General features: G+C 43.3%; 2 protein-coding genes across 7 annotated transcripts; both read right to left on the bottom strand.

Annotated features, from left to right (window-relative positions):
- Positions 1-11,710: 11,710 nt before the first annotated feature.
- Positions 11,711-103,913, bottom strand: LOC110509741 (RIMS-binding protein 2). 5 transcript variants are annotated; one of them, XM_036967637.1, is made up of 26 exons: positions 103,744-103,913; positions 103,491-103,633; positions 92,196-92,339; positions 51,688-51,777; positions 48,708-48,830; positions 42,348-42,452; positions 38,547-38,597; positions 36,900-36,920; positions 33,816-34,020; positions 32,851-33,002; positions 32,395-32,474; positions 30,155-30,264; positions 28,094-28,909; positions 27,861-27,884; positions 26,577-26,728; positions 21,226-22,026; positions 20,962-21,117; positions 20,654-20,800; positions 20,263-20,368; positions 19,702-19,833; positions 18,297-18,466; positions 17,912-18,089; positions 17,497-17,597; positions 17,315-17,386; positions 16,927-17,064; positions 11,711-14,028 (listed from the first exon to the last, which is right to left on the bottom strand). In XM_036967637.1, the coding sequence occupies exons 2-26, from the start codon at positions 103,617-103,619 to the stop codon at positions 13,831-13,833; spliced, it is 4,401 nt and encodes a 1,466-aa protein (XP_036823532.1). In that variant the 5' UTR covers positions 103,620-103,633; positions 103,744-103,913; the 3' UTR covers positions 11,711-13,830. The 5 variants fall into 5 exon arrangements, with proteins under 5 accessions (XP_036823532.1, XP_036823531.1, XP_036823533.1 ...); XM_036967636.1 differs by lacking the exon at positions 36,900-36,920 and having other exon boundaries at positions 27,828-27,884; XM_036967638.1 differs by lacking the exons at positions 27,861-27,884; positions 36,900-36,920 and having other exon boundaries at positions 103,744-103,911.
- A 5,901-nt stretch (positions 103,914-109,814) lies between these two features.
- LOC110509739 (syntaxin-2) lies at positions 109,815-116,708 on the bottom strand. Of its 2 annotated transcripts, XM_021590815.2 has the most exons (11): positions 116,362-116,603; positions 115,590-115,679; positions 115,268-115,367; positions 114,618-114,692; positions 113,366-113,439; positions 113,161-113,269; positions 112,734-112,807; positions 112,423-112,560; positions 112,135-112,245; positions 111,470-111,574; positions 109,815-111,129 (listed from the first exon to the last, which is right to left on the bottom strand). In XM_021590815.2, exons 1-10 carry the CDS (start codon positions 116,389-116,391, stop codon positions 111,470-111,472), a joined length of 906 nt encoding a protein of 301 aa, XP_021446490.1. In that variant the 5' UTR covers positions 116,392-116,603; the 3' UTR covers positions 109,815-111,129. The 2 variants fall into 2 exon arrangements, with proteins under 2 accessions (XP_021446490.1, XP_036824008.1); XM_036968113.1 differs by lacking the exons at positions 109,815-111,129; positions 111,470-111,574 and adding an exon at positions 116,610-116,708 and having other exon boundaries at positions 111,673-112,245; positions 116,362-116,406.
- Between the last annotated feature and the right edge of the window lie 157 nt (positions 116,709-116,865).

Raw genomic sequence — 116,865 nt, 5'->3', positions numbered from 1 at the left:
ACTTACATAGGACTAAACGTATCCAAAAATATATATGAAATTCCTAAACTTTGCGTACTAATGTAACTAACGTAACTACATAAAATCAACGAATAAATCACCAACAATTTAGTGCGCAATGCGAAGATGCCCATTCGAAGACACCGTTGTGGGCCTGCATTGCAGACACTTTTCAGCCAGTGGCATGCATACAGTACCAGCGGTATCTACTGACCGCTGTTCACGTTCTTCAGCAGATCAACAAGCAGAAATGGGACACGTTTCCAACCGAATCATTAGACCCCATGACAAGACATTTCGGAGATTCTCTATAGTAGATCTGAAAGAACTGGGTGCAAATTGAAACTCCGACCTGACCTACCAAAGGGCTTGGTGGAGATATGCATGATCTCACTGAACTCTATCCCATCCTCTCAGATCATTTACTGTATGATTGCCACATTCCTTTGCCTAGCAAGCACGTCTCAAATACTATAGAAATTCCATAAAATTCACAGTGTCTGTGCTACATTTAATTTTAACCTAGTCTTGTTCTAAAATATCAGGCCCTCACTCAATGTAGTAGTACACTAAACATCATGGTGTGTAAGATATGAATTAAAATGCCATGCAGCTTCCGATGATGATGATGTCACCCTGCTGGGGCAGTGGACAGATGATGAGATGGACACTTTTAGGGATGGGAGGAGGTGAGAATATGTCTCATAAACGCTGTGTCATCCCCTCTGGATCCATACCAAGGCTGTGTCATCCCCTCTGGATCCATACCAAGGCTGTGGCTGCCTGGCTGGCTGGCAGAGAGAACATTAACTTACAGTAAATCTACAGGGTTTAATCAGCCAATAATACTGTCAGACATGTCCTGTACTCCTCTCATCTCTTTTGACTCCCTTTCTGTTTGGGCTGAGTGGCAGAGGGTGACTCCCAGTGTCCTGTGGTTTGATAGCCGCGTGTTGTTTGTCTGTGTAAGGACACGTGTCAACACTCCTTTATGCTTGAAATAAATCAGTTAGCCAGGGGAACATGGCTGCCAACCCGACGCGACCCTCCACCCCCTCCACCCTGCTCCAGCAGAGCGTCCTGCTTTTTAATGGGGGTGCCACTGCCAAGGTAGCAGCTTTATGCAGGGACAGACAAATACAAATAAATAAACATCCCATCCCTGACAGCGCCAGCAGCTTAGCATAAATATGTGTCTTAGAGAAATTAAAGTGCCTCTAAGCAGCTATAAAGAAGGGGAACCAATGGAGCACAACTGTTTCAGGCGAAAAGAACCAGAGGAAGTCTGCTGCAATCCATCCTGGACCCCCTAGTGTGTGATATGTTTAACATTGTCAAAAGACCCTTTACCACAAGCCAAACAGGGCCTGGTAGTTTTAAATTAGCATTAATGTGGCAGTTTGGCATTTACTTGGATGACTCATGTGCTGGGGTAGCTGCGCAGTGGTCACTAGCTGGCACAGCCACAAAGAGATACATTCTGATTTTAAACCTAACACTAACCTTAACCCTAACCACACTGCTAAAAACTCTAATGCCTAAATCTTAAATTATGACCAAAAAGCTCATTATGTTTTTCATGAATTTTTATTATATTGCCAATTTTGAGTTTGCAGCTGGCCCATCTAGCGGAAATCGCTCAGTTCTGTCTCCAAGCCAAGATCCATGAGAAACGTCGACCTGCATTCATTTGTGAATGAGATTTGTATCTCTCTCCGCTTATGAAAGCTTCTGAAATGCAAGTGTTTGCGATGGCAACCGTTGGGTCTGGGAACTGTTCCAGATCTTAGCTCTAGACATGCAAAAAAAATTGTGGATGGAACTGAGGTGGTCTGATCACTGCTGTTGGCCTTATAAACTAGCCAGGTGGCCAAAAGGTTGAATGGTAATCTAGAGTGGGTCAACCCTGTTCAACCCTAATTACTGACAGGAAGCTGGATGGATGTCCAGCTGTTCAGACAGATGAGCAGAGAAGAATGATTCCCTCATGGCGATTGGTAGGAGGAGCTTAGTGGGGATGAAAGAGAAGCTGAAAGAATTTGTGTAAGAAAAAAAAGCAAATGATGTGTTTGGGGCTGTGGCTAATGATGTATGGTATATAATCTCTGGATTACTGATGTTATGTATTGGCCAATAAAAGGCTTTAATTTTGTATTTGTATGTTTAGGTCACATATAGTTCTTAAGTATGCACTGAGGTGACTGTAATAGAATAAACATGGCAAAAACAAATGTAAAAATGTAATTAAATGCTTTTTTATAGCTTCCAAAATGTTTTGTGAGAGTGCTAAAATGGAGGCGTGGTGGCTTCAAAACAAGTGCCCCTGTTAGTTGTCTAGTGTATATATAAATCATTGGCTGTGACTCACCCTGTGAGTTTTCCTTATTCATTCCCCTCTGTTCTGGCTCTGAAATTAGAATACATTTTCTATTCGGACCCCCAAAAAATTATACTTTAACATCAATGGTTCAGGAAACCTGTCCAAAGACAAATCCTAAGGTATAGTGCAATATGTGTAATATTATATTGTATATAGCAGTATATTTACCATTAACCCTACGATTGCCCCTCACTCATAAAACTTTAGGATCCTTTTCCTGATTTGCAGCCCTGCCCCTGCCAATCCCAGTCGAGATGAAACATGAGAAGAATGTCCATGAATTATCTGTAAGGACACAGGTCACTGGATGATTGGTGGCTCTGTTAACCTTTGCTGACATTAATCCTGTACAGAGATTGACATTGAGCTACTGTGCCTTAATCTGTCATCAACCTCTCCATTACTCTCCATTAGCTGAATGATGATGAGAGGGACTTCATTGTGTCCTTCAAACCTGAGCGGAGAGATTGCTGTAAATCAAATATGCCCGCTCAGTATTGGTACAGTGCTATAGGCTTTTGGGAATCTCATGATCGATCATTAGCTCATCAAGTTGAGGTATTTTTTTAATATCACTTAAGACAATATGGTTTGTGAAATAATTTATGAAGACCTATGCGTTGTTGTTATCACGGCCTCCACACAACCTCTAGACAAATCTGCAGCATGTTGTCTTGTCTTAAAGGGGGTTCAGTCCAGCAGTTAAGTCAGTCCATATAGGAAGCTCTGGGAGCTCTCAAGACTCGGTTGAGGGGAGGCGATGCCTCGTGGCTAGCCCACTGTGAACGGCCCAGACGAAGATGAATGGCTGGGACTAGGCTGAGCTGCCTGCTTTCCTGGTGTCAATGGCATTACAGTGTGGGATGAAGAATGAATGTGGCTCTCAGAGCGTGGCCACCATACACATCACTCCTCTGCCCCGCGGGAGACCAGGATGAGTTACAGGCCAAGCGGATGGTCCTCCCACCGGCACCTGCTCTCACACATCAATGACAGGCAGGTCAGAGTCTTGCCTTTAGCTACATCCTGGGAAGGAAACCTAATGGGTTGAAGTGGCAGAAGGGTATTCAATGTGATCACACTTTTTTATTTGACTATTTATCACTTGTGCTGACTTAGGGATACGTCTTTTTTTATATGGCATCATTAATTATGGCATCAACTCAGGACTCAAACAAACGCACAAACACACACATGCACGCACACACAAAGGAATGCATGCACACACAGGCACACAATTATTGTTGGAAAAGCTATTTTAAACCTTAACACATTCTCATGCCAAGTTAAAAGCAGTTAAAGGAACTATGAGGGATTTAAACACACACCTGGCACCAGAAGGTCAGCTGGCACAATACACTACCTAATCTTTACCATCTTTCTCCTTGTAGAGATCCAAGCTGTCTGTTGAGGTTTCCGGGAGGGTAATGGAGATGTGATGGTGAGGTTTTACACAGCACTATTAGGCCCTGTAAAATATTCATCAGAAAAGGCCACCAGAAGATGGATGACTGGTCCCGCCCCTCTGGTGGAGTACTAGGTAGAATGGGTGGCAGAGATGGAGAGGTCACAGCCAGTGAGCATTTTAAACATCCGATGGCCTAAGAGGCCCTGGGAGCTAACAGCTCACTCAGGATCCGGAGGGAGGCACAGGAGCCAGGATGCAGTGATATATGAGTGTAATCTCCACTGTCTTTTTCTCTTTCTTGCTTTTTTTTAGAACGTACGCAGAGCCCCTGTACCAAATGTACTGAGGCATCGCTGCTTTCCACTCTATCAATAACTCTTTACTAGCTTCTGTACTGTATTGAAAAATACTTGTATGAATGAAGGCTTTGATATTTTTGGGGCATTTGCAGCCAGTACTTAGAAATAATAACGTGATGCTTATAGAAGGTTTATCTGTGCTGTTAGACAGTTGGCGTCAGTGCATGGTGTATGCACAGTTAGTGTGATGAGTCTTCACTCAGCTTCGAAGAAAGCGTTCATGGCCAGCACTGTGAGGGAGCACTTGCTGCAAAGGCCTTTGCACTTTACTCATTCTGGATATATTGCTATTATGGGTGAAGATGACTGCTGCCATCCTGAGGATGTAAAGTCGAACACAGCAGTATGCAGGCAGTTCCCTCTAATGAGCTACTACAGCGCTCTGCTGTAAAATTCCCTATGATTTAGGTCAACTGGTGATTTTAATTAATGCACTATGGCTCACTAAAAAAACAACACCGAAATATATACATCAAAATGTTTTCATACAATCAGATAATCCATCTGTAACATAAACATTCTTAACTCTCTTAACACATTTCACATTTATTTTACTCTATATAATATCTAGGATCACATTTTACCGATGTGTACAAATGATTCACAAAGCAATGCATACAAATATATAAATACATGGAAGAAAACTAAAACTTGCAGGGGCAAACCTCTGGCATAAGGCCTACATAGCTAATATTGTCCTAACAGTGACTTACAAGATGTCATAAACAGTTGTCATGACTGTTTAGGACACCTCGTCATCATTATTTAATCATTATGACAGAGGTATGTAGTACAGTGCCTCCTCTACATGCAGCGTCAGTAGGCTCTCCCAAAGTGCTTGTTGACTTTGGCCGTGGCAATGAAGACTACCAGTTTGATGAGGAAGTACTGTCTCTGCTTTTCCAGCCACACCTACAATACTAAAGAATAAATACATTACTGTTATTATGGAGAAAAAAGTTACATCCACTTCCTGGTTGAGGTTGGTTTACCTTGCCCTCTGGGTCATATGGGGTTGGTTTACCTTGCCCTCTGGGTCATATGAGGTTGGTTTACCTTGCCCTCTGGGTCATATGAGGTTGGTTTACCTTGCCCTCTGGGTCATATGGGGTTGGTTTACCTTGCCCTCTGGGTCATATGAGGTTGGTTTACCTTGCCCTCTGGGTCATGTGAGGTTGGTTTACCTTGCAGCCAGTACTTCATATCCTGGTACTTGATCAGGAAGTGCTGGCCCTCGTATTTGTCGGGGAAGGGCTCCTTGTTGTTTAGCATCATTGAAACGGGCGTGCTGACACACCAGAAGGGATTCTGGTACTCATCCATCAGGGTCAGGCTCATCATGCAGCAGTTCTACAGAGAGGAGGGAGAGATAAAGATACATACAGTGGGGAGAACAAGTATTTGATACACTGCCGATTTTGCAGGTTTTCCTACTTACAAAGCATGTAGAGGTCTGTAATTTTTATCATAGGTACACTTCAACTGTGAGAGACCGAATCTAAATCAAACATCCAGAAAATCACATTGTATGATTTTTAAGTAATTAATTTGCATTTTATTGCATGACATAAGTATTTGATACATCAGAAAAGCAGAACTTAATATTTGGTACCGAAACCTTTGTTTGCAATTACAGAGATCATACGTTTCCTGTAGTTCTTGACCAGGTTTGCACACACTGCAGCAGGGATTTTGGCCCACTCCTCCATACAGACCTTCTCCAGATCCTTCAGGTTTCGGGGCTGTCGCTGGGCAATACGGACTTTCAGCTCCCTCCAAAGATTTTCTATTGGGTTCAGGTCTGGAGACTGGCTAGGCCACTCCAGGACCTTGAGATGCTTCTTACGGAGCCACTCCTGTTGCCCTGGCTGTGTGTTTCGGGTCATTGTCATGCGGGAAGACCCAGCCACGACCCATCTTCAATGCTCTTACTGAGGAAAGGAGGTTGTTGGCCAAGATCTCGCGATACATGGCCCCATCCATCCTCCCCTCAATACGGTGCAGTCCTCCTGTCCCCTTTGCAGAAAAGCACCCCCAAAGAATGAGGTTTCCACCTCCATGCTTTACGGTTGGGATTGTGTTCTTGGGGTTGTACTCATCCTTCTTCTTCCTCCAAACAAGGCTAGTGGAGTTTAGACCAAAAAGCTATATTTTTGTCTCATCAGACCACATGACCTTCTCCCATTCCTCCTCTGGATCATCCAGATGGTCATTGGCAAACTTCAGACGGGACATGCACTGGCTTGAACAGGGGGGCCTTGCGTGCGCTGTAGGATTTTAATCCATGACGGCATAGTGTGTTACTAATGGTTTTCTTTGAGACTGTGGTCCCAGCTCTCTTCTGGTCATTGACCAGGTCCTGCCGTGCAGTTCTGGGCTGATCCCTCACCTTCCTCATAATCATTGATGCCCCACGAGGTGAGATCTTGCATGGAGCCCCAGACCGAGGGTGATTGACCGTGATCTTGAACTTCTTCCATTTTCTAATAATTGCGCCAACAGTTGTTGCCATCTCACCAAGCTGCTTGCCTATTGTCCTGTAGCTCATCCCAGCCTTGTGCAGGCCTACCATTTTATCCCTGATGTCCTTACACAGCTCTCTGGTCTTGGCCATTGTGGAGAGGTTGAAGTCTGTTTGATTGAGTGTGTGGACAGGTGTCTTTTATACAGGTGACGAGTTCAAACAGGTGCAGTTAATACTGGTAATGAGTGGAGAACAGGAGGGATTCTTAAAGAAAAAATAACAGGTCTGTGAGAGACGGAATTCTTACTGGTTGGTAGGTGATCAAATACTTATGGCATGCAATAAAATGCAAATTAATTCGTTAAAAATCATACAATGTGATTTTCTGGATTTTTGTTTTAGATTCCGTCTCTCACAGTTGAAGTGTACCTATGATAAAAATGACAGACCTCTACATGCTTTGTAAGTAGGAAAACCTGAAAAATTGGTAGTGTATCAAATACTTGTTCTCCCCACTGTATATAGAGAGAGACATATAGAGCGAAAGACACAGAGAGCGAGAGAGACATATATAGAGAAAGAGAGAGAGAGAGACACATATAGAGAGAAAGACATATAAAGACATAGAGAGAAAGAGAGAGAAAGACATATAGAGAGAAAGAGAGAGAGAGAGACACATATAGAGAGAAAGACATATAAAGACAGAGAGAAAGACATATAGAGAGAGAGAGAGAGAGACACATATAGAGAGAAAGACATATAAAGACATATAGAGAGAGACAGAGAAAGACATATAGAGAGAAAGACATATAGAGAGAAAGACATATAGAGAGAAAGACCTATAGAGAGAAAGACATATAGAGAGAAAGACATTTAGAGAGAAAGACATATAGAGAGAGACAGAGAAAGACAGATATAGAGAAAGACCTATAGAGAGAAAGACCGAGAAATATCTATAGAGAGAAAGACATATAGAGAGAGACAGAGAAAGACATATAGAGAGAAAGACATATAGAGAGAAAGACCTATAGAGAGAAAGACAGAGAAATACCTATAGAGAGAAAGACATATAGAGAGAAAGACATATAGAGAGAAAGACATTTAGAGAGAAAGACATATAGAGAGAAAGACATATAGAGAGGCAGAGAAAGACATATATAGAGAAAGACATATAGAGAGAAAGACCTATAGAGAGAGACAGAGAAAGACATATATAGAGAAAGACATAGAGAGAAAGACATTTAGAGAGAAAGACATTTAGAGAGAAAGACATATAGAGAGAAAGACATATAGAGAGAAAGACCGAGAAAGACCTATAGAGAGAAAGACATATAGAGAGAAAGACATATATAGAGAGACAGAGAAAGACATATAGAGAGAAAGAAATAGAGTGAAAGACATATAGAGAGAGCACAAGAGACTGTCTATATCTGCTGTTCTGTTATTACAATATCCCCATCATCTAGGCCTATTGGTACGCACGCATGACTAAGCCGCTTTCGATAAATCATCTGCTAAATGGCATATATTATTATATAGTGTAACCTCAACCAGTGTACCTCCACGGTGCCCTCCAGAGCCTCACACTTCCAGGGCATACTGATTCTGCCAGAGAGAGGCGTGTGCTGGGACAGGCTTCTCCTATCGATGACGTTCAGCTGGATGACACTATCATGGACCTGAGCTGGACAACCCCAACCAAAGTCAACTACAGTGTGTTATGGTACAGCTGCATTCTGGTACCCAAAGTATATACAGTAGGTCTAGAATAGAAACTCTCTTGGTAGTAGTTTGTTTACTTTTGCGGCAGTAGAGTTGAGAGAAGTGGCCGGGCCATTATCTGGATTAGAGTGTTGTGCAGTATAATGCAGAGCGTGTAATCATGGAGGCCGAAGTTAGGGTCCACGTCATCAAAAGGAGGCTTGTCCTCTTGCATGGAGTAGGGGGAGGGAATTAATGACTGAATGATTTAATTATTTAATCTATCATGCATTCCATCATCCTTTTCTGCTGAAATGAAACCTGAAATAGAAAGGACATAATCCAGCTCTGCTCAAAAGTCCCCTCTAACCCCCTCTTGTCAGACACTGATCTCCCAGGTCACACGCTGGCTCCTGAGGCAGAGGAGAGGAGAGCAAAATACTTTAAATTGAATTGAATCTGGTCCAATGAGTTTCAATGAGTAGGTTGTGACAATACTACAGTAGCATATGTTTTATATACTGTATGTTTTATACTTAACAACAGAGGCAGTACAACTTGAGCACTGCCTGCAGTTAGTCTAACCTGAGGACACTCTCAGTCTGACTGGGCAGGCCTGTGAAGGGGTGAATGTCTCTCAACTGCTTCCTCCACTTGGTGTCGTTAAAGTCAGCCATGGTCCTGAAATATAGCCTTCTCCAGTAGCCCTCTCCTCCACCACCACCACACTCAGCTTGTCCAGCACCTGGTGGGGGGAAACACCAATGATATTACAAAAAGTACTGTGCTTACAAGCATATAGTGCTCATAGCAAGCATCCCTGGTGGGATAAGCAAAAAGGAGTGTTATAAAATTGAATTTCAATGACCCTTGTCTATACGCTTGAGCCTCCACTTCTTACTCTGTACATACTCCGCCGAGTACATATCGTGCCACGTTCCACTGCAACAAAATACTGTGGGTCAAAAATGATCATGCAAGACTGTAGGGAGGAAGAATAGCCTACAATGTGACCAGTACTTCACTCCTTACTTATTGTGAACCATCTCATAGAAGCGCTTGTTGACGTAGCCTACAGAGAAGAGAGGCATCCATGTACGACAGGATCTTCAGAAGGATCTCCGGTGGCATCCTAATAAAACACCAACTAGACATGATTACAAAATGAATTAGAAAGCTCAATCTTTCCCATCTAGAGCAAACCCAATTGAGCAATCAGATTGCAGGGCATGGAACCAGTAACATTATGCCACCTTTTTATCTGTGTCAAGAGGGTACCATAACAACCCACTTTTACCACTCTGTGATTGTGAGTAACTACACAGCTGGCATGTCCCGTAGACCTCGGCGGCACGCTGCAGGTCAAGGTACAGTGGCCTTCACTGCCTTGTTTTTCCTCGTATTATTTTGTGACAGTGCTTGACTTGGGCAGAATCTCACAGGAGCTGAGTACTGGCATCTCACATGTTTCGCTGCTTGAGCTCTGTTCATCTTAAAATATTAACTTGTGGAGCTCCTGCACCTAAATATAAACTGTTGTGCCAAAAATCTCCCGCCCTGACAGAATCCCCCTCAGAACACGCACACACTCAATTCTTCATTGCTGCGACTTGCTTGCTAGTTAAGAGTTCTGCTCTTCACTCCATTGTCAGTTTAACCGACATTTCACTGATCTTAGTAGCAGAAATTCTTTTTTATTTGTGTCCTTCAAGGCAGATGTTAATGATCACGTTAGATGTCCAATGTCTTATTCGACTAGTAGTTGTTCTGAAACAGTTTACTCCCTCCTCTATGTTTACTATAACACACATACATTAATTATTCATTTTGGTTGCCTTTCCTGACGTGAAGTTTGTTCTATAGAAAGTATTTGACTCTGATGTGTGCCACAGAAAGTATTTGACTCCAGTGACAAAATTAAGGAAATTAGAAGGAGATGGGGGGGTTTCGGCAAGGTCATTTTCTTGCCTGCCAAAATTCTCCTCCTCCTTCTATCTTGGGACTGCAAGGCCTGGTACACTTCATAATAATTTTGGTAGCTCATGTTGACCAGTAGTGTGTGCCACAGAAAGTATTTGACCCTAGCCACAAATTTAAGGAAATTAGAAGTGGGGGGGGGCGACAACTTCTGCTCTACTCTAACCCTGGAAACCTCAACGTGCCTCTCTCGCACGGAACATGACTGATCCCCAGCTCCATGGGCACCCCTACAATTAACACATTCCACTACTTTCCCTAATACTACACATTCCTTTTTATCATGCATTTCTGCACACTTCTCACACCTTGGGCCCTCCCTCCTACACACCGCTACCACATGCCCATAAGCTTGACACCTATAAAATGTATTCGGCACATATGCTTGTACAGGATAACTTATACATACTAACTGCACTTTGTCGGGCAAAGCCTCAACTTCAAAACTCAAATGAACAGACAATGACTCTTCTGTTTCCTCACTCTCGCCAGCCTGTCTGCGTCACATCAAACGACAAGCATCACATACACCGGGAATCTTTCCCCTCAGCTGTTTTATATTTACTGCTACCACAGTTATCACTCCTTTCATTTGTGCCCTTTTCTTGAGAGTGAAACAAGTCACTTTTCTTGCCCCCATACGTTTTACTCTGAGCACATTCTCCCTCTGACTAACAGAAACACAAACAATTATCACTAGACCACTTCTGGTTACCCTCACCGATTCCACATTACCCAACTCTTTTTCACCCACCGTGAAACCACAAATGGATCATCCATAAGGCAAGAGTCCACTTTTCGATATATACAGTACCTCGGTCTCCGATAACTTCACCACACCTACCACCTCCGATACTTCACCCTCACTCACTTCCATTTCTCCTCCTGTCTTCAGCTCCCTCTGCTTACACTTTCTACCATTCTTCTTTAACAAACCATCTCCCTTTTTCCCACAATTTTTATCAGACTCAAGCTCACCCTCCATCTCTTATGCCTCCTCCTTCCATTCCTCCTCCGTTTTCCAAGTACATGTCTCCTTATGATAATACTGCACTACTCCTGACAACCATCTTGTTCTTGACTCCATTTCCGCCGAGGCCCGTTCCCTCCACCTCCTCTAAGTGCCACCGAAGCTCCCTCCCACTCCGCCATGTGAGTTTGTTATTGTTCTTATCACATTTAAATGGCCATCGGGTCCAGATCACTGCTGCCATCCATAGGATGAAAAGTGTAATAGTAGGCAGTAAAGCTGATCCCTTCAGTAGGTTTCCCCTTTAATGTCTGGTAGACTGTGCTTCAAAATCCACTTTTAATGATGTTATTAGTTTTAATTCATGCGACATGCGTGAGTAATTACATGAATAGGACACTGAGAAAAAGAAAAGAATCACACATACATGAAAGTAATCCAAACACAGATGTTCTACAAAATATCAAATTTATTTTTGATTAAAAAAAAAAATTTTTTTTTGCACATGCACATAATATTTGATCACCATAAATGATCTTTTTCTTTTTCTCTTTGATTCACAGAGCAAGCACATAACCACAGACTTAAACATCTTATCTCGAGGACACCATGGAGAATGCTTGCACTGTTTACAGTAAGAATACATCTCAAAGCACTCAAAAGGCAGTCTGAAAATCAAGTATAAACATTTAGAAATGATCGACAAATGGAAAAAGTACAGAAATGCAACAACATAGACATACACGCATTCACAAATGAATGATTGGGTATTATGACTTGAACACCTTTTAACAAATGGATGCATAACATAATGCATAACTTTGGACACATAATAAAATATAAACTATTTTGCCTGCTCAACACCTCATACATTCCTTTTTGTCAATCCATCGTTAGATTTTCTATTTTTTAATAAACATAGAAGATCCCTGTAATCCTTATACAGCGGGATATTACACTTGCCTTAAATATCTTAGCTGATGGGCATGTCTGATAGGTCTCTCTCCGACTAGTTTTCACTATCAATCGCATTTCAACATATTTCATTGTGACTCATGGATTGACATATTGTCCCTGATGATCATGCACATCAAATGCTGGCTGTACAGCAACTGTAGTGATGCTAAACTCTTACAGAATGGGATCATGGGTTATGAAAATGGGTTAATATAGGGCTTTAAAAGCTGTCAAAAATACAGGACAATGTTTGTCTAACAGCCTCCCTAGTAAATGACAATCAGCTGGATGCATCCTTTATTTAGCCCTCATTTAGCCCATAAGCCACAACTACTGGTTTAGAGGTTGTAGGTACAGTATGTAGGTCATCCCTCCCTTTCTCTTGCCAATAGGTCTATAATAGTGTAAACAAGTAAACGGTGCAGAATCTTGAGGGCACACACCTAGACATCTTTACTGAAATGGCTGAGTGGGTAACACAACCCTCAGAACTGAACATTACTGAACATTACACCGGCAATGTAGTTAGCGGCACACCACTAAGATCACATGACTCCTAACCACGTGTCCTCTTTTTTGGGAAAAAAAGAAAGAACGCACAGACATGAATGCACACTGAGCAAACACACAGCCTACACCTACACCCACACACACAACAGTACTTTTCCATTCATCAGACAAAACATACCCCTTTGTGCAATTGGAAGGCATCATCAAACAAAGCTGCAGAGATGCAGCAGGGGTTCTTGGCAGACTAGTGTTAGTTTAAAAACAACCTTGTTCAACCATAGAAAACGAGGAATGTCATGCTCTATATTGTTTTCATAAAGGCCACTGAGATGGTTCAAACGTCTTACCCAATGTAGCTTCCTCTCCTTGCTGTAATGCTCTGTGGCCAACCACCCTGCAGACTCCTAGGTTCTGTGAGTGATTCAACCATTTGTCACCCTCCTGTCCGTGATATATTGCACTGAATAAAGCCTCTGTGTTAGCAGCCAGCATTACTGACAGAATGCCATCAATAACAGTGTCGTTGAGTTGTTGCTCTAGTGTTCCAGGAGTATGGTCTGTCTCCTAGTATTGACATCTGACTATCACAACAACTTGTTTTTGCCACGCCATGTATTTTAGAGACCTTATATTGACACAATTGCCATGGAAACCAGCTCGGGTTGTAACAAAAAAGAATAGGCTACTCTGTTGTTACCCTACAACAAATGCACACAAATGCATTATCAGCATTGTCCTGATTTCCAAAGTCCCTTAATAACCATTTGATTAAAGAAAACAGCGGTAAAATGTAATGAAAGTCCTAGTTTATACTCCTATTTTTTTCCTCCACCTCAAATATATCACAGTTATACAGTATGTGAGCAAAGTTCTCATTGAATTTGGCACTGAGTATATGTACGTAAATATGTGTATTCAACACTAGAACATGAATGTTGTATCACTGACTATATTAGATTAGGCTCACATATATTGTCCTGTAATACATACGAACACGTAGCCATTGTAGTTGTGTGCTGTAGATTCGGCTGATTTGATTGTGTGTACTGTATGCAATTTACAATACTGGGCCCAGCATCTTTTCTGGGGTCAGCTGGGGACAGTTTATTTAACCGGAGAGAGTCTCTTGAGCAGTTTCTTCCCCTTGGAAAGCAGTCCCTTTTTCTTTTTGTTGTCCCGGGGGTCCCTGGGGCCCCTGGCGGGGCTGATGGGCCGCATGGTGCCTGGAGGACACAGGGGACGCACTGTGGGGGACGCTGCTCGGACAGGCGGGGCCGTACTCTCTGTGGTATCCATGGCTACCTGAAGAGAGATGCCATGGTGGGTGTAGGGGCAGGGAATTACAAAGCAAGTAGTTGTCCTTTGTGGCTTACCCTTTCTCTGTCTGAGGTAGGACTAGGACACACAGTCAGCACTGTGTCCTTCAATAACACTATCACCCCACTGTCACACTATAAGTCCAATGGGACATTAAAAGACTTTGGGTTCAGTGCTCAAGTAGATAATTACTGAAAGTTTCCCAGCCATAGAAATAGAATGAAGGGTTGACATGCCAAAATATCAATTTCTAGAGTCTAATTACAATTCCAACGATACTTGAATTTGATATGCTATGTGTGTTGACCTTGAGACTTCTCAACAATAGCTATCAACATACACAAGTCTGCATACATAACTCTGTATAAAGTCATAGGAAAAAAATACAACAATGCCATTACAGATCATTATACTTACTGTCGGTTTTCCACTAAAATGTGTGTCAAATACATACGTAACATTAATGTTTGGGCAATTCCACGATAAGACTCCAATTTTTTCACTTGAAAATGTATGCCAAAAGCAAACCATTGACTTCAAAGTTTAACAAACCATGCTATGCACAATGATTACTTTGAACAATTTAGAATAAAAAAAAAAACAGAATCCCTCAGTTTTATTCTGTTACCAAACTGTATCTGCACAGTTCTGTCTTTAAATGTGTTTTTGTAACATTTTATGTGGAAGTTGTTAGAAGTGGTCCTTGTGCATATAATTATATTGTTTATTAAACTTTGAAATCAATGGTTTTTGTTTGGTATACATTTTAAAGTGAAAAAATCTGAATCTCAGCGTAATTCCATTATCGTGGAATTGCTCGTTTCAAATATATATGGGCTGATTTCCCAGACACAGATTTAGCCTAGTCCTGGTCTGAAAGGCATGCTCAATTACAATTCTCCATTGAAATACGTTTTAAGTTCAGGACTAGGATGAATATGTCCAGGAAACCGTTTTTCACCTCTGGAGTGAAATTATTCAGCGTGTCAAAACTGTGTGATTGTACTGTACTGTACCTACAGCTCTGGTTTAAAAACAAGAGAGAAGAAACAAAGAGGTTTATAAAAGAGGTTATGAATCAGGTATTGCTTTTGGACTGTTATTTAAACTATTTCTTTTAGACTCCTGTCCCTCTGTTGATGGGGGACTGAAGACGTTGGTGGGGCTGGTGAGGTTTTATACAAACAAACACTGAGTAGGAAGCCATCAAACAGGTCGTTACTAGTTACCACATCCACAAAGCCTTAACCCCACTTATTTCTACAATGTATCTTCTTGAAATCTGAATTTAAACCTAACCTTAACCACACTGCTAACCTGATGCCTAACCCTAATACCAAAAAGCACATTGTTTTCCAGAATTTGTACGTTTTGACTTTGTGGCTGTGGTAACTAGTGAAAACAGAGCACAACATCACAATACCACAGCTTCTGATAGGTCACCGATCATGAGGGACACACAGAGTCATTTACAACACTCAGGGACACAACTGTCGATACCATCCCTCTTGTCTAATGCACTGGGCTGGCAACCAAACATGCTACCACACAGTTCACCTAGGACCTTTAAAATGGTATCTCAAAGTTAAAGAGGAATCATAACTTTGAAACAAATGGGGATTTGCAGTTCCCATTAGTAAATGGTTTATCAATGACTACAGATATAGGGAACTTTTGAGCTTGCAAAATAGAGCACTATCTCAGAGTGTGGTAGTAGTCCACTGCAAATAAACATTGTGGTTATACTGAAAAGAGGAAAGGCTTTCCTCATTACACCAACTGGTATGTAATACTTTAACGTGCAAGCATGATGAATGACCATGTTGCTATACACCTGTGAATGTGTAAGCAGAATGTTTACTGGCTGCAAATAAACCATTTAACACAGGTGTAATAATCACAATGCCCAGCATTAGATCTGTCAGGCTCGTATCTCTAGTTGCTCACTTACTGTACGAGGCAGATTTTATGATGTGAAATGAACAATCTTCTTCTGTTTGTATTTGCCAAGCAGGTGAGGAAAAAAGGAAATCAGATGTGGTGACATCATCATTTCAGTACAACCCACACGACAACTATGAGGGAAAAAAATAAAAAAAATACTACAATACACACGAACACAGGTCGCGAATGAAAATTATTCATATCCAATTTCTGATTTTATTGTTCCATTGTACCATTACAGTATGGATGTCTCACTGTGGCTGTTATTTCATCTGGTTTAGATCAAACATGGCATATCTATCCAATTTCATCAAGACCTGAAAAATATATATATTTTTAAGTGTGTGCAGTATACAAAAAGAAACAAAGCCTCTCCCAGGAAATACAGCAGTCGGGCCAATAAAGTCTACTATTATATAAAAGGTATCAAGTTTATTTTTGAAAAGGCATGCTTTGCTATATTATCAACCCCTACAGTTTACTCAAATCCTTTTCTTCCATTGGAGAACAACTGATAGAAATCAGGAACTCTTCAGATGTGTTCATAAAGCACTATTAATAGACACAATATCCAGCGTTTGGTTTTGTGTTTCAGTGCAAAGAGGGTACCCAATTAATGACTTAAACCTTTTTCAAATATCCACTGTCCTTTGTCACTGCTATGTGAATATCACCTGCCCCGTACTGACATAGGTCAAGTGTTCTATTTCTCTGTCCACTTTGGCCTTCGCTTCTTCCTTTCTAACAATCAGAAGGTATGACTGTGTTTGTCCCTTTCACCAGGCGGGGGATAAGGTTTGTATATTCACCACTGTCACTGTCAAACACGGACAACACACACACACAGAACACAGACGGCAAGTGGAGGAAGCGAGACGTAAATCAAGAGAGGCGGAGGATGGATGGACAGAGGGCCTAGCGCTGAGAGCGGCGATGTACCCTTTTGGCCTCGGCCCGGTTGGCGGGCTCGTCCTGGGCATAGCGAGACGGAGTGTCCGTCAGGTACACCTCCACGTCGTCAGGCACTTCTTCTAGAAAATTAGAGGGAACGAGGCCGCGGTGGCCATTGATTTCACCCTGCAGAGAGAGGAGAGGAGGGGGCAGTGGGGATGAGAACCATGGCTAGACCCACTGAACTCTGGTGGTCAGGGAAAGAGCCCTCTCCTGTGCAAAAGGACATAATATGTGTATGAACCAGGTTCATTCAATGGCATTTCTTTAAAAAAATGAGTAACTGAAACATCCCTGACTTTAACAACTTGTGAATGGCCCTGTGTAATAAAACAAGTTAGTCACATCATGGAACCAAGAAAAGAGGCAAACTCACATAGTAGAACCCGTCTTCATCAATCTCTCCAAATACAGAGATGATGTCACCAGCACAGAAGGTCAGCTCAGCCTATCAAGAAACAGAAAGGTCATTAACACCCTTACAATGTCTGTCTATCTGGTTACATGTGCAGTGTCAGTATGTTTGTCTGTGTGTTTTGTGTGTTTGTGTGGCAATACCTCCACGTCCACATTGGGGGAGCTCTCTCTGGGGTCATAGTCGTAGAGGGCCACCATCCTCCTGGTGGCCTGGTGCTGGCGGAAGCCACGTCTGTCCTGCCCTGTGAGAGGAAACAAGAGGACACTCCAGGAGGTGATATAGTGACAGATGTTTGTAGAGTCACAGAGAGATACTTGTGCCCTGCCCAGTGTGTTACTTTAGGGAAAGTTCGGAAATTCCTATCTACTCCGAGAGTGAAATGCTCTGAATTTACAAACAACCCAGAGCGCACTCTGACACACTGGAGGCAATTTACGAACACACCCCTTGAAAAAGAATACATGGGTACAGTCAAAATGGCTGCCAGTCCACCTATTATGGAATCATTGACTTGAATGAGGATGTCTGTTCTACTCAATCTAGTTCTGTGGTTACCTATTCCTACTTTATCCACTGGTGTGTTGAGTGGGAGGAAGCCCTGCTTGATGAGCTGGTCCATGGTCTCCTCGTCCTCAGCCCTGATCTCTGACACCATGTTGCAGGGCAGGAGCCCCATCCTGCCTCCCCTGATCTCCCCTCGGTAGAAACCATCTGTGTCCTTATCACCATATACCTGGAACAGACCGAGAGAGAGAGAGAGAGAGAGAGAGAGAGAGAGAGAGAGAGAGAGAAGAAAAGAGTGAGAGAAAGCGCAACAAAAGAGACAAAGAGAGGGAAAGAAAATAATCTTTTCAATGCTGTTTTATGTTGTTCCTCAATTTTTTCAAACACAAGCACAATATCTCAAAACGTATGGCCTAGCCCTGTGTGTGACACCCACCCTAATGATCTGGCCCTCTTTGAAGGGCAGTTCCTCATCTGCTGCGTCCGGGTTGGGAGACATGGACAGGGGGTCGTAGTCAAACAGAGCCACAAAGATCCGGAACGATTCCTCTGGTTCCGACTCATCGTAGTTAGGAGGGGAGCGGCGTTCCCGGTCCCTGTATCCCTCTTAAACACGGGAGAGAGAGAAGAACACATCCACCTGGATCTCATGGGGTCACAGTCTATGGCTTTACGTTACTCTGAAATTAAATTACATTAATCATAGATTCATATAGCATGAGTTTGGCAACTCAGTAACACTAGTGAGTGGTAGTGAGGCAAGTTACGCATGCTATTGTGCATGGCATATACAGACAGGTGTGTTGTTTACAAGTGTTTGACAAGTGAGAGAGCCAAACCATTTAGGTGACCATGCAGTACTACATAATGGATTGAGCTTGCTTCGTTAAACCAACACTTAATTTTGTAGCATGCTAGCAGAATTCTGTGGTCAATCCATCAATTGGTCCCATTATCAGCACAAAGTATATCATGTTATGTACATCCATCTGACACCACATGTGAGCTTATGACGTTATCAGGCATTACATACTTTACAGTTACACATGGATGGAGGTTGGATAGCATGCCGGATGTGATGGGTTACAAGAACATGGTAGACACCATAGACAAAAACACTATGACACACAGCAACACGCACACAGACACGAGCACATCGACCACAAGACTGAGTTAAGCATGCATACTATTGAACCCTCAGGTAGTGATCTGACTATTGTGTTAGGCTCCTCTAAAGTACGCTGGGCCTACAGTTTGTCCTAAAACACGTCGCTGTCGGTCCTTCAGTTGACCCCTTGCTTAGAAACGATAAAATAAGACCAGGCCATTAGCAAAGTAAACATATGAAATCCCAAACAAACAAATGAGTTTGTCTCTATGTAAGATGTAAAAATGTATTTTCACTATAACGTTCTGTAACAGTCATTGAGTTTGCTCAGAAAGGATAGCATTGCTGTATAACTGTGTTGCTATATAACTGTGTCTTCAGCAACTATGACTCCTCCCACCCAGTCATGCATAGTAACCCCAGTAAAGGTGTGGTGGGGGTGGTTAGATTGAGAGGGAGAGGGGTTTAGCAGGCATCTGATGGAGTTCAGTGCAAGGGAGGGAGGGGAGAAGCATTCTCTGAGCAGCAGTCATTCCAATCCGCAACATTGGGTGGCCAACATGGGCCCAGTGTGGCTCAGTAAGCCGCCATTTTGGTGCAGTGCAGTGGATCATGCTAGGCGTTCTGAGGCCTGTTAAGCCACTCGTTGATGTCACTACTGTTCTCTCCACTAGCACTGGTGGCTTTTGGCACTGCTTTGGCGGAGGAGCGAGGGAGAAACCACTGCACGTACCATTATAGGAAGGCTTGGAGCCCGTGGGGTGTCGGCGGGACGACCATGTCCTGTGCCGTGCTACACTGCCATAGTAAACATCCTCCGTGACGGATGAGAGGTTCCCATCACTGTTACTCTCTGTGGTTATCTCTACAGGAAACACCAATCAGATGGTGGTGGTTAAAGCGCGGAGGTCACTCATTGGTTGGTTCGTTCTAAGGTCTCTTCCCGTTGATAATCCTAACATATCGCTGGCCATAAACAGAGAAATCAAAAGCAGTTTTTTATAATTGGAATATTCATTGAATTTGATAAATGTGTCTGTGTCCACTGTCACCCTAGAATCCAGGGAACTTTCTAGTAGCTGATAATACTGTGTTGATTGATCTCTATAAGTAAGCTGTCAGTACTGGGAAGGCATGAACATGGTTCAAAGACACAGAGGTGATCTGTAGAAACCGAGGAGCTCATGGAGGATTAAAACAGGAAGCAGAATATCTATTAGGGCACGGAGAACATCAAAGCACAAAAAGACTACAATACCCAGAGTCCTCTCTGTGTTCATGTAACCCTACTGACCAATGGAGGGCACCATGAGAGGGCGTCTCTGGGGCTGTGGACCGTCTCGGGGCATTCTTCTCCCCGTCTCCCGATCCAGCTGACCCCCAGAGAGGGTGTTCCCAATCTTAAAAATATCCCACAAAAACAGTGTTTAATGTTCCCACAACTAGCCAAAATGACTTCCGTGCATGTCATTGCTCCAAATAAAGGAGAATGTGAAGGTCAATCAATCAAACAAGATAGAGTAAAGTGTCCTACTGTAGACACATGGCTCGACACGTGCCATATTATCCAACAGTAATAAAGGCGTTTGCATGTTTGCTTGTTTCCATTGTCCGAGTGGTAATCAGAACCAAACTTAAAATGTAACATTTCAATGTTGAGCGTTGAGGAGCTTTGTTATTCATACCTTGAGTGCATTGTGGGAGTTGCGTCGTCGTCCCTCCTCCAGCTGCATCTCAGAGTAGAGCTCCTCCTCATCCTCCTCCATGATGTCAGAAAGGTCAGAGCCTCGGCTGCTGTCACTGTGGTACTCCTCACTGTGGCTGTAGTGGGTCTGACACACACACACACACACACATACGCAAACACACACACACATGCAAACACATATACACACGAACACACAAAAGGTGTGAAATCATACCAAGATATACAGCATCTGCACAAACCTACGGAGATGCGAGTATGTTCGATCCTTTTTATTCTGTGTCTTACCGGCCTGCCCAGCTCGGACCCTCTGAGAAACTCATCCACTGAGGCCCCCTGTCTCCTGCGGCTTCGACCATACCCTTCCTCATCCTCCTCCTCCTCGTCTGAGTTCTGTTGGTGGAAGGCCTGACACTGCTCATTGTAGATGACTCTCCTCTCCATCTAACCCAACCAATAGGAAGATATGTGTAATTTAATTCAAGAGAAAAATGATCAGACTAGAGCTCTAACCAGGGTATCATTGATTGAATTTATGTATGAATGACTCACTCTGCCACTCTCTGCAGCCACCCTCTGTGCTGCCTTGCGGGCGATGGCTTTGGCCATTTGGTCTGGGATGGGGGTGCCCCTGGGCTGGGGCAGGATCCTCTGGGGGGAGGGCGAGCGCAGGTTAGCAGAGGGGGGCGCCTCCAGGGTGTGTCCATGCATGGGGGTAGGAGGAGGCTGGCCGGAGGGGGAGCAGGTAGGGTCCCAGGGCTGGCTGGGGATTCCCCCATGGTGAGCCACCTGCTCTTTCGGTTTCAGGTCTCTGGCACTAACTGGTCTCTGGTGGAGCTGAGGGGGGGGATGAGGCAGCAGGGGTAGGCGGTGCTGGGGCATTGGGTGAGGTGGGTGAGGCTGGAGGTGCAGTGGCTGTGGAGGACCACCAGGGTGAGGGGGGTGAGGCTGTTGGTGAGTCTGGGGCTGGGAGACAGGATGAGGTTGCAGGGGTTGGAGGTGTGTCTGGGGTTGAGGGTGAGGAGGGTGGTTAGGGAGGGGTTGTCTGTGAGGCAGGGGTGAGAGAGGCTGGGGGTGAGGCATGGGGGGGTGGGGGAGGTGAGGTGACTGGAGGTGGGGTGAGGGGGCATGGGGGTGAGGTGGAGGGGGCCCTGCGTGTAGGTGCGGAGGGGACAGGGGGGCATTGTGAGGAAGAGGCACCAGTAGGTTGTTTGGAATGGGGGCGACTTGGGAGTCCTGGGACTCTCCCTGTGCTGACAATGTCCTGACGATGACCTCCCTGGCCTCCAGACACTGGATCCTGTTCAGCTCCACTGTTACATAGTCAGCCAGGGGGTACAACACCTCCGCTATCTAACAGGAAGCACAACATACATAACTCGGGTTGGAGACAGTTGACATTTAATTAATTGTTGCATTCCTTTCAACTGCTTTCACCTCTATTGCTCTTAAATTCAGAGCAAAGCCCACTACTATAGACACAGTTTAACTAACACAGACCCTTTGCAAGTCTACAAAGGGAGGATGTCAATATGTATGTTCACCAGCAGAGGGAGAGAGAGTGCTTTCTAGGGTTTTCACAGACCCATGTATCCTGAACAAAAATATAAACACAACATGCAACTACTTCAAAGATTTTACTGAGTTAAAGTTCATATAAGGAAATCAGTCAATTGAAATAAATTCATTAGGCCCTAATTTATGGTTTTCACATGACTGGGAAGGGGTGCAGCATGGGTGGGCCTTGGGGGGTTTAAGCCCTCCCAATTGGAAGCCGAATTAGGTTTTCCCCAAAAAAGTGTTTTTTTTACAGACAGAAATACTCCTCAGAACCACCACCCCACCCACCCCCGATCCTGCAGGTGAAGAAGCCGGATATGGAGGTCCTGGGCTGGCATGGTTACACGTTTGGTTGTCCTGACAAATTCTCAAAAAGGAGGCAGCATATGGTAGAGAAATTAACAACAGCAACAGACATTCTTGCAGTCAGCATGCCAATTGCACACTCCTTCAAAACTTGAGACATCTGTGGCATTGCGTTGTGTGACAAAACTGCTCATGTCCTTTTTATTGTCCCCAGCACAAGGGGCACCTGTGTAATACTCATACTATTTAATCAGCTTCTTGATATGCCACACCTGTCAGGTGGATGGATTATCTTGGCAAAGGAGAAATGCTTACTAACAGGGATGTAAACAAATTTGTGCAGAACATTTTTGAAAAATATGCATTTTGTGCATACGGGAAATGGCAGCTCATGAAACATGGAACCAAAACGTTACATGCTACGTTTATATGTTCCTTCAGAAATTATTCACACACCTTGACTTTTTCTACATTCCACAATTTTACCATCTACTCCAATTTCAAAATCGAAGAAAATTCCAACTTTTTCTTAAAGACTAAAGGAAAATAATATAATACAGTATATCTTCATTAGATAAGTTTTCAACCCCCTGAGTCACTACATGTTAGAATCATATTTTGCAGCGATTACAGCTGTGAGTCCTTTGGTGGTAAATCTATAAGAGCTTTGCACACCTGGATGGTACAATTTTTGCCCATTATTCTTTTTAAAATTCTTCAAGCTCTGTCAAGTTGGTTGTTGATTACTAGACAGCCATTTTCAAGTAACCAACAATGCAGTTTTAATAAAAATAACTGTTAAGTAAAAAAGTTAGTGAATTAGTGAAAAATAGAAAATAAAAGTAACAATAGCGAGGCTATATACTGTACAGGGGGTACCGGTACAGAGTCAATGTGCGGGGCACCAGTTAGTCGAGCTAATTGAAGTAATATGCACATGTAGATAGAGTTAAAGTGACTATGCATAGATAATAAACAATGACTAGCAGCAGCGTAAAAGAGGGGTCTGGGTAGCCCTTTGATTAGCTGTTCAGGAGTCTTATGGCTTGGGGGTAGAAGCTGATAAGAAGCCCGTTGGACCTAGACTTGGCGCTCCGGTACCGCTTGCCGTGCGGTAGCAGAGAGAACAGTCTATGACTAGGGTGGCTGGAGTCTTTGACAATTTTTAGGGCCTTCCTCTGAAACCGCCTGGTATAGAGGTCCTGGATGGCAGGAAGCTTGGCCCCAGTGATGTACTGGGCCGTACGCACTACCCTCTGTAGAGCCTTGCGGTTGGAGGCTGAGCAGTTGCCATACCAGGCAGTGATTGTGCAGCTGTAGAACCTTTCGAGGATCTGAGGACCCATGCCAAATCTTTTCAGTCTCCTGAGGGGGAATATGTTTTGTCGTGCCCTCTTCACGACTGTCTTGGTGTGTTTGGACCATTATAGTTTGTTGGTGATGTGGACACCAAGGAACTTGAAGCTCTCAACCTGCTCCAATACAGCCCCGTAGTCTAGATCAATTACTGAATAATGTGGCAATTAATTGAGGAGACTAAACTGCTGGGTGTAACCCTTGATAGCAAGCTGTCATTGTCAAAACATAAAGACTCAATGGGAAGAAGTCAGTCCATGATAAAATTGCTCTGCTTTCTTGACATCTAAATCAACCAGGCAGGTTGTCTCCCCTGGACTACTGCCCAGTTGTGTGGTCATGTGTGGCAAATAAGAACATTGGAGAATTGCCGTTGGTCCAGAACAGAGCAGAATGTAATGCACATAGATGTGTACATGGAGGGTGAATGTCAGTGGCACGCATGTCAATCTCTCCCAGCTCAAAATTGAGGAGAGATTATAGTGACTGCATCACTATTGGTCTTTGTGCGAAGTGTTGGTTCGAGGTACTGAATGGTACTGAACTGTCTGTTCAAGCAGTTGGCCCACCGTTCGGATGCTCATGAGTACCACACAAGACATGCAACCAGAGGTCCCTTCACAGTCCCCCGGTCCAGAACAGAGCCTGGGAAACGGACAGTATTAAATAGAGCCTTGACTACATGGAACTCTGTCACCCCAGGTAACTCAAGCTGGCAATAAAAAGAGGTAAAATAACACCCACATTTTTGTATATACCGAACAAAAATATACATACAACATGCAACAATTTCAAAGATGTTACTGAGTTACAGTTACAATAAGGAAATCAGTCAATTTAAATCAATTTGTTAGGCCCTAATCTGTGAACTTCACGACTGCTGGGAAGGGGCGCTGCCATGGGTGGACATAGGCCCATCCACTTGGGAGCCGGGCCCAGCCAATCAGAATAGTTTTTTTTTATTACAGAAATAAATAGTCCTCTGTTTCATCAGCTGTCCGGGTGGCTGGTCTTAGACGATCCCGCAGGTGAAGAATCTGGATGTAGAGGTCCCGGGGTGGCGTGGTTACAGTTCGTCTGCGGTTGTGCGGCCGGTTGGACGTACTGCCAAATTATGTGCTTAGCTCTATTACGTTTATTTTTACCCTAATAAAACTCACTTGTCCTTTCCAATGACGAGCATATCCATAACATGATACAGCCACCACCATGCTTGAAAATATGAAGAGTGATACTCAGTGATGTGTTGTGTTGGATATTCCCCAAACGTAATACTTTGTATTTAGGGCAAAAAGTGTATTTCTTTGCCACATATTTTGCAGTATTAATTTAGTGCCTAATTACAAACAGGATGCATGTTTTGGAATATCTTTATTATGTACAGTTTCTTCCTTATCATTCTGCCATTTACATTAGTATTGTGGAGTAACTACAATGTTGTTAATCCATACTCAGGTTTTTCCTGTCACAGCCATTAAACTTTGTAACTGCTTTAAAGACACCATTCGCCTCATGGTAAAATCCCTGATCGGTTTCCTTCCTCTCCGGCACCTGAGTTAGGAAGGATGCCTGTATATTTGTAGTGACTGGGTGTATTGCTATACCATTCAAAGCGTAATTATTAACTTCAAAATGCTCAAAGGGCTATTCAGTGTCTGCTTTTTTTGTAATTTACCCATCTACCAATAGGTGCCCTTCTTTGTGTGGCAATGTAAATCTTCCCTGGTCTTTGTGGTTGATTCTGTGCTTGAAATTCACTACTCACCTGAGGGACTTTACATATAATTGTATGTGTGGGGTACAGAGATGAGGTAGTCATTCAGAAATCATGTTAAACACTATTATTGCACATAAAGTCCATGCAACTTATTATGTGACTTGTTAAGCACATTTTTACTCCTTACCTTACTTAGTTGTGCCATTACAAAAGGGTTTGAATGCTTATTGACTCAAGACATTTCAGCTTTTCATTTTTAATTACATTTGTTAACATTTCTTAAATCATAATTCCACTTTGACATTGTGGGGTTTTGTGTGTAGATCAATTGGCACAACAACAATGACACAATTACACACATACGTACTCTGCCACTGTTGTTCACTCACTCTCACATAGTGCATACTTTCTCCCTCACTTCTTTGTCTCTGACCTTCAGTGCACACTCTCTCAACCACCCACTCCCTCACTCACCCTCTGACCTTCAGTGCACACTCTCTCAACCACCCACTCCCTCACTCACCCTCTGACCTTCAGTGCACACTCTCTCAACCACCCACTCCCCCACTCACCCTCTGACCTTCAGCGCACACTCTCTCAACCACCCACTCCCCCACTCACCCTCTGACCTTCAGTGCACACTCTCTCAACCACCCACTCCCCCACTCACCCTCTGACCTTCAGTGCACACTCTCTCAACCACCCACTCCCCCACTCACCCTCTGTCCTTTAGTGCACACTCTCTCAACCACACACTCTCCCACTTACCCTCTGACCTTTAGTGCACACTCTCTCAACCACTCACTCCCCCACTCACCCTCTGCCCTTTAGTGCACACTCTCTCAACCACTCACTCCCCCACTCACCCTCTGCCCTTTAGTGCACACTCTCTCAACCACCCACTCCCTCACTCACCCTCTGACCTTCAGTGCACACTCTCTCAACCACCCACTCTCTCACTCACCCTCTGTCCTTTAGTGCAGACTGCATATCCGATGACGCTGGCTCCATTGGAGGTTCCGGTGGGTGAGAGGACAGGGGGCTTCCAGCGCACCTGCAGGACCCCTGGGGCCTGGCCACACTGCACCTGCACCTCCTGAGGGGGTAATGGGGGGCCTGGAGGGGGGATGAAATAATATATACTGTCTACACAGGTTTTACACACACAAACAGGGAGGGAGTGTAGCATTCATAAGACACCAAGTGCTGTTAACTTGTTGAATCCCATCTCTTTCTGTTGTGAACTACATGATTGTGACATGTCTATGATACACAAAGCAGTTCCCTTTCCCAATGTTGGTTGTATACACCAATTAAATCACAATTTAATGGTCACGCAATATCTGGTCAAATTTGAGTGGATTGTTTTTAGAGTGAATTCCAAATGCATTAAACGTCTTATCTGATTAACATCAAACTCTTTGTAATGACACTCAAACAGATAAAAGTGCATTTATCGATATAGAATTCATAAGCTAAGCTATTTTGGAATATAGGTGTATTTAACGATATAGCATTCATAAGCTAAGCTATTTTGAATGTTTTATGTGAAGCATTGCCATGTTGCTTGCCATGTATTGTATGATGCAAATATTGAAAGTAGAAGGCACAAAGGGAGGCCCAAGGCCACCTGAAAGCATGAGTGTGTGTGTTAGTGTGTATGCATGTGTGCATGTTTGTGTGTGTGGGCGTGTGTGTGTGCATGGGTCTGTGTGGCCGCCCGTCTATGTAGTTTGTCTATGTGTATCTGTCAATGTTTGTGTCTGTGTGTGTCTTATGCGTGAGAGGCGTCAGTGTGAGTTGAATGAGTCCAGCCTGTTCTCTCCTGGTTCACTGGGTACACCATGCAGGACGTCACAGTGATGTCACAGCTCAGGCAGAGGGAAATGCACACGGATACTGATGTGGTCATCTCAGTTAAGTATCGAGTGGGAGGGAGTTACTTCGGCAGCTTTAGGCTTGTGTCCCAAATGGCACCATATTCCCTGTATAGTCTACTACTTTTGACCAGGGCTCTGGTTAAAACTAGTGCACTATATAGGCAATAGTTGGCTATTTGGGACGTACCTTAATTTATTATGTATATTAGCATCAAGCCAATGGCAGGGAAAAGCTGAGGAAGTTACTCATGATAATTTCTTAGGTTTTAAAGTGCTGTTAGCTTGTTTTCATTCAATGTGTCAGTTACCCATGCCAATCAAAAACTACTTCCTACTTTTCCCATAAACAAACTGGTCTTCCTTCTGACCTGATCTGGAATATGGTCCAGGACCTGGACAAAACATAACAGACATACATGGCACGGGTAAAGACATGAGTTATCTATCTATCTTAATGGTCTATATCTTAAGTCCAATGTACTTTTATCCAACCTTTCCCTAACACATTATAGATGTCAGAAAAACAATGTATTGGACAAAATAATATATAACATATGTTGGACAAAATAAATAGTTGGACTTAAGAAGAACCAAGCCTCACCAGCAGCTTGTGTGCAGAACTCCACAGCAGTCTCCTTCTTCTCCCTCTGCTCCATGAGCAGTTGCCATGGCACCTGGTGTGGCCGGGCCACCACCCTCACCTTGTACACCGTCATGGCCTTGAGGTTGACGAAGCGCAGCCTGTACCTCCCCGGCCGCACCACCGCATGCTCCGCCCCATCCAGGAACACCGTGTGCCCATAGTTACTGTTGCTGGGCAACCAGGAGAGCTCGGCCGAGTCGCGCAGGATGTCGTCCACACGCAGGCCATATGGAGCGACCACCACGTTGGCTCCCACCATCAGGGTGCAGCGTAACTCGTCCGACAGTCCCCTGTCTGTCACACTCTGCACGGACACGCGGTGCGTATACGTGTCCAGATCCAGCTTCTCCAACAAAGACTTGGTCCTGCCCCCGTAGGGCACGCTGGCACGCACCTCACCATCCACCATCACGTTGTAGCAGCTGACGTTACCCCAGCCCAGAGTCACCATGGGGGGCTCCCAGGCCACAATGACGCTACGGGCCAACTGCTTGATTAGAGTGATCCTCCGGGGGTAAGGCACAATGTCATCAGACAGATCCTCAGGGTCCAGGGTCCCTGTGCCGTTGCTGCAGGGGCCCAGTGGGTTGGTGGAGCCCAGTAGCCCATCCTGAGGGGGCCCTCCATCGGCCCCCATTAGGCCCAGGGAGGTATTGTCCAGAGAGCCCAGGTCCTCCCCTGTGTCCCCTGGCTGGATGGATGGTTTCTCCTTGTCTTGGACAAACTCCACAAAGTTGGAGGGGACCAGTCCTCGCTGGCCATCCAGCAGCTCCCCTGGAGCACACAAAGACAGAGACAGAAAGAGATGCTTACTTTATTATCAACAAAATTCAAACTCACAACCCTATGTCTTCAAATTCCTCTATTAATCTCATCCCAAAACATACAGTATATTCCAAATAATTAAATGAAAAAGTACCTTTAGAATGTATAGAGGAATGTCTAATATATTTATACGGCAACGAGGTATGTAAAGACGAGATCAAAAGAGTAAAGCAGAATATGGATATTTCAATTGTCAGCAACATGTAATATCACTCAGGATTAGCTGGCTGTGAAGATTTTATTGAGTGATTATTCAGGCAGACACAGTAACACCTTCCAGGAACCCTGTTCTGTTCTGATACACCTCAGACTGAAGGTAAAGACACCAGTCTCGCACGGCTGTCTCAGGGGGAATCTATGGAACGCTCAAGCCTTTAATGATGCCTGCTGCAAATGTTACCATCAGCTAAAAATAGACCATCCCATTAGTGAAAAAAGAGAAATTAAAATAATGACTAGAGCCCTTGTGATTCAATGCAAGTGTTATCTGTGAGTGTGAGTACTACTGGTGTGGAAAGAGAAACTCTGTGGTGCCCGTCCCCAAGGTTGGGACAGTTCTCTTGAATCAAACAGAGAAGGTAGGGATTCTATAAGGTAGGGATATGATGTCATCAATTTCTCCAGGAAGTATAGGGGTTAAAAAAACTATTCCTGCACAATGGAGAGGGTGGGTATTAAATCGCACCCAGTTCATTATAGTGACCACCAACCTCTTTCTCTCATCAGTACTGTACTTGCTTTTCGAAGACAGCCTAACTGTCCTCTCCCTCTCTATCTCGTAATTCCAGTTAGTACATTAGTTAGGCTGGGAGGCCCTAGATGGCTCTCCATCTGCAGGGGAATATGTCTGTGATTAATCAGAGCCCTGTTGCCGGATTAGCCTTCTAGCTACGGGGATCAGGCTGCATCTTGACAACAGCTTGGTCTGAGCCCCAGTATCCCTGTGGTAAATACAAACATCATCCATCTCCAAACAGCCAGGCAGGCAGGAGCTAGGCTAACACTAGGCAATCTCACCCACCACCAACAATGGCAGCTAGAGATGACTCACCAGAGCTGCTGAAGTCTGGGCCAGGGATGCTAGGAGGATTAGCGTAGCCATGGATTGAAAAGCCTTCATAATGCTAATGAGATTGCATATGTTGCTACTGATGCTAGTGGTGAGGTGTGTAGTAACCCTGGATTCCCTCTCACCTTCGTAGAAGCCGTCGTCATCCATCGTGCCGTACACATACAGGTACTTCCCAGCCACCAGGGGGAGCTCTGCCTCTGGGTGCTCATTAGGCCCATCATAAGGGTTGTAACTACATCAACAAGAGAGAGGAGGGTTCAACATACAGTACCAGTCAAAGTTTGAACAAACCAACTCATTCTAGAGTTTTTCTTAATTTTACTATTTTCTACATTGTACAATAATAGTGAAGACATCAACACTATGAAATAACACATATGGAATCATGTATTAACCAAAAAAGTGTTAAACAAATGAAAACATATGTTATATTTGAGATTCTTCACAGTAGCCACCCTTTGCCTTGATGACAGCTTTGCACACTTGGCATTCTCTCAACCAGCATCATGAGGTAGTCACCTAGAATTCATTTAAATTAACAGGTGTGTCTCGTTAAAAGTTAATTTGTGGAATTGATTTCCTTCTTAATTCGTTTGAGCCAATCAGTTGTGTTGTGACAAGGTAGGTGTGGTATATAGAATATAGCCCTATTTGGTAAAAGACCAAGTCCATATTATGGCAAGAACAGCTCAAATAAGCAAAGAGAAACAACAGTCCATCATTACTTGAAGACATGAAGGTCAGTCAATGTGGAACATTTCAGAACTTTGAAAGTTTCTTCAAGTGCAGTCACAAAAACCATCAAGCGCTATAATGAAACTGGCTCTCATGAAGACCGCCACAGGAAAGGAAGACCCAGAGTTATCTCTGCTGTAGAGGATACGCTAACTGCACCTCAGATTGACCTGTTCACTGGACGTGCTACCTGTCTGAGACCTATTATTTGACCATGCTGGTCATTTATGAACATTTGAACATTTTGGCCATGTTCTGTTATAATCTCCACCAGGCACAGCCAGAAGAAGACTGGCCACCCCTCATAGCCTGGTTACTCTCTATGTTTCTTCCTAGGTTTTGGCCTTTCTAGGGAGTTTTTCCTAGCCAATGTGCTTCAACACCTGCATTGCTTGCTGTTTGGGGTTTTAGGCTGGGTTTCTGTACAGCACTTTGAGATATCAGCTGATGTACAAAGGGCTATATAAATACATTTGATTTGATGTTATTTAGATTGCAGCCTAAATAAATGCTTTACAGATTTCAAGTAACAAACACATTTCAACATCAACTGATTCAAGACTGCTTGAATCAGGCCTTTATGGTGAAATTGCTGCAAAAAACACTACTAAATTACACCAATTATAAGAAGAAACTTGCTTGGGCCAAGAAACATGAGCAATGGACATTAGACCGGTGAAAATCTGTCCTTTGGTCTGATGAGTCCAAATTTGAGATATTTAGTTCCAAGCGCCTTGTCTTTGTGAGACGCAAAGTAGGTGAACGGATGAACTCTGCATGTGTGGTTCCCACCGTGAAGCATGGAAGAGGAGGTGTGATGGTGTGGGGGTGCTTTGCTGGTAAAATTGGCAGTGATTTATTTAGAATTCAAGGAACACTTAACCATCATGGCTACCACAGTATTCTGCAGTGATACTACATTTCATTTGTTTCTCGCTTAGTGGGACTATCATTTGTTTTTCAATAGGACAATGACCCAACACACCTTCAGGCTGTGTAAGGACTATTTGACCAAGAAGGAGAGTGATGGAGTGCTGCATCAGATGACCTGGCCTTCACAATCACCCGACCTCAACCCAATTGAGATGGATCAGGTTGAGTTGGACTGCAGATTGAAGGAAAAGCAGCCAACAGCTGCTCAACATATGTAGGAACTCCTTCAAGACTGTTGGAAAAGCATTCCAGGTGAAGCTGGTTGAGAGAATGCCAAGAGTGTGCAAAGCTGTCATCAAGGCAAAAGGTGGCTACTTTGAAGTATCTAAAATCTAAAACTTATTTTGATTTGTTTAACACTTTTTTGGTTACTACGTGATTTCATGTGTTATTTCATGGTTTTGGTGTCTTCACTATTTTTCTACAATGTAGAAAATAGTACATATAAAGACAAACACTTCAATGAGTAGGTGTGTCCAAACTTTTGACTGTTACTGTAGATGTGCTCCTGACTACAATATATACTACAAGATGTTTATGGAGAAAATAGTGCTTCTGATGTACATGTGGAGGTACTTAGTGATCTAGCACTGGTCTAGAGTGTTATGTGTGGATTTCTGGCGCTGCTCGGTGTCAGCAAGCTATACGTGATTCAGCTTTCCCAGGTGTTGTGTGACAGACCTACTGGTCTCACCTGTAGCGGGCAGTGCATAGACGGACTGTGCCAGTGTAGCGAGGCTTGGACCTGGGTGCACGACGGATCTCATCCTCCATCTTGGGAAACACGGGCAGGGAAGCAATCACAGAGTTGCATCTAAATACCATAACTCTGATCCAATTCAAACACAATGGCTTTGCTTATGATCATAGCCACTCATAATTATGTCTCCAGTGGAATGACTGATCTGACACAGAAAAACTTCCCAGCACTCGTATACTGTCTAGTTCTACTGTCTGACAATTGCCACAGGAGACTCAAGTTGCTGTCTGGTGCTAAACCAATTGGTTTTACAGCTATTGCTCAGCTGATGGCTATCAAGTGCAAGTATACAGCTCGTCCATGAATAGCCCATCTCTTGAGCAATAGCACCCTTATGCTTTAGCAATGGGACTGTGTCTCTGTATGAGAAGAGACGAGAGCAGGACCCACCTCTGAGGGAGTCGCCTGTCGCGGGCTGCTGGGGCAGCTCGTTGTCACGGCGGAGGGTTTGACAGACAGCAGCTCCGGCCTGTCTCTGTCTCCGATCTGCAGTGGGCGGAGGAACTTGGATATCAGCCGAGTGTTTGCCGAGCTCTCATCGCCTGGGAAACATCGATTTCCACACCAAATAAAGAGCATCTGTCATTCCTTCTGCTCTCATTCATGGCACAGCTATTGATTTCCTGTTCAGGGGAGTACACAGCAAACACTCTTTATGGCCAGCACCTGGCTCTGCTCTCTGCCTGACACATCTGCAAGGCATTTCTCTGATGCTTAACACTCTCTACTCTCTGAAGACATAACTGACACGGAACGGGACTCTACCATCACAGAGTTCTAGCAGCCACACCCCTACACAAAGCCATGCCTAGGTAATTTCCCATCTTAGACAAAAATATAACATTTGAATTCTTGGTGTTTGGATTTGGTTAATTATGCTACAGATGAGTTCTGTCATTGATCATGAATAAAGCAGCATTTCTTCCATTTCCTGTGATCCAAACTGGCCTTGAAGCCTGTTCTGCTGAGATGGACTGAAGAGAAAAGAGGTGCCTTACTGTGACTCACACCAGGCCGTTTAGTTGCCAACTTTCCCTCTCTTTCTCCCACTCTCCCAACCTCACCCCACAGGGTTCTGGCAAAGGTCATTGTTGTGACAACTAGATTAAACGACTGTCTCATTCAATTTTGAATTAATTAATTACCCAGGCATAATGACTGACATAGACTGTGCACATAGACTTTCAGAACTGTATTTTGGTCTTGATTGATGAGATACACTGTTTGAATCAAATGCCAGACATGATGTATATACTTTTATTCTCTAGTGATAAGCACTTTTCTGCTTCATATCTATGTCGTCTGACACCATCATTTTCTCACAGTGGGCAGGGTTGGGAGTTGGGAGTGCTCACCTTTTCCTGCCTGGGCTGCCAGTCCGTTGAGGATTTGGGAGAGTTTATTTTCTGGGAGAAAGGGAACGTTGTGTTTGGAGAAAGGCTCAGTGCTGAGGATGTCTACAGTATCCGCCTCCAGACGGAAATCCTCCAGGTCCTTGGACAGCTGGCCAAACTGTTCAGTCTGTGACCTGCATTTCAGCTCCAGGTCGCGAACCTTGACCTTCCGTAAACAGGGATGTGTGGAGGAGAAAGAGATAAACACAAACGGTCAATGGAAGGAGGTTTTCTGTGCTCCTATGTAGCAAATCTTTAGAACAGGATACACTAAATTGCAATGCATGTTTTATGTTAATAACACGTTAGTAATATACCACTACATGGACATGAGTTAAACTTATCATTGGCTTAAATCCTTTACTGGTGCTGCAGATCGCAAGCTGAACCAATTATGGCACGGGAACCCAAAAGAGCCATTTCTAGCTTAGAACAGCTCATTCATATCAAAAACACTGCCTGCCGAGTAATCAAAGGATCTGGAAGTAGAGGCTGTGCAACGCTGATACACTTTGATAACAAAGCCAAGCAGTGTGACGAGTTAAGAGGCTTATAAAAGTATGTACTTTAAAGACATTATCTAAGTAGCTCCGAGATTACATTTAGAGCCTTGAGTTAACAACCGTTGGGTTTTCTCTGAAAGCTACAAGACTGAAACACCATGGCCTGCACAGTAAGAGATAAGGCAAGCCAGGGTCCTAGTCACGAGGAAAGTTGGTTTCACCCAGCGATAAAACTAAAGAGTCAGAACACTTCAGAGTCAGAATACTTCAGATTCAGAACACTCAGCTACAAGATGGGCTGAGATACAGAAACTGAGGATGAATGAACAGCCATCGGGGAGCCACTACTTTGGTCTGATTGGTTTAAAAAAGAAACAAGGAAATCAAATGTGCTTGGATCTTACAGGACATCTGGTATTCGTCCCAAATGGCACCATATTCCCTATACAGTGCCTTGCAAAAGTATTCACCCCCCTTGGCATTTTTCCTATTTTGTTGCATTACAACCTGTCATTTAAATGGATTTTTATTTGGAGTTTGTGTAATAGACAGACACAAAATAGTGAAATGAAAAAAATTACTTGTTTCAAAAAATTATAAAAAATAAAAAACGGAAAAGTGGTGCTTGCATATCTATTCACCCCCTTTTCTATGAAGTCCCTAAATAAGATCTGGTGCAACCAAGTACCTTCATAAGTCACATAATTAGTTAAATAAAGTCCACCTGTGTGGAATCTAAGTGTCACATGATCTGTCACATGATCTCAGTATATATACACCTGCTTTAAAAGGCCCCAGAGTCTACAACACCACAAGCAAGGGGCACCACCAAGCAAGTGGCACCATGAAGACCAAGGAGCTCTCCAAACTGGTCAGGGACAAAGTTGTGGAGAAGTACAGATCAGGGTTGGGTTATAAAAAAATATCAGAAACTTTGAACATCCCATGGACCACCATTAAATCCATTATTAAAAGATGGAAAGAATATGGCACCACAACAAACCTGCCAAGAGAGGGCCGCCCACCAAAAATTCATGGACCAGGCAAGGAGGGCATTAATCAGAGAGGCAACAAAGAGAACAAAGATAACACTGAAGGAGCTGCAAAGCTCCACAGCGGAGATTGGAGTATCTGTTCATAGGAACACTTTAAGCCTTACACTCCACAGAGTCGGGTTTACGGAAGAGTGGCAAGAAAAAAATCCATTGCTTAAAGAAATAAATAAGCAAACACGTTTGGTGTTCATCAAAAGGCATGTGGGAGACTCCCCAAAAATATGCAAGAATATACTCTGGTTGGATGAGACTAAAATGTAGCTTTTTGGCCATAAAGGAAAATGCTATGTCTGGCGCAAACCCAACACCTCTCATCACCCCGAGAACACCGTCCCCATAGTGAAGCATGGTGGTGGCAGCATCATGCTGTTGGGATGTATTTCATCGGCAGGGACTAGGAAACTGGTCAGAATTGAAGGAATGATGGACGGCGCTAAATACAGGGAAATTCTTGAGGGAAACCTGTTTCAGTCTTCCAGAGATTTGAGACTGGGACAGAGGTTCACCTTCCAGCAATGACCCTAAGCATACTGCTAAAGCAACACTTGAGTGGTTTAAGGGGAAACATTTAAATGTCTTGGCCTAGTCAAAGCCCAGACCTCAATCCAATTGAGAATCTGTGGCATGACTTAAATATTGCTGTACACCAGCGGAACCCATCCAACTTGAAGGAGCTGGAGCAGTTTTGCCTTAAAGAATGGACAAAAATCCCAGTGGCTAGATGTGCCAAGCTTATAGAGAGATACCCCAATATACTTGCAGCTGTAATTGCTACAAAAGGTGTCTCTACAAAGTATTGACTTTGGCGGGGTGAATAGTTATGCACGCTCAAGTTTTCAATTTTTTTTGTCTTATTTCTTGTTTGTTTCACCCCCAAAATATATCTTGCATCTTCAAAGTGGTAGGCATGTTGTGTAAATCAAATGATACAAACCCCCCCCAAAAAAATACATTTTAATTCCAGGTTGTAAAGCAACAAAATACTGTAGGAATAATGCCAAGGGGGGTGAATACTTTTGCAAGCCACTGTATAGCCACTGCCCTATGGGCCCTGGTCATAAGTAGTGCACCATATAGGGCAGGGGTAATCAACTCTTACCCTATGAGGTCCGGAGCCTGCTGGTTTTCTGTTCTACCTGATAATTAAAATGCAGTGGAACTGGCTTGGAGATCCAGAGTTGAGTTTGAGGGATATAGTGAACATGTGTGATTTGGGACACAACCTTGGACTGGAGTACAGAGGCAAAAGAGGATCTATAGTGTGATGCAGTACCAGCACTGGGTTTTGTTAATCTGATATACTTCAATTAAATACGATATTAGTACGTTTCATTGCCTAATTACCATACCTTTTATAACATATGCACTAATGTGAATTAGAGCCTGCGTGATTCACTGAGACTATTTAAAGGTTATAGGACAAATGTGACAATGGAGATGATGAACATTGGGGATTCTAGATGTTTCAGGGTAGGAAACATAAATACCTGCATTCTGTCCAAATGGTTCTGTTCAGACACAAAAGAAACACATAGAAACACACAATGACATTGAACAAAGATGAAAGAAAACAAACACCCAAATCAAACTGTTACACCGTATGAGATCAATGCATACGTAATACAGTAATCCATGCAAAATCATGTAAATAAATGAGAAAAGAGAACCCTTACAAAACAAGTAAGAACGAGTCCCCCATGGGGAACATCAAGTTACTTACAATAAATATAAAAAATTAAATAAAAAACACCCAAAATCATAGCCAAGACAGTGTTGAGAACCAGAAATTATGGAAAGGAACAATACTCAGGTCCCTAGATAATGTTAGTGTCATCTCCTCTCTAGGTTAACTCGTTTTAACGCAGGAACTGAGCATGATATTGGAGTTCTATGTGAACAGTGCCAGTGCTCCTAATGCATCTCCTCTACACTGTAGATATTTCATCATCTGGATGGTTGGGCTCTGATTTTTTTCTGTAAAAGAGGTTTCTCCAGGAGCCATTAGTGCCATGGCTGGTATGAGAGCTTCTGAGCCTGAGCAACGGCGATGTTGAGCGGTCCTAAAGGAGGGAGTTATTAGCAGGTTTTGCTGACCCAACTCTCTGTAAAAGTGTTCTATTCTCATTACAGCTAAAATCACCACTCAACGAAAGCCTCAAAAAGCTATATATACTGAACAAAAATATAAATGCAACATGCAACAATTTCAAAGATTTTACTGATTTACAGTTCATAAAGGAAATCAGTCAAATAAAATAAATTCATTAGGCCCTAATCTATGGATTTCACATGACTGGGCAGGGGTGGAGCCATGGGTGGGCCTGGGACAGCATAGGCCCACCAACTTGAAAGCCAGGCCCACCCACTGGGGTGCCAGGTCCAGCCAATCAGAATGAGTCCCCCCTCCAGACGATCTCACAGGGGAAGATGCTGGATGTGGAAGTCTTGGGCTGGCGTGGTTACACGTGGTCTGTGGCTGTGAGGCCGGTTGGACGCACTACCAAATTCTCTATCACAACGTTGGAAGCAGCTTATGGTAGAGAAATGAACAGCTCTGGTGGACATTCATACAGTCAGAATGCCAATTGCAAGCTCCCTCAAAACGTAAGACATCTGTGGCATTGTGTTGTGCGACAAAATTTAAAATGTTAAAGGGGCCTCTTATTGTCCCCAGCACAAGGTGCACCTGTGTAATGATCATGCCGTTTAATCAGCTTCTTGATATGCCTCACCTGTCAGGTGGATGGATTAACTTTGGCAATGGATACATGCTCACTAAGAGCGATATTAACAAATTTATGCACAACATTTTTGAGAAATTAGCTTTTTGTGCATGTGGAAAATGTCTGGTACAATTCACATGTTGCGTTTACATTTTTGTTGTTCAGTGTAAATACAGTATGGAGTATGACCTGGGATGAACCAGGCTTACCTCAAAACTAGCTTTTCATGAAAGGCAATATGTATTTAGTGGAATTCAAACAATACAATGGAGGTATTTTTCATACAGTATCCATCAATCAATGTGTCTTGCATACACAAACAAAACCACATATCAGTCAATTGACAGCCATTTTGAAAACAGCCACCGAAGCCATCCTCATTTTGCCCATCGGACCTCCATGTCCACTTACCTCTAACAGGTGGACCGCTCCCTCATGCTCTTTCTCAGCTTTAACCTGAGCCTGGAGAAAACACAGAAACACAGTCATATACTGTAGGACCTGCAGGTGACACAGTGAGCACTGCACAGTATCTCTCTGTCAGTGTTACATCAAACATACAAGTGGCATAGTTCTTGGTACACTGCAGACATACAGGTAACTGCCAAAGTAATGGGATCAGTATATTGAAAGTAGGTGTTACCACACAGGTGTGGTTCCTGAGTTAATTAAGCAATTAAACATCTTATCAAATCAAATTTTATTGGTCACATACACATGGTTAGCAGATGTTAATGCGAGTGTAGCGAAATGCTTGTGCTTCTAGTTCCGACAATGCAGCAATAACCAACGAGTAATCTAACCTAACAATTTCACAACAACTACGTTATACACACAACTGTAAAGGGATGAAGAATCTGTACATAAAGATATATGGATGAGTGATCGTACAGAACGGCATAGGCAAGATGCAGTAGATGGTATCGAGTACAGTATATACATATGAGATGAGTAATGTAGGGTATGTAAACATATAAAAGTGACATTGTTTAAAGTGGCTAGTGATACATGTATTACATAAAGATGGCAAGATGCCATAGATGGTATAGAGTACAGTATATACATATGAGACGAGTAATGTAGGGTATGTAAACATTGTATTAAGGTGCATTGTTTAAAGTGGCTTGTGATACATTTTTTTACATAAATGTTTCCATTATTAAAGTGGCTGGAGTTGAGTCAGTATGTTGGCAGCAGCCACTCAATGTTAGTGGTGGCTGTTTAACAGTCTGATGGCCTTCAGATAGAAGCTGTTTTTCAGTCTCTCGGTCCCTGCTTTGATGCACCTGTACGGACCTCGCCTTCTGGATGATAGCGGGGTGAACAGGCAGTGGCTCGGGTGGTTGTTGTCCTTGATGATCTTTATGGCCTTCCTGTGACATCAGGTGGTGTAGGTGTCCTGGAGGGCAGGTAGTTTGCCCCCGGTGATGCGTTGTGCAGAGCTCACTACCCTCTGGAGAGCCTTACGGTTGTGGGCGGAGCAGTTGCCATACCAGGCGGTGATATAGCCCGACAAGATGCTCTCGATTGTGCATCTGTAAAAGTTTGAGAGTGCTTTTGGTGACAAGCTGAATTTATTCAGCCTCCTGAGGTTGAAGAGGCGCTGCTGCGCCTTTTTCACCACACTGTCTGTGTGGGTGGACCAATTCAGTTTGTCTGTGATGTGTATGCCAAGGAACTTAAAACTTACTATCCTCTCCACTACTGTCCCATCGATGTTGATAGGGGGGTGCTCCCTATCATCTCCTTTGTTATGTGGATAGGGGGGTGCTCCCGATCATCTCCTTTGTTATGTTGACGTTGAGTGTGAGGTTATTTTCCTGACACCACACTCCGAGGGCCCTCACCTCCTCCCTGTAGGCCGAGGTGTGCATGGCCACCCAGTCGTGGGTGAACAGGGAGTATAGGAGAGGGCTCAGAACGCACCCTTGTGGGGCCCCAGTGTTGAGGATCAGTGGGGTGGAGATGCTGTTACCTACCCTGCGGCCCGTCAGGAAGTCCAGTACCCAGTTGCACAGGGCGGGGGGTCGAGACCCAGCTGAGCTGTAGTCGATGACTGCATTCAGTGTCCCTATCATGCTTAGGGTCATGTATAAAAATGCTGGGCAGGCCATTGCATTATTTTGGCCATTATTTTGGCTACTATGGCTGTGTCCCCATAGGATGACAACTCCCCCATCCACAGGACACGAGCAGTCACTGAATGGTTTAATGAGCATGAATACAATGTAAACCATATGCCATGGCCGTCTCAGTCACCCGATTGCAACCCAATTGAGTGGGTTGATTCTATAGTGAATCGGAGACAGCGTTTTCCACCACCATCAACAAAACACCAAATTATAGAATTTCTCGTGGAAGAATGGTGTCACATCCCTCCAACAGAGTTCCAGACACTTGTAGAATCTGTAGAAAGCTGTTTTTTTTTTACTTGTGGTGGTGAAAGGCCCTATTAAGACACTTTATGTTGGTGTTTCAATTATTTTGGTAGTTACCTGTAGAATAGACAGTCTGAGTTGAACAACAACTGATGTCAGCTCTGCACAGCATGAGGAGGAGAAGGCAGTTAATGCCTCACAGCTGAGGGCTATCTGAGGACCGGGGGAGACTGGGGGAGAACAGAGGGGGCGCGATGACTTCCAACACAAAAACCTGAAACTGAGGTGCATCAGAATAGCCTCATGAAATCAATCTGTTTCATCCAGATTGGCTTTGATATTGATAAGGACAAACTGCTGTTCTACTCCAATGAGATAATATCTGTGAATTGCTAATTGAATGGAATCACAGCACAATAAATTAGGTTAAGGAGTAAACAGAAAAAGGAAGGACAAGGACTCAAACGAGCACGCTGAGGCAGATGCATACAAACACATGGATTGAAGCACAGATAGTCACGGATAGACGTGCAGACACAGAAGCTGACACACATTCTCTCTGCGTCTCTCTAAAGTGAAGTGCTCGGTTTAGGCTCAGGGGAGTCTGATCTGTGCTGTGTTTGCCTTTTGCGCTAATTGCCTGTCATGGCTCCTCTCTGAACAGAACACATACACACAGGAATTCACCCAGCTCTCTAGAGGCTCAGATTATTGCTGCCCATAGAGACAGACAATCACAGGAGACCACTGATTATATGACCCCTTTTACTTTCTCATCAGTCTCACCAGGACTAATGGTAGAATGTTTTTTAGTTTTTTTCATGGAGTTAGGATTTGGGGGGGATCATTTCATGATAGTTGCACAATACTTGTCTCTCCTAATCAAATCAAAGTTTATTTGTCACGTGCGCCCGAATACAACCTTACAGTGAAATGCTTACTTACAGGCTCTAACTAATAGTGGAAAAAAGGTATTAGGTGAACAATAGGTAAGTAAAGAAATAAAAAACAGTAAAAAGACAGTTGAAAATAACAGTAGTGAGGCTATATACAGACACCGGTTAGTCATGCTGATTGAGGTAGTATGTGCATGTAGATATGGTTAAAGTGACATATATGATGGGCCTTCCTCTGACACCGCCTAGTATAGAGGTCCTGGATGGCAGGCATCTTAGCCCCAGTGATGTACTGGGCCGTACGCACTACACTCTGTAGTGCCTTGCGGTCGGAGGCCGAGCAATTGCCGTACCAGGCAGTGATGCAACCGGTCAGGATGCTCTCGATGTTGCAGCTGTAGAACCTTTTGAGGATCTCAGCAACCATGCCAAATCTTTTTAGTTTCCTGAGGGGGAATAGGTTTTGTTGTGCCCTTTTCACGACTGTCTTGGTGTGTTTGGACCATTCTAGTTTGTTGTTGATGTGGACACCAAGGAACTTGAAGCTCTCAACCTGCTCCACTACAGCCCCGTCGATGAAAATGGGGTCGTGCTCGGTCCTCCTTTTCCTGTAGTCCACAATCATCTCCTTAGTCTTGTTTACGTTGAGGGATATGTTGTTATTCTGGCACCACCTGGCCAGATTTCTGACCTCCTCCCTACAGGCTGTCACACTGTTACCATGATAACAGTGTGAGGTAACTATGCTATTTTTTATTTAAATATTGCACTGCTGGTTAGGGTCTGTAAGAAAGCATTTCACTGTAAGGTCTACACTTGTATTCGGCGCACGTGACAAATAAATGTTGATTTGATTTGTCTTGTGACCACTGTGGTCATACTGTGGTCATGGAGGTTAGAGTCTAGGACGGAGGCGAGGTGGGTTATTATGGGCTTACCCTCTGCAGAAGGTGAATCTCCTGCTGCTTGGTGGTGAGAATAGCCAGGGCCTGCTCATGCTCCTCTTCCAACTGCTGCCTCCTCTCTGCAGCCTCTCGCATATGCTGTGGAGAACAAGTCACAACACAGTCAATACATGGTCAAACGCTCGGGAGACCACAATCATATCACAACATGTTCAATATGTGGTTATATACTACAACACAGTAAGTTAATGGTCATAGTGAGGTAACTATGCCTTTAAAATCTCCAAATGGTTCATAGAATGATCACACAACAGTCCAAACACTTTTACAGCACCCGTAGCAGCTACACAATACATAAAAAGTACACAATACATAAAAAGTACACATTACATAAGAACATCTCGTTTTTCATTCAGTGGGTATAAAATTTGTCTACCTGTATTGACTACGTCTAGTCCGACTCACTGATTTCTGTGATCCATCACACAGAGACACCAACACAAAACCCAAATCTAGCCACTCCCAAATTAGCTGAGTCATTATGACTGTATCTGCAGAGTTAAGAGCCGCTGCCACCGGTAGGAATTGGAGTTAGGGAATACAATGTTTCTTGGAGTTTGTGTGTGTGTGTGTGTGTGTGTGTGTGGGGGTATTTGGGTACTGTGGTATTCTTTAATCAGCTTGGCTCATTAGACAGGTCAGTGTCCATGTTTGTAATTGTTGAGTGGTTTTTGGCAATACACTGTAAATGCATGTGTTCCAGAGTAGAGACTAAAGAGTGTTTCAGAGTAGAGACTAAAGAGTGTTCCAGAGTAGAGACTAAAGAGTGTTTCAGAGTAGAGACTAAAGAGTGTTCCAGAGTAGAGACTAAAGAGAGTTCCAGAGCAGAGACTAAAGAGTGTTCCAGAGTAGAGACTAAAGAGTGTTCCAGAGTAGAGACTAAAGAGTGTTCCAGAGTAGAGACTAAAGAGTGTTCCAGAGCAGAGACTAATGTGTGTTCCAGAGCAGAGACTAAAGAGTGTTCCAGAGTAAAGACTAAAGAGTGTTCCAGAGCAGAGACTAAAGAGTGTTTCAGAGTAAAGACTAAAGAGTGTTCCAGAGTAGAGACTAAAGAGTGTTCCAGAGTAGAGACTAAAGAGTGTTCCAGAGTAGAGACTAAAGAGTGTCCCAGAGTAAAGACTAAAGAGTGTTCCAGAGCAGAGACTAAAGAGTGTTCCAGAGTAGAGACTAAAGAGTGTTGCAGAGCAGAGACTAAAGAGTGTTCCAGAGTAGAGACTAAAGAGTGTTCCAGAGCAGAGACTAAAGAGTGTTCCAGAGTAGAGACTAAAGAGTGTTGCAGAGTAGAGACTAAAGAGTGTTCCAGAGTAGAGAGACCCACAGTAGCAACTGTAATTGAGTACTGGCAGTGTCTGCTGTGAAAAAGTTACCTGAAAAAAGATTGAATCTCTCAAAGTTCATCTCAGTGTACCAAATCCATGCTGCTGAAATTACTTTTTTTGTAGTGGAAGAATAACCCCGGACACCCCTACTGGCTTTGAGCTAAGCAGGCACTTCTTTGCATAATCACAGTCTTAAGCTCTGCTGGGGACTCCAGTGACTGAGGGACTGTCACCAGGCTCCTTTGTGAGGGGCAAGTGCTCAATGTGAAACCTTCCTCCCCAAATTCATAATTTACTACTGCTCCTATAGTCGAATTAACCTTTTTTTTTTCACCATATACGTAAATACTGTGCAAAAGCACACTCCGTCATCACACACTGTAACCAAGCTAGCACCACTAGGCCACTGTTCACAGAGACATTAGCTGATTGTTAATGTACACTGAATGACCAAAAGTATGTGGACACCTGCTCGTCGACCTTCTCATTCAAAAATCATGGGCATTAATATGGAGTTGGACCCCCCTTTGCTGCTATAACAGCATCCACTCTTTTGGAATTACCAAAAGTATGTGGACACCTGCTCGTCGAACTTCTCATTCCAAAATCATTGGCATTAATATGGAGTTGGTCCCCCTTTGATGCTATAACACCTGGGAAGGCTTTCCGCTATATGTTTGAACATTGCTGCGAGGAGTTGCTTCCATTCAGCCACAAGAGCATTAGTGAGGTCAGGCACTGATGTTGGGCGATTAGGCCTGGCTCGCAGTCTGCGTTCCAATTCATCCCAAAGTTGTTTGATGGGGTTGAAGACAGGGCTCTTTGCAGGCCAGTCAAGTTCTTCCACACCTAACTCAACAAGCCATTTCTGTATGGACCTCGCCATGTGCACTGGGGCATTGTCATGCTGAAACAAGAAAGGTCCTTCCCAAAACTTTTGCCACAAAGTAAGTTGGAAGCACAGAATCCTCTTGAATGTCATTTTATGCTGTAGAGTTAAGATCTCCCTTCACTGGAATTAAAAAGCCTTGCACGAAACATGAAGAACAGCCCCAGACCATTATTCCCACTCCACCAAACTTTACAACTTTACAGTTGACACCATGCATTTCTACCTGCATTTGGGCAGGTAGCGTTCTTATGGCAACCACCAAACCCAGATTTGTCCGTCGGACTGCCAGATGGTGAAGCATGATTCATCACTCCAGCCGACGCTTGGCTTTGCACATGGTGATTTTAGGCTTGTGTGCGGCTGCTCGGCCATGGAGACCCATTTCATGAAGCTCCCGACGAGCAGTTCTTGTGCAGACGTTGCTTCCAGTAGCAGTTTGGAAATTGGTATTGAGTGTTGCAACCCAGGACAGATTTTTATGCGCTTTAGCACTCGGCGGTCCCGTTCTATGAGCTTGTGTAGCCTACCACTTAGCTGAGCCGTTGTTGCTCCTAGCCGTTTCCACTTCACAATAACAGCACTTACAGTTGACCAGGGCAGCTCTAGCAGGGCAGAAATTTGACGTACTTACTTGTTGGAAAGGTGCCATCCTATGACGGTGCCACGTTGAAATTCACTGAGCTCTTCAGAAAGGCAATTCTACTGCCAAAATGTTCTACAGAGATTACATGGCTGTGTGCTCGGTTTTATAGACCTGTCAGCAACGGGTATAGCTGAAATAGTTGAATCCACTAATTTGAAGGTGTGTCCACATTCTTTTGTATATATAATGTAGATAAATAACTGATTTATCTATACTGATTTAACTAGTCTTTACTAGATTTTCTGCTGCTGACATCTGCCTCAACAAACAGTCGAATTGCCCCTTCCAAGTCCCTGACAGTGAGAGATGCAACTTCAAAGTAGCCTACTACTCAACTTGCCACCAGGCACCCATATGCTCTGCATACAGGACATCTCACTGCCGCACTCATGGTAGCAGGAGGGCGAGGAAGGGTATTTTCCAGCATTCAAGGGTTTGAGAAATTAGCTTGCTTGATGATCAAATCATTACACTAAAATAGTCAACAATCAAAAGGGCATTTTTCTCATAGGAGGGCATGTACCTCTGTCGGCGCCATGACAAGTTGGGGCAGCCGTGCTTCTAGTTCCTAAGCAACTATGCAATATTTTCTTTTATATGTGTTATTTCTTACATTTTTAGCCCAGAATTATTTTTGTGTTATTACATACAGCCGGAAATAACTTTTGGATATCAGAGCGGTGGTAACTCAGCATTACCAGCATTACCAGCATTACGACCAGGAATATGACTTTCCCGAATTGGATCCCTTGTTTGTACACCCCTGGGCAATTGAACTGATTCCAGAGGCTGATCCAAAACACCTTCGGCTGAGAAGAGGTATTCGGAGTGGACTTCTAGTCTGACTAAGGAGGCGCGCACAACACCCACTGCTTCCGAGTATCTTACTCGCTAATGTTCAGTCTCTGGATAATAAAGTTGACGAGCTCAGGGCGAGGATCTCCTTCCAGAGAGACATCAGGGCTTGTCACATACTCTGTTTCAAGGAAACATGGTTCTCGTGATATATAGTCTGAGTCCGTTCATCGCACATACAGGAATAATGATCTCTCCGGGAAGGAGAAGGGCGGGGGTGTATGTTTAATGATTAATTACTCATGGTGTGATTGTGATAACATACAGAAACTCAAGTCCTTTTGTTCACCCGACATAGAATACCTCACAATCAAATGCTGACCGTATTACATCCCACGAGAATTCTCTTCGGTTATAGTCACAGGCGTGTATATTCCCCCTCAAGCTGATATCACAATGGCCCTGAAATAACTACACTGGACTCTATGCAAGTTGTCCTGAGGCAGCATTTAAAGTACCCAATGATTTTAACAAAGCTAATCTGAGGAAAACGCTACCGAAGTAATACCAACACATTGACTGTAGCACTCGCTCTGAGAAAACATTGGACCACTGCTACTCAGCTTTTCGAAATGCCTACAAGGCCCTCCCTTCAGCAAATCTGATCATGACTCCATATAGGCAGAAACTCAAACAGGAAGTACCCGTGCTATGGACTATTCAACGCTGGTCTGAACAATCAGAACCCATGCTTCAAGATTGTTTTGATCACGTGGATGGTGATATGTTCTGGGTAGCCTCTGAGAATAACATTCTCGAATACACAGAAACGGTGACTGAGTTTATCAGGAAATGTATAGGAGATGTTGTACCACCAACAATGACAAGACAGCCTACAGAGAGGAGGTTAGGGCCCTGGGAGCGTGGTGCCAGGGAAATAACCTCTCACTCAACGTAAACAAAACAAAGGAGCTGGTCGTGGACTTAAGGAAACAGGGAGCACCCCCCCCTATCCATATCAATGAGAGTGGAGAAGGTGGAAAGCTTCAAGTTCCTCGGCATACACATCACTGACAAACTGAAATGGTTCACCCACACAGACAGTGTGGTGAAGAAGGCACAACAGTGCCTTTTATACCTCAGGAGGCTGAAGAAATGTGTCTTGGCACCTAAAACCCTCACAAACCTTTAGAGATGCACAATTCGAGCATCCTGTCGGGATGTATCACCGCCTGGTATGGCAACTGCACTGCCCGCAATCGCAGGGCTCTCCAGAGGGTGGTGCAGTCTGCCCAACGCATCACTGGGGGCAAACTACCTTCCCTGCAGGACAGCTACAGCACCGGATGTCACAGGAAGGTCAAAAAGATCATCAAGGACAACAACCACCCGAGCCACTGCCTGTTCACCCCGCTACCACCCAAAAGGCGAGGTGAGCACAGATGCATCAAAACAGAGATCGAGAGACTGAAAAACAGCTTCTCTCTCAAGGCCATCAGACTGTTAAATAGCCATCACTAGCACCGTAGTGGCTGCTGCCCTATATACATAGACTTGAAATCACTGGCCGCTTTAATAATGGAACATTAGTCACTTTAACAATGTTTGCATATTTTGCATTACTCATCTCATATGTATATACTGTATTCTATTCTATTCTACTGTATTTTAGTCAATGCCGTTCCGACATTGCTCGTCCAAATATTTATATATTCTTAATTCCATTCCTTTACTTTAGAAATTGTGTGTATTGTGTGTATTGTTGTGAAATTGTTAGACTTATTAGATATTCACTGCACTTTCGGAGCTAAAAACACATGCATTGCGCTACACCCCCAATATCATCTGCTAAACATGTGTATGTGAACAATAACATTTGATTTGATCTGCTAGGCTCACTCTATCAGATGTGGTAGGGGTCATTCAAAAGGTCCAGAATGAACTGTCCTCTTGCTCTCCCACACAGCGATCAGACAATAGCCTACAGATTTTCATAATCGCAGTCATTGGTATCGTCATTATCCCTGCAACATTGAGCACACTGGAAACGAAGGAGAATGCTCCACTTCGGGAAATCTTCTTTCTCTGCTTTCTCCATAATGTTCTCCAACATGCAGTCTACCCATCTGTACAAATCAATAGGCAATGAGAAAGCAACACACACTTCTTTTATTTTTCAGGAGCAGGAGTCAATTTCCTCTTGATGGGTACATTTTTCCCTCAAACATATCCACTCCTTACAAACAGACAATCAATATGGAATGGAGGGAAGCAGTGATTTGTAATGAGAGCATTTTCACACTGCTATGAGACTACTGCTGATTGCTATTGGCAAATAAGAGTCTAATGAAACAGTGTGTCCTGCAAAACAGATAACAAAGCTCATGACTTACACCAATTTCTTCCAAGCTTCTTTTGTAAAAACAATATGTATTCTATAACTCGAAGGACAGATTTTGTAGATAGATGCATTTGTCCAATCAGGTTTTCACAAAAGGTACAAGTGATCTGGCCTTACGTTAACCTAAACCAATCAGATTGCAAAGGCCTTATAGAACCGTGCCGCTGATGTTTAGTTCATATCTGATGATTGGCTGAGTTGGAGGAACAGTAGCAGTGAATTTAGGAGAGCTAGGATGGATTGATAGATGTTTGGATGGATGGACAGGCAGATGTATTCTCACCTTGAGGACCTGCTCGAGGTTCTCCAGTTTGCCTTGGAGCTGTTTCCTCTCCTCTTGAGCCAAGTCTCTCTCCTGACTCACAGTGCTATAGGTGTGTCTAAGTTGCTCATATTCTGACCTTACCTAGAGAAAAAGAAAATAAGGAAAGAGAGAAATCAAATCAGGGGAAGAGTGAATCAGAGAGATTAAATATACAGTATACGCATTTGGAGTGAGGGAAGAAAAAATTGGAGAAAACCAATTTTTCTTCTATTCCAACAATTTATTCTTCTTTTTCATTCATATCCATGTATTTCCGAAGTAGCAGAGGCATGCAAAATTGATGAAGATTGGTCTTACACCATTACATGAATCAGAGTTTCATGGGGGTGGGGTGGGGTGGGGGGGGGGGGGGGGGGTGGAGAGTTCACAAACTGAAGTAAAGTTAATCAGCCTATTTCCATTGTGACTATGAAAGGTAGCTGCTGACTCAAAATCGGTGGCTTCATTTCATCATCAATCTGAATGCCTTGAAGGTGAGTTCAGTTGGGTTCTCTGGAGTTAGGCTGCATCTGAACAGAATCATTCCTCACCGCTTTCCAACCCCTTAAGTCACTAATTAATTACCTCGACAGATTAGCTCATTCAAGGTAATTTGCAGACTCCACGAAATTGCACCACACAAGTTATTCATAATGTTATACTTGTACGCTGAAACAAATTATTTCAGCCAGACCCTCAAACAAATGAATCTATAATCATTCTTGGTTGTGGGTAAAGTTTGTGACAAGATATTATTTTCTGATATAAAATCAAATCTACTGTATATCTCCCTATAATTCCATAATTCTGACAACTCCACTTAGATGTGATACAATTATTTCTCTACACAGGGGTCAGTTAAAGTTCATCTGGGGATCATGAGGGGGAAAATGAGAAAATGATAATGACAAAGACCAAACTGACTGGCTTAAATCACCCACAGCAACTAGTCCCTCGCCTTCCCTCCCATCAATCAGACAGTCCTGACAAGTTCCTCTCAGCACTCGTTTACTCTCTCCCTTTCCTGTCGTCCATCTGGGGCTCTCTGTCCCCCGCTGCATCCCCTCCCTCTGATACAGGAAGACTGCTCCACTCACACCTCCCATCGATCTCACATCGTCCGCTTGAGAAATCGCCCCTTTGACGCGAGGGTTAGACAGAGGCGGTTATTTACTGAGTCTCAACAATCTCATTACATTAATACCCAGAGAGAGAGAGAGCACCTTGGCTAGCGCCCAGCACTAACGCTTACTGCTCCTGTGATTACTGCCTCTGATGCTAACGCTAAGGTAGTAACATCAGACCCAGGCTCGGGCACTGGTACCTCCCGTCTTTAATCTCAAAGACCCATCTTGGCCGGCGGAGAAAGACAGCTCCTTTTTGTTTACAGACAGATTATTTCACTCTATCACAATTCCAGTGGGTCAGAAGTTTACATACACTAAGTTGAATGTGCCTTTAAACAGCTTGGGAAATTCCAGAAAATTATGTCATGGCTTTAGAAGCTTCTGATAGGCTAATTGACATCATTTGAGTCAATTGGAGTTGTACCTGTGGATATATTTCAAGGCCTACCTTCAAACTCAGTGCCTCTTTGCTTGACATCATGGCAAAATCAAAAGAAATTAGCCAAGACATTAGACAAAAAATTGTAGATCTCCACTAGTCTGGTTCATCCGTGGGAACAATTTCCAAACGCCTGAAGGTACCACGTTCATCTGTACAAACAATAGTACGCAAGTATAAACAACACACAGCCGTCATACCGCTCAGGAAGAAGACGCGTTCTGTCTCCTAGAGATGAACGTACTTTGGTTTGAAAAGTGCAAATCACTCCCAGAACAACAGCAAAGGACCTTGTAAAGATGCTGGAGGAAACGGGTATAAAAGTATCTATGTCCACAGTAAAACGAGTCCTATATTGATATACTGAAAGGCCGCTCAGCACGGAAAAAGCAACTGCTCCAAAACCGCCATAAAAAAGCCAGACTACGGTTTGCAACTGCACATGGGGACAAATATAGTATTTTTTGGAGAAATGTACTCTAGTCTGATGAAACAAAAATATAACTTTTTGGCCATAATGACCATCATTATGTTTGGAGGAAAAAGGGGGAGGCTTGCAAGCCGAAGACACCATCCCAACCGTGAAGCACGGGGGTGGCTGCATCATGTTGTGGGGGTAATTTTCTGCAGGAGGGACTGGTGCACTTCACAAAATAGATGGCATCATGAGGTAGGAAAATTATGTGGATGTATTGAAGCAACATCTCAAGACATCAGTTAAAGCTGATGCTTGGTCACAAATGGGTCTTCCAAATGGACAATGACCCCAAGCATAGTTCCAAAGTTGTGGCAAAATGGCTTAAGGAAAAGTCAAGGAATTGGAGTGGCCATCACAAAGCCCTGACCTCAATCCCATAGAAAATATGTGGGCAGAACTTAAAAAGTGTGTGCGAGCAAGGAGGCCTACAAACCTGACTCAGTTACACCAGCTCTGTCAGGAGGAATGGGCCAAAATTATTGCGGGATGCTTGTGGAAGGCTACCCAAAATGTTTGACCCAAGTTAAACAATTGAAAGGCAATGCTACCAAATACTAATTGAGTGTATGTAAACTTCTGACCCACTGGGAATCTGATGAAAGCTGAAATGAATCATTCTCTACTATTATTCTGACATTTCACATTCCTAAAATTAAGTGGTGATCCTAGCTGACCTAAGACAGGGGATTTTTACTTCGATTAAATGTCAGGAATTGTGAAAAACTGAGTATAAATGTATTTGGCTAAGGTGTTTGTAAACTTCCGACTTCAACTGTATGCCCATTGATCAAGAGAGTTTAGCACTGTGCTGGGCTGTGCTGTTGTGCAGTTGAGCCCTATGGGCCCTGGTCAAAATTAGTGCACTATGTAGGGAACAGAGTGCCATTTGGGATGCATACTGAGAGTCTTTCCTACCTGGTCATACTTGGATACCTTCAGGTTGTGGCTGGACAACTCAATGTTCAGGCGATTTTTCTCCTGCAACGCATCCTGGAGCTTAGTTTTCTGCGGAGGGATAGAGAGAGGGAAAATATAGGCAGGAGAGAGAGAAAGAGGGTGGTGAGAAAGAGAATGAGTCTAAATGCGACAGTACAGTCAATGGTGATATCGGTGTATTAAATCATAAAGTAATAGTGTGTACAGTACAGCAATAGGCTACAATGCATTTTGTACGTTTACTCCATCTGCAAACGTGTATTGTTATACACCACATAGACATTCATCCCAGGTTGTCGTATCCAGGTCACAAACCCCCTTTGTTATCTAGACAACAGAATACACTGCTGCACACGTCACCTTCCATTTGGTGTGTGACCGACACCATTAACAGTGCCACCCTGAGATCTCCAAGGACCCAGCAGATAAATCAGCACCCTATGAGCCCTGGTCAAAGTAGTGCACTACATAGGGAATAGGGTACCATTTGGGACAACGATGTTGAGAGGCAGAGGTCTTCCCTCTGACAGACGTTTATGCTAAATCTCACACAGTGAAAGAGGTGTGAAGTGACTCTTGCTTTAATACAATTATGTAACAGGCTTAAGTCCTGAACACACACACAGAGAGAGAGAGAGAGAGAGAGAGAGAGAGAGAGAGAGAGAGAGAGAGAGAGAGAGAGAGAGAGAGAGAGAGAGAGAGAGCTGTGAGGGTAGATGCCAACTCTAGACCCAGGGTGGATGGAGGATTTGTGGGGAGGATAAAGCCTCAGCAGGCTCCCTATCGTCAAATTGTCTGCACATATGGAGGGACTCAATAAACAGCAGACTGCCACTGTGAGTGAGTAAGTGTGTGTGTGTGTGTGCGCACGCATTTGTGTGTGTGTGTAGGTGGTAAGGTGTCGATGACAACATGGAGACACAGAGGTGCAACACATTCTCCCCATCCCCTCTTCCTGCGGTGTACTGTACACTGTACGGTGGCTTTGGAGACTCCTCTCCCTACAGGGATAATCCTGATGTCAGTGTACTTCAGGTGACAGCTCCACTTTGTACCTTAGCCCTAAGAGGACTAGACAAGGCCTTACAGTCAACATCGCTGTCTGTCACACACAGCGAGAATAGAGGGGGGCGAGAAGAGAAGACAGGGAAAGAGGGAGATAGACACAGAGAGAATGTTCCTGGTCTGACCCCCCTCTTTTGGGCATGACTGGGTACAGTTGCAGGCAGTGAAGTATCCTCCAACAACTCCTCCTATGAGTCAGAGATTCACAGCTTCACTCTCGTCACACGACCTGTCGACACAACCCTCTATTCCTAGCCTCTGGAAGGGATGGAAATGCTCCTTCATCCCTTTGAGGTGTACAGACTGCATGCTGTTGTTGAACATTCTATGGACACTTCGAACCTGCTGTGAAAAGAAAAATCTAAATCAAACACGGACAATAAAATACTTTCAAACCCACTCCACAAAGAATTAACAAATGAAGACAAATGGAGCAACATGGTTAAAAAAAGACCAGGGTGCAAACGGAGCTGAAGAGCATTCATTTCCAGCAAGCAGCCGTGGTGTAGAAACAGACAGACAGACAGACAGTGTCTGTGTGTCTAAAAATCCATATTTGCGTGCCAGCCTGCTGGGTGGAGGGTGGACAGAGCAGAAGAGAGAGAGAGCCCTCAACACTCCCAGTGACTAATTCACACTGACATCTCTGGCTGTTTTCCTCCATCCTCATCATCATCCCAATCCTTTAATTTAGCCTGTGGCACTGCATCTGCTCCGGATGCTCTGTCCAGTCCCCAGAACACAGGCCCAGAGAAAAATAGATCATAGTGTGTGGGGACTCTGTCTATAACCCAACGCACACTGTTCATATTATATCGAATGCACTGCATTGTTGTTTTGTATCCACACACTTACAATTATGAACTACTGTCACTGTGCATCTGATTCAAATTCATCTCTGTCAGTAGGAGCTGATTAGAGAGCAAACACGTTATGGCTCAAGGCTACAAGACTACTCTTCTCTCCTCTGTATCCAGCAGTACCTTCATGTCAAGGTAGTGTCTCATTTTAAAGTACTAAGTCAATGTTTGAAACACACAGAGAGAAACACCTGTATACACACGTTCTCTCTCTCTCTCTCTCTCTCTCTCTCTCTCTCTCTCTCTCTCTCTCTCTCACCACAAGTGATCGCTCTCGCTCAGAACACCAAGGTAATCTGTCTAAATGACTATCACCCCATAGCACTCACATCTGCAGCCATGAAATGCTTTGAAAGGCTGGTCATGGTTCACATCAACACAATCATCCCAAACACCCTGGACCCACTTCAATTCGCATACCGCCTCAACAGATCCACAGATGACACAATCTATATTGCACTCTACACTGCACTTTTCTACCCGTATAAGAGGAACATCTATGTTATAATGCTGTTCATTGACTACAGCTCAGCGTTTAACACCATATTGCCCTCAAAGCTCATCCCTAAGCTCGGGACCCGGGGACTGAACGACTCCCTCTGCAACTGGATCCTGGACTTCCTGACGGGCTGCCCGTAGGTGGTGAGGGTAGGCAACTACACATCCGCCACCTGATTGCATGATCACTGACGACTATGAGACAGCCTATAGGGAGGAGGTCTGTGACCTGGCAGTGTGGTGCCAAGACAACAATCTTTCCCTCAACATTAGCAAGATAAAGGAGCTGATTGTGGATTACAGGAAACGGAGCACTGTAGTGGAGCAGGTGTCCACATCACTAAAGAATTAACATGGTCCACACATACCAACACAGCCGTGAAGAAGGCATGACAATGCCTCTTCCCCCTCAGGAGGCTGAAAAGACTTGGCATAGGCCCTCAGATGTTTCCCCTTCAGCAGGTCAGGGTAACATCACTGCTTTGGCAGCTGCAGTGATGATGTCATCATCATCGTCTTCTGACATGGTATCATTCCCTGCTATTTTACCAGATATTAAAGACAATGACTAGGCATCCAATCACTCCAAACAATGACAGAAACAAGGCATACTGAACGTCTCCTAGGCCTATACACTCCAGTCTACCAATCCCATCTTATTTAATCACTAGCATTGTCTTGGTGAGAGTGTAGTGTTAATGTACATAACGTGGTTGGTTTATCTACAGCTATTTACCTAAATGTCTTAGACAGACAGTACGTAGTGTACATTATGTGTGTGTCTGTGTTTCTTCAGACTAAATTCAACCCTGTGGACCCCGTGGTTTCCCGCTGGTCCCTTTAAACTCCCGGGAGGATTTCCTAGGTTAATGAGACGACATGCAGCTTTGTTCCCGGGAACTGTAGGGAGACCCTCAGTGCCTCTACTAGGTGGCCTCCATACGGTCTCTTTGATGGGATTAGTGGCAGGCAGGTCATACTGGGATACACGGCAGTGTTGGAGCTATACCATAGCACTATCATCAGGGGCATCAGAGTTCATGTAGAACAAAAGCAGAAGATATCCTTATAGAGGGCACTGCAGTATTCATTGAACCATGTTTTGACGTGTCAAGTCTAACACACGGCTTAGGATAAAGCTATATATTTGGCATGCATTCTAAGTGGTACGCTAGTTTGCATGTTGGAACGCAGCCCATCTTTCGTAACTCTGGCCCCCATTTCCTCCAGTCACACCCCCACTCTGTGTTAGTCCAGTGTGATGTAGATGATGTAGGACAGCGAAAGGGCAAAGGGAACGTGACATGGCCCATAACCTTAATAGAAGGATCAGTTGTTTGTTCAGCACCATCAGGTCTGGAAGATTCAGAACCTCCCAGCCAGCTCTCAGCAGCAGTGAGGGAGGCCATGTGCCTACAGTCATACTATGATAGGACTTTCAGCTGATTCTACTTAACAATGTTCCTCTCACCTCTCCCTGTTGGCTCTCTACAGGTCGCTCATTCATAAAACACAAGTGAGTGGGGCTAATCCAGTGTTTTGGTGTGTGTGTGTGTGTGTGTGTGTGTGTGTGTGTGTGTGTGTGTGTGTGTATGTGCTCTGTGTGTGCGTGCGCCATGAGTGTGTATGTGCTCTGTGTGTGTGTCAGTAGTAGCAGGCCTACGGGGCATCTCTAAAACAGTGCCAGGTTGAAACGAGGACTGTGCTGCCAAGACACAGCTGGCTCAGTGTACAGCAGAAAGAAGATCTGCACTGTGAGCAGTGCACACTGGATATGTTTGGGTTGCATAACCAGCAGCTTTTGGGAGGAGCTGCCTCTAAGCTCTGGTCCAGGGTCAGTTTCTACAACCTCAGTCTTAACTTATAAGGATTTAAACAACAAGACCCGGTCTTGTGGTAAAGGGAAACTTCTATTTCAGCCAACATCTTCCCTCAAATCTCTATGGTTGCATCCCAAATGGCATCCTATTCCTTATAGTTCACTACTTTTGGCCATGGTCCCTGGTCAAAAGTAACGCATTATAAAGGGAATATGTCACAAGGCGCAGCGTGCGTAGAGTTCCACATGTTTATTAAATGAAACTCACAAAAACAAATTGGCGTCATCGCTGTCCTCCCTTCTCTTCTTGCGTCTGTTTCCACGGCAGGCTTTCGTATCTTGCCAAGACTTCCTCCCAAATCCAGGATATTCTCTCCTCGACCTCCTCCAAAGACCAGGAGTCCATCTCCTCCCGGGCACGCTGCTTGGTCCAGTTGTGGTGGGATCTTCTGTCACGATCATTGGAATAAATGGACCAAGGCGCGGCGTGTGTAGAGTTCCACATGTTTATTAAATGAAACAATAAAGAGTAACGAAATGTGAAGCAAATGCAGTGCTCACAGGCACTACACAAAAACAAGATACCACAAAAACCCAGTGGGAAAAGGCTGTCTAAATATGATCCCCAGAGACAACGATAGACAGCTGCCTCTGATTGGGAACCATACCAGGTACAAGATAGAAATACAAAAACTAGAGTACCCACCCTAGTCACACCCCGACCTAACCAAATAGAGAAATAAAAAGGTTCTCTATGGTCAGGGCGTGACAGAATAGGCCAGTGTCAGTTAGGACGCAGATTTTTGCTATTGCAGTCTCGCTCTTCTGACATGCCTAGGGTGTGTGCTATCTCTCTCCTGTGCTGTCTGAAGTGTGTATATTTTTGGATCCTTTGATATACATTCCATAATACATGCCACCTATCATTGCCATCAGGACTACCTGGCCTGATGACTCCTTGCTGTCCTCTGTCCACCTGGTCGTGCTGCTGCTCCAGTTTCAACTGTTCTGCCTGCGGCTATGGAACCTTGACCTGTTTACCGGACGTGCTACCTGTCCCAGACCTGTTGTTTTCAACTCTCTAGAGACAGTAAGAGTGGTAAAGATACTCTGAATGATCGGCTATGAAAAGCCAACTGACATTTATCCTGAGGTGCTGACCTGTTGCACCCTCTATAACCACTGTGATTATTATTACTTGACCCTGCTGGTCATCTATGAACATATGAACATCTTGGCCATGTTCTGTTATAATCCCCACCTGGCACAGCCAAAAGAGGACTGGCCACCCTTCATAGCCTGGTTCCTCTAGGTTTCTTCCTAGGTTCTGGCCTTTCTAGGGAGTTTTTCCTAGCCACCGTGCTTCTACACCTGCATTGCTTGCTGTTTGGGGTTTTAGGCTGGGTGTCTGTACAGCACTTGGTGACATCAGCTGATGTAAGAAGGGCTTTATAAATACATTTGATTGATTGATTGTCATCTTGCTATTTGACCAAATGACAGTCAGCCTTATCCTTGGACTCACCAACATAACAACAAGCCAGGCCATACTTTAGAGTTTGTCCTTGTCCTTTTTCACAGGCTAAAATGAAGAGGCTGGATTGATGGTGTAAAGTGATATGCCCAGCTCCTGAATTGTTAATGTATTTTAGTTGAGCTGTGTGAGCAAAGATACAAGATATAAGAAGGGGTTGGCCAGAGAGAACACTTTTAGGGGACAAATTCTAAGAGAGGTTTGTGAAGGGTGAGTTTTACGCCCGATTACAAGTCAGCAACACCTAGCCTACGTGTACTTGCGGAGATGAGAGAATCGTACAGGTGTAAGCAACATAATTTAGGATTGGTATCAGCAGTGGGTGCGGTATGCCTATATATTCCTGCAGATCGCTAGCGTCTCAACAACCACACAGTCAAAGGAATAAACTATGCGTGTAAAGGTTATTCTTCCCGAGCTGGCTGCTTGTGAAAGGCACAGAGAAAGACCCCCATAGCTTGCCCCCACTAAACAGGAGGAGTCTCAGCAAGGCTTTCACGAAGGAGACAGAGGAGAGTACTGTCAAGAGAAAGGCCAGCACTACAGTCATGAAGGATTAACTTCTTCACTGTATAATACACCTCCTCCACATCCTCATCTCCCTCTACCGTGCATAACCTCCCTGCCTAGGTTGTGTCTGTGTGTGTGTATGTGTGTTGAGTTCATGCTGTGCATGCGATTGAGTGAGTCCGTATGCATGTATGTGAGCATGTTTGTATGCAGTGTATGTGTGTATGTGTGTATGCAGTGTATGTGAGTATGTTTGTATGCAGTGTATGTGCGTATGTTTGTATGCAGTGTATGTGTGTATGCCAGGATGTGTGTGTATAAGTGAAGGGATCCAGCAGTGTGCGTGTCTCTGTGTGTATGTAGGGCCTGGGGCCAGGGTGACATGCATTGGCCCCTTTTGAGAACAAACGGGCCCCGGGGCTGTGAGGGACATGGGCTGTTCCACTCTGGCAAGGAAGCCTCAGGGGAGAGCAGAGCACGCTTCAGATGACGTGACTAAAAAGAGCTTTCAGTCAAACAGCTACCCAGGAAAGAGCAGAAAATAGCCCATATTAATATATGTAGCCTTAGAAATAAGTTTCATGTAATCAATAACTTGCTAACATCAGATAACATTAACATATTACCCATGTCTGAGACTCACTTAGATAATTCATTTGATGATACAGCAGTAGCAGTACAATGAAAGAACATCTATACAAGAGACAGAAATGCTTATAGGGGAGGTATTTCTGTATATTTTCAGAGCCATATCTCTGCAATTCTTAGAGAAGATCTTATGTCAAGAGTTATTAAAGTGTCGTGGTTGCAGGTTCACTTGGCAGGCCATCAAGTGCTAACAGTCAGTGTCTAAATAATATGTGTGAAATGCTTGATAGTGTATGTGATGTAAACAGAGAGGTTTACTTTCTTGGGGACCTGAATATTGAATATACTTTTATTAAATCAAGATGTGTACTCAGGAGGAAGCTTCTCACTGTAACTAGTGCCTGTAATCTCGTTTTAGGTTATTAATCAACCTACCAGGGTGTTTACAAACACTACAGGAACAAGACCATCCACATGTATTGATCACATGTTTAATAATACTGTAGAACTTTTTTCTAAAGCTGTATCCGTACCCATTGGATGCAGTGATCACAATATAGTGGCTATATACAGGAAAGCCAAAGTTCCAAAAGCTGGGCGTAAATTAAATTGGTGTATAAGAGATCATACAAAATATTTTGCTGTGACTCTTAGGTGGATGATGTTAAAAAATATTTGCTGGCCTGATGTGATTAATAAGGAGCATCCAGACGCTGCACTTGATGAATTTATGAAATTGCTTCTTCCAATTATTTATAAACATGCACCTTTTAACAAACGTACTGTTAGATCTGTTAAGGCTCAACGGATTGATGAGGAATTTAAAAACTGTATGACTGAAAGAGATGTGGGAAAATGAGTGGCTAATAAGTCTGGCTGCACATCTGACTGGATGACATACCACAAATTGAGAAATTATTTGAGTAATCTCAACAAAAAGAAGAAGAAACTGTATTATGAAGCCAAGATAGATCAATGATATAAAGATTGATGGAAAAAAAACTTGAATACTTTAAATTAAATTACTTCAACTCTTTTATTGAATCAGATGGCTTATTCATCACGAAACCATTTGATGTTGCTATTTAGTTTAATGATTACTTCACTGGCAAAGCAGGCAAATTTAGGCAGGAAATGCCAACAATGAACAGTGAGCCATCGTATTCATGCATAAAAGAAAAGCATTGAAAAAGCAACAGTTTGAAGAAAAGCAACAGTTTGAATTTTGGAAAGTTAGCGTGGGAGAGGTGGAAAGATTATTGTTATCAATCTATAATGACAAACCTCCTGGCATTGATAACTTATAGCCAATCGTATCTGTCATATCTTTATTCTGAGCCTAGATTAAAGTTGTTTTTTCTTAGGCCTGGAGGGAAGCCAAAGTAATTCCTTTACCCAAGAGTGGTAAAGCGGCGTTCACTGGTTCTAACAGCAAACCAATCAGCCTGCTGCCAGATCTTAGCAGACTGTTGGAAAAAATTGTTTGACCAAATAGAATGCTATTTCTCTGTAAACAAATGAACAACAGCATGACTTTCAGCATGCTTATAGAGAAGGGCAGTCAACATGTACTGCACCGACACAAATGACTGATGAATGGTTGAAAGAAATTGATAATAAGAAGATTGTGGGAGCTGTACTGTTAGAGCAGCCTTTGATATTATTGACCATAACCTGTTGATGAGAAAACCTATGTATTATGCCTTTTCAACCTTTGCCAGGTTGTGGATTCAGAGCAACATTTTCTTTAATGGAAGCTTCTCTATTGTCAAACATGTAAAGTGTGGAGTACCACAGGGTATCTTTTTAAGCCCTCTACTCTTTTCTATTTTTACCAATGACCTGCCACTGGCATTAAACAAAGCATGTGTATGCTGATGTTTCAACCATATACGCATCAGTAACAACTAGAGGTTGGCCGATTAATCGGATTGGCCGATTAATTAGGGCCGATTTCAAGTTTTCATAACAATCGGAAATCTGTATTTTTGGGTGCAGATTTCTGTTTTTTATATATATATTTTTTCATACCTTCATACCTTTATTTAACTAGGCAAGTCAGTTCAGAACACATTCTTATTTTCAATGACGGCCTAGGAACGGTGGGTTAACTGCCTTGTTCAGGGGCAGAACGACAGATTTTCACCTTGTCAGCTCAGGGGATCCAATCTTGCCAACCATACAGTTAACTAGTCCAACGCTCTAACCATTGCACTCCACGAGTAGCCTGCCTGTTACGCGAATGCAGTAGAAGCCAAGGTAAATTGCTAGCTAGCATTAAACTTATCTTATAAAAAACAATCAATCATAATCACTAGTTATAACTACTAATCCAGTTTAGCAGGCAATATTAACAAGGTGAAATTGTGTCATTTCTCTTGCGTTCATTGCACGCAGGCAGAGACAGGGTATATGCAACAGTTTGGGCTGCCTGGCCCATTGCAAACTAATTTGCCAGAATTTTACGTAATTATGACATAACATTGACGGTTGTGCAAAGTAACAAGAATATTTAGACTTAGGGATGCCACCCGTTAGATAAAATACCGAACGGTTCCGTATTTCACTGAAATAATACATGTTTTGTTCTCGAAATTATAGTTTCCGGATTCGACCATATTAATGACCAAAGTATTTCTTTGTGTTATTAGGTTATAATTAAGTCTGATTTGATAGAGCAGTCTGACTGAGCAGCAGCAGGCCTGTAATCATTCATTCAAACAGCACTTTTGTGCGTTTTGCCAGCAGTTATTCGCAAGCACAGCGCTGTTTATGACTTCAAGCCTATCAGCCTAATGGCTGGTGTTACCAATGTGAAATGGCTAGCTAGTTAGCTGGGTGTGCGCTAATACCGTTTCAAACGTCACTCGCCTTTAGATTTGGAGTAGTTATTCCCCATGGGCTGCAAGGGCCACGGCTTTTGTGGAGCGATGGGTAACGATGCTTCGAGTGTGGCTGTTGTCGATGTGTTCCTGGTTCGAGCCCAGGTAGGGGCGAGGAGGGGGACGGAAGCTATACTGTTACTCTGGCAATACTATAGTGCCTATAAGAACATCCAATAGTCAAAGGTATATGAAATACAAATGGTATAGAGAGAAATAGTCCTAGAAATTCTATATTAACTACAACCTAAAACCTCTTACCTTGGAATATTGAAGTCTCATGTTAAAAGGAACCACTAACTTTCATATGTTCTCATGTTCTGAGCAAGGAACTTAAACGTTAGCTTTTTTACATGGCACATATTTTACATGGCACACATTTTACATGGCACACATTTTATTGATGTATTATATTAAGTTAAAATAAGTGTTCATTCAGTATTGTTGTAATTGCCATTATTACAAATAAATTGGAATCGACTCTTTTTGTCCTCCAATAATCGGTATCGGCGTTGAAATATCATAATCGGTCGACCTCTAGTAACAACAGCTAAAGAAGTCACTGAAACCTTTAACAAAGAGTCGCAGTCTGTTTTGGAATGGGTGGCCAGTAATAAACTGGTCCTGAACATATCTCAAATGAATAGCATTGTATTTGGTACAAATGATTCCCTAAGTTCTAGACCTCAGCTGAATCTGGTAATGAATGGTGTGGCTGTTGAACAAGTTGAGGAGACTAAATTACTTGGTGTTACCAGAGGGTTTGGGTTAAATGCGGAAGATACAGTGCCTTGCGAAAGTATTCGGCCCCCTTGAACTTTGCGACCTTTTGCCACATTTCAGGATTCAAACATAAAGATATAAAACTGTATTTTTTTGTGAAGAATCAACAACAAGTGAGACACAATCATGAAGTGGAACAACATTTATTGGATATTTCAAACTTTTTTAACAAATCAAAAACTGAAAAATTGGGTGTGCAAAATTATTGGCAAAAGGTGGCAAAAGGTGGCAAAGTTCAAGGGGGCCGAATACTTTCGCAAGGCACTGTATATTTCAGTTGAATATATTAAGTTGGACAACTGACTAGGTATCCCCCTTTCCCTTTTTTTTTACCTTAGATTGTAAACTGTCATAGTGAAAACATATAGATTCAATGGTTATAAATATCGGGAGAGGTCTGTCTGTAATAAAGAGATGCTCTGCTTTTTGATACCACACTAAAAAAAGAAAGTCCTGCAGGCTCTAGTTTTATCTTATCTTGATTATTGTCCAGTCATATGGTTAAGTGCTGCAAAGAAAGACATCGTTAAGCTGTAGCTGGCCCGGAACAAAGCGGCACGTCTTGCTCTTCATTGTAATCAAAGGTCTAACATTAATACTATGCATGCCAGTCTCTCTTGGCTGAGATTTGAGAAAAGACTAACTGCGTCACTTCTTGTTTCTATAAGAAACAATATGTTGGAAATTCCTAATTGATTGTACAGTCAACTTACACACAGCACTGACACACACACTTACCCCACCAGATATGCCACCAGGGGTTTCTCCCAGTCCTCAGGTCCAGATTATATTCAAGTAAATATACAGTATTAGACAGAGCAATGAGTGCATGGAACGCCCTTTCATTTTATATAGCGGACGTGAACAGCAAACCTGGTTTAAAAAAAATATTTAAGCAACATCTCAAGGCATAACGCCTCTCCCCCATGTGACCTACTTGTTGTGTGCATGTACTGTTATGTATGTATAACTGATAGAATCACACACACACACTGCATATTCATGAGTACCTGTAAAAAGTTTGGACACACCTACTCATTCCAGGGTTTTAATTTTGAATTTTTTCTATTTTCTACATTGTAGAATAATAGTGAAGACATCAGAGCTATGAAATAACACATAGGGAATCATTTAGTAACCACAAAAGTGTTAAATAAATCAAAGTCTATTTTATATTTGAGATTCTTCAAAGTGGATGACAGCTTTGCACACTCTTGGCATTCTCTCAACCAGATTCATGAGATAGTCACCTGTAATGCAAACCAATTATGAAGTGTGCCTTGATTAAAAGTTAATTTGTGCATTTTCTTTCCTTCTTAATACGTTTGAGCCAATCAGTTGTGTTGTGACAAGGTAGGGGTGGTATACAGAAGATAGCCCTATTTGGTAAAAGACCAAGTCCATATTATGGCAAGAACAGCTCAAATAAGCAAAGAGAAATTAGAGTCCATCATTACTTTAAGACATGAAGGTCAGTCAATCCGGAACATTTCAAGAACTTTGAAAGTTTCTTTAAGTGCAGTCGCAAAAACCATCAAGCACTATGATGAAAATGGCTCTCACGGGGACCGCCACAGGAAAGGAAAACCCAGAGGTACCTCTTCTGCAGACAATAAGTCCATTAGAGATTACTGCAACTCAGATTGCAGCCCAAATAAATGCTTTACAGAGTTCAAGCAACAGACACATCTTGTTACGTTCGTTAGAATAAATATCGAACCAAGGCGCAGCGGATGTTGAGTTCCACATAATTCAATGAATAAAGTGAAACTTAGCAAAGACAAAAACAAATAACAGTAAACTAACAACGAACTGTGACTACAGAGATGCTACGTGCACTAACTCAAAACAATATCCCATAAAACACATGTGGAAAAATTCTACTTAAATATGATCTCCAATAAGAGACAACGATAACCAGCTGCCTCTAATTGGGAACCATATCAAGCACACCAACCTAGAAATATGAAAACTAGAATGCCCACATAGAAATAATAAACTAGAATACAACATAGACATACATATACTAAATCACCCCCCTAGTCACACCCTGACCTACTATACCATAGAGAAACAATGGTTCTCTATGGTCAGGGCGTGACACATCTCACCATCAACTGTTCAGGTGAGACTGCATGAATCAGGCCTTCATGGTCGAATTGCTGCAAAGAAACCACTGCTAAAGGACACCAATAAGAAGAAGAGAATTGCTTGGGCCAAGAAATACGAGCAATGGACATTAGACCGGTGGAAATCTGTTCTTTGGTCTGATGAGTCCAAATTTGAGATTTTTGGTTCCAACCGCTGTGTCTTTGTGAGATGCAGAGTAGGTGAACGGATGATCTCCACATGTATGGTTCCCACCGTGAAGCATGGAGGAGGAGCTGTGATGGTGTGGGGGTGCTTTGTTGGTGACACTGTCTGTGATTTATTTAGAATCCAAGGAACACTTAACCAGCATGGCTACCACAGCATTCTGCAGCTATACGCCATCCCATCTGGTTTGCGCTTAGTGGGACTATCCTTTGTTTTTCAACAGGACAATGACCCAACACACCTCCAGGATGTGGAAGGGCTATCCAAGAAGGAGAGGGACAGAGTGCTACATTAGATGACCTGGCATCCATAATCACCCAACCTCAACCCAATTGAGATGGTTTGGGATGAGTTGGACCACAAAGTGAAGGAACATCAGCCAACAAATGCTCAGCATATGTGGGAGTTCCTTCAAGGCTGTTGGAAAAGCATTCCAGGAGAAGCTGGTTGAGAGAATGCCAAGAGTGTGCAAAGCTGACATTAAGGCAAAGGGGGGCTACTTTGAAGAATCTCAAATATAAAATATATTTGGATTTGTTTAACACTTTTTTGGTAACTACATGATTCCATATGTGTCATTTCATAGTGTTGATGTCTTCACTATTAATTGACAATGTAGAAAAAAAAACATTGAATGAGTAGTTGTGTACAAACTTTGAACTGGTGATGTATGTAAATTGTGGTCTTTTTTGACAGTAATGGCTTTTTCGTTATGTGTCCGACCCCAGCAAGACTAGTTGTCGCCATTGTCATCAGCTGATGGGGATCCTAATACATCAAAAATCGAATCAAATCAAAATGACATAATACATTTGATATCACCGGGCCCTATTGCTCCCATTCGTCACACTGGAGCATATAAAAGTGTAAATAAAAATGTTTCTCCCCCGAAAGTCACTTAGGTGGATCAGTGAACTTTGAGGTGATTAAAAATCCCTATGGCAAGGACTTACCCAAGTCTGACTAGGACTCCATCCCGCAACACACAAGACCCAAATCTCTAGCAAAACATGAAGAACGGCTAAATAATTCAAGGTTGACCCCATTGCACAGTTAAAACGTATGCTATTAATACACTGAACCCTGTCATGTTGCTTAGCCCACTGTTTCCATGACGATGGTACTGTATAGCACATAAAAGGGGATCCCAATAGGTCCTGTAAGCCTATATTGTTGACTCTACACTCTACAGTACATGCAGTTTGGCTTGTGGACCCTCATCCTTCTCTAGTGAGCCCAGCTCGGTGACACCATGTGACTGAGGGGCAGTCCCAGGTAGAGGTGGCTATCATGTTGGCTGTGTTTGAACAGAACCATATACAGTCTCCCTAATGTCCCCATGGCCTGGTCCCCTCAGCCTGTATTTAGTCCTGCTGTGGCTCAGTCCTCCATTCAACTGCCAAGCACAACACCACTGTACTGAGGACAAGGAGATAGGGGGAGCGAGAGAGAGGAACATGGAGAGAGGATAGATGAGTGGAAGATGGATAGATACTGGAAAAAGAATAGGTATAACGATTAAGGCAGAGAGAAATAAAAAAAGAGAGAGAGAGAGAGACAGAGAGAGAGAGAGCGTGCGGCGAGGGGCTTGTAGATAGCTGGGAGTGCCAGCTAGCCCACTGTTGTGGAAGAAACTAGTGTTTTCCATTAATGCCAGCTGTCGGCTAATCAGCCGGTTACAGACTCATTTTCAGCCAGCTACATTTTCCACTTCATATTAACTAGGCTACTTTTCAATTCAATTTCAATAATTCTAGCCCTCTCTCGCTAGAATGAATGATATGCACCTTGTCTATTGATAAGATAAGCACCTGTAAGTCACAAAACCAACAATCACTGGAAAACGCAGCAGAGAGGAAGAGACAAAGCGAGAGGTTTCACTCACTCACTCAAAGTATTAACTTAAGGGGGCTGAATAATTTTGCACGCTCAATTTTTCAGTTTTTGATTTGTTAAAAAAGTTTGAAATATCCAATAAATGTCGTTCCACTTCATGATTGTGTCCCACTTGTTGTTGATTCTTCACAAAAAAATACAGTTTTATATCTTTATGTTTGAAGCCTGAAATGTGGCAAAAGGTCGCAAAGTTCAAGGGGGCCGAATACTTTCGCAAGGCACTGTATCTACAACGGAAAAGCCATGTGTACGTGTGTGTATAGTGCATATGTTATCATGTGTGTGTATGTATGTGTCTGTGCCTGTGTGTGTCCCTCTTCACAGTACCCGCTGTTCCATAAGGTGTATTTTTATGTTTTTTAAATCTGATTCTACTGCATCAGTTACCTGATGTGGAATAGAGTTCCATGTAGTCATGGCTCTATGTGCGCTTCCTATAGTCTGTTCTGGACTTGGGGACTGTGAAGAGACCTCTGGTGGCATGTCTTGTGGGGTACACATGGGTGTCTGAGCAGCATGTTTAAACAGACAGGTCAGTGAATTCAACATGTCAATACTCACAAATACAAGTACTCACAAAGTCAATCTCTCCTCTACTTTGAGCCAGCAGAGATTGATATTCATGTAATGAATGTTAGCTTGTTACATTTAACAGCCAGCCGTGATGCACTGTTCTGGGTCATTTGTAATTTTCCTCACCACACAACTGGACAGTAGTCCAGGTGCGACAAAACTAACGACAAGTTGAAATCCACAACTTAGCCTAATTATTGTTTTCTATTGTGTGTTTAACATAGCCAGCCACACAGAGTCGTGTCGCATAGAACGCTATTTACTGTGTGTTGATTGGCAACTGAACAGCAAGCATTGACTACAGCGGCGGACGCTGATTGGCTGAATACCAGGGGCGCGAAGTGGTTGGAGTTGTCAACAAAGCAGCATGACACAAATACAATAGCAAGTTTTCTTTGAGAATATGACCACTGCAGAATATGCTGCCACTGTTTTGAACAATTTATTTTATATGATTTAGAACGAGCAACCAGCTCACGTCACGAACGAACGAAGGAGTGCACCAGGGAGAATGCAAAAAACATGCAGGTGCACATTATCTAACTGGGGATAGCTAGCTAACACAATGTCACAAAACATGGAGCACTAGCCAGTTAACTTTCCTTCTGAAATAACTAAATATTTCAGAGTTAGATATTATTTTATAAAGACTTGAAATTGACATGGAAGCTAACTAGCTAGAAAGCTACCAGCTAGCTATAGCTAGTTAGCTGCATATCAAATGTAGATATACTGGTTAATTTGACAACAAAAATCTACAAAACCATGTATCTCAAAATGACTGTAGCTGGCTAATTAATTTGAACATGACTAGAACAGACCCAGAAGTTCTGACTGAACGGACGCACATTTGAGCGCCCCAGGACAGTTCATTTACTTTGTTTTATCATTTCTGCTACATTGGGGCGGTTCCCCCTCATAGAAAATAGCTGGGAAAACAATCGAAGCAATGTTCGCACGGCCTTTGCGCCCACTGAGGCGGAGATGCTGCTGCTGGCAGTCACTGAGGGACTGAGTAGTAACTGAACGGCTTGTTTTGAACAATATATTTTTGAAATAGGAAAATGTACACATTTACCGTACTTTTAAGAGCGTTTAAAACATAAATACGTAAATGTACATAAATATTATTATTTTTTAATTGGGGGGGCATCGCCCCTAATACCAAACTAATGTCAAACTGACTGAATAAAGTCTATCTCCTATATTTCTTTGCCATTCATCATGCAGTATGGTTATATTATATGCCCATGGAATCGCATCAGGACAAATAAAGTAAAGGATTTCCTAGGTTTCCTTTCCTAGGATGTCAGGGCTTGCCAGACAGTGACGCTAAAGTGAGTGATTCTCTTCAGTCAGTGTAGCCTACTGAATCGCACCGGTGAGAGAGTTCATACATTTTCAGTCATTTAAATTGTAAAGTCATGTTTTTCTACACAGTAATACATATTTTTCCAATCTGGTAGGTAAACTCTATATAGTATGCAATAATTTAGCTGTGTATTTCAGATGGAATCAAGGCATAAGACCATTTTGTCAACCGATATTTCTTTAGTCGAGCAGTAACAAAAAATATATATAATTTCATGGTGAACAAGACACCTACCTACCTGTCTGATCTACACCTGTCCTCCATTGTGGAAGCCGTGGGGATGGCACAGTCCATCACTAAGACATGCTACTGCAATTGTATTTGGTTATATTATGTAAGAACAATGGCGTAACACTAATAAAACTAATATTATTTTGTAACAAATGCGCATTCTTCTGCATTGGAAATTGGCACCTTTTCATAGACCATGTTGCTATGTGTATAACAGCAAAGTTAACCAGCATATTGGTGTAGAGAACAATGCGACGGAGGAAGCAGGGGAGTTAGGTGACGAGGAAACAGCACTTGCCTTAATTGTTTAAGAAAAGTGAGGAGAGAGGAAACGCCATCTTAATTAGGTCTATAATTAATAGCCTAACTTAAATGTGCCTGGCTTTATAAATCATCCATATATATCTATAGAAATAAGACAGATCCTGCTTCTGTTAGAGTGTTTGTTTAATAGCCTACTGATTCCGTGAGGTTTGGCAACCACCACGTCAGATCAGAAAATTCATAGAAATTGTCTACGCGATGCTGTAATAAAGGCTTTGCACTTTTTTCCCTTTAGAACAGCCTCTCTGGTATTACTTAATTTATTTAGTCTTGTTTACACTCTTCCAAATTGTCAGAAACAATTTATTTAGAATAATAATAACCCTCTTTCTTGATCTCCTTCTTATTGTTATTATTATTATGATCATCATTATAATAATAAGTAATGTCATTAGGCTTATATTTCAATACTTATATAGGCTACTGTATCAATCAATCATTCATTTGTTAATGTCATCACAAAGCATATGAGTCATTCATGATTTTAAATGCAGTCAAGCATTTATTTTAAAATAAAATAAAGCAACTTTGAATAATTAGCTTAAACAATAAATAAACTGTTCCATTTCGTAAATTGCATTCACTAATGAATGTGACTGTTTTTTTTTTTTTTTTTTGCTGTAATAAAGGCTTTACAAAAAAAACAGACTCTCTGGTACACTTCGAATTTATTTTGTGTTGTTTACATTGTTCCAAACCATCATTAAAATGTTATTGTAATCTAACAGCACATGTTTCGCACACATAATATGCATGCAGCCCTTGCTCCTTACCTTGTTTCTTGATCTCCAGTATTTTCCCAAACAAGTCAAATTTATTCCACACATCCAACTTACCCCCTGAGCAACCAGTAAACATTCCCCCGTTTCAAGTTCGTTTGTCAAGTCCTCAGCATCCATTTTGCTTTCACATGAGTTCAGAGTTTGTAATAACCAATTTATTGATGTGATTATGATATGCTATAGGTCAGGCCCTATTGGTCACGTGCATGCGATGCATACATGTGTCACGTAAAGAGAGCAAGGGTTGAGGCAGCTACAGCAACATGGACAGCACGATAAACATTGTTGAAGTTCTGTAGTGGTTGTTAAAGCATGGAGGAAAGAGAGACAACGAGTCCCAGTCACACAGTCACTTGCTGTCATTATTTTTAACAGCGTAGCAAATCTGAGCAAGTTAAATCATTTGCGGTCGGACTCCCTCTCGTCATTTATGTGTCTTCATTATTTAATCAAACAGAGCCCTTAAAGCATCAGACAATCTCAGTGCAAATAGTTAATTTGATTAAAACACAAATTCAGCAAAAAAAGAAACATAATCTCACTGTCAACTGCATTGATTTTCAACAAACTTAACATGTGGAAATATTTACATGAACATAACACGATTCAACAACTGAGACATAAACTGAACAAGTTCCACAGACATGTGACTAACAGAAACAACAGGACAAAGGGGGAGCCCTTAAGGAGGGGGGGGGGTCAAAATCAAAAGTATCTGGTGGCCACCAGCTGCATTAAGTGCTGCAGTGAATCTCCTCATGGACTGCACCAGATTTGCCAGTTCTTGTTGTGAGGTGTTAACCCACTCTTCCACCAAGGCACCTTTATTTATCCAGGTAGGTCAGTTGAGAACAAGTTCTCATTTACAACTGCGACCTGGCCAAGATAAAGCAAAGCAGTGCGACAAAAACAACAACACAGACTTACACATGGGATAAACAAACACAATAGAAAAATATGTATACAGTGTGTGCAAAGGAAGTAAGGTGGTGTAAGGCAATAAATAGGCCATAGTGGCAAAGTAATTACAATTTAGCAATTAACACTGGAGGGATAAATGTGCAGATGAGGATGTGCAAGTAGAAATACTGGTGTGCAAAAAGAGCGACATCATTGATATATACAGAGAATAGAGCCTGAGAATTAAACACTGTGGCACCCCTATAGAGACTGCCAGAGGTCCAGGCAACAAGCCATCCCATTTGACACACTGCACTCTATCTGAGAAGTAGTTAGTGAACCAGGCGAGGCAGTCATTAGAGAAACTAAGGCTGTTGAGACTGCCGATAAGAATACGGTGATTGACAGAGTCGAAAGCCTTGGCCAGGTCGATGACGACGGCTTCACAGTACTGTCTTTTATTGATGGTGGTTATGATGACCTTGAGAGTGGCTGAGGTGCACCCGTGACCAGCTCGGAAAACCGGATTGCATAGCGGAGAATGTACGGGGGGATTCGAAATGGTCGGTGATCTGTTTGTTCACTTGACTTTCGAAGATTTTAGAAAGGCAGGACAGGATGGATTTTGGTCTGGAACAGTTTGGGTCTAGAGTGTCTCTCCCTTTGATGAGGGGGATGACCACGGCTGAGTTCCAATCTTTAGGAATCTTAGACGATACGAGGTTGAAGAGACTAGTAATAGGGGTTACAACAATGGCGGAAAATATTTTTAGGAAGAGATGGTCTAGATTGTCTAGCCCAGCTGATTTGTAGGGATCCAGATTTTGCAGCTCTTTCAGAACATCAGATGTCTGGATTTGGGTGAAGGAGAAGTGGGGGGGCTTGGGCCAGTTGCTGCGGGGGGTGCACAGCTGTTGGCCGGGGTTGGGGTAGCCAGGTGGAAAGCATGGCCAGCCATAGAGAAATGCTTCTTGAAATTCTCGATTATCGTGGATTTATCGGTGGTGACCGTGTTTCCTAGCCTCAGTGCAGTGGGCAGCTCGGAGGAGGTGCCCTTATTCTCCATGGACTTTACAGTGTTCCAGAACTCTTTGGAATTAGTGCTGCAGGATGCACATTTCTGTTAAAAAGCTAGCCTATGCTTTCCTAACTGACTGTGTGTATTGGTTCCTGACTTCCCTGAAAAGATGCATATCGCGGGGACTATTCGATGCTAGTGCAGTACGCCACAGGGTGCTTTTGTCAAGGGCAGTCAAGTCTGGAATGAACCAAGGGCTATATCTGTTCTTAGTTCTAAATTTTTTGAAAGTGGCATGCTTATTTAAGTTGGTGAGGAAAGCACTTTTAAAGAACAACCAGGCATCCTCTATTGACGGGATGAGGCCAATATCCTTCCAGGATACCCGGGCCAGGTCGATTAGAAAGGCCTGCTTGCAGAAGTGTTTTTGGGAGCGTTTGACAGTGATGAGGGGTGGTTGTTTGACTTCGGACCCATAACGAAAGCAGGCAACGAGGCAGTGATCACTGAGATCTTGGTTGAAAACAGCAAAGGTGTATTTAGGGGGCAAGTTGGTCAGGATGATATCTATGAGGTGCCCATGTTTATGGATTTGGAGTTGTACCTGGCAGGTTCCTTGATAGTTTGTGTGAGATTGAGGGCATCTAGCTTAGATTGTAGGACGGCCAGGGTGTTAAGCATATCCCAATTTAGGTCACCTAACAGTACGAACTCTGATGATAGATGGGGGAAATCAATTCACATATGGTGTCCATGGCACAGCTGGGAGTTGAGGGGGGTCAATAACAAGCAGCAACAGTGAGGGACTTATTTCTGGCGAGATGGATTTTTAAAAGTAGAAGCTCGAACTGTTTGGGCATAGACCTGTCATGACATGTATGTACAGACAAGGATAAGGTAGGGTGCGAGTACAATGGAGGTAAACCTAGGCATGGAGTGATGATGAGAGAGGTTGCATCTCTGGAGGCGCCAGTTAAGCTAGGTGCGGTCTATGCATGTGTGGGGGGGTGGGACAATGGGGCTGAGGCATGTTGAGCGGGACTAGGGGCTCCGCAGTAAAATAAAACAATGAGAGCTACCCTAAACAACAGTATACAAGGCATATTGACCTTAGAGAGAGGCATAACGTAATAACAGGTGTTGATTGGGAGATCTAAGACAACAACGGGTGAGACAATGGGTAAACAGCTAAGACAACAACAAAGGGTAGATGGTGATGAATGGGCAGAGAGGGTCAGTTAGTTACATACTGAGTTCAAAGCTGGGGCCGACAGATGGACAAAATGAAGTAACGTGTTAATGAACAGTCCAGCAGGCATCAGCTGTGTAGCCGAGTGATCATAGGGTCCAATGAGCAGCAATAGATGAAACAGGGAGCCGTTCGGTAGTCGTTACTATGCTAGGCGAGCAGGAGACACAGTGTTCAGAAAAGCTAGCGGGCCGGGGCTAGCAGATGGGACTTCACCGACATCCACGACCCAGAGGCCGGTTGAGAGCACATCGGCCGAATTACGTCAGCCGACCAGCAGACCAGTCGTGATGGATCGGCGGGGCTCCGTGTCGACAAAGGGTCCAGGCCAATTGGCAAGAGAGGTATTGTAATTGGTGTACTTCGTTTACTAGCCGGGAGATGGGCCTAGCTCGAGGCTAATTGGTGCTTGCTTCTGGACAAGGCGTTAGCCACAATAGCCACTCGGTAGCTGCTAGCTAGCTGTGATGATCCGGTGTAATGCTCCAGAGCTTGTGGCAGGAATCCAGTGATGTAGTGGGGAAAAAAGCAGTTTGATATGCTTAGGGCTGATATCGCACTGTGCAGACTGGCAGGTATTATCCGGGCTATCCGGGCTAAAGCGGCTGGTGTCTGAGCTAAAAGTAAATACCACTAGCGGTGGCTAACAATGACAAAATAGCTAGTGGCTAATTAGCTGGCTAGCTCCTGATGGAGGTTACAGTTATAAGGTCTAAAAAATTGCAAATCCGTTCCACATTGGATGAGGAGGGTTGCCGTAAGGTATATTTAATCCGAATATGGACAAAATAGATATAAAATAAATATATTGAAATGTATACAATAAACTGAATATTTACACGGGACAAAAACAAGTTTTACTGCTACGCCATCTTGGAATACATGAGAGAGGAGGATTTCTTCCCTGTAAACTCACAACGTTGAGATTGCCTGCAATGACAACAAGCTCAGTCCGATGATGCTGTGACACACTGCCCCAGACCATGACGGGCCCTGCACCTCCAAATAGATCCCGCTCCAGAGTACAGGCCTCTGTGTAATGCTCATTCCTTTGACGATAAACGCAAATCCGACCATCACCCCTGGTGAGACAAAACCGCGTCTCGTCAGTGAAGAGCACTTTTTGCCAGTCCTGTCTGGTCCAGCGACGGTGGGTTTGTAACCTTAGTTGACATTGTTGCCAGTGATGTCTGGTGAGGACCTGCCTTACAACAGGCCTACAAGCCCTCAGTCCAGCCTTTTGCGGACAGTCTGAGCACTGATGGAGGGATTGTGGGTTCCTGGTGTAACTCGGCCAGTTGTTGTTGCCATCCTGCACCTGTCCCGCAGGTGTTGTTACACGTGGTCTGCCACTGCGAGGACGATCAGCTGTCCGTCCTGTCTCCCTGTAGCGCTGTCTTAGGCATCTCACAGTACAGTCATTGCAAATGATTGCCCTGGCCACATCTGCAGTCCTCATGCCTCCTTGCAGCATGCCTAAGACACATTTACGCAGATGAGCAGGGACCCTGGGCATCTTTCTTTTGTCAGTAGAAGGGTCTCGTTAGTGTCCTAAGTTTTCATAACTGTGACCTTAATTGCCTACCGTCTGTAAGCTGTTAGTGTCTAAGGAGCCGCTCCTTTTTTTCAATTTTCGCATAAAATGACATACCCAAATCTAACTGCCTGTAGCTCAGGCCATGAAGCAAGGATATGCATATTCTTGGTACCATTTAACTTCTTCGATATAGGGGGCGCTCTTTTAATTTTTGGATGAAAAACGTTCCCGTTTTAAATAAGATATTTTGTCATGAAAAGATGCTCGACTATGCATATAATTGACAGCTTTGGAAAGAAAACACTCTGACGTTTCAAAAACTGCAAAGATATTGTCTGTGAGTGCCACAGAACTGATGTTACAGAAAAAAACCAGATAAAATTACAATCAGGAAGTGCCGCATTTTTTTAAACCGCCTCATGGCGATGACTCCTTATATGGCTGTGGAAGAGCTAGAAGTCAGCTTACCTTTTCCACGTTTTCCCCAATGTGTCTGCACCATTGTGCGGAATTTGTAGGCATATCATTGGAAGATTGACCATAAGAGACTACATTTACCAGGTGGTCGCTTGGTGTCCTCCGTCGCAATTATTGCGTAATCTCCAGCTGCAGTATTTTTCAGTTTTCTTCTGATGAGAAGCCAGCTGCCACCACTGATAGATTATCGAATAGATATGTGAAAAACACCTTGAGGATTGATTCTAAACAACGTTTGCCATGTTTCTGTCGATATTATGGAGCTAATTTGGAAAAAAGTTTGGCGTTGTAAGTGACTGCATTTTCGTTTTTTTTTCTTAGCCAAACGTCATGAACAAAACGGAGCTATTTTTCTTACACAAATAATCTTTTTGGAAAAAATTAACATTTGCTATCTAACTCAGAGTCTCGTCATTGAAAACATCCGAAGTTCTTCAAAGGTAAATTATTTTATTTGAATGCTTTTCTTGTTTTTGTGAAAATGTTGCCTGCTGAATGCTAGGCTTAATGCTATGCTAGGCTATCAATACTCTTACACAAATGCTTGTGTAGCTTTGGTTAAAGCATATTTTGAAAATCTGAGATGACAGTGTTGTTAACAAAAGACTAAGCAATGTATTTATTTAATTTAATTTGCGATTTTCATGAATAGGAAACGTTGCGTTATGGTAATGAGCTTGAGGCTATGATTACGCTCCTGGATACGGGATTGCTCGACGCTAGAGGTTAAAGGAAACACTTTGAAGTTTGTGGAAATGTGAAAGGAATGTAGGAGAATATAACACAATAGATCTGGTAAGAGATACTACAAAGAAAATAACAACCGATCTTTTGTATTTTTTTTGTACTATCATCTCTGAAATTCAAGAGAAAGGCCACAGTTTATTATTCCAGCTCAGGTGCTATTTAGATTTTGGCCACTAGATGGCAGCAGTGTATGTGCAAAGTATTAGACTGATCCAATGAAGCATTGCATTTCTGTTAAAATTTTTGTATCAAGACTGCCCAAATGTGCCTAATTTGTTAAGTTAATTAATAACTTTTCATGTTCAAAATTGTGCACTCTCCTCAAATAATATGATGGTATTCTTTCACTGTAAAAGCTACTGTAAATTGGACAGTGCAGTTAGATTAACAAGACTTTAAGCTTTCTGTCAATATCAGATATGTCTATGTCCTGGGAAATGTTCTGTTACTTACAACCTAATCGCATTAGCCTACGTTAGTTCAACCGTCCCGTGGAATGGACACCGATCCCGAAGAAGTTTTAACGACCGTTCCACAAATGCATGTTCATTAATTGTTTAGGGTTCATTGAACAAGCATGGGAAACAGTGTTTAAACTCTTTACAATGAAGATCTGTGAAGTTATTTGGAATTTTATGAATTATCTTTGAAAGACAGGGTCCTGAAAAAGGGACGTTTCGGTTTTTTGCTGAGTTTAGGATGTGTCTATATGTGGAAAAATACACGTTTTAACATACCGACCAACCGATTGGTCAAAAGAACAGACGACTCTCGGTCGATTTAAGATATTTTTTTTTTCTCGGATACAGCCCTAATTAGAATGTACCAGAGTCCACCAAAGTAGAGCTCCTTCGGCAAAACATTGAGGGGGTTGGGGGGGGGGGGGGCTATTCTATGTACCTGTGGAAAACACGATGACCAACATGACCAAAAGACTACAAATGACCAAATAAACTACAACAAAGCCTAGACTAAGAAGCTACTGTAGCATTCTACTATAAAATGCAACTGCCCAATGCCTGTGGTACTACTACTACTACTACGCACATAGGTCTGAAATGCTACACACTCCCTTAAGCCAACTGGCTTAATGACACTAATGTTCATGGTGCGCTTGCGAGCAGTCATCCTCACATTTGTGAGGAGGTGGGGAAAGGAGACCATGGGGTTGCTATAGATACCCTTTTTTACAGGTAGAATATCGGAGGTAAAAGTACTAAGCTTCCACAAACCTAATTTGCACCATTACACTGCCAGTGTTTTCAGATCCCAGAGTATCAGATGTTCTTTTGAGTATTATAAGTGTGAGCAAGCAGAAAAGCAGTGTAAGCAAATGCTCCTTATTTAATCTGTTATTCAAACAGGCAGGAATAATTAAATGAGTAAATTAATCTATCAAAGATACGCAGTCTGCATGGGAACATTGAGTCATCTGGTCTGACTCACCTGCAAACACTGATACAGATACTACAGGATTAGTGGGAAGAGACAGGATGTTTTCTTGTGCTTACGCCTCTCTTACACACTGTACTGTACTCCACACGTGTCTGTGTGCACACAAAAATTAATCTACATGCTGTGCTGACCAGCAAATGCATCATGGATGGGATTCAGTGTGTGTCTGTGTGTTGGCAAATGTAAGTGCATGCATGCTTGTGCATATGTGCTTGTGGGTGTCAGCACATGGATGTAAGTGTGTGTGTATGCCCAAGCATGCGTGTGACTATTCCGAGCCCTCTCCCTGGCTGTGTGTCCTCAGGAACATTGAGATTAGTCAAGGCTGTCTTTTTGCTGGCAGACTATTCCTCAATTAATCTCAAAAGAAGAGGGGGGTAAATCATCCAGCTGGGGATTCAAAATAGAAGTTTAGTCCCCCCCTCTCCCTTCATCCCTCCTCTTTCCCCCCTCACCCCCTGGCATCCGGATGAGCTCAGCTGGCAGTGGCTACCAGTCTGCGCAGAAAATAGAGGGATGAAGAACAGAATGAGGAAGAAGAGGTGGTGGGTGCCCACGAGCCAATAATGTCATTGCTGCTGCTGTTGTTTGAGGATTCACACCAACAGAACGAGAGAGAGAGAGAGAGAGAGAAAGAGAATCATGCCTGTCGAAATACTGCAGACTGAGAATTTAGGTTATATACCCTCCCTCACATCTACACTCATCTTCCGTTGGTCCCTTTCACACACCCACGCAAAAAGACACACACACTTTCATATACATCCTTTGTCAATATAATTGTGACTAGAGCAAATTATTTACTTTCAGCTTTGTTTCTAGAACCTGCCTCCACCTATGAGAAGAGAGCTGTAGTCGAGACCAGAATCAATGCAGTTATGATGTAGTAAGTGGAGAAAGGCAATATTCCCAAAAGCCTCCATCCTGTCCCCCAAAAAATGTAAAGCAGTCAGTCTTTATGTTGTAGAAGCGAAATATACATTGTGTAAATCTATGGTACAACACAGTATTGGGATCAAATAGCATTTCTGCTGAGGAGACTCCCATTGTCTCCATGGCAACCCCATGGCCAGGCAAAGGGAGAGGTTCAGGTTACACAACCAACATCCAAAATAAGGAAAATACACAACACACACGCACACACAATTACATTGTACATTGTTTCGATAGTATAGAGACAGGTATTATAGAAGATTTACATTTTGAGTCTGGGAGCTGACATGACAGGCCTAATGACCACACAGACCACACACAGCTATGAAAAACAGGTGGCAGTGTACAATGAAGAAGAGCGTGACAATGCAGGAGCGCCCAGCATCCCTACTGTGTCCCAGTAGTCACAATGTGCTATTGCACCCCTCCATCTCTCAGCGCTCCTCCGGCACAGTAAATGGGAGAGACTTCGCTCAGCCAGCCACAGACATACAACCACACACATGCTCAGAACACAGGCACGACACCCAAGGGATAGAGGGAGGGATAAAGGGAGGAAGAGAGCGAGTGAGAGAGAGCGAGAGACTATGCAGTAGTTAGTGGAAGCAGAGTGGTGATGATGGAGCAGTATTTACCGTATCTGCTGGCTAGCTAGCACTGTAGCATTGTGACTGAGATGCTGCTAGTGTTCCTTCCTCTTATCTTGGGAGGCTAAATGTCAGGCGGCTGCATCAGCAGCAGCAGCTCCTGGGCCTGCGTCTCTCCCTCCCTTCCTCCCTCTCTCTCATTCCGCCCGACTCTCTCTTCCCCCCTGTCTCTCTCTCTCTGCCTCCTGTCTCTCTCTCTCTCTGCCTCCTGACTCTCACTCTGTCTCTCTCTCTTCCTTCTCTTTCTCTCACGCTCTCTGGTTGTGCAGCTAGCTACAGAATCCCCGGTGCTGTATTCATCTCCTACCAGCAGCAGTAGCAGCAGTGTTCCGGGAGCTGTCCATATAGGGGGAAGCTGCCCTGCCTGCCGGGGGCTGGGCTTCCAGTGGGCTGGCTGCCTGACTGACTGAATGCTGGAGATGTTTGCTGAGGGGTTGGTCTGAGGCTGGATAGACCCCTCCTCCGATCCCTTCCTCCGCTCGGCAGCTCCCCTTCATGCAGCTGTGGAGCAGGCATAGTCGATGGGGTGGGGCTAATTGGGCAGGGCTTTATTGATACTGCTCTCTGTCACACACACAAGCAAGCAAACACTCAATGCTAATTGCTAGCATGCTAAAAGTGTATGCTGCCTGTGACTGCAGCAGGAGGGGCAGAATGGGTGGAACCTGTTTGACTGTAGACACATAGCCTACTGTAGTTCTCAGTCAGAATGGGCGGAACCTGTTCAGTCCCTCCAGGATTCTGTGATTCGCTGCCACCAATTCTTTTTTTCAAAATCAAATTTGACCAATCACTGCACTTTTTCCGCATAAAACAGTCAAATCATCACAATTTCATCACATAAAACACACAGTACAAAATGAGGGCTCGCAATTTTTTTCAAAATCAAATTTGACCAATCACTGCACTTTTTCCGCATAAAACAGTCAAATCATCACAATTTCATCACATAAAACACACAGTACAAAATGAGGGCTCGCAATTTCAACTGATAACTGCACATTTACCGCATAATATGGTTCAATCAAACCACAAGTCAACAAATGTTTCCCTCTTCAGCACATTTTCACAACAAATTGGACAACATGAGAGAAAAGAGAAACCTGCACACTGCTCTTGCTAGTATCACTGTTCTTTACTAAGATTTACGTATCAGCCTCAAGGACTTTGTCAGAGCTCAAATACGCGAGTGCCTTTTGAATTTTGAACAACATTTTCCATTGTATATTGCCAGGAAAAATGGCCAAATCAAGCATTTTTGGCCACAAATATGTGTGTGTGTGCAGGGTTTTTTCTGCATATTGTTTTTATGGGCCGCAGTATTATTATTTTTTAAAATAATTTGTGAGGAATTTTTTTTTCAGTCTGTACTTAAATGACTAAAAACAGAAATAAAGTACACTACATGACCTAGACACCTGCTCCTCGAACATCTCATTCCAAAATCATGGGCATTAATATGGAGTTGGTTCCCCCTTTGCTGCTATAACAGCCTCCACTCTTCTGAGAAGGCTTTCAACAAGATGTTGGAACACTGCTGTGGGGGCTTGCTTCCATTCAGCCACAAAAGCATTAGGGAAGTCTGCACTGATGTTGGACGATTAGGCCTGGCTCGCAGTCGCCAATCCAATTCATCCCGAAGTTGTTGGATGGGGTTGAGGTCAGGGCTCTGTTCCGGCCAGTCTGTTCCAGGAAGTTCTTCCACACCGATCTCGACAAATCATCTCTGTATGGACCTCACTTGTGCACGGGGCAATTGTCATGCTGAAACAGGAAAGGGCCATCTTCCCCAAACTGTTGCCACAAAGTTGGAAGCACATAATTTTCCAGAATATCATTGTATGCTGTAAAGTTAAGATTTCCCTTCACTGGAAATAAGGGGCCTAGGCTGAACCATGAAAAACAGCCCCAGACCTTTATTCCTCCTTCACCAAACTTTACAGTTGGCACTATGCATTGGGGCAGGTAGTGTTCTCCTGGCATCCATCAAATTCAGATTTGTCTGTCGGACTGCCAGATGGTGAAGCGTGATTCATTACTCCAGAGAACGCATTTCCACTGCTCCAGAGTCCAATGGCTGCAAGCTTTACACCACTCCAGCCGATGCATGGCATTGCGCATGTTGAAGTTAGGCTTGTGTGCGGCTGCTCCGCCATGAAAACTCATTTAATGAAGCTCCCGACGAACAGTTATTGTGCTGGTGTTGATTCCAGAGGCAGTTAGGAACTGGGCAGTGACTGTCACAACCGAGAACAGGCAAATTGTATAAGCTACGTGCGTCAGCATTTGGCGGTCCCATTCTGTGAGCTTGTGTGGTGTGGCATACCACTTCACGGCTGAGACGTTGGTGCTTCTAGACGTTTTCACATCACAATAACAGTACTTACAGTTGACTGGGAAGAAATTTGACAAACTGACTTTTTGAAAAGGTGGCATCCTATACCATGTTGAAAGTCACTGAGCTCTTCAGTTAGGCCATTCTACTGCCAATGCTTGTCTATGAAGATTGCATGGCTGTGTGCTCGACTTTATACTCCTGTCAGGAACTGGTGTGGCTGAAATAGCCAAATCCACTATTTGAAGGGGTGTCCACATACTTCTGTATAGAAAGTGTCTATTATGTTATGTACATCCATTTAACATCACATATCAGCTTATGGCAAAAAGACGTTACATACTTTACAGTTACACATGGATGGAGAGTGGATAGCAAGCCAGATGTGATGGGTTACAAGAACATGGTAGACACCATAGACACACAGCAACACACACATGGCTGAATCCACTAATTTGAAGGGGTGTCCACATACCTATGTATATAGTAATGCATTCGGAAAGTATTCAGACCCCTTCCCCTTTTCCACATTTTGTTACATTACAGCCTTACTCTAAAATTGACAAAATATTGTTTTTACTCATCAATCCACACACAATGCCTCATAATGACAAAGCGAAAACATGTTTTTGGAATGTTTGAAAATGTATATATATATATTTTTTTAAAAACAGAAATACCTTAGTTTTCAGAAGTATTGCATCCTATGGTGGTGCATCCTGTTTCCATTGATCATACTTGAGATGTTTCTACAACTTGATTGGAGTCCACCTGTGGTAAATTCAATTGATTGGACATGATTTGAAAAGGCACACACTTGTCTATATAAGGTCCCAGAGTTGACATGCATGTCAGAGCAAAAACCGAACCATTAGGTCAAAGAAATTGTCCGTAGAGCGCCGAGACAGGATTGTGTCGAGGGACAGATCTGGAGAAGAATACCAAAACATTTCTGCAGAACTGAAGGTCCCCAAGAACACAGTGACCTCCATCATTCTTAAATGGAATAAGTTTGGAACCACCAAGACTCTTCCTAGAGCTGGCCACCTGGCCAAACTGAGCAATCGGGGAAGAAGAGCCTTGGTCAGGGAGTTGACCAAGAACAAGATGGTCACTCTGAAGGGCTCCAGAGTTCCTCTATGGAGATGGGAGAACCATCCAGAAGGACAACCATCTCTGCAGCACTCCACCAATAAGGCCTTTACGGTAGAATGGCCAGACGGAAGCCATTCCTCAGTAAAAAGCACATCAGCTCGCTTGGAGTTTGCCAAAAGGCACCTAAAGGACTCTCAGACCATGAGAAACAAGATTCTCTGGTCTGTTGAAACCAAGATTGAACTCTTTAGCCTGAATGCCAAGTGTCACGTCTGGAGGAAACCTGGCACCATACCTACGATGAAGCATAGTGGTGGCAGCATCATGCTGTGGGAAGTTTTTCAGCGGCAGGGACTAGGAGACTAGTCAGGATCGAGGGATGTAATTTGAATGGAGTTCATGGAGATGGAGCGAGAGAAAGACTACGAAAGAGTGATCACTCGAGTACTGATTTAATGCAATGATATTCGAGTGATAGGCTGTTTTAAAACTGCAGCTGCCATTTAAATATAATAATCTTTACAAAATAAGGTGACCCCCGAAAGCCAGTTGGAGATGGGTAAATTAGACCTTCTTTCGGTCTTTAAATTACTGTAGCATAGACTATCCTGCAACAAATGCAGGCCTACCTGTCACACAAAAAAAGTTACCATGATGAGATGATAGGTCTCCATGCATTGGGAACTGTGGATTATATGTGTGAAATGCTTGATAATGTACGTGATATCAACAGAGAAGTATACTTTCTGGATGATTTGTGTGATCAATTCAGGCCTGGAGGTAAGCTAAAGTCATTCCGCTACCCAGGAATAGCAAAGCCCCCTTCACTATCTCAAATAGCCGACAAATCAGCCTGTTACCAACCCTTAGTAAACTTCTGGAAAAAATTGTGTTTGACCAGATACAATGCTATTTGACAGTAAAATTGACAACAGAATTTCAGCACTTTTATAGGGAAGGACACTCAACAAGCAGAGCACTTACACAAATGACTGATGATTGGCTGAGAGAAATTGATGCTGTCTTGTTAGACTTCAGTGCAGCTTTTGACATTATCAATCATAGTCTGCTGCTGGAAAAACTTATGTGTTAGGCTTTACAACCCCTGCTATAATGTGGATAAAGAGTTACTTGTGTAACAGAACACAGAGGGTGTTCTTTAATGGAAGCCTCTCAAACATAATCCAGTTAGAATCAGGAATTCCCCATGGTAGCTGTTTAGGCCCCTTGCTTTTTTCAATTTTTACAAACGACATGCCACTGACTTTGAGTAAAGCCAGAGTCTCTATGTATGCGGATGACTCAACACTATACACGTCAGCTACCACAGAGACTGAAATGACTGCAACACTCAAAAAAGAGCTGAAGTTAGTTTCAGAATGGGTGGCAAGGAATAAGTTATCCCTAAATATTTCTAAAACTAAAAGCATTGTATTTAGAACAAAACACCATAAACTAACTAAACCATAAACCTCAACAAAATCTTGTAATAAATAATGTGGAAATTGAGCAAGTTGAGATGTATAAACTGCTTAGAGTAACCCTAGATTGTAAACTGTCATGGTCAAGACATATCGATGCAGTAGTAGCTAAGATGGGAAGAAGTCTGTCTATAATAAAGCAATGCTCTGCCTTCTTAACAACACATTGACATGCATATTATTAATATTAGCTTTCTGTGTACATCCAAGGGCCAGCCGTGCTGCCCTGTTCTGAGCCAATTGCAATTTTTGTGGCACCTGACCACATGACTGAACATTAGTCAAGGTGAGACCAAACTAGGGCCTGTAGGACCTGCGTTGTTGCAAAGATGCTTGTCCTTCTGGAAGGTTCTGGCTCAAAGTGGAGGAGAGATTGACTTCATCCCTACTTGTATTTATGAGATGTTTTGACATGTTGAATGCACAGACATGCTACAAGTGGTCTCTTCACAATCCTCAAGTCCAGAACAGACTGTGGGAGGCACACATGACTACATAGAGCCATGACTACATTGATAAAATAAAACAAATAACAAAAACACCTTATGGAACAGCGGGGGACTGTGAAGCAACAGAAACATTGGCACAGACATGCATGCACACACACACAATAACACACGCACTATACATCCACATGGATTTAGTACTGTAGATATGTGGTAGTGGTGGAGTAGGGGCCTGAGGGCACACAGTGTGTTGTGAAATCTGTTAATGTATTGTAATGTTTTAAAATTGTACAAAACTGCTGAAAATACAAAAATTTCGCTGGACCCCAGGAAGAGTAGCTGCTGCTTTGGCAGCATCTAATGGGGATCTATAATAAATACAAATACAAACTGTGATCCATACTGAGATGGGCTGTCTGTCCCCACCCTGAGCGTTGATGATTCATGCAGAGGCCGTAGAGAAGCCAGATTTCGACATCGCATATAATGTAATAGTTCCATTTCACGCCATGCTGTTCATATAAATAATGTATTATAATTTCTGGTTTCTTGCTGTTATTTATCCCGGGAAAAGGGAAGTGGTTTTGGTTGGTAAATCCTGGTAAATCTCGGTAACCGGGTTCTCACCATTCAACCCTAGCGCACACACCTCATAACTGTATATCATATTGCCCTAATCAGTGCTGTTACAGCCTAAAATTACATAAACTGTCTAGTGTTTCCAGATTTCTATCATTTACTTACAATATGAGTGAAATAGCTTTCCTTGCAAATACAGTATAATTAAGTATGTTAAAAAGCAACTTTTCTGTGTTGGAATGGTGTGGGCATACCCCAACAACAGAATGGTGTGGGCATATATCGTTCATAAAAATATGAATGTGAGGAGACCGCTCATTGGCCAGCTCATCCTCGTCTAGACCATTGATTGGTCAGCTCATCCTCCCCATGAGTATTCTCATCGACGGGGCTGTAGTGGAGCAGGTTGAGAGCTTCAAATTCCTTGGTGTCCACATCAACAACAAACTAGATTGGTCCAAACACACCAAAACAGTCGTGAAGAGGGCACGACAAAGCCCATTCCCCCTCAGGAAAACCTGGTTCAGTCTGTTTTCCACCAGACACTGGGAGATGAATTCACCTTTCAGCAGGACAATAGCCTAAAACACAACGCCAAATCTACACTGGAGATGCTTACAAAGAAAACAGTGAATGTTCCTGAGTGGCCGAGTTACAGTTTTGCTTAAATCTACTTGAAAATCTAAGGCAAGACCTGAAAATGTTTGCATAGGAAAGCTTGAAGAATTATGAAAAGAAAAATGCGCAAATGTTGCACAAGCCAGGCATGGAAAGCTCTATGTAATACATTTTGAATTCAGGGTGTAACACAAAATGTGGAATAATACAAGGGGTATGAATATTTGCTGAAGGCACTGTATGGTGAGCAATATGTTTGGAACATCGAATCGCAATACATATCGTATTGCCACCAAAGTATCGTGACAATATCATATCTTGAGGTCCCTGGCAATTCCCAGCCCTAGTTGGTAGGTAGTTATATATTTAAACTGACCTTTCAATTACTTAGCCTATGTGCCAGCAATGAGCTCTCTGCTCTGCCTCCAATTTGATTATGGGTTGGCTCAGTCTGTTCAGATCTGGATCAAGTCTGCTTTGATTAATGCCGACACAAACCTTGCTGCCCAGCTGAACTCAGTGCCCTGGCTGGCTACATCAATGATGAATATAAATGCTGGATTGCTGATGCAATGTATTGGCCATTGAGATACTTTGAAGTCACTGGTCAGTCATATTGGCACTCCCCAGTAGGAGCAGTCTTCCATAGGAATAAATGGAATTCTACACTATTTATTTATTATTTATTTATTTGTGAATTTTACCCCTTTTTCTCCCCAATTTCATGGTATCCAATTGTTTTAGTAGCTACTATCTCGTCTCATCGCTACAACTCCTGTACGGGCTCGGGAGAGACGAAGGTTGAAAGTCATGCGTCCTACGATACACAACCCAACCAAGCCGCACTGCTTCTTAACACAGCGCGCATCCAACCCGGAAGCCAGCAGCACCAATGTGTCGGAGGAAACACCGTGCACCTGGCAACCTTGGTTAGCGTGCACTGTGTCCGGCCCGCCACAGGTGCGCGATGAGACAAGGATATCCCTACCGGCCAAGCCCTCCCTAACCCGGACAAAGCCAGGCCAATTGTGCGTTACCCCACGGACCTCCCGGTCGCGGCCGGTTGCGACAGAGCCTGGGCGCGAACCCAGAGTCTAGGGTGGCACAGCTGGCGCCCTTGGAATTCTACAGTATTTCAATTAAATTATTCAAGGACATACAGTTCCAGTCAAGTTTGGACACACCTCCTACTCATTCAAGGGTTTTTCTTTATTTTTACTATGTTCCAAATTGTAGAATAATAGTGAAGACATCAAAACAAGGAAATAACACATTTGGAATCATGTAGTAACCAAAAAAGTGTCAAACAAATCAAAATATAGTTTATATTTGAGATTCTTCAAAGTAACCACCCTTTGCCTTGATGAGAGCTTTGCACACTCTTGGCATTCTCTCAACGAGCTTCACCTAGATTGCTTTTCCAACATATGCTGAGCACTTGTTGGCTGCTTTTCCTTGATTCTGTGGTCATACTCATCCCAAACCATCTCAACTGGGTTGAGGTCAGGTGATTGTGGAGGCCAGGTCATCTGATGCAGCACTCCATCACTCTCCTTCTTGGTCAAATAGACCTTACATAGCCTGTTGGGTCATTGTCCAGTTGAAAAACAAATTATAGTCCCACTAAGTGCAAACCATGGTGTGGGATGGTGTATCGCTGCGGAATGCTGTGGTAGCCATGCTGGTTAAGTGTGCCTTGAATTCTAAATAAATCACAGACCGTGTCACCGCCAACGCACCTCCACACCATCGCACCTCCTCCACCATGCTTCACGGTGGGAACCACACATGCGGAGATCATCCATTCATCTACTCTGCGTCTCCCAAAGACACAGCGGTTGGAGCCAAAAATGTCAAATTTGGACTCATCAGACCAAAGGACAGATTTACACCGGTCTAATGTCCATTGCTCATGTTTCTTGGCCCAAGTAAGTCTCTTCTTCTTATTGGTGTCCTTTAGTAGTGGTTTCTTTGCAGCAATTCGACCATGAAGGCCTGATTCACGCAGTCTCCTCTGAACAGTTGATGCTGAGATGTATATGTTACTTTAACTCTGTGAAGCATTTATTATTTTTATTATTTTATTTTTATTTATTTATTTATTTATATTTATTTGGGCTACAGTGGTGTAAAGTACTTATTAAGTAAAAATACTTTAAAGTACTACTTAAGTAGTTTTTTGGGGTATCTGTACTTTACATTTTTGGCAACTTTTACTTCACTATATTCCTAAAGAAAATAATGTACTTTTTACTCAATTTTCCAATTCACACATTTATCAAGAGAACATTAGTAAACACAAATGCGCCATCAATAAAAAAAACTAGAAATTTGTGCCGTCTGGTTTGTTAAATATAAGGAACTTGAAAAATGTTCTTTTTACTTTTGATAGTAAGTACATTTTAGCAATTCCATTTACTTTTTATACTTAAGTATATTGAAAACCAAATACTTTTAGTCTTTTACTCAAGTAGTATTTAACTGGGTGACTTTCACTTGAGTCATTTTCTATTATGGTATCTTTACTTTTACTCAAGTTGAGTACTTTTTCCAACACTGCTGGTAACTCTAATGAATTTATCCTCTGCAGCAGAGGTAACTCTGGGTCTTCGTTTCCTGTGGCGGTCCTCATGAGAGCCGGTTTCATCATAGCGATTTATGGTTTTTGCAACTGCACTTGAAGAATCTTTCAAAGTTCTTGAAATGTTCCAGATTGACTGACTTTCATGTCAATCATGTATTTTTTAAAAATTGTATATATATATATATATATATGTTTAGCTCACATAATATAATTTAAAAGTATACATTAACGTGTCTGTAATAGAATAAATGTGCTAAAACAAACCTAGACATGTATAAATGCATTTATATAGCTTCCCCCCCAAAAATGTAAATGGTGGGGGAGTGCCGAGATGGAGGCAAGGTGGCTTCAACACAGCGCACCATATTAGTCATCTAGCGTATATATAAATCCTTGGGCTACACCCAGAATGCATGGGACTTGTTAGAGGAGTGGTGGGGCTTGGTAAATAAAGTGGTGGGGGGTAAAGTAGGATCCAGACAGATTGTGCAAAGGAGGGGGGGGGGGGGGGGGGCGACAATCTATTGCTTAATTAACCCAACATTTTATGGGTAACTTTCTGTTCCTTTCTGTCACCATACTGCTACTGTGTCTCTCATTGTGGAATAGAGGAATCATGTCGGCCCTGTACATTTCCTCCCTCTATGAAAACGGGGCTGTACTTTTAGCGGTCTCCTGGAGAGGATAATGGATTTATGGAGGCTGCCTGAGAGATAGAGAGAAACAGCTAAAAGAGGTCTGCTCTGCCTGGGTCAAATTCAATTAGAGAGGATGGAGACCTCAGCCAAAGCAGACTGTGACGAAAATCTCTTTAGGAACCCTTCGTCAAAACTATATGAACTTCCTGGGGGTGAGTTTAATGGGATCTAATAAGATTGCAATGTACTGAATTTGAATGGGATATGTTAACCCTGTGATTTTGTCTTCATGCATTTGAATAACACACATTAGTGATGCAAATTATGACCCTGACACTACACTGTCATTAGCCTTTATTGTTAATTCGCCGTTGTTCCAGTGAGCGTCCACATTGTTCTTATCATGAGGACTATCATTGCAGGGGCTGTGCCCGGGGCTCGCACAGTGGAGGTGTTGCCATGGGGATGGTGTCCGGAAAGATGGCTGTCGCCTTTTAGCGGGAGCCCTCCTTAAAGACACACAGAAGGTCATTTCTCACCAAGGGTCCACTCCTGCTATGCCCTGTCCAACACAGAGGGTCGCCAGGCAACAAGCAACAGGGCTTCAGCAGCCCTCTCTGTCACGAGATACACAAAAGTATGTGGACAACCCTTCAAATTAGTGGATTCAACTATTTCAGCCACACCCGTTTCTGACAGGTGTATAAAATCGAGCACACAGCTTTGCAATTTCCATAGGCAAACATTGGCAGTAGATTGGCATTACTGAAGAGCTCAGTGACTTTCAAAGGGGCACCGTCATAGGATGTCACCTTTCCAACAAGTATGTTTGTCAAATTTCTGCCCTGCTAGAGCTACCCGGTCAACTGTAAGTTCAGTTATTATGAAGTGGAAACATCTAGGAGCAACAACAGCTCAACCGCGAAGTGGGAGGTCTCACAGAATGGGACCACCGAGTGCTAAAGCGTGTAAAAAATCACTAACTACCGAGTTCCAAACTGCCTCTGGAAGCAACGTCTGCACAATAACTGTTTCTCGGGAGCCATGCGCAATGCCAAGCGTCGACTGGAGTTGTGTAAAGCTTACCACCATTAGACTATGGAGCAGTGGAAACATGACTGATGACTCACGCTTCACCATCTGGCAGTCTGACGGATGAATCTGGGTTTGGCGGATGCCAGGAGAATGCTACCTGCCGCAATGCATAGCACAACTGTAAAGTTTGGTGGATGAGGAATAATGGTCTGGGGCTGTTTTCATGGTTTGGGCTAGGCCCCTTAGTTCCAGTGAAGGGAATCTTAATGGTACAGTATACAATGATATTCTAGATGATCATGTGCTTCCAAATTTGTGGCAACAGTTTGGGGAAGGCCCTTTCCTATTTCAGCATGACAACACCCCATGCGCAAAGCAAGGTCCATAAAGAATTGGTTTGTTGAGACTTGTGTGGAAGAACTTTACTGGCCTGCACAGAGCCCTGACCTCAACCCCATCAAGCACCTTTGGAATGAATTGGAATGCCGACTGCGAGCCAGGCCTAATCGCCCAACATCAGTGCCCGGCCTCACTAATGCTCTTGCGGCTGAATGGAAGCAAGTCCCCTCAGTAAAGTTCCAACATCTAGTGGAAAGCCTTCCCAGAAGAGTGGAGGCTGTTATAGCAGCAAAGGGAGGACCAACTCCATATTAATGCCCATGATTTTGGAATCCATATTAATGCCCATGATTAACACATCCCCACACTGTTAACCCAGTCTCTGTCATAACTTAATCCCAATCTAGCAACCCAGTCTGCGTCATAACAAATCACCACAATGGCATAGATCCCAGTCACTGTCACAGTACACTACCAATCTGGCAACCCAGCCACTGACATATAATATACCTAATCTGGCAACTGATTCCTAAGTGGAAAATATAACTCCTCGCCTCTCTACCATGCTGGCTGATATGTGGTGAGCGTTCTGGCACGAAATGGTTACCGTGCATCACCCAAGTGGGTGCCACAATGGATCAGGTGAGCCCTTACTATGTAAAAAACTTTGATTACCTCACTAGGTAGAAAGTTGCTATATAAATCGAATTAATATATACATGCAACTGCCAAAATAAAGACACACTTGAGAGATACAAAGTATATTGAAAGCAGCAATTAACATCCCATCATGCTTAGGGTCATTTGGTATTTTATTAGGATCCCCATTAGCTGTTGCAAAAGCAGCAGCTACTCTTCCTGGGGTCCACACAAACCATGAAACATAATACAGAACATGAATAGAAAAGAACAGCTCAAGGACAGAACACGTAGCCTACATATTAATACATACACACAAACTATATAGGTCAAATAAGAGGCGTTGTGCCGTGAGATGTTGCTTCATCTGTTTTTCGAAACCAGGTTTGTTGTTCATTTGAGCAATATGAGATGGAACGGAGTTCCATGCAATAATAGCTCTATATAATACGGTTCGTTTTCTTGAATATGCATCCATACATATTAGGGTCAGGTATAAAACGCCCAGTTGCCCATTATTTTGGCTAACATGGCTAGAAGAATAAATCTCAGTAAATCTCAATTGGAAAGAAGGGTCTCAAAACAGGATAGGGGATTTAAAGGGTGTATGTGCCAAGGCACATTGAAGCTGTTCTGGCAGTTCATGGTGGCCCAACTCCCTATTAAGTTTTTCCTTTATTTTGGCAGTTACCTGTATACAATCCAGCATGTCATAACACATAGAAAACCAGTCGCTGTCACTTTAACACATCCCCACTCTAACAACCCAGCCTCTGGTGACTCATCATCCATTACATTTCACACAGCTGGAACAGGAAAGCATTACTCCTGCACAAGGACCATGGAGTTACGAAATGAAACATGCACACAACAATGTGGATGTGTTAACAGGTTATGCACATACACGCCTAACACATACACATATGCATACAGTGCATACACAATAGTGAACCACATTAAATTACCATGAGAGCATTAAGATACTGGACAGACGTGACAGCTGATCATCAAGTCATATGGATGCCAGAAAGCATGTTCCGGCATTTAGGCCTAAGCGTGTTGGCCAATGACAAGCCAATATTGTGTGTACAAGTAAGTACCCATCTCTGCCTTCTCCACCTCACATCTCCATTGGGTGAAATTGATTTGGAACAAGTGAGGCTTGCAACAGCAAGCAGCCATTACGGTCTGTCAGTTTCCCTTTACCAATCTGTCCCTATCGTGCTAGTGGGCCTGTTGCCAGGGCAATGGCTTTTCCACTTTCACCCATGGGACCAGGGTGAGCCCCAGAGGACTTCCTCCCCTTCCCCTGTTCTCCTCTGCTCTTCTCTTCTCTTCACCTCCATATCTTACACACTAACCTGACTGCACAATACACAGTGGCACGACAAACCGCACAACATCTGCTATGCATGAGAGCTTGCCATAAAGGAACGAAACATAAACTCGCTAGTCTATACATTAGACATACTCTGAGCACAAATATTGTGATCAAAATAAATGCAGTAAAGAGTATGATAAATCACTGCCTTGAAGGCCCAAACTGAGGGTAATCGGGATAGATGGAGACTGATCAAAAACACAGATATGGTGTAATATGCTATACTCTGGAGAATAGATGGCCCATAACAAAACACCTTTTAGTGATTGAGCGCTGTCTGGGCTAGTTGTGTGGAGGAGAGAGGAGAAAGTCCAGACTCACCAGTGTTCTGTACTGCTGTTTCTCCTGGCGAAGGGTAGCCACCTCAAGCTTTAGGGCTCGGTTTCTATCCTCCAGAAGGCGGAAGAGGCTGACGTTGTGGGATGAAAGAACTGTGGAGTGCAGGGGAGTAACCTCATGTCTCAGCTGCAAGAGAAGGAGGCAAAGATATACGCTAGCCAGCAGTCTTATCCTGAATCTCCATGCAGGCTTTTGAAAGAGGAAGCTGAATAGGCTTGGGTCTGGTCAGTATTTGAATGGGAGACAACCTGGGGGGGAAAAAACAGGGTGGGGTGTTCTAGATTTAGAGGGCCACTAATACAGAGTGACAAACTCCTCCATCTGGTCTAAGGAGACCCCATTGCCAAATAACAGTGATGGGGACACTGCCCTGCAAAGGGTGCCATCCCTTAAACCAAGGACATAATAAATGCCATACCCCAAATGAACGTTTTTAGCATCCCCCAGTGCTACAGTGCACATTATTTCTGTAAGACAACTGTACAGGAAGACATAGGAGATTATTTCATCATTGCCAGTCTCACATGATGACATGTGTGCCCAGGCATAGGTCCTCCCCAGGAACTGTCATACAGCAGGTAGGGGACAGGGTTGTGGCTGTGACTGCATGGAACTAGGGATCCAGGGCCAGATTGACGGGACAGCTGACTCAAGGGAACACTAATGCTGCCTCTGTCCCTGTCTGCTGAAATTAGCCACGCTCCAGTGGACACGTCTCCCCCATGACTCTGTCTAAACACTCCATCCCCTCAGGGTGGGAGGGAGATGTGTGTGTGTGTGTGTGTGTGTGTGTGTGTGTGTGTGAATGGTAGTTGATGAGCAAACAGATATATCCCTCAGACCCGTTCACCCCACACACAGCTCTGTGGAAGGAAAAAGGGAGAGGGCCGGCCGGGCCGAAAAGACATCCAGGCCTCTCACAAAGCATTATGGGGGAATGATATAGGGCTGAAAGTTGGTCAGCTGCAGTTTGAAATCCCTAGTGAGGTGTAGTGCTCCTGTTGAGCCCCTAAGCGAGGCACTTAGCTGGCTCAGGCACTCCAATATCTAGAGATATAAAAAGCAACGTATCCACCTAGACAAAAGCAACCTGTAGAGCACTACTTTGAAAGCCTCCCTGTACGATGTAATGGCTCTGTCTTCCTTTTCTGTTTCATGCCCACTCTTCTGTGATACATCTTTCTCTTTGAAATGTTTAATGACCATAGTGTATAATGAGAACAATGTGTCTGAAAGACAAGCTTGTCAGAATATCCATTTAGTCTCTCTAAAAGCTTTTCAGATAAATACCTTTGGTCCCTCAGTGACCTCTGATCAGAAGGTCTTCCAACCACATGAACCAAGTCACAAAAACACCAAGAGCCAAGACCACAGGTGTGTGTTTTATTTGGGCTATTTGTTATTTAATTGCTAGGATATGAATGTGTTTGGGATCTTAAACTGAACCATCCAGGGGAGGATTTCCTAATCCTGACATACACACACGCTGCTGTGCAAATCACTAACACTTACCATTGGAAGACTGTTTGTCAACCATCCAGCTGGTACCCACACACAACAGCCCCTCTGACAGATAGACCAACAGCCAACCAACACCAACCAGGAAACCAGGCAGGAAGCCAGCCAGACAAACCTGCGGATAAGCCAACCAGCTCATATAGCAGAAAAGTGGCAGATGGACACATACGCGAGACATCTGATTCACAAGCCATTAAGACCAGAGAGAGGGTCGTTCCATGTCTTTTCAGCAAGCCATGACGCCCCCAATCTCAGATTGTTCTGAAATTGTTTCTGTAGTTATAAACGAAGAAGATTAGCATTCAAGCAACATTATTTTGTTGCAATGTATTTGATCTCTGAGAAATTAAGCTAATTGACTGCACTGAAATTGGCCACTTTAAATGATAGGATTCAAATATTCAATAAATATAGTACATAACATCTGACATTTGGACTCCCAAAATTCTAACAATGAGTAAGATATAAGGATTCCAAAGAAAGCCACCCACGGACCCAATTCTGTCACCCCCAGCCTTGAACTCAGGCCCTGTGTGTAGATAACTGCCCATCTCTGCCCATTCATCGCCATGTACCTGTTGTTGTTGTTTTAGCTGTTTACCCGTTGTTGTCTCACCAGTTGTTGTCTTAGCTCTCCCAATCAACACCTGTGATTGCTTTATGCCTCTCTCTAATGTCAATATACCTTGTATACTGTTGTTTAGGGTAGCTCTCATTGTTTTATTTTACTGCTGAGCCCCGAGTCCTGCTCAACATGCCTCAGATAGCCCCCTTGTCCCACCCCCCACACATGCGGAGACCACACCTAGCTTAACTGGTGCCTCCAGAGATGCAACCTCTCTCATCATCACACAAACCCTAGATTTACCCCCACTGTACTAGGACCCTACCATATCCTTGTCTGTACACTATGCCCTGAATCTATCCTACAACGCCCAGAAATCTGCTCCTTTAATTCTATGTTCCCAAAGCACTAAACGATCAGTTCATTAGCCTTTAGCCATACCCTCATCCTACTCCTCCTCTGTTCTTCTGGTGATGTAGAGGTTAACCCAGGCCCTGTGTGTCCCCAGGCGCTCTCATTTGTTGACTTCTGCAACCGTAAAAGCCTTGGGTTCATACATGTTAACATCATGTATCGCAAAATTTGCTTTACTGCTTAAGCACACTCCGCAAACCCTGATATCCTAGATGTGCCTGAATCCTGGCCTAGGAAGGCCACCAAAATGTCTGATATTTCCATCCCCAATTACAACATTTCCATCAAGACAGAACTGCTAAAGGGGGCGGAATTGCAATCTACTGTAGAGATTGCCTGCAGAGTTCTGTCATACTATCCAGGTCGATGCCCAAACAGTTCGAGCTTCTACTTTTAAAGATCCATCTCTCCAGAAATAAGTCCTTCACAATTTCCGCTTGTTATAGACCCCCCTCAGCTCCCAGCTGTGCCCCCCATCTATCGTCAGAGTTCGTACTGCTAGGTGACCTAAATTGGGATATGCTTAACACCCCGGACGTACTACAATCTAAACTAGATGCACTCAATCTCACACAAACTATCAAGGAACCTACTAGGTACAACCCCAAATCCGTAAACATGGGCACCCTCATAGATATCATCCTGACCTACTTGCCCTCTAAATACACCTCTGCTGTTTTCAACCAAGATCTCAGCGATCACTGCCTCATTGCCTGCCTCCGTGGTCAAACGGCCAACCCTCATCACTATCAAACGCTCCCTAAAACACTTCTGCGAGCAGGCCTTTCTAATCAACCTGGCCCGGTTATCCTGGAAGGATATTGACCTCATCCCATCAGTAGAGGATGCCTGGTTATTCTTTAAAAGTGCTTTCCTCACAATCTTAAATAAGCAAGCCCCTTTCAAAAAATGTAGAACTAAGAACAGATATAGCCCTTGGTTCACTACAGATTTGACATCCCTTGACCAGCACAAAAACACCCTGTGTCATTAGTTCCCGCGAAATGCAACCTTTCAGGGAAGTCAGGAACCAATACACACAGTCAGTTAGGAAAGCAAAGATTTTTCAAACAGAAAGTTGCATCCTGCAGCGCTAATTCCAAAAAGTTTTGGGACACCGTAAAGTCCATGGAGAATAAGAATACCTCCTCCCAGCTGCCCACTGCACTGAGACTTGGAAACACTGTCACCACTGATAAATACCCGATAATCAAGAATTTCAATAAGCATTTCTCTACGGCTGGCCATGCTTTTCACCTGGCTACCCCAACCCCAGCCAATAGCTCTGCACCCCCCGAAGCAACTGGCCCAAGCCCCCCCCCCCCCCCCCCCCCCCGCTTCTCCTTCACCCAAACCAGACAGCTGATGTTCTGAAAGAGCTGCAAAATCTGGATCCCTACAAATCAGCTGGGCTAGACAATCTGGAACCTCTCTTCCTAAAATTATCCACCGCCATTGTTGCAACCCCTATTACTATTACCTATTACCTATTATTAACCCCTAACTCTCTTTCGTATCGTCTGAGATTCGTAAAGATTGGAAAGCGGCAGCGGTCATCCCCCTTGGGGGAGATACTCTAGAACCAAACTGTTGCAGACCTATATCCATCCTCATCTTGCCCTGCCTTTCTAAAGTCTTTGACTGCCAAGTGAACAAACAGATCACCAACCATTTCGAATCTCATCCCAATTCTCCGCTATGCAATCTGGTTTCCATGCTGGTGACCTCAGCGACACTCAAGGTCCTAAACAATATCATCACCGCCATCGATAAAAGACAGTACTGTGCAGCCATCTTCATCGACCTGGCCAAGGCTTTCGACTCTGTCAATCACCGTATTCTTATCGGCAGACTCAACAGCCTTGGTTTCTCAAATGACTGCCTCGCCTGGTTCACTAACTACTCCTCAGACAGAGTTCAGTGTGTCAAATGGAAAGGCCTGTTGTCCGGACCTCTGGCAGTCTCTCTGGGGCTGCCACAGGGTTCAATTCTTGGGCCGACTCTTCTCTGTATATATATCAATGACGTCGCACTTGCTGCGTGTGATTCTTTGATCCACCTCTACGCAGACCATTCTGTATACATCTGGCCCTTCTTTGGACACTGTGTTAACAAACCTCCAAACAAGCTTCAATGCCATACAACACTCCTTCAGTGGCCTCCAATTGCTCTTAAATGCTAGTAAAATTAAATGCATGCTCTTCAACCGATAGCTGCCCGCACCTGCCTGCCCGACTAGCATCACTACTCTGGACGGTTCTGAATATGTGGACATCTATATATACCTAGGTGTCTGGCTAGACTGTAAACTCTCCTTCCAGACTCACATTAAGCATCTCCAATCCAAAGTTAAATCTAGAATCGACTTCCTATTTCGCAAACAAAGCATCCTTCACTCATGCTGCCAAACATACCCTCGTAAAACTGACTATCCTACCGATCCTTGACTTCGGCGATGTCATTTACAAAATAGCCTCCAACACTCTACTCAGCAAATTGGATTCAGTCTATCACAGTGACATCCGTTTTGTCACCAAAGCCCCATATACTACCCACCACTGCGACCTCCTCGCTACATATTCGTTGCCAAACCCACTGGCTCCAGACCATCTATAAGTCTTTGCTAGGCAAAGCTCTGCCTTATCTCAGCTCACTGGTCACCATAGTAACACCCATCCATAGCACGCACTCCAGCAGGTATATTTCACTGGTCATCCCCAAAGCTAACACTTTTTTGGCCGCCTTTCTTTCCAGTTCTCTGCTGCCAATGTATGGAACGAATTGCGAAAATCACTGAAGTTGGAGACATATCTCCCTCACTAACTTTAAGCGTCAGCTGTCAGAGCAGCTTACCGATCAGAGCAGCTTACCATCCAACAACTGCCTACCTCATCCCCATATTTGTTTTTCTGCTCTTTTGCAAACCAGTATTTCTACTTGCACATCCTCATCCGCAGATGTATCACTCCAGTGTAAATTGCTCAATTGTAATTACTTCGCCACTATGGCCTATTTATTGCCTTACCTCCTTACTTAATTTGCACACACTGTATACATATTTTTCTATTGTGTTATTGACTTGTTTGTTTATCCCATGTGTTGTTGTTTTTGTCGCACTGCTTTGCTTTATCTTGGCCAGGTCGCAGTTGTAAATGAGAACTTATTCTCGACTGGCCTACCTGGTTAAATAAAGGTGAAATAAAATTAAAATGTTTTTTCCCCTGTTCAGAGAAAATTGTAATTTAAGTTGTTATGTTTAGGTCCCATCCTACATCCTGATATGACCAGATTCTGACCAAAGATGGTGCTGTTCCTGCTATTAGGTGTGATTTTGTTTATTCCCCCCCCCCCCCCCCCCCCGCCCCCCCACCCTAAATGTTATAGGGATAGTTCACCCAAATTACAAAATTATATATTGATTTCCTTACCTTGTAAGCAGTCTATGGACAAGGTACAACAGCACCCCATGCTTTGATTTTGTTTACCTGGACACTGTTTCAAATGTATGTCTATATAAGTATGTCCACGCTTCATATCCAAATCATCTCAGGTAACATACACAATCAATTTTTAGATACTTTGGGATTATTTGAACATTAAGTGTAACAATGCAAATATAGGTACCATTAACTTGCATTGGATTTGTGCCACAAATGCTAAAAAAAATTGAGGCAGTGGACAACAAAACTAAAGCAGGGGTTGCTATCAAACCTTGTCCATAGACTGCATACAGGGTAAGGAAACCAATATGTCATACATCCAATCAGAAAATCAGCCAGCCAGGCTGGAAGAAACAGGCTTCAAAGACCATTCAGATAGCCAGATATTCTAACCATGATTTTTAGCTAGCAGTGAATGTAGCCAGATGCTTTGACACAACGCCAGGCAGCCATTCTACCACTAGTCCAACTACTTCAGAGAGATAACTAGTCTACCAATTAGCCAAAATATAATTGGAAGTCTCTCAACATCCCTATGAGAAGCTAGAAGCCTGAACTATTCTGTCCATCACGCAGAGGTTGATTTTGGAGGAACTACAGTGCTATCAAGGCATTCATGAGTCTGATTGTGTCCCAAACGGCACCCTATTCCCAATGTTGCACTAATTTTGACTAGAGCCCAAGTAGTGCAGTATATCGGGATAAGGGTACCATTTGGGACATAGCCTGTGATGGTTGTAATGAAGTGAAACCCAGCGAAAGCCAACCTCAGCGCAGATGGACTGGAATGGAGTGAGTTGGAAAAAACCTGAGGTCTGTTAGCCGCAACATCCAATGTGCTAAATGTCAACCTCAATAACGCCACCTTTAGCACCCACTGTGACCTTGACACACTACTATACTAACACAGCCTGTGGGGGCGTTCTCTCTCTCACTCTCTCTCCATTTCTTATCTTTTGAAAGCTATACCAACTAGTCACATGCTACCACACACAGATATTCACTCTGAGTGGCTTCGTCCACAAAAATTATATTTTTACCTGGTCAAATCTGCTCAGGTATATTCAACTCTGCTTTACCTTCCCAGTTCCACCCATCCTACCTCCCTAGCCATGAGGAAGCCTCACCCAGCCTATACTCTTCCCACTCCCTCCACAGCCCATGCCAATTCCTGCTGGCACCAGCCAACCCAGTTAAATGGCATATGGCACTGGCAAACCCCACACTGCCTTGCCCTGCCATGGCTAGCTCCATTTAGCCCTAGACTGAAGCACAAAAGCCTGCACGGTCCTACAGACTAACATGTTTAGACCCATGCATGTAGTCTAGCCAAGCTCTCCACAGGCCTTCCCAGCTCCATGGCGCCATGGCCCTGTCTAATGTAGCTACTCAGCCTGGCCCAGCCTAGGCTAGAGTGTTTCCGCTGCAGTCCCAGCCATAGCAGTTTTCATAACAGCAGAGTAGAGCTGAGGAGGGGCTCACAGCAGACACGTCGCTCTCTCGGCAACACAGAAATATCGCCCACGCAAACAAGTCAATGGGCAACCGTGTACAAATCACAAACACACACACGTAAGCGTGCTAGCACACACACACCTGGTTAGTCGTGATATATTCCTCTTCAGTGGATTGAAGAGGGAAGTCACGGATAACATCTGGTTTATGATGCAAGTGCAACTATGTACATAGTCAATGAACACTGGTCACTTGAATAATGTTTACATACTGTTTTACCCAGTTTATATGTATGTACAGTATTCTAGTCAAGGCTAATCCTATATAACTACTGCTGCACAGAACCTTTCTATTCATATACTGGCCATACTGTCTTCACACTCCATTATAAACACTACATGACCAAAAGTATGTGGACACCTGCTTGTCAAACATCTAATTCCAAAATCATGGGCATTAATATGGAGTTGGTTCCCCCTTTGCTGCTATAACAGCCTCCACAATTTCTAGAAAGGCTTTCCACTAGATGTTGGAACATTGCTGGAAGAGCATTAGTGAGGTCGGGCCCTGATGTTGGGCGGTTAGGCCTGGCTCTCAGTCTGCGTTCCAATTCATTTCAAAGGTGTTCGATAGGGTTGAGATCAGGGCTCTGTGCAGGCCAGTCGAGTTCTTCCACACCGATCTCGACAAACAATTTCTGTATGGACCTCGCTTTGTTCACGGAGGCATTGTCATGCTGAAACAGGAAAGGGCCATCTTCCCCAAACTGTTTCCACAAAGTTAGAAGCACTGATCTTTCTAGAATTTCATTGTGGGTTGTAGCATTAAGATTTCCCTTCACTGGAACTAAGGGGCCTAGCTCGAATGATGAAAAACGGCCCCAGACCATTATTCCTCCTCCAAACTTTTTTTATTGTTGTATTTTACCCCCCTTTTCCCCCTAATTTCATGATATCCAATTGCGATCTTGTCTCATCGCTGCTCGGGAGAGACTAAGATCAAGTCATGCGTCCCCCAAAATATGATCCACCAAACCGCGGTTCTTAACACCCGCCCACTTAACCCAAAAGCCAGCCGCACCAATGTGTCTGAGGAAACACCGTTAGACTGACAACTGCTAGAGCGTGATGAGCCAAGTAAACGCCGGGTCAATTGTATGCCGCCCTATGGGACTCCCGGGTATGGCCAGTTGTGACACAACCTGGGATCGAACCCGGGTCTGTGGTGATGCCTCAAGCACTCTGGAGGCCTCCACCAAACTTTAGAGTTGGCACTATGCATTCAGGCAGGTAGCGTTCTTCTGGCATCTGCCAAACCCAGATTCATCCGTCGGACTGCCAGATGGTGAAGCGTGACTCATCACTCGAGAGAAAGCATTTCCACTGCTTCAGAGTCCAATGACAGCAAGCTTTACACCGCTCCAGCCGACACTTGGCATTGCGCATGGTGATCTTAGGCTTGTGTGCGGCTGCTCAGCCATGGAAACCCATTTCAAGAAGCTCCCTACGAACAGTTCTTGTGCCGACGTTGCTTCCAGAGGAAGTTTGGAACTCGGTAGTGAGTGTTGCAACTGACAACAGACGATTTTTATGCGCTAGGCGCTTCTGCACTCTGCGGTCCCGTTCTGTGTGCTTGTGTTGCCTACCACTTCGCGGCTGAGCCGTTGTTGCTCCTAGACGTTTCCACTTCACAATAACAGCACTTACAGTTGACCGGGGCAGAAATTTGACTTGCTGACTTGTTGGAAAGGTGGCATCCTGTGACGGTGCCACGTTGAAAGTCACTGAGCTCTTCGGTAACACCATTCTACTGCCAATGGTTGTCTATGGAGATTGCATGGCTGTGTGTTCAATTTTATACACCTGTCAGCAACGGGTGTGGCTGAAATAGCCGAATTCCCTAATTTGAAGGTGTGTCCACATATTTATTTGTGTACAGTGTACATACTGTATATATTTATATTCCGGACTCTGACATTACCCGTGCTGATATTTCTTAGTTCATTTATTTTTCAGGTTTGTGTGTATTGTTTTGTACTGTTATGTATAAATGCACTGTTGGAGTTAGAAACATAAGCATTTCCCTGTGCCTGCGATAAAATCTGCAAAATATGTGACCAATACATTTTGATTCTGATTTGTGTGTGTGCGTGTATGTTTAGTGTAACCAAGCATGTATATGCCTATGCTTTTTCAGAAATGTGTATGCTGCATTTTGCTAAGGAATATGGCAATAACAATTCCCGCTGAGACAGTGGCACAACACTAGTGGTGCAGAGGGTAAAAAAGCTCCATACCTCAAAGGCAGTTCCCCCTTTGTGTCAAAACGACTGTATCCTCCCTCTCATCACCGGCTGGCAGGGCTGACACCCCAGTGGTGTGTGTGTGTGCCTACGAGTGTGTGCAGCGTGAGCGTTCCGCAGGCTTAATGGTTGGTCCAGTCTGCAGCTTGTAGCCGAACGGAGAGCCAAAAGACAGACAGTGAGAGAGCCTCTCAGCCCTCTCAGAGGAAAACTCAAGCAACAACACACCCTCCGAGAGTCAGATACACACTAGTGCTCTCTAACACACACACCATTTCTGTCACTTGCTTATGTTCCCGCTCTCTCTCGCGCTCTCTCCTCCTTAGTAGCTCTCTCAGGTTCTCTACCACGACACTCACTATCTCCCTCCCTCCCTCCCTCACCTACTCTACTTCTCCATCTCTCTCTCTCGCTCCCTTCCCTCTCTCACAGATGCATGCACATGCTCAGTGCAGTCCACATCCCTCCTCTTCATCCCAGTCACAAGAATTCACAGACACAAACCCACTGAAGTGTGTGAGCATTCATATCATTGGCCTGTGTAAATGATTGCATCATGGATGAGCGTTTCCTTTACACGCATCTCCTACCTGCAGCCGTCCCTGAGCAGCCCTCACACCCGTCTCGCTCTCACCATCTCTCTCTCTCTTTCTAAAACAGAGAAATGCATGACCTGAGCCCACTGCGTCAATGGATTCCTCCCCTGGTACACGTAACCTTGCTCAATGCTGCTTTTTCCATCCTCTTAGCCATGATTCATCATCCTTTCTCCCCTCCCATTCAAACACTGACATACATCCCTCACTTTTTAATCTCGATTCCTTTATGCATTTATTTTCTTAACTGCTACGTAACCTCTAAAAGACACTTATACTAAAGTACTGGAGGACAAGGACCAATGGAAAAAACAAAACCCCCAGGACAGACCAATCAAAACGAACTGTCACATTGACAGACCAATAAGCATCAGTGCCCTCTCAGCCCTCCCCAATCCCAGATCATACCTCTAAAAGCAGTGGTGTTTTTAGGGAGATTACAAAATAACAGCTGCAGGTATTGGTTAGCAGATCTCTATGTACAGGGATGGAGAGGGAGAGGAAAAAACTCAATCTCCTCCATTATGTTGCCTAGCAACACCAACTGCTTTGAGTGTACACACTATCTCCCTCTCTCGCTCTTTCTCTCTGTCCTTAGATACAGTTCTTTATAAGCCAGTTGGTTTTCAGGCACAATGCAAAACCTAGGTGGGATTGGACAGCCAAAATCCAACCACTCCCTTCAAAATGTAAATGAGTCTGAGGAAGCAAGGTGCCATTTGACAAGACATTCTGGCCACACCCACTAAAGATGCTAATAACACGTCAACATGGATTTCACCCTTTTTCTTCCTCTGATTGGTGAATCCAGACACTGCTTTTTACCATAGAGTCATTGGTGTTTTCAGAGAACTATGCTGTCCTCTCCTGGACACATTGACAATTGATTTATAGTACAACATATGAACAGATGGACCTTTAACAAGGATATGCATACAAAAGCAAGGTCAGAAGGCCAAAAGTGAGCTCACGTGGGTGGCACCTTACCTTCCCTTGGACCTGCAGGTGATGGGAGTTCCTGGCAGCGATGATTGACAGCTGTCTCTGGATCCACAGCAGCTCTGAGTGAGACTGTCTCAGAAGCTCCTCAATGTCACTTGACCTGTGACCTCGCATGATGTCCTGGCAGTCTGGCGCACACACACATCGTAAATCACAAAGAGGTACAGACACACTACAAATTTAGACTTTGTGTATTTAAAAACATACTCATGCTCACACATATGCACACTGTACTCACATTACAAACACAATACGGCTTCATCCCTGGATTAGGTGTAAATCCAATGACCTGGTGCTCAAGCCTTTCACCTCCCTGTAACACAGATACCTGTCCATAGTTTACCAGTGCTGCTGCCATGCATCCAGAGTTCCCTGGCTATCCCCACAACAGGCCGCTTCTGCTGCTCGCTGCGCCCACTCATTGACTGACTGACGGTGTATGCGTGTGTGTGTGTGTGTGTGTGTGTGTACAGAGACAGAGGCAGGCTGGGATTATTAATGTGTTCTCCAGTCCGTTACATAAGAGGGAGCAGGGGGATTATTGTATCACAGCACTACAATGACAGGAGGAGCTGCTGGAGCCAGGTCAGCTTTTATCAGCCACAACTAAATCTTCCTCTCCATACCTCAGCTCTGCACCTGTCCTCCTCCTTCCATCCACTCATTGTCATTAGCCATCACAAACACCATTGTATGGTGACTGATGGGGTTAAGGGGGTTAAATAAGCAATTAGGCCCGAGGGAGTGTGGTATATTTAAGCAAAAAGACACGAGGTGAGGTATATTGCCAATATACTGCAAATAATAGCAATAAGGCAACTTGGGGGGGTTGTGGTATGTGGGCAATTTACCACGGCTCAGGGTTGTATACCACACCTCCTCGTGCCTTATTGCTTAAGTATACCATGGCTAAGGGTTGTTCTTAGGCACAACTCTAATACTGCTTAGATCCCGGGGAGAATTATACAGATTAGGCTACAAAAACCCCAGGAAACATGATGATATGGAAGATTCTCACGCAGGTTTTATATAATCAGTACTCAGATGCTCCTTGGCTTAATCTCAAAATAATGGTTTATTTTATTGTTGATAATAGACTACGGTTCTCTACAATAGCTGTTCAAAATGAGAAATGTAATTTATCTGCCTAAATGCTAAAGTATGTATTGTGGTCAGCACCTTTTTCCCCACTACCACAAGGACAACACTATATGGCAACATGGTGTCACAATTTCTGAGAATTTTAATTCCAGGTCCTAACTTCGATTGATTGCACAGATAGCACTGAAATACTGCTCTTATTCATACACATTCACATCCTCAGACGTTCCAATTAACTTTTTTTTCTCTCCAGCTGCTGGGGTTTATTACAGCAGGGCTTTAACCTACCTGGTGAAAAAGTAAGTCTATGCATTCACCCCATTAGTCATTTAGAACATTTCCATGTTCTAATTTCTCACTGAATAATGACATTCTATCATTTGACTCTTTAGCCTAGAATAGATGCCAATATTTTGTGGCTTTAAAAAAAGGTGCTTTAGAGGAGAGCTGTCCTGTTATCCCAAACCAAAGCAGACTGCCTTCCCTTTAAACCTTGAACATGCATGCACGCACGCACACACACACACTGCACACTCGTGCATGCACGCAAACACACATACTCTGCCAAATTCATACACACCTCACAGCTTCTTAATGACTCACCTTGGAGAGCTTTTGTATTGCTGCAGGGAGAAGAAGAAACAGAGAGCTCGGGGTTGTTTTCAAACGGCAGGAAATTAAATGCGTACCTCATTACATTTCAAATTAGTCTCCATGTTATGCCTGCTGAACACGACCATGGTCTATTGTTGTAGGCATGAGAAATTAATGTCCCCACAGCAATCCAACCCTTGCCCCCTCACAGCCCACCAATTAGCACCTGTGTTGTTATTTATAGGCAGGATTTTCACAAAATAGAAAAAACAATGATACCTACCCCTGAGTCATGTATATTTTGATTCTAAATTTAGATAATAAGAATGGAAATGCAATGATGTTCATACATATACCACATAGACAAAAGCATGTACACCCCTTCAAATTAGTAGATTTGTCTATTTCAGCCGCACCATTTTAATTTTTTATTTAACTAGGCAAGTCAGTTCAGAACAAATTCTTAATTTCAATGACGGCCTAGGAACAGTGGGTTAACTGCCTGTTCAGGGGCAGAACGACAGATTTGTACCTTGTCAGCTCGGGGATTCAATCTTGCAACCTTTCGGTTACTTGTCCAATGCTCTAACCACTAGGCTACCCTGCCGATGACAGGAGTATAAAATTGAGCACAATGCCATGCAATCTCCATAGACAAACATTGGCACTAGAATGTCTTTACTGAAGAGCTCAGTGAGTTTCAACGTGGCACCGTGTTAAGGGAATTTTTTATCAATGATGACTAATTATGTATACATTTCAATCAGGACTGACTAGTTCAAATGCTATTATGTACTGTACATATATGAATTTTCTCTCTTGCTCCCATTCCCAATTGTATATAATATAGTCAGGAGTTTAGTAACAATGACGGTCTGTTCCTTTGTACAAATGAATGAACTATCTCCAGATGGCAGGGACGGACTATCTCCAGACTGTCTAGAATGCTGATTTACAGTGACTGACCTTGGCTTTAGGAGAGGAGGAAAGGCTCGAGAACTATAGGGCCTCTCTACTGGTGTCATGAAGAGATAGAACATTTAGAAAACGCTGACGTCCTTTTCAGTTTATAACCTGTGGTAAAATGTGTATGTACCCAGTACTCTCTTGAATTAAACGCTATTACCTGACTTTTAAGACTGGTCTCGATCTATTTCATGCATAATTAATGAATTTACAACTCATTAATGAAATAGAGAGAGTGCGAATTTGGTTTTGGCTACAAAACATATAGGAATTTAGAATTCCTCTAACACACCGTCATAGGATGCCACCGGTACAACAAGTTATTTCGTCAAATTTGTGCCCTGCTAGAGCTGCCCCGGTTAACTGTAAGTGTTGTTATTGTGAAGTGGAAATGTCTAGGTGCAAAGTGGTAGGCCACATAAGCTTACAGAACCGGACCACCAATTGCTGAAGCATGTATGAATCGTATGTCCTCAATTGCAAAACTCACTACTGAGTTCCAAACTGCCTCTGGAAGCACAGTCAGCACAATAACTGTTCGTCGGGAGCTTCATGAAATGGGTTTCCATGGCCAAACACCCGCACACAAGCTTAATATCAACATGCGCAATGTCAAGCGTCGGCTGGAATGGTGTAAAGCTCACCACCATTGCGGCAGTGGAAACACGTTCTCTAGAGTAACGCTTCATCATCTGGCAGTCCTACGGACAAATCTAGGTTTGTCGGATGCCAGAAGAACACTACCTACCCCAATACATAGAGCCAACTGTAAAGTTTTGTGGAAGAGGAATAACGTTTCGGAATAGGCCCCTTAGTTCCAGTGAAGGGAAATCTTAACACTACAGCATACAATGACATTCTAGACAATTCTGTGCTTCCAACTTTGTGGCAACAGTTTGGGGAAGGCCCTTTCCTGTTTCAGAATGACAATGCCCCCATGCACAAAGCGAGGTCCATAAAGAAATGGTTTGTTGAGATTTGTGTTGTAGAACTTGACTGGCCTGCACAGAGCCCTGACCTCAACCCCATCAAACACCTTTGAGATTAATTGGAACACCGACTGCGAGCCAAGCCTAATCGCCCAACATCAGTGCCCAAACCTCACTAGACCCTGCAGTAATGTTCCAACATCTATTGGAAAGCCTTCCCAGAAGAGCAGAGGCTATTATAGCAGCAAAGGGGGGAACCAACACCATATGAATGCCCATGATTTTGGAATGAGATGTTTGAGCAGGTGTCCCCATACCTTTGGTCATGTAGTGTACATAAATGCTCATGTACACTTTGTGTTGACTGTTCTCCGTGTAGTTGGTAAAATATACTGAACAAAAATATAAACGCAACATGCAACAATTTCACTGAGTTACAGACAATCAGTCAATTTTAATTAATTAATTTGGCCCTAATCTATGGGTTTCACATGACTGGACAGGGGCGCAACCATGGGGGGGCCTGGGAGGGTATAGGCCCACCCACTGGGGAGCCAGGACCTGCCAATCAGAATAGTTTTTTCCCCACAAAAGGGATTTATTACAGACAGAAATACTCCTCGGTTTCATCAGCTGTCCAGGTGGCTGATCTCAGATGATCCTGCAGGTGAAGAAGCAGGATGTGGAGGTCCTGGAATGGTGAGGTTACACATGGTCTGCATTTGTGAAGCCAGTTGGACAGCGTAGCCTAGTGGTTAGAGCGTTGGACTAGTAACCGAAAGGTTGCAAGATTGAATCCCCGAGCTGACAAGGTACAAATCTGTCGTTCTGCCCCTGAACAGGCAGTTAACCCACTGTTCCTAGGCCGTCATTGAAAATAAGAATTTGTTCTTAACTGACTTGCCTAGTTAAATAAAGGTAAAAAAATATATATAGAATTCCAAATTCTCTACAATGACATTAGTGGTGGCATATGGTAGAGAAATTAACATTAAATTCTCTGGTGGACAACTCCCTAAAAATACATCTGTGGCATTGTGTTAAGACACAAAACTGCACATTTTAGAGTGCTCTTTTATTGTCCCCAGCAGAAGGTGCAACTGTGTAATGATCATGCTGTTAAATCGTCTCCTTGATATGCCACACCTGTCAGGTGGATGGATTATCTTGGCAAAGGAAAACATGCTCACTAATTTGTGAGCAAAATGTGAGCAATAAGCTTTTTGTGCATATGAAACATTTCTGCTATCTTTTATTTCAGCTCATGAAACATTGGACTAATACTTTACATGTTACGTGTATATTTTTTGTTCAGTATAGACATACAAATAATTTCCTCAGAGGATGGATTCCCATGTTTTTTCAAATTGTCTTACCTCAGTGGTAATCAACTCTTTTTCACTATACTCTCTCCTCCCTTCTTTGCTGCAGATGACCCGACATTCCTTGGCAGTGTATTCTTTTGATATCAGTTGGTTTGGTCCTCCTTAGTCATGTAATAAAGGCAGCTGTGTGGCAGAAAGGGCAAATGTAAGAGGATGTAGTGTGCAGATCACTGCGTGTATCCAGCTAAATGCTGGACCCAGCTACAAATGAGTGAATATTTGCATGTCTGAATGTGTCGTGCCTCCAGAGATAACACAGCAGGTTCAGTAGTTTCCATGGTTCCTATGGTGTGTGTTGGTACGTGCTAATGCAGGAGATTCTCATTAGATCTGTATTCTTGAAACACAGCCCAATGTGTTGTCTTTCTCATCCCAGCATTGTTGCACCCGGAGCTGCTTGCTGTGTGGCCATATGGCACATATACAGCAGGAGCAGAAGAGAGGGATGAGAAAATGAGAAAAGGAAAACAGTGACTAGAGGGGAATTTCACCTGTGATCGTAGCCGGTAGAGAAACTGCCCCCATGCCGGTATAACCAGAACTCATGAAGCTTCAGGTCATAGTCAAAGATAGTCATCGTGATCCCTACTGACATCTTCTACAATATCAAAAGTATAGACATGGGCTGTAACAACATTCAGTACAACACACTGGAACAAGTGGCACTTTCAATTATTGTTCATAACACCATGTCCTATTGAAAGCAGAAAGGTTAAACACCTTAAAATTACAAGGATATAGGATGAGAATAGGTTTAATGAGGTGGGGTCTATAAATAGGCACTAGACTTAGCTGCGCAGGTTCTGGCTGTGTCCGTCTCTCCTGGTGAGGACTGCAACACTATAAATACCAGTGGAGGCTGGTTGGAGGAGCTATAGGACAGGCTCATTGTAAATGGAATAAAAGGAAGAGTCAAACATATGGTTCCATTTATTCCATTCCAGCCATTACAATGAGCCTGTCCTCCTATCGCTCCTCCCACCAGCCTCCACAGACAAATACCCTCTCTCCTCCTGTAAGTGTGTTTGGATACATGGGCTAGAGCTGCTGATACCTCTACTACAGAGAGCGAGGGGGTAAGGGAGATGGTTGTGTATAGTGTAAAAGCCAGGACAGGAGCCAGAATGGATAATTGTTCAGCTCCTTTGATTCTTCAGTGACCAACAGAAAAACAGCTTTTCATTGAGGCAGAAGGAGTTGTTAAAGTAAAACAAGGATGAGTAGCAATATCAACCTCACTTTGCTCAAAACATGTTCAAATTAAGATAATTTGATTTCTATGAAACAGCAGGATTAACACGAACTATTACAGGAAAGCTTTTTTTTTTTTTTACACTGCTTTATTTTTGCTCTCTCTTGGTTGGCTATCATAGATACTTTTGAAGTGAAAGAACATTGAAAGAGACACTTTACATATCAGCTGGATTCACTTTAGACAAGTGATGTCATATCTTGAAGACTTGGACAGTGCTGTGGTTAACTTAGTCATTTGTTGTAAGGCACTTGATGAAAACCACAGGCATAATGAAGTGTGTCCTGACACCATTCCCACCTTCCTAAATTAATTCTGACAACTGCAACACTTGGCTAAATTACATCCACTGTGCTGTGAGCTTAGTGTTTTGTGTATGGAAATATAATATTTTAAAACAGGTGCAGTAGTACAATATGATGTTTGTCTCAACTCCGTCAAGCACTCAGTCAGCAATGTCATATCAAGTTCATTATCACAGCTGTTAACAAAATACAGCACAAATAAATAACGAGTAACATCGGATACATGTTCAGGTGACTATAAAAAATACATTCTACAAAAGTTGAAAATATACATTTGCAATGTTCAGTGGTGTAAAGATATTTGATAAAGCTCTGGAGCTCGAAATGTAATAAGAGGCACAAAGAAACAGTCAAACATTCATTGATAGAACACATCTTCAAGTAGGGAGTACATCCAACCAATTCAGGAGAGGGAATACAAACAAACATGTAACTGGGATTTACTGATGCCATTTCAAAGAATACCAGAGGTTATAAGTAAACTGAGTGTAGGCTATGTGTATCTATTCTCATGGATACCTAAAATCCCCAAAAGGTTAGTCAAACAAGGACAATTCTCCCTTGCGGGGACATTTCCCAGGTCCCCACAAAATGACAAAGGCTATTTTAGGTGTTAGAATTAAGGATAGGAGTTTGGAGAAGTAGAATGGAAATCAATTTTAGGTCTCCACAAGGATAGTAAAACATGCTGTGTGTATGTTTGTTCCTGTCAAAAGTGCATAGTGCATGTCTGGTTGAAAAGGTTTAGGAGTGAAACAGGAGATTCAGCACCACCCTCTGGTTGATACTGCAGGTGCAGAGTTGTCTTCTTCCTCAAATGCACAGCAGAAACTCCTCATTGGAGCTTTTACTCACTCCATGAGAGAGGAATCACTTCACCCAGCAAGGCATTAGTGGTCATGGTAGATATTTCAGATGGAAGAATGAGGTTGAGACTGATCATATATTGATCGTTTTTGTTTAAGGTTGTTTTTTTGAGGGGGGGCTTGGACAAATCACTATGAGACACTCAACCCCATAATAATGGCTAAAACGATGACACTAACAACCCCACCAATAGCAAGATAAAGCATTTTCTGTGAAAAAGAAGAGCTGTCCAGGAAAAGGAGTGGGGAACAAAAGGAAAATTGAATCAGCTGCATTTCCCAAATACATAGTATACAGTCTTTCATTAAAAAAGCAATGAATTAAGAACTAAAAGATAAATGTTAAAAAAAGGAAAAGTTCAGGGCCCTTACTTCCTATAGCCCACAGGCCAGGGGTGGACAGTCTTACGTATAAGTTGCCATAGTAATAAACCGGTCAGTATTTGACTAACAGGACTGCATTTAGAGAGTTAAATGCAAACTGCTATAGGACATGACAGTATTTGTCTACATGTGTGTTAAATCAGGACAGACAGTGTTTGTCTGTGTAGATCAGTAGTAATTACCTAAGGCTGTGCGGTTGAGGGCAGTTTTAGACCCAGAGACAAACCAACGATAAGTGCGATTACAGCAAGCAGGATCACCACGACTATGGCAATTATGACATACTTCTGCCAAAACAAACAAGAAGCACAATGTTAGGCTTTATGTCAAAATAGTGTGTACTAGGCCAAACATACATTAATAAAAATATTCAAATAATTGTCTGTTTTAATTTCAAGTCACATTTATTTCCAACGGTCATTACAGGTAAACAGCACAAACATCACACAAACAGAGGCAAGGGCCATGGCTAACATTTCACAGTTTGTACACTTCTACAGGCAGTTTGCATAGCAGTTCTGTGCTTAACCTATCGGGAAGCTCTATGGTGTGATACCATCTTCCCTTCATCAAATGTGACGCTAGACTCCTGAGAGATTAGGTTCTCTGTGATAAATCTAATAAAAGCTTCAGGCGTGCGACATTAGCTTCACAGCGTTACAAATGATTGGCTGACCTTGAACGGGACATTAGCTTCATTCACAGTGCTAACTTGAATGGCATGTTCAGTGGCAGCAGGACAAGCTATGGTTATAGTGGCTCATTTGACAGCAGTGGGTTTTGGTTCGTTGGGGACGGCGGTGGTGTTGCTCTTGAAAAGGCTGGGGAAACGGGGGAAAAGTCTTACCCTGCGCGCCGCTTTCTGGTACCGCACTGCCTTCTTGGTTTCCACTTTGGCCACGCCGATGTACTCTGCTGCACTGCTCACGTTCTTCTCTATGTTGTTGATCATCTCCCCCTATTGGACACACAGGACAACACACAGATCACAATACAGGTTTTCCAGGGGATCTTTGAAACCATATTTAAATTCGTATATGCTTTTACATTAACAAATGTGATTATATAGGATAGAGGATTTATACACAAAGCAGTTTTGTTCCAAGACATTTTTCCCTTGTGACATCCATCTCACCTGAGTCTCCACCAGCATGGCCATGTCAACAAACATCTCGTGGAGCTCCCTGATGCTGGACTCCAGGCGGATGATGTCCTTATGGCGAGACTCGATCTCATTCAGAGCCTGGCGCGTGATCTGGGAGTCGGAGATGATCTGTACAGGGAGGAAGAAGTACAGGTTGAGACATTTATGATGTGGCAAAATAATCCACAAAGCTGTAACCGTGTAGAAGGAAATGAGTGCAAGAATTCAATTCACTTTTATACTTACATCTCTTGATTTATTTGTGTAGTGATACATGAGTGTTCTAAGAATATGCCACTCACATCAGAGGTGAAGATGGCAGGATTTTCACTGTGCAGAATCTCCTCCAGCTCCTCATCAGTGGTCACTTTCCCAGCTTCAAGAAAGAAAATTTGTGAAATCAGTTTTCCAATTTAACTACAAGGGCTCACTAACAGCAGACCAGTTACTAAAGAGCACACCTCCTGTTCCTCTGGTCACCTGACTACATATATTGCAACCCCTCCCCCAGACAACCCTGAAAACCGTTGCTAAGGCAGCACTAAACACAGGTGTCTCCTGTTGCAAGCTCCCCTTTCTGTAATCTTAGGGCGTGGCCAGGGTATACCTCCCCCTCTCAGAACACTCCTGTTTGCTGATAAAGATGTACAGCACACAGAAAACAGGTGACTGTCTAGGCTAAGAAGGTAATAATGTTTCTCTCTCTGTGCACGCAAACCCAGCACTCACTGATCTCCAGCTGTCTCTGAATCCGTCCTTTGCACCTCTCCCTGAAGGACATCTGGGTCTCGTTGTACACCGTCATGACATCCACAAACCAGCGCATCAGATTTGTGTGCTGAAGGTGGGGAGACAAACGGCACACACAGAGAACTCCATTAGGGTCTATGTCTGAAACAAATGTATTGTAGTTAACATGTGGTCCAGTTCTGACCTGGTTTGTCTGGATGCGCTGGTCCACAGAGGCTGTGTTTGCATTCTCATCCTCAGGCAGGCTGTCCTGCATGGCTGCCAACACACAGCAAGGCCCGGTCAGCATGACGCAATATACACCGAGTGTACAAAACATTAGGACCACCTTCCTAATATTGAGTTTCACCCCCTTTTACCCTCAGAACAGCCGTCAGGGCACGGAATCTACAAGGTCTCAAAAGCATTCCATAGGGATGCTGGCCCATGTTGACTCCAATGCTTCCCACAGTTGTGTCAAGTTGGCTGGATGTCCTTTGGGTGGTGGACCATTCTTGATACACACAGGAAATTGTTGAGTGTGAACAACCCAGCTGTGTTACAGTTCTTGACTTACTCAAACTGGTGTGCCTGGCACCTACTAACATCCCCCATTCAAATATTTAGTCTTGCACATTCACCCTAAATGACACATACAAAATGTCTCAATTGCATCAAGGCTTCTTTAACCTGTCTCCTCCCCTTCATCTACAATGATTGATGTGGATTTAACAGGTAACATCAATAAGAGATCATAGCTTTCATCTGGTCAGTCTTTTCCTGGAAAGAGCAGGTGTTCCTAATGTTTTTAACACTCAGTGTATTACCTAATGCACACACACACATACTGTATGCATCAATACATTACTTAAACTCCAAACATACACTTGCATATGAAAGCAAACAATTAGTCCAACTTACAAGTGTATGCATCATCCTAACATATTCCCATACATGCAGAGGCAGTTAAGACACACACCTCTACATACAGATATCTTATCTATATTGTTAGCAGTGGGGGTCAAACTATTCCAGCCATGTGTTTACCTATGACCAGGTGTAGCTTTCCCGTACGTACAGCTAATTTGCAAGTCAAATCTCCCTTATAAACTAAACTCCCTCTGAATTGAGGGAAGTGTTCCCAAACTCATTATATAGTCCTCTCTAGTTCTCCCACGTACATATTATTTCATTCATACCCTACCTTACAGTCTAACTGATGTATTATGAACTCACTTTTTAACTCACTCACCTTCCTAATATTGAGTTTCACCCCTTTTGCCCTCAGAACAGCCGTCAGGGCATGGAATCTACAAGGTCTCAAAAGCATTCCATAGGGATGCTGGCCCATGTTGACTCCAATGCTTCCCACAGTTGTGTCAAGTTGGCTGGATGTCCTTTGGGTGGTGGACCATTCTTGATACACACAGGAAATTGTTGATTTATTATGAACTCACTTTTTAACTTGGCCCGCACTGTGTTGGCATTCCTCTTGATTTCATTGGTGAGCTGCTCCAGTTCATCTTTGGTGCCTGAAGGGAGAAACATGGAGACAGCACATCAAAGGCAGCGAGTGACTGGTCAGAGGTGCCAATTGAAGTCACTACATGCTGCCTTTTACAACTGTTCTGGGAACATCTATAATCTGTTGGTGGCATATTGACCTGGTCTCCCACCACAGTGCTGTATAATATTAATATCATTCAGTCCAATGCAGGCTATTCTGTTGGAGCCATCGTAGAATAAAATGTTCATGCCTAGATATGACTGCAGATTTCTCAAATGTGAAATCGACATCCATTTCCATCAGAAAACATATGAAGCATTTAAGCAATAAAAAAAAGATTGTCATCAGCAGCCAAAGGTTGTCTGGCACTTCCTTAATCATGTGATAACATATGACTATTAGAGGAAATGGGCAGGCTGGTTGGGCTGGAGTTATAGGCAGTGTTTCCTGCCTGGCTCATTTGTATTTAATATGTGACTTTTCCAGACTGGACAACATCCTGGAGAGGAACCATTTTCATTCAAATGTGGTTTTCCTGTACTTTTCACATTTTAAGACAATTTGTGTGAATGTGTGCAGCTGTGAGGAGACCATACTCACTCTCCTCAGGGTTGGGGGCAGAGAGGATGGCGCTGTGTTTCTTCACCACTTCATCTACCTGGGAAGAGATCTTATCGATGAGGCGTCGCACCTCCCCCACCTTCCAAACACACACAACATGTCGCATTAGTTTACACACAACAAAGAGGCTTTTATAATCAAAACATTGTATTACCCTCACTGAGGGTTACAGTGACATTTGAAAGGAATCAACAGTCAGCAAGAAACAGAATACATTTTTTAACACACATTGGCTAGACTTTGGCAAACAGAGTTAGAGAAGACGCTTGACTATGCAAACTTAAAGCTCCAAGTAGACTACCTGTTTCAAGAAGTCATCCCTGTGGGAATTGTTATCCACTGTGATGGTGCCATCATCATCATCCACATTAAAAGGGTTATTGTTGCTGTTCTGTGAAAATAATTGTCTGATCAGTGGAAGGCCTCGGTAACCAAAGAAAATACTAGGCCTGCCATGCCAATTACATGTTATTTCAGCACCCCATTGTGAAAAATTAACTGCACAGTCCTACCATTGTGAAGTGTAATGCCAGAGGGAGAATAAAATAATTCCTAAAATATAACGTTACTCACATTAGAATAGCCTTAGTTAAAGCTATAAAATGTAAAAAATATATATTTTTTAAAATGACCTTTGGAGTCATAGGCATCAATAACCTTGACCAACCCATTTATAGGTACAAGAAACACAACAGTTCATAATAAATAAAATGTAACATCGACAATAGTAGCTAGGTGTAGGCCCTCATTACACTAACCTACCTGGCTGGCACACGGATTAAAAGGCTAACATATATATATAGTTATCGTACAGTACACCTGTTGCCATCGAAGAAACCGACAATACCAATAGTTCCTTAATGTTATGCTAAAGTTCAATAAAGCCTACAGCTACTGTAACAGACAAGAGTCGTAGTTGACTCGAAATGACTCGACAGAAACAATTCACATTTTCATGAACAATTTAACTGAAACTTAAAGTGAGAAGGAAAAAGAAACGCAAAGCAGACGTCCTAGTTTCTAGATATAAATGTTAACTAGTTATTTCCATTCTCTCCGATAGTGATACTCACCGCTGTCAAATCGCCCAGGCGGTCCCTCATCACGCCCTTCAACAACTAATTTGTTCAAAGCATGTGTAAGTAGACTTAAATACCATATAAATTCCTCTCTTGTTTAAATGTTCACGATAATAGTAAACCGTTATTCATTTTAGCAGTTTGTCGATTTTAAAAATAGTTCGCATTCAACAAAAAAAGCGCTTTTCAGAGACCCGCGAGACGTTTGGCCACGCCTGCATGAGTGGAGTTCTATTACCTACCTGACGTCAACAGCAGTGAGCTCTACAGGTGACTATAGGGGGTGATAAGTGCCAGAATTAAGCCTCGTGATGCTACCAATATCTTTCATCAAGTCACCAAACATCTTTTTTCAAAGTGCCAACGACGCGTTCACGTCACGTGACACGTACACGTCATGTACAAGTAGTGTTTAGTAGTGTTCATGTGGTGTAATGTGGCACTGACACATAATGTGTCAGTTTGCTTGTATGTTTATTATGAAAGATCTTACCTTAT

Source organism: Oncorhynchus mykiss, chromosome Y (genome assembly GCF_013265735.2).
Source record: "Oncorhynchus mykiss isolate Arlee chromosome Y, USDA_OmykA_1.1, whole genome shotgun sequence".
NCBI lineage: Eukaryota > Metazoa > Chordata > Actinopteri > Salmoniformes > Salmonidae > Oncorhynchus > Oncorhynchus mykiss.
This window is presented reverse-complemented; position numbering and strand designations above follow the sequence as displayed.

What these genes read in the sequence shown, in the direction of transcription:
- LOC110509741 (XM_036967636.1), bottom strand. Translation starts at nt 103,619, where the DNA reads ATGCGAGGTCACAGGTCAAGTGACATTGAGGAGCTTCTGAGACAGTCT. An exon ending in GTTCTGCACACAAGCTGCTG is followed by an intron (nt 27,885 to 28,093) that starts GTGAGGCTTGGT and finishes TGTTTTGTCCAG; the next exon opens with GTCCTGGACCATATTCCAGA. An exon ending in TGGCTGCAGAGAGTGGCAGA is followed by an intron (nt 21,118 to 21,225) that starts GTGAGTCATTCA and finishes TGGTTGGGTTAG; the next exon opens with ATGGAGAGGAGAGTCATCTA.
- LOC110509739 (XM_021590815.2), bottom strand. Translation starts at nt 116,391, where the DNA reads ATGAGGGACCGCCTGGGCGATTTGACAGCG. An exon ending in AGCGCATCCAGACAAACCAG is followed by an intron (nt 113,270 to 113,365) that starts GTCAGAACTGGA and finishes CCCCACCTTCAG; the next exon opens with CACACAAATCTGATGCGCTG. An exon ending in CCATGCTGGTGGAGACTCAG is followed by an intron (nt 112,246 to 112,422) that starts GTGAGATGGATG and finishes TGTGTCCAATAG; the next exon opens with GGGGAGATGATCAACAACAT.